General features: G+C 47.0%; 1 protein-coding gene across 2 annotated transcripts; it reads left to right on the top strand.

Annotated features, from left to right (window-relative positions):
* Window positions 1-44,140: 44,140 nt before the first annotated feature.
* LOC138528556 (ecto-ADP-ribosyltransferase 5-like) lies at window positions 44,141-136,344 on the top strand. Of its 2 annotated transcripts, XM_069640321.1 has the most exons (6): window positions 44,143-44,469; window positions 73,795-73,884; window positions 105,175-105,883; window positions 122,922-122,954; window positions 130,882-131,033; window positions 135,773-136,344. In XM_069640321.1, exons 2-5 carry the CDS (start codon window positions 73,825-73,827, stop codon window positions 131,001-131,003), a joined length of 924 nt encoding a protein of 307 aa, XP_069496422.1. In that variant the 5' UTR covers window positions 44,143-44,469; window positions 73,795-73,824; the 3' UTR covers window positions 131,004-131,033; window positions 135,773-136,344. The 2 variants fall into 2 exon arrangements, with proteins under 2 accessions (XP_069496423.1, XP_069496422.1); XM_069640322.1 differs by lacking the exon at window positions 122,922-122,954 and having other exon boundaries at window positions 44,141-44,469.
* Window positions 136,345-144,179: the final 7,835 nt, after the last annotated feature.

Genomic DNA, 144,179 nt, shown 5'->3' with positions numbered 1-144,179 from the left:
GGTCTCTGGACATGTGACCCGGCCGAGCTGATGATGTACCAAAACTAGCAGCTGGGAATGCAGAGCAGCCTCACGCAGCCAGACAATGGCTTGCAACAAAGTTGTTACAGAAGAAGCTGAGTGTTGCATGATGAGAACGAGCACTCCCATAGTCTTTGGTGGTGCACATGTTACAATGCAGATGCATAGTTGTTCTTATTACCTTGAAAAGGTACACATCGAGCTGAGAACGGATGCGGATCCCAGCCCTGGGGGGCGACAGCTCTAGCCAATCACAGTACAGAACCTTAGCGGTGGGTAGCAACGGGCAAGAACCAATGGTAAGACCCCCACACTGCAACATTGTAGCAGTAGCACTTTTCGGGGATGATCCAGGTCAAGCCATCTGACACGCGAGAGCCAATAAGCTAATACATATAGGGTCTGCCATAGGTGGACTATCACTCAGCACCCAATCCACTTGCTCGATAGGTTTACTGGAGAGGGGCCCAGGTTATGATGTCATTGTGACGCGGGTTTCCCTAAAAACTGGCCTGCGAGCCAGAGTTTGCTGAGACGTTCCAGGAGCTTCTTCCTTGTTTTGATCCCTGTTGGTTTTGGCTGTAATAAACCTCAGTTGGACTTGCTATCTGTCTAGGCCTGCGTTCTTTTTGGGAAGGGAAGGAGTTGAGTTGGGAGTTTTATCTCAACAAGTTGGTAGCAGAGGATGGTTTGGATCCATCGACTCCATTGAATCCTATGAGAGGGGAATGCCAAAGGAGCTCATTAACATAAACTTAAGGGGTGAACTCACAGCTTCCTGCTAATATCACAAACTTAAATGAAGACCCATCTTTCCATCATCCCTTGGATAAGGAGGCACCAAGGAGAAAAACACCTGCAGTTCGTTATAGTTGATAGAGGCATTATCTAGTGTTGACTACAAAAGCAAAGTCATCCAGTGCTGACCGAATTGACTATAACGATGAGGTGCAAACAAATGACCCAATCATGCAGAGCAAGAGGAACCAGAGAATGGATTTTTTCACTTCAATGTGCTAAGCGGAAATACGTACTAGATGGGTAAGCATTTTACTGAAGAAATTGAGTCACCTCTCTACATAGACTACTGCATAATCAAAACTTTCTGCCCTAACTAACATAGCAGCATTATATTGTTTTACATTAAACAGAGTAACACATTTCTTTTCTTTTGGTACATATCTTTGTGTAACTGGCATTGAGTATTCTCTGTTTTATTTTATTTCACAACAATCACTCATTATGAAACCATCCCATCAGTCCCATCCCTCCAATATTTCTGGGTGTTTACATCACACATTCCAAAATCTCGGTTTATCATTTTGTCAGATATTTTCATCAGAAGCAACAACTCAGAAACTCTCAGGGTCCCTGTGGTCTTTTTCTTCATACAGGAAAACAACCTTTTGTCAAGAGGAACAGGCAATATATTCCCCGAAGGATAATGAAGATTAACACGTCTGTATGTAAAATGGAAGCTTGTAGAGAACCAAAGGAGCTAGTCAACCAGGGCCATAAGGACTATCTGGAAGTCTTTTCCTCCTGGAGAGTGGCCACAGTTTTCCATATGCAGGAGTCAGGAATGAATGTAAAACATTCAGATCCGACAATGGTGCACACGCCCCCTTTGGAAGCCAAGATGATGTTTCATGCCATTCGGTTCTGCAATACCATAGTATGTTCATGTGTGATCAGGGAGAGAGACAGAGTGGTGGTATTATTGGCCACTTTTTTCAAGGAGTAAGGACAGTTTAGAAGGTCTATCTCGGGTCAGCTTGACGCCCAGCCCGGGCATGATACCATCAATGAAGTTCGCCCACCCAGAGTTTCTCTGCCATCACGGTTCTTCAGGAAACTTAGAAGAATTGCGTTTATTAGGCGTGATGTAACCATGTAGATCCAATCCATTGGAAACCATAAACATTGACACCACATGTATGTAGCGTACTCAGACTCAACAAAGATGCATCCTTTGTCATAGGAAAAGGTAACATTCTTAATGATCACACTGGTGCTGGTTGATAGATAATATCACCATTCACTAATTGCCATGAATATAGAACCATTGTTGGTGATGCACAGGAGACCCATAGATGGAGTGGAAAGGTGAATCGAAGCAGGTTTCTGTGGATGCTGATGAGCAGAGGGATAATTCGGAGGGCCACTAAACCCCATCTGGAAATGATGACCAATACAGGGTTCGGACCCTGAGCACATGAAACCAGCCTATGATCACTGCATGCCTCGCCACTGTTAAAGGAACAGGGTGTACAGGGAATATAGAGCTAAGTGAGCGCAATCCAGAAATCGATATTACATGGAGGTATTTTTGCTGTTGACCTAGGTCAGTGATGTGGAGCAAGATGTGATCATTGTAACAACGGTAGAGGTGAAACATATTAGCATTGGTACAGGCATGATCGGAGAATCACTCAAAGGCAACAAGTCTGTGTCTTAACAATAGGAGAAACACAACAGGCAAAGTTCTGAAGCTTGAAAAAAAGAACATTTTAAACTCTGCCTGAGAGGCACAAGACAGCAACGGCGGAAATCTTAAGTTCAAATGGGTGGCACGCATTACAGAGCATGAGACACGTCTGAGATAACAGCGGAAACCACACTGTTCAGACATTGATAACGTATTTTGCATTTGCCACACTGTGTGCAAGTGAGGAAACCATTGTGAGGTTTGAGGCATAATGAGGTAACATTTAAGACTTCACCAGTAAACCCTGAAGAGCCTATTTTGCCAGGAAACCTACAATGTCCTGGCACTGCATGGAGGCTGCAGAACACGCTGTAAGACTCTACATGAGGGAGATACAATGCTGATCCTGTTCCCTAATCATGCAGATTGGTTTGTGCACGGCACATCTTGTCACGATTGGACTAGTTCAAGCCGTTCATGGGATTTTCGAAAGTGCTATTTTGTAGTTGCTTTTTTCATTAGGCTTTGGTGTGTAACCCTAGTCTGTGGCTGCTCTATTCCCAGTCTTTACAGTTCTCTAAAAAAGAAAAAAGGTCCTTACAATTCACGCGCCCGTTGCACATTACCTAGGCATGGCTCATTGTAGGGCTGCTTGAGTTGGTGTCAATGGGAAGTGCAGGGTTAGGGGTTGCATGCAATGCAATTCGCACGGAAATACATTTTGGAAGTGAGGTTTGTTCCCTGCCAACCAAACTAAACATGCATTGGCAATGCCAAAAGTTTGGGGTTTTGTGTAGGCCTGGGAAAGGCGCATGCCTGGCACTGCCTTAGTGGTATTAAATGGCCATTGAGGGAAGCAGGTGTGAGCACCTGGGCATCAGTGGTGTAGCACAAAACCTGGGGGACCCCCTGCAAGCCATGCTAAGGGGGCCCCTACCACCCCAGCTCAGCAACAAATGATCGGTCGCGCCACACTCTGGGCCCGTTTAGATTACCATGCTTGCGCAATACGCACGAACGTGCTCCTGCAGGGGTACCCTGCACACTGTACTAGGAGAAGCAGATATATATATATTACAAGGGCCGCGGTAACGGGCATGTAGTTATAGTTCAGTTGCTAAACTCATAGGAAGAGCACTTTTTTGGCGGCTTATAACTTCGCTCCCCATGGACGAATCCTCACTAAACTGTGCAGAAAAAGTATATGGGCAGCTTTGAATCTGTTCTCAAAGTTTGCTGAGGTTTACTGGGGGGGGGAGCAAAGTTATGAGGGGGTCCCAAAATATTTTTTTTCCCCTAGACTGAATGGGGAAAAGCTTTGTGCAGGGCTTCAGGCCGAACGGCTGCATGGATTTTTGGCAAATTTGCGGCAGGAGCGGGGGCAGAAAGTGTGCTTTTGTGTGTTTGGTGGAAATCCAACCAGTACTTTTTTGGCAAATTATTGAAATGTACTTCCCAAAAAATGTCTGATATATGGGTCCACTCCACTGACCCATTTCCCTGTTCGCTCCGCGGACCGAAGTGTCATTGGCCTGCGGTACGCAGTGATGTCGGCGAACGTTGGACGCGGCCGGTGGTTGGCTGGAGGGAAGAGTGCTGTGCATCAAAGTTTTCTGGAAACACCGCCATGGTGTATCGGAGGACAGTGCGGCGGCAGAAGGGTGTGGAAAATGTACCGTACAGCATGTGTTGGCGGCAAGAAGGGAGAAAACGGGCAGGGGAGTGAGAAATGGTTCATGTGAAATATGTTTGTAGGTGAAAGCAGACGGAGGAGTGCCTGTAGTGTTTGCGCATACTGCGTGAAGTCGCGGGTACCTACACAAGCGAGTACTTTGTGTGGTGATTGGAGGCAGGTGCTGCAATGGCCCCATAGATTGTGGCGCCACCTGTTTGCGGCCACCTCTTTCTGTGGTGAGTGGTGGCAGGTACATTTTAGAAGGGGAAGAATTTGCACATGACGTAGGTTGGATGGGAGCACAAGTGGCTGTGCTATGCGGATGGAATGCGGTAGTTGGGCACATGGTGGCATGCATGGGTAGAGGCACTTGCGTTGGGTCTGTGGAAGGATTACAATATTGGCTGCATGGTAGTGTTGTGACCCGAATGTGGCTACTTTGGCAGTGGCACTATATTTTGGGAATGGAAGTGGGGACGGCCATAGTATGTGAATGAACGTGCACAGGGGTGCAGGAGACAGTGTTTTGTTTCTACAATATGGTAAGTGGTGCAATTTGTTGCTGTATAAGTATATTGCGCTGAGCAGGTTGGATGGTAGTGCTGATGGTAGTGCTGTCTATATGGATAGGCTAAATTGGTCACATGGTCAAATGGATGGTGCAATTATGTAGCAGTGACAGTCGTGAATATCTACACTGTTGGGTGCATGGCCATAGGCCGTAGGCCATGCACTCAAGAGGCTAGGACTGCAGGACACACACGGCACAAATGTATTTCGGAATCTGCAGGAGTTACAGCTGGTGAATGGATGGTGCCATTATGTAGAAGTGAGACTGTTGAGGGCCTAGACTGTTGGGTGCATGGCCAAAGGCCGTAGGCCGTAGGCCATGAACTCAAGAGGCTAGGAGTTTAGGACTGACACAGTAGTAATACATTTTGCAATCTGCAGCAGGTACAGGGTGGTGACCTGTAAAGAATGGGTGTGGAGCACATTTCAAATGCTATAGAGCAGAACAAGTGAGCTGCCATGCCTGCATGTTTGGTTTTGCTGGTGAGGACACTGTTACAGAATGGTAACGTTTTTGATGTGTAGTTGGAGAAGGTGATGTGGGAAGTGATGCAGTGTGGCAACTCGGTGCTGGGTCTCCATACTGTTACTATGGAAGAGGATAGGGTAGATGTGCACCTTAATTGTGCTTGGTAACTATGCTGTGTGCTGAATTGGTGCACTAGGGCCAATGTTGTCAAACAGTTGTGAATAGGTTGGTAGTGACACAATATTTTGTGAATGGGTCTGGGTAGAGGTAGTGGAGGCTGCGTTGGGTGCATGGCCAAAGGCTGTAGGCCATAGTCCATGCACTCAAGAGGCTAGGATTTAGGACAGACAGTAGTAATGCATTTTGGGATCTGCAGCAGGAAGAGGTTGGTAACCTGTAAGGAAGGGGTGTGGAGCACATTTGAGACACAATAGAGCAGAACAAGTGAGCTGCCATGCCTGCATGTTTGGTTTTGCTGGCAAGGATACTGTTAGAACATGGTCAGGTTTTTGATGTGTAGTTGGAGATGGAGATATGAAAAATGATGCAGTGTGGGAACTGTGTGCTGGGTTTGCATACTGTTAGTAAGGAAGAGGATATGGTAGAAGTGCACCTTAAATGTGCTTGTGTTACTCACCACTCCAAATAGGTCGAAGATGCGGAGAACACGACCTTGGAGATGTTGGTAGTATAGAATTCCGGATTCAGCCTTCCATCCCAGCTCCCCTGAGTACAAGACTCAGGCTTCCTCAAAGAGGGGCTCATTTCCACAATGTACCCCTCTGCTGTTTCAGTTAGAACAGACAGAGGTGTCAATTGAGTAAAAGAGCAGGGAGAACACACACCGTCAATACCAATGCTGCAAAAGAATACCAAGATATTAGACAGTGTTGATGTGTTAATGTTAAACAAGTGATTAGAACAGTTAAAATGATTGGACAACTACCTATATGGATATTGGAGTGGAGTTGCGTTTCCCCGGGATAATCTACAAAGAATAACACGAATGAGTGGAATAAATCTAAATTAGTATCGGTTTCCACTTTAGCTATAGAATTGATAACAACTGACCTGAGTAAAGATAAATGGAGTAAGAGGAGTCCAGGATTGTAAGAGGAGTCCCGGATTCTGAAGACAACGACAGGAGAAAATAACAAACAGGGAAGTTAGTATAGGTAAGTAACCCCGAACGGCACGAGGGACGCACTAGGGTCGGGTTGGTGCAGTTCAGGAAAGCGTTCATATGCACTGAAAAGCAATCTCACAGGAAAGTCACTCAATGTCCCAGAATCCAACAGAAGACAATGTCCATGTAATGCAATAGATATGTACCTGAGTACACGGGTATAGTTGAGTAGTTGTTGAGATGATCCGGATGTAGACAGCAAAATTGATGTGCAGAGCGGCAACCAGGGAAGAACCGCAAAACACAGATGAGTAGCGTTCCTAGTCTTATAACCAGACGATCACAACAAGAACAAGGGAGAAGACGAAGCAATCCAAATTTCAGGCGAAATGTCAAAACCAGGAGTTCAGATAAGGATTCGTGTAGGGAGACACGAAGAGGAAACGGATGAAACCGCGTGTAGCTGGTAATGCTAATTAGCAGCAACGAGCCCCTTGGAAGACGATGGTTTTATAGATGTAAGAGGGGCGTGGCTTGCTGCACGTCTTCCACGTACAAGGTGTGTCAGGTGACCTGGAGTGCATCGACGTTTGTACAGAGGCCATGGTAGCTTGTACCTGGACCATAGAGGAGCCTGTAAAGAAGTTGTATTGTGCAAAGATGCCGGCGGGGAAGTCTGAAGTGTAACAGCTTGGTAACTATGTTGTGTGCTGAATTGTTGCACTATGGCCAATGCTGTGAAACAGTTGTGGTTAGGTTGGTAGTGAAACAATAGTTTGTGAATGGGTCTGGGTAGGGGTGGTGAAGGCTGTGGTACGTTTGTGGATTCTTCTCATAGCGACCTGTTTTATTGAATGGGTGCAATGCAGAGGTTCAATATGTGATTGGTGGATGCACATGCAGGTCACCTTTTTGCGGCCACCTCTTTCTGTGGTAAGTGGTGGCAGGTACATTTTAGAAGGGGAACGAATTGCACATGACATAGGTTGGGTGGAAGCGCAGGTGGCTGTGCTGTGCGGATGAATGAGGTACTTGGGCACATGGTGGCATGCATGGGTTTAGGAAGCTGTGTTGGGTTTGTGGAAGGATTATAATATTGGCTGCATGGGCGAATGCCATAGAACGTAGGGCATGTAGTGAAGAGCGTAGGCCTTTACCATATCCACCGCAGTAAACCAAGTGTGGGTGTACATCCGGGGCAGGGTGGTGCTTGCATAGAGTGGTGTGTGCACATTGATTGCAGTAGGTTAGTGTTGCGAACCGAATGTGGCTACTTTGGCAGTGGCACTATAGTTTGGGAATGGAAGTGGGAGCGGCCATAGTATGTGAATGAAAATGCACAGGGGTGCAGGAGAGAGTGTTTTGTTTCTACATTATGGTAACTGGTGCAATTTGTTGCTGTATAGCTCCATGGCGGTGCACAGGTTGGGTAGTAGTGCTGTGTATGTGGATAGGCGAAGTTGGTCACATGGTCAAATGGATGGTGCTATTATGTAGCAGTGACAGTCTTGAAGGTCTAGACTGTTGGGTGTATGGCCGAAGGCCGCAGGCCATGCACTCAAGAGGCTAGGACTTTAGGAAATACACTGTAGTAAGGCATTTTAGATTGTGCAGCAGACAGAGGGTGGTGACCTGTAAAGAATGGGCGTGGAGTACATTTCAGACGCAATAGAGCAGGAGAAGTGAGCTGCCATGCCTGCATGTTTGGTTTTGCTGGTGAGGTCACTGTTACAATATGGTATTGCTTTTGATGTGTAGTTGGAGATGGTGCTGTGAAAAGTGATGCAGTGTGGGCACTGGGTGCTGGGTCTGCATACTGTCACTATAGAGTAGCGGTGCCTGTGTTGAAGGTGTCGCATATTGTGTGTATGGCCGAAGGTGGTAGGCTGTACGCCATGGATTGAAGAGCCTGCGACTTGAGGAAACCCACGCCACTAATGCAATGTTGACTGTGCATCTGGTAGACGGTGATGACCTGCAAAGAATGGTTGTGCAGTACGTTGCAGACACCATAAAGCAGTACAAATGAGCTGGCAGGTGTGTATGTTTGGTTCCGCAGGTGAGGAGGCTGGTAGAATATGACAGTAAATTTTTGGATGTGTGATTGGACATGGTGCAATGAAAAGTCACACAGTGTGCTCACTGGGTGCAGTGTGTGTATACTGCCAGTATGGCACAGGGTATGGTAGAAGTGCAGCTTCTATGGGTTGTTTACTATGATGTGTGCAAAATTGTTGAGATAGGGCCAATGTTTTGACAATGTTGTGGTTAGGTTGGTAGTGAAAACATACTTTGTGAATGGCAGTGGGTAGGGGTGATGGAGGCTATGGTATCTTTGTGGCTGGTGGTAAGTGTGACCTGTTTTTGCCAATGGGTGCTTTATGGTGTGAGGGAGTTGGGTGGAAGTGCCGCTATGTATGTTACGTTTGTTCACAATGTTAGCTGCCTACATGGTTGTATGCATGCATTCACAGTGTTGTTGTGGGTGTGGGCAAGGGTGGAGTGTTGTGTGCATGGCGAAAGGTGTGCTAAGTGCGCCACAAGAACATTGTGGATGCTGAAATAGGGCATCCTGTAGGAAAAGTTTCTAGTGGAGGGTCTTTGGAAGGAAAGGGAACGTGTTCTCAGAGTGTTAAAGGGGAAATATGGAGTTGTGTACAGAAATGATAGTATGCAATGCAGAGTTTCAGTATGTGATTGGTGCAGGCGTTTTTGAAAATTTGATAGCTGTTAATAGGTGCCAGTAAGGGACTGTTGGAGAAATGGAGTGCTAAGGGAGGAAGTAGTGTGTCTGCTTTGCTGGGGCGTAGCCCTAGCTGAAGCTGGGAAAGTGCACGTGCCACATCATGCCTTTGTGAGCATGGAGCCTTCACAAATGTAATTGTGGAGATTCTCCAATGAGGATTGGAGGGTGTGTTTTACCTGAAGGGCCAGTGACATATTTCCTGAAAGCTAGATGTACTGATGTTGGCAGACATGGAGAGACGGCTATTGCTTATAGTCAGTGATAGCTTTGTGCACGATCTGCACAGGTATGCCGTGGAAAGAGGCTTTGATACTGACTTTCAGTTGGAAGGAGTGCAGGCTTTTTGGTCTACAGTTTATGAGTGGGGTTTCGGCTACATGGTTCTCCTTTGCAAATATGTGGCCTCTGTTGGTACTGTGCATTTGGTGATCTTACATTTTGGAGGACTACATTTGGGGCACATGTCGTGTTTATGTTTGCTCGCTTATTTAAAGAAGTTGATGAGAGCTGTGATGCAGGTATTTCCTACTGCAAAGGTGATTTTCTCATCCATGACACCAAGAGGACAATGGGAGCATGCAGGTGTGAGTTGTCCACAGCTAGAGGTTGAGAGACCTTGGATAAACAGAAGCACGTGCAACTTTATGTCCAGTATTGGGATGTTCTGCATGGACTATGAAAGCATTAATAACCAGCAAGAGTTCCAGTGGTTCCAGGGAAATGGCATTTTTTTGACTTCCATTGGCAATGCTGTTGTGTTTGCCACTGTGCACGAAGCGTTGCAGAGAATCCTGTAGAAATGTAAGATACTGGTCTATCGTCAGTGGAGAAAAATGTGAGGCAGAGTAGCAAACAGTGAGCAAAAGAGAGAAAATCAATAAGAAAAGAAAAGTATAAATGCACATATATAACAAAAGCACAACAAAAAGGAAAAGATATATAAGTGTTTTAAGACACCATCCTAAAGGCACAATTCCCACCCCTTTATTTCATTTCCCCCCCACACCCCCCAACAGCCTCTCAACCCCCTCCCTCTCCAGTGTCTAGCACGGTAATGCTGCACAATCCGCGGTACTTTGAGGATTATGTGTGGCACATTTGGTTGTTTTTAGGATGGCAGCTATAGGATTGCCACTGTGAAGGCAAAGCAATTGGGCAATGTGCTTATTGGTTGTGGTGTGTACACAAAGACTGTGAGAGAAGGTTTGTTTATACAGATAAATGTAGGAGGCTATGATGAAGGTGTTCAAGGTTGTTATGCTCACCTAGTTTCTGCTGAGGCATTGGGGCACGGTTGCAGCCCTCCCGGGGGTGAGGTCGCTCGGGTCCGACTTCGCCCTCTGCGCTTATGTGGTGACTGGTGGTAATAGGGGATGCTGCTCGGGACTGCTCCTGCGTGGAGAATAGGGGGCGTGAGTATGCCAGCTTGTGTGCCTGATCCCCTTCCAGACCCCAACTCCCAAACCGTGGTACCCGTGGGATGTGCTGTCCCTGGAAAGCTCACCTGTTGATTAGTTTTGGTGAGCACTCCATCCTGCTGCTTCTGGCAGGGGCGATTGTATGATCTGGACCGAGTTCCTTCACTGGTCCCTTGCACATGGTAGTCCAGTCCTGCTGCGACTAAGCCACTATACTTCAGGTAAGTGTTCCTGTTTACCTTTGTCTTTCCTCGTCTGTTTTTGTTGTATTGTAAAGTTTGTTGTCTTGTATTGCTGTCGGTTCCACTTTTGATGTTTACTCTTTTGCTTTCTTCCCTTGCAGGTGATGTTGCCAGCCCGGTAGAAGCTGTGGAGCTCGGAGCGACAGCCGGAGGGAATGAGGAACGAAGCTGCAGTGGTACAGTAGCAGTTAAAATGTTAAATAGGGGCGCGCAGGGTTCAAATGCGGCGCGGCCCTAGGACAGGTGTTCTAACCTTGTCTTTCTTCTTCTTCACAGGGTCCTAGTTCGTGGTTGCGGAGTGCAGTACTGCGGCATCGGGATCAAGATCACTGTATGTCAGGAGATGAGTCAGCAGATGAAGCGATGAAGCACCGGTTTCCTGGAGGTGAATATGCAGGAGAACACCTGGTTTCAAAGGTACGTAAACTGGTCCAAGCGGGGGTGAACGTCACGTTGCACGCAAGTGCACAGTAACGCAAAGCACCGGCCTTAAGGATGGAGCAGTTTATATAGCTGAGCTTCTGAAGCCACGCCTACCAGGTTCAGCCTGCCTGCCACACCCGGCCACACCCGATGAGTCAGAACATGAAGACATGGCCTCGGAAGCCACACCCAACGAGTCAGCACATGAGGATGTTCTCTGGAATAAAGGCTTTCAGCTCCTGGAAAGTTCTTGTAAAATAAAAGCACTCCTGCACTGAAATAAAGTAAAAGCACTCCTGCACTGAAATAAAGCATTCTTGCTCACATCTCTATATGAGCCTGGGGCCAAAGGCGCCAGGACTGACTCCATCCAAGCGCCCCTGTGTTTATAGGTCCCAAAGGGACATAAGTGAGTCAAATGACCCATTGCCCCATCACTAGATGGTGTGGTTTTTGTGTTCTAAGGCCTGTGGCCATGACAAAGGTAAGGGGCATGCATTCTGTTTGTATGCATGCACTGCACGCACTTGCTTAGCGTTGCTACTATACATTCTCTGCTGCTTTTGTGGGATCACTTTTCTGACATTTGTAGTACATGCATTACAATCGGAATACCATATTGTGAAGTGTGTAAGGTACATGGCAGGCATGATGTTGTCATGCATGCAGTGTGTGCATCATATCATATGATGTGCTATGGTACTTTCTGTCGTTTGCATTGCGCCTACATACAAGTGTGTGACGGAGCGCCAAGGAAACGGATGCAGAACGGATGCCACACAGAGACATTGGGCCTCATTACGAGTCTGCCGGTCCGGAAACAATGGTGGCGGTAAACCCTCTGCCATCGTTGTTTCTGGACCGGCAGATTATGAGTTCTGCAGGCGGGTGGCGTTACTCCCGCCAGGTCAATCCTGGCGGGAGTAACGCCTCCCGCCTGCAGGCGGAAATGGAAACACTGGCTCCATCATGGACGGAACCGGTGTTACCATGGTCCCCATTCCCATAGAATCCTATGGGAATCTATGGCAATGGGGAACTACACAGTTACCGCCTCCGGAATTATCGGCACCCAGGGTTGTAATACACTGGTGTTACCGGGTGGTCCGGAGGCAGTTAACTGTTTATGGGTCCGGCGGCTACCTGCGGCGGCTACCTGCTGGCAGGTGGCATGGCCAGAGGTGGACTGTCCCACAGGGAACTCTGGAGTTTTCCCGGTGGGCCTCTGCACCCTGTGCCTCTTTTGTGTGGTATTTTCAAATTTTCCCATAGGAAAAGGGCTGGGCTTGCTGAAAATGTGTAGAATGGGGCCATGAAAATTATTTCCAGGGCCTCTTTTGCTTCCCAGTCCAGCCCTGGGCATGGCACACAGATTATAGGATGGGTAGGAAAAATGTACAGAATACTTTTTAGCCAGGAAGTGAGCGGGGAGAGGAGGGATAAAAGAAGAAGTACATGGAAAGGTTTTCAAGGGCTTTCAGAGCCTACCATCCTTCTCCTCAAGTTCCAGGGAGACAGAGAGCATGTTTTACACAGAGGCCGCAGAAAAAGAAACACATGTACCACCATCTGGTTGCGTGAAAAGCAACTGACCCGGACGGAGTAGGAGGCTGATGAGGGAAAAGCTGGAGCAAGCAGATATTTAGGAAGTGAGAGTGGAAGGTATTCAGGTCCCAGGGAGCAGATGTCAATCTGCGTAATGCACAGGGCTTTTATTTTATTGTTCGCAGTCACTGGGAGCTACTGCACACATTTTAGTATAGCAGAGATAGGATCCCTGCCATGCAGGCGAAGGACAAGTTGCGCACTCTTTTATGGATGCTGAGAACAGAAAGTGGAGGCGGGCAGATTTAAAAAGAGCCTGTGGCAACAGTGCAGCGTACACAGCACCACACACGTGCAGACACTGACCTTTTGGAAAGTGCCTGTCGGTTGCTAAAATACATTCAGTTGTGCATTTAGTGCCTTGTTTCTAAGAGTTATGTAGCAGGTGGGTTAGTGGGGAACACATTTGATACGATTGTGGGAAGGAAAGAACAGAGTAACTGTTTCCTAATATAGTGTATGATATGGGTAAATGAACACGTTGGAAGCACATACCAACAAATTGCCACTTCATGGTGGCAGATGGGAGGAACATCAGTATGCTTCTCAAAGACATAGTGGACGTTTACAAGCAGATATCGTGCGCACAGGCACTCATAACACAGTTAATACTGCCCAAAAATAATTCATACATTTGTTTTGTGGTGATGGGTGCTTATGTGGATGAATGTGCATGTATAACTCCTGCAATGTTTGACTGCAGTTTCCACTAGACATGCTTTCAATAACAGCACACGTGCAGCCTGATGTTGTAAAGGTACATATGAAATGTTGTGGAGAACTGGCATTGTAAGATGCTGAAGTCTTGGAGGCCACTGGTGGATGTGTGTGTGAGTACTTATAAATATCTAATAAGGGCATGGTGGGAAGAGGATAGTGGAAAGGGAAGGAAAACTGTTCATGAATTGCTGGGGTGCGGCTCTAACGGTACTTTGCGAAGGCGCACGTGCTATATCCTGTGCTTTTGCTAGCCAATGGAAATGCAATTGTTGCAATTGTCCAATGAGGTGGTTAGAGTGTGCATTACAGAAAAGGGCAGCCACATTTTGTTTCATTACTGTGTGTAGTGAGGTGGGCAGAGATGGCAAAACGCACATTTTTCATAGTGGGTTATTGCTTTGTGCTCGATCTGCGCCAGTATGCCATGGAAAGAGGCCTTAGTGGCAATTTGAATATGGACGAAGTGGACGCTTTGTGGTGCAGTGTCCCTGTCTGTACTTTCGACTATTTGGTTGAAGAATGTTGACGAGTGGCCACTTTAGGTACTGTAGATGTTGTGGTACTGCATTATGGAGCATTGCTTTTGGGTTCAATAGCTTCTGCAAGTGGGTACCGTCAACTCAAAAAGATGATGAAAGAAGTGCAGTGCATTTTTGCCACTGCGAAGGTGCTTGTCTCATGTATACCACCAAGTTCAGTATATAACTATCCTAATGAATGTTGTCGGCAGCTAGAGGTGGGAAGGCGTCTTATCAACAGAAGCATGTGTAACGTTTTGCGTGCTGCTGGGATGTACTCCTGTAAGAATGAGAACATTGGTTATCGATATCTGCACCTTCTCAATGGAAATGGCATTTCATTGTCACCCAGTGGCAATGACATTTGGTTTTCCAATCTACTACAGGCTGCACTGAAGACAGTATTGTAAGAATGTGAGGCACAGAGCACCAAATAAAACCCATTATAAAAGCCCAAAAAAGGAGTTGTTACTGTGGATCAGTAATGTCATCAATAACGTTTGTGATGTTATTGGTGTTAGTCTTAGCAGTGCACGGTGGTGGTGTTAGTTATGGTTGCTTAGTTTACCGTAACTGTCGAATTCCGTTTTTTTTTCGGTTTTATCTGTAACCATAACGTCCCTGTAGCAACGTTTTTCCATTGAATTTCATAGGTTTGTAGTAGGGGACTTTAACCATAACATTGCTTTAGGGTCGTTTTTTCAGTAAAGGCAAAGGTTTTTTAGTAGAGCAACTTAACCATAATGTCCTTTTAACTACGTTTTATGTGAATTAATATATATATATATATATTTGTGTGTGTGATTTAATGCATTATACAGAACACTTTCTGAGGAATATTGGCTAAAAAGCCAGAGTGCTTGCAATTGTTTTGATGGGTAACACCAATCCAGAAATCCAATACATGCAAGTCACCAGCAGTGCACAGCAAAATTAATGCTTTAATTAATGTAATGCTTTGCTATTAAAAATGCCATGCCACAATGAAAACATGTACAACTGGCTTCACATTACAGACCAGTCTAAACACATAATAACATATTACAGTAAAGCATGCCAGGCCACATTTAGACATACCTAGACTGGTTGCACTAAAACACCAGTCAAAGCAATACCATTTATCATGGTTGTTTTATCACAGATGCCCAGAAAATTATACAATGCCACCGTAAGAAACGCCAGCCTAGCCAGGTAATTACACTTAGCAGGACTGCTTTATCAGAGCTGCTCAGTTAAAGAAAGTCAAGCCAAACTAAGAAATCACTAGACTGGCTGCACCAAAATGCCTATCTAGCCACTAATACCATATAGCATGCCTGTTTAGCCTGGAGATGGATTACCATTACAATTTCGAGCACAATGCCCTCTCCCTCCAACCCCCTGTCCCAACCCCCACAATCTGCACCTCGGCCCAGAATTACCTCCACGCCCCTCTTCCTTGTCCCAGTGCTTACATATAAAGCACCTTGCCTCATAGGTAAGTACTACAACAAGGATGAGTTGGGCTAGGGGTAATGAATATTTCAGGTAACTAAGCCAGACATTACCTCCATGTCTCGCTACCTCATCCCAGTACTTGTGTCTGAGGCAAAGTGCCCCATACACAAGTACTGGGACGAGGAAGAATGGGCTACAAGTAATGAGGATAACCAATAAATAATGATGGCATTAAACACAAGCAGTGGCACAACACCATTAATCCGAGTGTGCTTCAGTCCTCTCCCCCAGCCCCGGAAATTTTGGGCTACGTTGACTCGACCTGGCTGACCTACAAAGCCGTTGCCGAACAGAACAGGACACAGATGTTAAATGGAGCCTGGATTTCGCTGCTAACAAAGGCCTGGCAATTACTAACGTAAAGCATTTCACTGTTAGTTATTAGGAAGTTGAAATCCTGATGTGGGTTTAGTACTTGCATACCATGGTAGTGATTGGAAGGGTAAAGAGGGACAGGGGACCACTCATTCTCACTTCAATCCATAAGTGGGTGCTTTCAGACTTAAAGCAGAGAGCTAACTGCTTGTAACATTGAAGCTGCACTATAATAGTCTGATTAGAATGCGTAAAGAAGTTAGATGCCCCCACACAAATAAGTTTGCCCCTCACCCACTGCCTGTGAAGTTAGCGCCTCTCCCAACATTTGAAAAGGTAGCCCCTCACCTGAAATTTAGGTTTCGCTGAGCCCCTGAACACAAGTACACACATCATTCACCATACACATAAAGGCGCACACACACACACCCTGTCACCCATACATTTAAGTGTGTACCCTTTCACCAAAGAGGCACACCCCGACATCCACCTTAAGTGTGCACCCTTTTACCAAACAGGCACACCCAGACATTTAAGTGTGCACCCTTTCACCATACACTCACACAGACAAACCCATGCCGCATCATGCACTCACTCATTAATACACAGTAAATTATATATATATATATATATATATATATATATATACACATACATACACACACACACACACGCACATGCGCACACACACACACACACACACACACACGCACGCAAACACATTTAAAGAAAATACATTTTCTCACTTTTAATCTGTTGGTCTAGGAATAGAGACCTTCAGCTCCATGTAGCAGCCAGGAATTCTTGTTCCCATCATTTGCAGAGGATCTGCAGGCCTCTGTGTCATGGGGCGTAGGGTAGACCCATTACTTAAAAAGAAATGGTTTCATTTTGAAGTCACTCTGACTTCATAAAGAAATTATTTCCGTTAAAGGACTGAACCGGAACAGAAATAGATGCCTAGAAATAGATGCCCCAGGGCTTGGTGCGTGATACAAATGTCAAAATAAATAACTAAAAATAAATAATGTCTTTATGAAGGCAGAGTGACTTCAAACAGAAACTATTTCTTTTTGAAGTCATAGGGCTCCCCCTACCCCATGACTTGGAGGCCTCCAGCCAGGCTTCCATGTCATGGGTTGGGGGGGGGGGGCTTGGACTTCATAAAGAAAAAGTATCTTTTTCTAGTCACTCTGCCTTCATAAAGAAATTATTTTTGTTACGCTGTAACGGAAATAATTTCTTTATGAAGGCAGAGTGACTTTAAAAAGAAACTATTTCTTTTTTTCTGTTTTTTAATTTAAAATTTTCTTTTTTCGTTTTTAGTCTGACGGGGACCCCTCCCAGGAGATGTGTGGGCACCAGTGCTGGGCATCTAATAGAAGTGCCTGGCAAATGACTAATACTTCTGCGCAAGCCAAAACTGTTGGCTTTGCCAGTGCTTGTTTTTAACTGGACTTCAGTGAAGGACATGCATAGTGCTTATACAGTGGCTGAAGGCAGATCTGTTAAAGACATTTTGATTAGACTAGTAGCTTGTTTGCAATTCCAATTAAGTCAGTAGCTCTCAGAAGAATGCTTTAAAAAAAAATACAGGACCTATGGGCCTCATTATGGGTTGGGCGGTGCAGTAAAAATGTGGCGGTAATACAGTTACCCCCGTATTACCACACCGTCCAACTATGAATTTGGCGGACAGTTGGAGGATTCACCCCTGGCTCTGAGCTGGAGGTAAATCTGCCAGCTTTCTGCCAAATCTCAGTGGAAGAATTACCGCCGCAGCAAATCTGCCAAAATCCCCCATGGAGTCCCAGGGACTCCCAATTAAATGGGGATAACACCACCACCAAGTGGCGGTAACGGTAATTTCTTTTGGTGGTATCTCAGCGGATCTACCACTGAGATACCACCATACTTGTAATGAGGGCCTTTGAGTCCAAAGTCTGATGGTACGGCTTGATTAAATCAAGCTTAAAGAGGGGCCAGAACTGGGTGATATGAAATTATATGATAGTTTATTTATATCGCGTCCATACACAAGTGTTTCAGTAGGTGGGAATGGACATCAGTATTAGCATGACCATGGGCAGTCAATGGATGGGCAAATAACCATGCAACGGCACCTACAAGCTGTGTGTACCTCCTCATTTGCCATTTCTCCCCATCTGTACTCTAATACAATAGTTCCGACTCATATGGGGAGCAAGGGCTACCTAATAGCTCAAACTAAAAAGGGGAAAAATGAAAGGGGAGGAGGGGAGCAGCCAAATGTCGGAGTTCATTCCGAGTGTGGCGGTAAGGGGTTAACGGCGCCGGTAAAGGTGCCGGAGCCGTCAACCCCTTACTGCCAAATTACGAGTTCTACTTGTGGGACCCGCTAAGGACGCCTGGTAAAACCAGGCGTCCTTAGCGGGTCCCGCGAGCAGACCCGGGTGCTAACAATGGGCCTGTTATTAACGTGCCCATTGTTAGCACCCGCCCTATTCCCATTGAGCCCTATGGGGGCTCAAATGGGAATGGGGATGGGTTCCTTGATCGAGGAATTACCAGGCCCTCCAAGGTCGGAATGGCCCGGTAATTCCTCATTCAAGGAACCCGGACCCGGTATCCGGTATGGGGGTAGCCATGCCACTAATAGCGGCATGGTTCACTCCATACCTGGAATGACCCCGTCGTGCCTTTTGCGGTCTTATGTTGAGTGTGGCCCTATCTTGGGAACATGCTGCAGTTGCTATTGGTGATTGCAGTTCCTGTCTGCAGTTTTGCAGAGGTCTGTCTATTTGTTTGTATCTGTAAAAGTGTTTCTCTTTTTGCAGAATAGTTGCAAAGCCTGCACATGCATGTACTAGTTGCAACTGCAGTGTTTGTTCAGACAGCCTGCAGAAGCTAAAGGTGGCAGGGAGATCGAGCACGCACTATTAAATCTGTGGTGGATTTACTGAGCTAACCTGCTAAAGGCACCCTGCATTACCAAAGGATGCCGGTCGGATAGCACAGCGGGCTAAGCGCTCACCCCTGAAATCTGTGTGCAGCCTGCTCTGGCAGGTTCGAATCCCAGCAAGGTCAACTCCGCCTTTCATCCTTCAGAGGTCTACAAAATGAGTACCACTCTGTGGGATAATGATGTCTTCTGTTATTTGAGCGCTCTGAGACCTATGGGTGAGTAGCGCTATATAAGAAATACATTATTATATAGAGGGAGGATGTTTCCATCCTTGCAGATTGCCTTTGTCTGGCTCAGCTGCAGCCACTTTTCTACACTACAGTTTGGCATCAGCTGCCTATTGGGGCATTGTAGGCCAATGCTGGTGTCAGGCCATTCAGGGCTTGCCAAGGCTTGAGGTGGTCCCTCTTCCCCTCGGCACTACCTTACCTTTTATGATTGATAATCTTTGACTACCTCTTGCACATCTCAAAGCTTAATGCTAATTTAGAAGCGTGTTGCATTTCACTGTATGGCTGACTTCATGAAAGGGTCTCCTCTCCCCGTTTTTCTAGAAGCATCCAGCACTTAAATTTACACAGAGGCTGCATTTCCGGTCTCATTGATTAGATCAATCGATCAATTGCTTTCCTATAAAGCCATCCAAGAGCCGGAGCCAAAGCCTTCACAAAAGATAAATAGATTCTGCCTTTCTTGTTGATGTTGACTCTACTAATCTCCTGTGGCAATCATGCCTGTACCTCTCCATGAAGCCATCCTAGGACAGGATTAACAGATTACAATGGCACTTTCCGACTTTAAATCGCTAAAAGCACTTTCTTCTACCTTCACCACGCCCTGGGTGCCTTCCTCAAGGCATTCATGTACATATCTAATAGGCTCTCTTGTTTGCCGCCTAAAGTGGACTACAGATGACTTAACACCTTTATTAAGGTTCTATTTACATTTCCCACAGCCACATTCCTCCCCCAAGAGATGGATGTCTCACAAACACGATGCCACTGAAACTCAGACAGTGATGGGCACAGTAGTTCAACAACGGAGGCAAGACCACTCCGAAATGAAGGGGCTGCCGTTTTGAGCGGGTGGTTGTACAGTCATGTGACTGCACACTGTGACGTTACACGACACGGCGTGCAAGCTAATAAATATGGCCGCTTGGCGCACATTAGGCAGACTGGAGCGGGGACCTGTTGAGCCCACATCAGTGTGCGTGTCATCATGGCCGGGCCATGCAACACAGCCCCCCCCCTCCCGACCGCATAACAAATGGCGACTAGGAGGTCTATAGACCCACTCCTGCTAGTGATGCAGGCTCATGGCGTCAGGGCTCCCACTGTGTGCAGCACTCCTGCCTTTTTCATACGTCGCATCTTCTGATCCTGTCGGTAAGATGCAGTGGACCTTCATTTCAGTTGCTGCTTTTTCCGCTACATACCAAGGCACTTGCCTCCATTTTTGGACCCTCTAGGCCAGGCATGGTATCCTGTCTGTGCCACCACATGACCTACCCACCTGTGGCCCCATCGCCAAACAGGGATACTCCCTCACAGGGGCAGCGTGGTGCAGTTCTCTTTAGGAAGTGCTCATGGAACATGTCCTGCCATATCTACCAGCATCTGGGTTGCGGCTCGTTTTGGAGTGCCTGTGCGCCCACCGTCTGCCAGGACAACCATCGCTTCTCATCTAGAACCCATCACTCCCAGACAGGATGTCAGCGGAGGTTGCTGAAGCACCCACACTACAGCCACGTGGGGGCACGTCCCACCAGCGAGGTTCGTTAGCGCCACTGTGTGAGTTTGACGTGGATGAGACACAGGCCAACTCAGGCCCACAGTGGGAGCTACGGTGTGAACGCCTTGATATGTACTTTAATGCTACTGGGGAGATGGGGGACTTGACCAAGAAATGTACACAAACTATTCAAGACTCGTATGCGGCAGCAGTGAAAGCCCTGTCAGACTATTTCGTTCCCATGGTCAACACCGATTATGAAAAACTCCTCATGCGCAAAGAAGCGATGAGAGTCTAGACAAGTACCAGAGCTGTCTGAGACAGCTCGCAACAACCTGTGCCTGGTTAAATGAGGAAGAGGAGGTGAGGCTCCAGAACATTATTGGTGCCATTCCATCAAACTGCAGCAGCACATTCTTCGCAAGCGGGAATAACGCTGCCCAGAATTCTTGAACTGGGGTGACCTCACGAGCTAGCTGACATCAGGGCCTCCAAAATGGAATCGGCACTAAAGTCGGTGAAGCTGGAGGAAGTCTGCATGATGGGGAAGTGCCCGCACAAAAAGCCCAGGTAGAAGGAATGCATGGCGACAAAGAAGGCAACGAAACGTAGCCACACCTGCTCCGTGCCTGCAGTGTGGCTATGACCTCACCCCATGAGAAGGAGTGTCCAGCAAAGAGGTACACGTGCACCCGATGTGGCATCCAGAACCACTTCACAAGAGTCTGCAGGGCAACAACTCCTGCTAATGTCTCATATGGCAAAGAAAGAGCGACAAACACCCCCTCCCCCCCGGATCGAGCGATGCAAACCGCAAACAACGTCAGTCGAGACCATGCAGGAACTGCAAGTAGAAAGCAATGGTGATGAAGATGAGGACGTCTACTTCATCTCAGCAGTGCTCAATGTAGGAGGCAAAGGAAAGCGCCAATCCAAGTGCTCAGTGACCATCTTAGACACCTATGTCCCGGTACACTGGTACACTGGGGCATCGGTCAGTGTCATGGCTGATGATCAATAGTAAAAACTGCCAGGACCTCTCCTGCTTCAAGGAACAAAAGTGCACATATTTACCTTCGGAAGCAGGACCCCACTGCCCCTGAAAGGTGCATTTGTGGCCCCTGTCAAACATGGTGACATTTTCATACGTGCACGCTTCTACGTGTCAAAAGAAGGCAACCAGACCTTACCAGGCTGTGCCACAGCCGAGGCCCTGACACTCATCCATTTTGCATATGGGGTTGTTCCTAGAAGATGAGCAAGCACTACCGAAAAGATTTTGGAATGTGTTCACGGGCAATGGTCGAATGGCAGGAGAGCCAGTCCGCCTCCACATCGATGACACCGTCCAGCCGGTGGCTCTAAAACATCAAGGAGTACCTTTCCAGCTTCGTGAAAAAGTGGAAAAAGATATACAAAACCATGTCAATCTAGACATCATAGAGCGAGTGGAGGGGTCCACCCAATATATGTCCCCAATAGTCGTTGTCCAAAAGCAAAAACAGCCAGATAGTGTCTACATCTGGGTCGACATGAGACTGCCAAATAAGGCAAGAAAACGGGAATGACACTAAACACCAACACTGGATGACTGTCACCTGCTAATGCTTAACCAAGATAGCCAATATATCACCACTTTTACGACACATGCTGGCCTGTATAGGTACAAGAGACTCAATTTCGGCATCTCATCAGCAGCTGAAGTTTTTCAGAACGCCATACGAGCAACCCTGGAGGGATAGCCTGGAGCTCTAAATGTGAGTGATGATATCTTGATCCACGCTAAAATGGAAGGCGAGCACCTGTAATGACTCAAGAAGGTACTGACCAGTATACAATTGCAAGGTTTGACCCTTCACCGCAAGAAATGTGAGTTCCCCAGGAGGAAAATAGAGTTCTTTGGCTTCATATTCCAAGAGGGAGGACTGTCGGCTGATCCAGCGAAAGTAAGGGACATATTGGAGGCGAAAGCGCCCGAATCCGTCTCTGAAGTAAGGAGCTTTCTAGGGATGGTCACTTACTGTGGCCATTTCATTGAAAACCCAGCAACGCTCTCTGAGCCCCTGCCTAACCTTACGAAGCAGTCCACAACATGGAGATGGACACCCCTGGAGCAAAAATCGCTCGACGATATCAAGGGGGCTCTATCAGAAGACTGCCCCCTGGCCTTCTTCGACCCAAGTAAAGACACAGAAATCATTATCGATGCCAGCCAGTTTGGCATAGGGGCCATACTCATGCATGCCAACCAGGATGGCACCCCACACATCGTTGCTTATGCCAGCAGAACCCTTTCCCCGACAGAGCAGTGGTACTCCCAGATCGAGCGCGAGGCACTGGCAGTACCGTTGGGGTGTCGTCATTTCCACGTGTACATTTATGGGAAACCGCTTTGCGTGGTCATGGACTACAAGCCCCTGCTGCCTATTATGACAGGAGGCTTAGCAAATCCACCAGGGCGAATTGAGAGATGCTTGCTTGCACTTCAAGAGTACATCGTCAACCTAGTGTACAGAACAGGGCAAAACAATGCCAATGACCTGTCCAGGCATACTCAAGCCAAAAGCATAACCGCACAAGAGAATGTCACTGAGGCAGAACAATAAATGAAGATGATCACTGAGGGGACAATCCCTAGATTCATGGAGGTTGATGAGCTCAGAACAGCATCAAAACACCATGAGTGTTTCCGACTCCTACAGGAGGCCATGGAGTCAGGCCAGTGGAAGTCAGTCCTGGAAAACCTAGGGAACAGGACTCAAGAAGCCAAGACAACACTGGAGCAGCAATGGAAGGTGAGCCATGAACTGGCATTTACAGATGGTGGCCTTCTCATGAGAGGCATTCACATGGTGGTACCCACAGAAATAACAGAAAGAGCAATTGCCCTAGCAAACCATGGGCACCAAGGAGTCGTAAAAACGAAAAGCCTCTTCCGACTCAAAGTCTGGTTCCCCGTCCTGGAACATTCATTCAAGTGTGCAGATGGTGCCAAGCAGCTGTCCTCAAAGTAAAGGAACCTGTCATTCAATGTATGGCAGGAGCGAGGAACCGTGTGTCCACATGGACTTCGGATCCACGTAGCAAGACTGACCCTTCTTTGTGATGGTGGGCCAATGGTCTCACTATCCCAAAGTAGAATTTGTACCCTCCTAGTCCTGCATGCCGTGGTGCTGGCTCCCCGGATCAGTGTGTTCGGACAATGGGCCACCCTTTCAGAGCTCTGGCCTAGAGTTCCTAGCCGAAAGAGGAATCATGCGCATAAAGATCCCTCCAGTATGGCCTCGCACCAATGGGAGGCAGAGCGCTTTATGCGCACCTTGAATAACACTTTCAGAATAGCGCACGACCAAGGGCTGTGTGAGCAGAGAGCACTCTTCCAATTCTTGCTCGAATACAGAACCATCCCACACTGCTCCGCAGGAGTTGCTCCAGCGGAAGCCCTCTTCCAAAGGTGTCCCTGCACTTTTCTCCCTGAGATGGAAGGGAGGACTCCGGGGATCATAGACAATGAGGAGGTCCACACTCAGAGAAAGACACTGACCAGTAAGGGAAATGCACGTAGAGGGCTGCGAGAACATAACCTTGCCGTAAGAGACACAGTTTTACCTCTAGCATACATGACCAACGCCACGTAAGGTAGTTTGTGTGCAGGGCTCGAAAGTGACAGCAGCAGACGACCATTTGGGTGTGACCAGGAACTCAAGCTTCTTCCGCAGACTTTACGGGCCACCCCAACTACAAACAGGGTGGTATGGACATGAAGCAAATGGTCTGGCCCACCGCACAGAGGTGAGCGATGCTGAAGACAACCCGGAAGGGCAGCACCAGGAGGGAGCAAGAGAGCAGACGCCCCGTGGTCAAGATGGTAGAAGGTTTCCCGGGTGCAGAACTAAGCAGCGCTGCCCAACCCGCGAAGTGACACGACCTCCTGCATATTTAAAGGGACTATGACATGGGTACAGGAACAATTGCAGGTTACTGAGCTAGTGCAATCCACATGTACCCCCCCACAGTCTTTCCAGAGAGTTAGTGATTGCATGTGTTGTTGTTCATGCATATGTTTGTTCTGACGTGTTGTCAGCAAAGTTTGGTTGCTATAAAAATTGGGCAAGGGTCCGGTCGCCCTAGAAGAAAATATGTTCCTACCAAAGATGCATTTCCACCTCTGAAAAGGAGAAGAACAGCAAAAAAAGGGGTGAGGGGGATAAGGAGAGGTTGGAGGGGCAGCGTTTGCCAGTGCCACTCCTGGAAACTCCAAACACGAGCGCAGGGGGAGAGCTCATCACGACTATTGCGCACTGAAACACTTGTGTATGAGCGCGATAGAAATAAAATATCAATATCAATATCTCTGAGGCAATCATGGTGGGCAGCATGGGGAGCCAATCACAGCCCTTGGAGGGGGCGGTGCCTGCCCCCCCCCCCCATCCTGCAGCAGTAGTGCAGACGGCAGGGAATGGGTGGCTGGGAGTCACGCCATCATCGGGACACGAAAACAGACCCAGCCAGACAGTTGGTCTACACAGGAGACTTCAGCGGGAGTGGGGATGCAGGGCACAGCCTGAGATCCCCAGCTCATGGGCCAGCAAAGCAATGTTTCCCCGCTCGGCTACTAAGGGGCCAGGGTACGTGGAAGCACAGGTTACTGCATCATGGGGCATCAAGTTACACCTGGGAAGCTGGTGTCAGGGCCGATGCCCTCCCTGGGTCAGGCCGCACATGCTCACAAATGTGCCAAATGTGTGGGCACAACAAAGGGGTAGTATCGGGAGTGGAGCAATGGCACAGAAGGCTGCACATAACATGGGGGCACCGACCACCCTTGGTCACCAGGTGTGCCGTATCTGGGGCCACAGCAGGTGGGAAGCCTGGGTAGTGGGGTGACAGAACATCCTGCTGCACTGACTGTTGTGGCCTCTTCCTAGTGTGACCAGATCTAAAAAGTAAAAAACAGGGACAGGACAACTAACATAAAAGTAGGACTAACTCTTGAAAGTGGGTGTACACATCAGTAGCGTTTGGAGGAACAGGTGGTTTAAGTGTTACTGTTCAAATACACTCCTATTATGATTAATTTACAACAAACTACCACTACCTGAAGTTGTAAAATGCAGCATTTCTTCTGTGTGAGATTGTGCATTCCTGCCGGACAGCTATGAAGACCTACCACAAAAACCAGGACCACTGCAGTTTCCAATGGAAACATAATCTTGAAAAAGGCGGACAGAGCACCAAAATCCGGGACAGTCCCGGCAAAACTAGGACATCTGGTCACCCTACCTCTTCCACATGGGTGGGGCAGTGGGGCACGGCAGTGCAGCAGGGAGGGATGTCCCTAGGTGTGGCTCATCAGGAAGGGTAACAGGCGGGGGCACCTGGGTTGCTCAATTCAGGGGCGGCGATGATAGGGTGAGCTGGAGGGGTACAGGAAGTGCGGAACTCCACAGGTGCGGTACCATCTTGTCCCTGTCCCAGGTCAATCAGGCATGCTGACTTTGCATGTTACACCAGAGGTGAAAGAGAACATTTGGAAGGATAAGTTTGTGGATGTGTTGTCATTACTCAGCTATTCTGTCACTGAGAACAGCAAATAGGGGAAGGGGGAAGTAAAGTAAAAGAAACAGCATGTGGAGAAACCGATTGTGAATTGTTCTGCTGGTTTTATGAAATTCGCATGGGTTTTGTTGGAAAATACCCAGAATTGCACCCTAAGCTTTTTTCGTATATGCACCTGATTTTGTCAATGTACAGGCAATGGCCCTCATTACGACCCTGGCGGAAAGGGGTTTACGCCGGCGTAACCCATGGCGTACCTCTCCGCCCGACTACGAGATCCCGTAGCGCCATGGTGATTTTTACGCCTGTTTTTTGCAAGCGGAAAAATCCATGGCGCTACGGGACTTGTCGTTAATTACGCCACCGTAAATTACAGTGGCGTAATTAACGCCTTCCCCACTCCCATTATACCCTATGGGGCAAAAATGGGAATGGGGAAGGGTAAATGGGGATTGGGGGCTTACCGCCCCGCCAAGGTCGGAATGGGGCGGTAAGTCCGCCAACCCCCATGGCGGAGTTGGCAGCTCTGCGCCATGGACCATGGTGCAAATTGCACCATGGTTCTCCGACAGGGTCGTAATGAGGCCCAATGTGTTTATCGGGCATGGTTAAATTAGGATGAACAATTTAGGAGTTATAAAGCCGGTAGCGAGCAACTGGATTGAAGGTCTTGGGTGGTGGATTTATGATGGGTCAGTTGCACTTTGGTACAGGCGGGAACATTAAATGTTCAAGTCAGGACCAGTTTGCAATCAAGCGACAAGAGACGGGCATGCTGGGCGTTTAACAAAAAAGGTATGTACAAGGCCAGTCTGTAAAGGTAAACACGCATGCGCCGTCTGTTGTGTATTGGAGCACCCAGAGTTTAATTACTTCAATCGGTCATAAGAGAGGGAGCATAAATGGAACTGTGTGTCTAATACACATTGGCACAGATTTGCCCACTCCAGTGCAGACGGACATATTAAGAGCATGGTCAAACAAGTATCCTAAGGTAGAAGATGCTAGGCTTGTTAGATGGGTTTACCTTTGGTTTTCGGATACCAGTCCAGGGTCTGACCATCATGGCAATCCCAAAGTTGTCAGCCATGAATCAACCAGAGGTGCTGAAGGAAAAGGTGGAGAAGGAAAGGAGGTTAGGAAGAATCAGGTGTCATTTTGCACACCCCACATTTCAATCATTGGTCTGTTTCCCATTGGGTATTGTGCCAAAGAAGGAGGTAGGTACATTCAGAATGACATAACTGGTCATTCCCAAAGGGCGCTTCGGTGAATGACGCAATAGATGAGAAGGCACGTTCCATCAAGTATGTTCCCTTTGATGAAGTGCTAAGACAGTTGCGGATGCTGGGTAAGGGTCGGTTGTTGACTAAATCCGATATTGAGTCGGCATTCCGGTTGTTGCCAGTACATCCAGACAGCTATCATTTGTTGGGTTTTCAGACGGGCGGGTAGTTTCTATTTTGACAAATGCATGCCCATGGGGTGTTCCATTTCCTTCAGTTATTTTGAAAGGTTCAGCACTTCTCTAGAGTGGGCCACCAAGAGGGAATGTAAGGAGGCAAAAGTCCTGCACCATTTGGATGACTTTTTGTTCATGGGTAATCCCCGTACAGGCCACTGCGAGGGGGCAATGGCAACATTCCAAAGGGTGAAGGGCAGGGTAAGAGTACCATTGGCAAAGTATAACATGATGGGCCCTGTGCCCACGCTGACGGTCCTGGGCATCGAAATTGATTCAGTACAGGGTGTATGCCGCCTGCCCGAGTTCAAGGTGCAGGAATTTAGGAAATCAGTATCTAGGTACCTGAAAACAAAGACGGCGACACAGGGCCAATTGCAAAGCTTAGTGGGGCAATTGAATTTTTTTGCACTACGTATGATACCAATGGGCAGGCTGTTTTCAGGACCTCAAGAGCTGGGATGCATTTATGACCGATTTCACAGGTGTGGCCTGGGGTTGGTCAATACGAGTACACAACTGGGACTGTACACCGACGCAGCAGGAAGTATTGTCTTTGGGACCATCTTGGGTAACAGGTGGTGTAGCCAAGGCTGGCCCCACAAATGGTGTGAACATGGCTCGACCGGCAATGTGACATTCCTGAAGTTAATCACGATTCTGGTAGCATTGACAATTTGGACCAATGTTTTAAGGGGGAAAACATGTAGTGTTTTGGTCTGACAGCATATCAGCGGTTCGGGCCATCAACAATCAGAGAGCGTTTGTCCTAGGGTGCTGAGACTGAACTTGTTTTGTTGTGCTTGCGCTGCAATTTTCATTTTCAAGCACGTCACGTACAAGGTGTGTTCAATAATGCTGCTGATGCTCTGTCTCATTTCAAGATGCAGGAGTTCTGATGTTGGCTTCCACAGGCCGAGGACAGGATGACTGAGTTCCCCAAGACACTGGAGAATTGGTGCCCAGACCTTGCCCCATTAATTGCAGGCTTGGTGTCTGCACGAATGAAGGCAGCATATGAAAAGGATTTCAGGGAGTGCAGGGCCTTTTGTGGGGAGCAGGGACTGTGGGACATATTTCATAGGGGTTCATTGATCGCTTAACTGGTCCACTTGTACAGGCAGTGAGTGTCTGGGGGGCTGCGTGTGGTAAGGTGGCAGTAGTGAGATTCTTTGCAGGGGGTCCACAGCCCTTGGGAGGACTTTGTCACGAGGTTGGCATTGTCTGGGTGGAATAAGGCTGGGGTGGCACAGACGGACAGTAGGAGGCCCCTGGAGCCACACAAATTGGGTTTAATGGTGCGGGATTGCCGGCAATATGTAGGGAGGTATACGAGACCACATTGTTTAGAGCAGCATTAGTAACAGCCTTTTCGAATGGATTGTGTCCTCCAACGTATTCCACATCTTTGACATGTAATGTCCACAGCTGTACTTCTTTGGAAATTTTTCCGCAGAGGGCGACGTCACTGGACATTATAAATAGGACGAACGGCGCCCGTAGCCTCAGTTCTGTTTTTTCCACAAACATGTTTGCTTCGAGAACTCTGCGTGCCTTGTGTATTCTTCGTGAATATGTCTTCTTCATCTACCTCTCTGACTCTGCGGTCTGGCTTTAAGACTTGCCGAACTGTAAGTCTGTCACGCCACTTACCGGGATTCTCTGCACCTTTTCGCCCTCCTCCTTCTTGGCAGATCTACCCGCGCTTCCGCGCTTAGGGATCTGCCGTCCAGAGGGCGTCTGGGGTCCGTGTTGACTTGCCTCTGCGCATGCGCGGATGACCGCGTTCTCGCTTCCGCGCATGCGCAGTTGGCTGGGCCCTCGCCACTTTGAAGGCTTGCTCTCCAAGCCTCTTTCTGGGCTCGTCAGCACCTGGAGACGAGACGGCTTGCGTCTCAAGCCTCTCGGGTGCTGGCGACCCATAAGAGGAGCGGAGATCAGGACCAAATCACGTCTCAGCGCGGTTTGTTCCAGATCGTGTTGCTCGCTCCGCTCGGGTTTCCCGGGCCTACCTGTTTCCTGGTCCTGAGTCTTAGCTCACCGCTTGTGGTTCCCTGTTCTACGGTCCTACTCCTGGGCCAGCTCCCTTCCTACTCACCTGGAGCTTCCCTATCCCTTAGGGCTGCTCTTCCTTTCCTGCCAGTTTTGGCTGTTCAGTTCCTGGGCCAGTTTTCCCTTTACAATCAGCCTAGTAGCCATCTCTGTGAGGTTCCCCTTCCTGCTTGTTGCTATTACACTGTAGTCCTGGATCAGCTTCCATATCCTCCTGCCTGTGTTGCTCCTCCTGCTCTGTCCTGATTCCTCCCTGGACTCTTGTTTGTGTGCCTCTGTCTGGTCAGCCATCTCCTCACCTGCTACCTTCCTGCCTGCATTGGATCTCCAGTTGGTCACAGCATCAGTTACCATTACTACTTAGACCTGCTCCTCAGCACTTCATCCTTGTTGAATCCTCATCTGGTTATCCTCGTCAAGTGGAGAACTCTGTTCACAACACCTCTCCTGCCAGTGCTTGCACTATCCTGATGTCACAAAAATCGGGAGAGAGCGCACCGTGATGTTGGGAGTTGGTCCATTTCCATCCAGTACCTATCTTGGGTTGAGGAAAGGCTGGTTCCCTGTGTCATACTCTCGTCTGGAGACAGAAGACAGTCTGGCTGCTACTTCAAGATCTTCAGCTAAACCCGCAGGTACGCAGCATTCCCCTGATACTCACCTTAACAAAGTCTAAGATGTCGATTACGGACCTGCACCGCATTTGTTTGTGGTGTCTGGGCAAAAGTCATGACACCGACGACTGTTCGAAATGCCAGTCGCTGACTGCTAAGGCCTTGTGGTAGTGTAAGGGGATGTTACAGGTAGGTCAGGGTACTAAACCCAGTAAGTCCTGAAAATCTGTGAAAGGGATGTCCACCGACGATTCGAGGGGTGACTCTCCTCGTCGGAAGGAGTCCCGGAGATCTCAATCCCAGAGTGTGTCCCGCCACTCGTCCTCCTCGTCTAGGCACTCCCTGGAAACGGCATCCCTGGTAGCCTTCCCCGTCCAAGTCGGATGATAGGCCGGAGTTCTTTCATCCTCTGGATGATATCTATGAGGATGAGGAGAGGTCAGATGTGGAATTTGACCCTGTTGAACCTGATGTGACTCCTGTCTTTTCCAGGGACAGTCAGTTGGAAGAGTTACGTCAATCACTACATGATGCCAGTGGCTTAGACACTTCTCCTGAGGTGGAGTTTGGCAGGCCTGAGCCTGGGGCTCATGCTGAGTCCTCTTATAGGAGACTGATGGCTAGGGTTACGGAGTATCCTGGTTGGTCTAGTCCTCCGGATGCATTTGTTCAGGATGACTTGAGAATATTTTTGATCAGGGTCAGTCTACTGACCCAGTGTTGCCTTTTCATTTGACTTTACAAAAAAGGGCAGCGGCTGCTAGGCAGACCCCGGAGTCTCTTCTGGTGGATAACAAGTCATTAACTAAAACACCGCCCTTCCAGTAGTGACCCCAGCTACCTATCCAATCACCCCACTCCCAAGAGTTTGGTGGTTCAGGCGGCTACGGCCACCTCGAGGCAGGCGGCGTACCCTACCATCCCTCCTGATAGGGACGATAAGCGCTTCGATGGTTGTGCACGCAAGGTGTTTTCTGCGGGGAGTACGGCGCTGAAGTCAGACAACTCCACTTGTGCCTTGGCAAGCTTTTCACACACTCTGTGGAATTGCGTCTCTCTAGCGGCTGAGCATATTCCCGAGGGGGAAGAAAGGGATGGGTTCCTTGCTCTCGTGCAAGATGGCAAGGATGCCATGTGTGAATCCCTTCAGTCTGGGTTGGACATGGCCGACAGTGTTAGCCAGTCCACGGCTGCGAGCACCGTTATACACAGGTTTGCGTGGGTGCGGAAGTCGGGTTTTGCTCCAGATGTACAGGCTCATCTTCTGAACATGCCCTTTGATGGCTCTCATTTGTTTGGCAGCAAGGCTGACGAGAGCCTTGAGAGGTTGCAGACCTCCAAAGCTGCTGCTAAATCTTTGAGTGCAGCAGTGCGTCAACCTCTGCTTTTCGTTCTAGTGGACAACAGTGGAGGGGAGGTTCCTTTCGTTACTACTCCTCTTTTGGTAGGAAGAGAGGAGCCGGCAATCAAAGGGGTCACCGAAGAAGTACACGTGGTAGTCGTGGAAATAGAGGTGCCAACGCCACTCAAGCAGCCGCCTCTTTGCCTTCAGGGGCTGCAACAGCTGCTCCAAAACAACTATGAGGCCATGTTCCATTGTTCGCCGGTTGGGGGCAGACTGTCTCAGCATCTCAAAGAATGGTGAGCTATTACTTCGGATACATGGGTTCTGGAGACAATAGCCCACGGCTACTGCATTCCCTTCCTAAAGAGGCCTCACGACAATCCACCGGGCAGTCTCTCTTTGAAGCTTCCGGATCTGCTCCTTGTGCAGGAAATCTTAACCCTGCTGGAGAAAGGCGCTATAGAACTAGTGCATGTAGCGGAGAGGAGCAAGGGATGGTATTCCCCATATTTCTTTATTCCAAAGAAAGACAGAGGACTGAGGGCCATCTTGGACGTTGGTTGAACAAGTTCCTTCAGAAGGACAAGTTCAAGATGGTCCCTCTTTCTCAGATCCTTCAGACCCTTAGACTTCAAGATTGGCTGGAGTCTCTAGACCTACAGGATGCTTACTTTCATGTCCCGATTCGTCCAAAGCACAGAAAGTACCTGAGGTTTGCGTCTGGCAGTTTGCACTTTCAGTTTTGGGTCCTGCCATTCGGATTGACCTCTGCCCCGAAGGTCTTCACCAAGCTAATGGTGGTGGTGGCAGTGCATCAGGGGCGAGGGGGGATTCACATATACCTCTACCTGGGTGACTGGGTGATCCAAGCACGTTCTCCCAAGCAAGCTCTGGATCATCTCGGTGTCACCTGCCGCACCCTCCACAGGCTGGGCTTCTCCCTCAATTTCAAGAAGTCGCATCTGACAACTTCTCAACAGACCAAGTACATCGGGGCTGTGTTGGACACGTTCTTGGGAAAGTGTTCACCTCCCAAGGTGGGGGCTCATCACATTGTACAGATGGTGGACAAATTTCAACAATTTCAGAGTCTTCCGGCTTTCGTTTTCTTAAGGTTGCTCGGCCTCATGGCATCCTGCATTTTTCTGGTGCCAGAAGCCAGACTGCGGATGAGATCCCTGCAATGGGTCCTCAAGATGCAGTGGTCCCAATTCTCAGGCAAAATGTCGGATCCCGTTCAGGTTCCACTCTCGGTCTCGCAGGATCTTCTGTGGTGAGCCAGTGAAGGGAATCTGATGAAGGAGGAGCTGGCCCTGAAGGCTTTTCTGCCGTCTGTGCAGGGGAAGTGTCCTGATCATGACGGACTACACAGTGGCCATGCATTACCTCAACACAAAAGAGGGGGTAGGGTCACTCCCGTTGTGCAGAGAGGCAATGCAGCTCTGGTTCTGGGCAATCCAGCAAGGAATTTCACTCTCAGCAGTTCATCTGGCCGGAGAGGAGAATGCGGCGGCGGGCGCTCTGAGCAGGCAGAGCACGATCTCTCACGAGTGGGAGGTGGCTCAGGAAGTCCTTCTGGAGATCTTCGCCCTTTTGGGAACCCCACAAATGGATCTGTTCGTGACCAGTGCCAACCACCAGTGCTAGAGATTTTGCAAAAGGGAATTTCCTCCGAGAGGAGCCTTAGGGGACGCATTTGTCGTGGATTGGTAATTCCCACTTCTGTATGTGTTTCCTCCGATCCCCGTCATTCCTCAAGTGCTAAGGAGGTTGCGGAGGTTCGGATCCCACATGATCCTCATTGCTCTGGATCGGGCCAGGAGAGCGTGGTACCAGGACCTACTAGAGATGTCCATCTGTCCTCCACGCCATCCTCCCTACAGAGAGGATCTTCTCTCACGTGAGGGGGGGTTGGGTTCTCCATCTAGAGGTCAAGACTCTCAACCTTCACGCTTGGTTTCTGAAAGGTTGAGATATAAGGATTGGGACCTCCCGGAAGACGTGATGGAGATGTTGCTTTCGGCCAGATGGCCGGCAACTAAATCCCTGCACCGTAGGCATAAGTTTTGCGACGGGTGCAGGCGACACAATGTCGATCCTTTGCAATGTTCCATTCCCATGTTTATGTCTTTCTTGCTTTCTTTGGCCCACAGGGGTCTTCAAGTAGGTACCATTAAAGGTTACCTGGCGGCGCTGTCTGTCTTCAAGCGCTCGTCTGAAGAATGTTCTTATTTTAAGATTCCTTTGATTTCCCAATTTCTTAAAGAGCTCACTAATGTGTTCCCACTGTCCCCGTTTCAGGTGTTGGTATGGGATTTGAACTTGGTCTTGAAATTACTGGTGGGTACTCTTGTCCTTTGAGACTGTTGTCTTTCAAGGCGGTTTTCTTAGTTGCAGTTACATCCGCTCACAGAGTGAGTGAATTGCAAGCACTTTCATCTAAGCCACCCTTTACTGTGTTTAACAAGGATCGGGTTGTACTGAGGGTACGTCCATCCTTTCTACCTAAGGTAGTGTCTGAGTTTCATTTAAGCCAGAAAGTGGTACTTCCTGCTTTCTATCCTCCTCCTCATCCTGGTAAGCAAGAGGAGCGACTCCATAGGTTGGACCCTAGGAGAGCTTGGAGCTTTTATATTTCTAGGATGTCCAGGGTCAGAATGGACGATCAACTCTTTGTGGGGTACGCTAGTCACCAATTGGGCCAGTCTGTTACCAAACAGACCTTGTCCAGGTGGATTATCCTCACCATTACTGAATGAGAGTGTGTGAGTATCCGGGTCTGCTGAAACTGCAGATGCGGAAGTACATTGGATCAGCATAGGGGGCGTGCAAGTGTGGCAGGTTTGGCAAATAGTACTGCGTCATGCTGGGGAGCCCCAGCTGCCAGAGCCGGTTTGGTTATTTTGCACATTGGGTGCAATGGTCTGATGCCCCTGGGAAAGAGAGAACTGAGGGAAGAGTTTGGTGTCATTCTTCTCCTGGATGAGCAGGATCTGTCTGAAGGCAATCATTGCCTGGTCACAGATCATCCCATGGACAAGATGGGATGTAGAATAATTTTTGGGCTCTCATTCGTGCAGCTTTTTAGAAGGGGGAGCACCCCTGACCAGGAGGTCCGGCTCCCTGTGGCAGGTGGGGGAAGACCTTATGGACAGTGAGCCGCCCCCCTTTCAGGGACCCTTGGGCCAGAATGGTACAGTGGCGAGAGCTGGTGGCCTCCCACTGTGAGGGTATGAGGCCGGTGGGCTTCCTTGGGGGGGATCAGGAGGCAATTGGTACAGGTGACAAGGAAGGGGCCCCCTGGTATCGACCCAAACAGGGCATGGCAGGGAGGCCGGACCAGGGAGGGGTCTCATCACCATGCACCACCCAGAGGGTGAGGCTTATGGTCCCTCTGGACCACCTGTCGGGATGTGACAACATGGGTTGTTCTAGTTTATTGTTCACTGAATTATCTGATGTTTTTGATAAGTCACAGCAGACGGTGTACATCTGTCTGATAAGGGAATGGATGTCTTCCTCACGGCAATGCAAGTGGCAATAAGAAGGGCTGGCTGCAGTAGGAGGTACTGGTGAGTATGTCCTAGATGGGTGAGGGTGTTGAGGGTAGCGAGGAAGCCACCCCCAAAGCATGGCACAGTGTCGGGTGGTCCTAGCCAGAGATGGGTTTTGACCTTGCGGCTTCAGGAATGGCCAGGCTCAAGCCAAATCCAAGGAACGGGCACTGAGTCCCCTCCAGGGCGGTTGAGGCTACAGCATCTAATGTCAGTGGTCCCGAGAATGTTTACTGACTGGCAGTCAGAACCAGAAGAGTATGTCCGCTTATACCCAATTGCAAACAGGGAATGACACGGGTCATCCTGGAAATGGATATTACTTCAGTATGTGGCTGGGACCGTCCCATTTTGTGTTTCTCCAAATAAACTGTGACCTTGTGTTTCCAAATACTTTACAATGGTTTCTGTGGTTATTATGTAAGATACTATGTTGAAATTCTGTGTCCACAAAAGGTGGGGGGGCAGTCAATGGGGGAATCGCCCGCTATGTCTCCAGAGCGTTGAAGCAGGAGGTTGAGCGGCACCAGGTTGCCCGAGTAGGACAACAAAAAGGGCATCCTTGCCAACCCTACTGATTTAGGCAGTAGGCTACTGCTTTTTAAGCAGTGCTACCAGCTACATATTTGGGTGACAGATCCTACCACTATTTTTAAGTGGCAGGTAATTGATGTGACTCTAAGGCGGGCTCAGCTACTTGAGACTAGGCCCAGGACAAAGCTTGCAACACATGAATCAGTCTGTGCGATGGGGAGATGGGTGGCGGGTACGTGACTACTTTGATAACCTCAGATCCATGCACTGGCCTGGCAGCAACGTGGCTGTCCTGCATTCTTGTCATGACAGACCTCAGGTGAACCACCCGTGGTAGAGCGTAGAGCCATCACGCAGCATCTGCCTACCACACTGAGGAGGCTGTCAGTGTAAGTCTCCATGGCGTGCATTGTTGCACTGCAGGTATAAACACTGCCCAGGCTGCTCCAACAAAGCAGTGCCCAACGTTCCCTACCAGCTCTGTGTGATCACCTTCGGTGAAGTTAGGTAATTGAATTCAGTGTTAACTTACATGCAGAATTATAACTTTAAAACATTTGAACATCTGCCCCTGGCGTGCTTTTCGATTGGTTGTGTATTGTTTTTTAGAATGCTCCAGTAGTGCCAACAATGTTTTTCAGAATTAACCCATGAGGCTAGGCAATGAAGTGAAACGTATTTGAAAAACTGTGTTGCGAAAATTAAAACAAAGAAATCTGAATACATCAAAAACAAAGTGGCTGCAAGGTCCAGGGTTCTGACAGCCCATGGTGCCATGATGTAGTATCGTCCCGGGAGGATTGCTCAGGGGCAACGTGCTCGCCTTGGAAACAAGACAACACAAAGCAACACAGGTTCGATCCCCGGTTCCGCGCTTAGAACCCTCTGGGTATTAAGCGCGTTATAAATACGCAACAAAGACAGATTGCCGTAACAGCGCCTCGATGTCCCCGGCTGTGTGAGTGCTTTGAAAATGAAAATAAATAAATAAATCATGAATACATGACAGCTGAGCTGTAGGCGCCAGCTTATATGGACCCATAAACCCTCTAACCCCACCAATAACAAGGGCTTGGGGCAGGCAGCCTTCAAGCCCCTGTGCTGGCACTAGTACAATCCCCATGTTTCCAGGGATGCTGGTGTGTGCACAGGTGTTTTCTAAACTGTAAATCACTGAGGGCTACCTTTGATTTTCTAATTAAGGATTGATATTTTGTTCATGGGAGGGAGTCACAGATCAAGTTCTTTAAAAGAAACGTTAAGGCGATGACATTGACACAGGGCTCCACAGGCAGCCCATTTGGCATCCATTTATTGCAGGCTGCTGCATACACCTGTGAAACTAGAACATAGCCCACTTGTATGTGAGGTCACAAATCACTGAAGCGGGTCCATGATCATTTCATGGTTTACGGCTCATTTGCCAAGAAAACGTGTTCACCTTTTTTGCAGGTTTGTACATTTTATTCACATCCTGCGTAGCAAGATTTATGCCAGTGTGAAACATTAACTAAACGACATCTGTGGTTGTCTCGTGTGAGGCATGACATAATTACCCAGAGATTTGATATGATAGGTTATTTATAACACGAGTACTACCCAGAGGTTTCTAAGCGCAGACCCGGGGATCGAATCTGTGTTGCTCCATGTCGTATTGCTTCCAAGGCGAGCACATTTCCCCTGAGCTATCCTCCCGAGACATGCTGGCTTTCAGGCTGGCATCATATTGCCTTCTGCTGCTTATAGGCCGAATGTTATATGTGGAAAACTAAACTATACAGGAACCCAAAATGACATGCACTAAAGAAAGTGGAATTTACAGAACCCAAACTCTATGTATTCTTACTTTAGAGAACTAAAGGTGTGATTAGACCCACGTTGCCCATTTTTTGTTCCACTATTGCAGTTTATGCCCAAATCTCCCTCTACTGGGACATGAGAGAGCAGGCCAGGGAGGCCCAGCACACAGGTTATTTTCCAATTAAATGAATCACAGAAAGAAAACATGTTTGCCTTTTCCTAAAAACCAAACTGTTTATAAGAAAGGAAAAAGAATCTTGGACACTAAGTGGTGGCATTTGTATTTTCAAGTGTATAGGTGGTGTAATGGACATCACGTCTCAATGGTTTTAGATGGGGGGGGTAAAATGACTTTCAGAAACAAGGAAAGGTGGTGCTTTCAAAGAATGAGGATATGTACTACTCTAATGCCAGCCACCATAAGCTTGATGCTGTAGTGGGAAGCGCTCCTCGAGCAGAGTCTTTCTTACCTGTTCCAAGCTTAAACCCCCACTTTCCCAGGCCCAACCCCCCACATTCCCAGGCCCAATCCCCCACATTCCCAGGCCCAAAACCCCACATTCTCAGGCCCAAATCCCCACATTCCCAGGCCCAAAACCCCACATTCTCACGTCTCAATGCATAGATGTCTGGCCTGCCTGTTGCCCTTTATTACTGATAGAGCCACGAAAGCTAAAATCATACTGCTTTTGCTTGAAATGTTTCTATAATTCTATATATATTGTCAGGTTGGATAATTCTGTGATATCTGTACTTTTTTAATTCATCTCTAAAGAACAGATGCTATTTTAGCCCTAGGAAGTGAAACATGAACACTTATTAGCATTCTTGTGTGGTAAGGGGTGGTGGAGTTAGAGATAAGGCTGTAGAATGAGGCCAGAAGCTTCACACATGAGATTGCATCTGTGAGTAAAGTCTGCGTTCATACGATATTGAGTAGTTGGAGCAGAATCCCCAGCAGCTCCCAACACATGGATTCTCCCGGCACTCTTCTTCAGTGATTTCATGTCATTTCCGGAGCCCCACTAATACATTTGCGAAGTTGACATCCATGAACTCAAGTCTACCCACGTGTGTTTAGTGCATAAATAAATGCTGCTCAGCTGTTCAGTGGACAACTAGTAAAGTGCCTTCCGCCTCTGTGAGGTCCTTATCTGTGCAAGTTTACTCCACTTATTCATTCAATTTTTCATCAAAATTTGAATGAGCCCAAATTTGAAGCGGTTGCTAGGTCCAGAGCCTTTGTGGAGCGCACATGCCTCTGCAGTGTCCAGTTGGTTCTGCTGCTTGCTAGTTCCTTATGCTGAGAGTGTACCATGAAATATCCTTAATACATATTACAAATTAGCCAGAGAGCTCACAGGTCACTCATTTGGTAATATGATATCTCAAGATCGATCCGATGATTTAGGTAAGACCATGCCAGACATGCCTTTCCTGTGATCTGTTCATGGCCATATGTCAGGGGATATCATTTCATGTGATGACATTAAGTCAAAGGCAGCGGCAGCCCGCCACTATGGGGCATTGAATGTAGGCCAGTCTATCCACGTAATAACACTTATCTTTGCTTTACGCATAATGCACAGATAGTGTGCAACAAGGGTAAAGCAAACATGATTGGGCTAGACTACATTAACTGAAGGCAGTCCATCCATGTAATAAGACTTGTCTTTGCTTTATACCTGATGCACAGACAGCAAGTGGTATTCCCAGGCTAGACTATCTTACATTGAATGTAGGCCGGTCTAGCCACATAATAATACTTGTCTTTGCTTTGCCCTTGAGGCACAGTAATTGTGCCTCAAGGGTAAAGACAACATGATAAGTGTTATTACTTGGTACACTGGCCTATCTTGGTACAGCCAGTGTGGAAATACTTTGTTTCTGTGGTGTGGAATTTATTACTGGCTGGGAGTCCATATATGTAAATACTGGCAGATATTTATGCAGCATGCATGGACATGATGGGCACAGCCAGTAAGCAAAATGTTTTAGATACTAGCATATGTTGTGGGCAAAGGCATAATGAAATTGCATTGGAACGCGGTCCTGTGCACTGTTGGCAACTTGCGTCTATTCTTTTTTTATGTTCCACCATACAACATTGATTGCAAACTGTTTGGCTTTTTATCCCATTTTTCAGAAAAAGTGTTGTAAAATGCACTATTTTAACCAATTATTTTAAGAAAATGTCATGGGGGGAGAACCACCCCTTCCCCCAAACCCTTCTTGTTTGGTTCGGGCTCCTGCACTGCACTTGGCCACTCTCGCATATTAGGCACATACACGTAGGCCCCTCCAGTTACAAAATTCACCAGCAGCTGCTGGTCAAAGACCATGTGTTGCATTTCTGTATGATGTCATCGTTATGCTCATTTTATTTTTAAACAAGCCGGAATCCATTGGCACAAAAAACACTGCCAGAGAAATGGATTGGACACTATCCATGTGGGACATGCTCTTGCTGTCCATTCACCACCAAAAGCACAGAGATCGACATTGGCTTGACAAAACCATGGAAACAAACCAAATACACAAACTGTAATTCAAAGATGGTCACAAATGGAATCTGGTGCCCATGTAATAAACTATACATTGGGAAAACAGAAAGAGAAATCAAACTAAGGATAATTGAACACAGAAGTTGTTTAGAAAACTGGACTCCCAATTCACCACTAGTTGGGACACTATATCGAACAAGTATACAGACTAGAAGAATTAAGATGGACAGTCCTATTCAAGTTGAGAACAGGCATAGATAGCAACTTTGATAAAAGGATGCTTCTAAAAAAAGAACAACAGCTTATCCATCTGGCTAAAAGTGACAACAAAAGCCTTAATGAGAAACTGGATTGGTTAGTAAATTAATTCTAAGAAGAAAATATGGAATAAGATGCTAGTTAAAGTTCCGTAACTAAGAGGATCGCACTCACCATGTAGAGATCCCTGTGCCATCATTAGAGAGGCGATCATGGAGAAAGGGTGTCGAGAGAAGCAATTCCAATCCAACTTGTGACAGTCGAATCACATCCAAGTACTCCAGTGACGGCACAAAATCGATAAAGATATAATTCTGCCGTAAAGCATGAAACCCCTTTTGATTCCCTTAGTAACCATCGTTATGCAGCATCCAGCAACGAATGCTCCTTAAATGAAGATAAAAAGAGGACTAGAATAACAACTAGCCGTAAGCGTTAAACCCTCTTGATCCCCTTAGTAACCATCTTTATGCAGCATTCATTAACGAATGCTCGCTAAATGATAGACAAAGAGAGGACTAGAATAACAACCAGCCGGTTACAGGAAATGAGGTACTCGGGACCACTTCAAAATCAGCAAAAGGGCTAAGCCTTTGAAAAGCTGAACGAGCCGTGGACATTAGAGATTAATGAAACGCTGGCACTCTGCAACCTCAAGCAAAATGCAATTGCAAGTGAAAGTGCCGACCACAACGGTAAGCAAACCATGCAGTGCCTGCAAATGGAGAACGTGTAAAGTTAATCTGTAAACCAAATAGAACAAGAGAACAAGGCTAGCCAAGAAACTCAATATAAATTTCGATGAAACCAACATTAGATAAATGCATTGTAAATTGGTCCAAGTAGGGTTTGTATTTTCAGTCTCGATTTTAAATTAATTGTTCCATTCGACAGTGAACAACTAGAGACGTTCCATCTAGGTAAGAGGTACTATAGACAGAGCGAATGTGTGACATAGTGATTCTCTGTAAGAGTTCAAGCTTAGAAAATCATTACTATTAGAATGTAAGAGCACAAATTAATTCAAATTTCTTGTGTCAAAAATATTAAATATTTGAGAACATATGGCACAATAAAACCAATGTGCGTTATGTTTCAGGTGTGCACATGGTATCCTGTATAAGTGTGGACCTCATCACGGACAAAACTAAAGAGTGCAGTCATCACTAATAAGAAGTGGAGAGAATTCCCTATGAATGAATTCTGGTTTGCATTTTTTATGTTATTTGCGCCAATAAGGCAGCCAGCTCCTGAGGAATTTCCCTAAATATCATTTCAATCAGACTGGAAGGAAAGAAACATGTTGGGATGTGTTAGTATGAGTAAATACATTTGCATGAGTATGAATAAGTTGGAGAAGAATGGTTGATGCAAGCTAATCTCAAAATTATCTTTGCGCAGCACAAGGCACTTTATGAACAATATAGAGAAATACCCTTCGCAGAAACTGTCTTTCTGAAATGTGTGTATTGAAAACTTTTATGTGAATGTGTAAAAATAAAATATGTATTTTTGTAATGAAAATCTGCTGTTTATTACTAACTGTAAGCTAGAAAACACGAGTGCTTAGTTTCAAGCAAAAATGGAACCACTGTAAACGGGAATCTGTACCCTCCTGAAACATACTCCACCCATAAGCACTTTTGTCTAAAATGCAGGGTTCACAACCTTGTTAAGGGGTTTGCTTGTTAAGGTAGCTGCTGCTCTCCCTCACGCCTCTCACAGTACTGCATCACAGTCAGCATGCAAAGCTTGTATATACTAGCATATGTTGTGGGCAAAGGCATAATGAAATTGCATTGGAACATGGTCCCGTGCACTGTTGGTAGGAACATGGTCCCATGCACTGTTGGTAACTTGCATCTATTGTTATTTGTATTTCGTTTATTTGTATAGCACGCCTGGGCCAGAGGCATCTGGGCGCATATCTTAGGTTACATAATGTTACAATGCCAACGTATACACCAAAAAAACAGTCAAGCGGCAAAACAGAATATACATACAGGATACTTACATGCTAATTACATACAGAATACTTACAGGATAATTATTCAGTATATTTACATTACAATTTACATTTCAAATGCTTGTATGAGAATTTGGATGTCGTTATGTGGTGGAATTATGGCCGATGAGACCAATGGTTTGTGTGTCTTGAGCAATGAGCCACAGTTTAGCTTTGCTTTTGAAGGAGTGGAAGGAAGGTTCTGATCTAAGAAGGTTGGGCAGTGAGTTCCATAGTTTGGAATCAAGGACCGGGAAACTGGCCCCTCCAGCTTTCTTCAACTTGAATCTAGGTAGGGATAGACAATGAGCTTGGGCCACTCTCTGCGGGTGGCAAGAGGTATGGGGTGTGAACCGGCGCACCAGATAGTTAGGCGCCTGGTTGCAAAACATTTGTGCGTGAGAGCAAGTGATTTGAGGGAGACTCTTTGGGCTACTGGGAGCCAGCGTAGGCTGCGTCACATGTCAGGAATATGCTGATTCCTGGCAATATTCAGTGCTGCCCTGATAGCGTTGTTTTGGGTGACCTGAAGCTTGCTGAGATTTTGTTGACTCGTCCCTAGATAGAGTGCATTACAGTAGTCGAGTTTCGACATAATAAGGGGTCTAGCAAGGGTGATGCAGTTAGAGGTGGTGAGGAATGGGCTGTAATAAGTTTGCACGTGTAGGCGGATGCTGAGATTACGGCATTCGTTTGTCTAGAGAGTGATAAGGTAGAATCAAGATAGATGCCTAGGGTTTTAGTATCATTGGATACTTTGATGGTGTTGCCATCGATGATGAAGGAATTGAAGATGGGATCTAGTCTATTGAGTCGGTGGTGGGAACCCAAGTTGAGGAGCTCTGTCTTATTGTCATTAAGACAGAGCTCGTGTTGAGCCATCTAGGCCTGGATGACCAGATAGACATAATTTTAGGCTTTAGTATCCAACGTGTGGTCTCCAGTGATATAGATGAGTATCTGGGTGTCATCTGCATCGTTTGTGTAGGTGACACCCAGATAGTCAAGAATATTGAAGAGATGTTTCGTGAACATGTTGTAGAGTGTAGTTGAGACGCAAGATCCCTGATGGACCCCGCAGGGGACTGAAGAGGGTTCAGCGGAAGCAGACTGGGAGAAGATCCTCATGGATCTATTGGCCAGGAAGGAACTAATCCAGATGGTAGCTTTGTCTGAAAAGTGGGCTGCTGATTTTAGGTGCCGGCAGAGAATGTGGGAAGGTTCGAGAATGCGGTGGGAGAAGCCCATATCAGTTAGAGAACTGGCAATGTCCAGAGCTTTGAGGTCGTTGGGGTTGTGGAGACCAAGATTGAAATCCCCTAGCAAAATAATTTGCGAGTTGGTCTTGGTTTTATCTGCAAGGATGGAGTATGTCCTATCATACAAAATTGATTGCAAACTGTTTGGCTTTTCATCCCATTTTTCAGAAAAAGTACTGTAAAATGAACCATTTTAACCAATTATTTTAAAAAAATGTTCATGGGGGCGAACCACCTCTTCCGCCGAAACTTTCTCGTTTAGTTCGGGCTCCCTCACATCCCTTGATCACTCTCGCATATTCATACACGCCAACCCTCACAATTTAGGCGGGAGACTCCTGACTTTTCAGTGAGAAATATTGCTTTTTTTTCACGTTCTCCCGCCTAAAATAAGTCCAGCGCCAATACATTCCTATGGGGAAAACTATGACTCCCGATTTTCTCTCCCAAAACTCCCTCCTAGCTGCGGTGGAATGTTGGTGTTGGCACGTATGGCTATTAGGCACATACATTTAGGCCCCTGCTGTTACAAAATTCACAGCCACTGCTGGTCAAAGACCATTGCATTTTCCTATTATGTCATCGTTATGCTCATTTTTTTTTTTTTTTTTTACTTGCAAAATCCAAAGACCTTTGTTGGTCACAGAATGTTGGCAAGTATGAAAAGGGAGTTTCGTAAATGGAGGCAGCACAGCCCCTTCCGCCTTCTTTCTCTCTGCCAGAGATAAAGCAATGTCCCTTTGTATGCTGGAGGAGGGAAGATTGTGCCTGGGGGCCCCTATAACCGCCCGGCACATGTAAACAACTTTTCCCGACCAATCAGGCTGCACAGTCAATGAAATATCAATAGTCGTGCTTTGTTACTTTGTAGTGCCGCGCCGCTCGCAAGTGCGTGACTGTTCTCATCCTGAAACTGAAAGCGTTTTCAAGCGCGGTCATTTCCCGGGCAACAAGTGCAGACTAAGCTCCCCCACGCAGGGGGGGGCGTGTGCAGCGGAGCCGGGGCAGTGGAGTGCTAGAGACAGCCAGGGATAAAGGTCGCGCCGCCCCCGCACGACTACACTTTCTGCCGGTAAGACACGTTTTCTTCATTAATATGATGTTATATACTCCCATATACCGTAGGCGAGAAACTGGCGTACGTTGATTTCAAATGTTCGTATATTAATGTAGCGTTTTGCCCGTTTCTAGGCGCTCCTAATATTGCCAGAAGATATCTATGAAACGAGATATGACCAGAGAATGTAAGCAAGTGTAGCACACCGTGCTCCAGGAACCAAAGGGTTAACGTTGAACTCAGCCCTCGTATTATACCAGTTACAGTCTACTTATAATTTAGTTGTAAAACCATACCATAACATCTTGTATACGTGTTCCCTGCGGCATTCTGCGTTACAGCTGCGTGCCCCCAGTTCCTCGACTGCCTCGTTACGCCAAGAACTCGCCTGAACTGCATGGGGACATGGAAGCACACCGGTTATGAGCACTCCAAGCTGACTATACCAGAGAAGGCCGCCCAGTCCTGTTGCTCTCCCTCGGGATTGTGGGACTTGTAGTTTTTTTCTTTAACATTGGAAATGTGGGGAACATTACAAGTCCCAGTATTTCAGTCAACAACTGGACTTGATGGCTTTCTCGCCCATGGAAACTTGAGAACTGTGACAATGCCAGGCACAGGATGCCGTTTTTTGGGCATTTGAGGCTCGGCTTATGATGGCTGGCACCTCCTGTGAGGATATTATACCTTATGCATGTCACCGTGTGTGACACATGTTTTTACATTTCGAGAGACACCGGCAAAGTGCTGGGAGAGTGCCCTTAGTTGGAATGGCCAAGGCGCGGGTGAGGAGAACACAAGTCTGGACAAGCGGGCATGTGTGCTGGGCTTCTGCTCGCTCATAAATGTTCTCAGAAAAAAAGGGACGATATGTAGAAAGCGTATATTACTGTTTGTAATCACTGTTGATTTTATCTTCAAAGTTTCTTCATTTAAAAGTTCTTTATCTACACATTTACCAGTTTATCCAGTCCAGTTTTTAGGTGCGGCTATAGAGTGCTCTAGCTCCCCGGAAAGAACGTTTCCAGTAACATACACATGGGTCGTCCTGCCAATCAGCTGCTGTGTGATGCATAAAGAGTGCTTTGTGGTGGACGCTCTCTCACAGTGTCAGCTACTTTGTGGAAGTTAGTGTAACTGTCCAAGTTGGAGAGGCCATTTTCAAATGTTGCTATGTCCATGCCGGTAGATACGTTTAGTTTCCCCCACTCATACAGTGCAGTGAATGGCGGGCGAACGCGCCGTCGCAGGAGGCATGGCGTGCGCTGCCCCTTAGTGGGGGTTGCCCAGCCAACCTCCTCCCCCTCCTCGGTTACGGGGGGGTGGGCCCCATATACTAGGGGAAAGCCTGTCCCCGGAAGAGGCAGTGAATGTCGCAGGAAGAAGGGCAGGGAACAGAGGGAGAGGGAGGCCCTATGAAGGGCGGGCGTACAGGCAACTCACTCTCTTCCTGTTCAACCTCTTCACCAACGACATCCCGACAGATCTCCACAAGACCGACCTGGCGCTGTATGCAGACGATGTTGCAGTCACCTCCCAGTCATTCAGCGAAAAGGAAGTGGCGAAGAACCTGCAAGCTTCATTGGATACCATTGCGAAGTGGTACAGCGACTGGAGGATAGAACTGAACACCAGCAAGACAACCGCAACGCTGTTCACCAGAAAGAAGATCAAGGAGCACCCACACATCAGCCTCAACGGGGAGACCATCAAATGGGAGAGCAGCAGCCGCTCCCTCGGTGTGACCCTGGACAGCAAACTCAACTGGGAAAGCCACATTGAGAATACTCAGCAGAAGGCAACAGGAAAGATGGCAGCGCTGTACCCACTCCTGAAGAGCAAGTCCATGCCCCTCCGGACAAAGATCAACGTCTACAAGGCGATCATCAGACCAACCCTGACGTATGCCTCCCCAGCATGGATGACCTGCCATGAGCGACACCGGAAGAGTCTTCAGATAGTCCAGAACAAGGCCCTGCGGATATCTTCTGGAGCTCCAATCCACTCAAGGATAGCAGACCTTCACAGAGACCTGGACATCGAGATGTTGGACGAACATCTAGCGAAGCTTGAGTAAGAACTTCTGCCAAGGACTGGATCAGAACCTGAACCCTCTGATCAGAAGACTCACTGCCACCACTGCAAACCCCTTCGACCGCTACCCACGGCCCATCACTGCGAAGACCCTGTGAAACCAGCTCTACTGTGGCAAGAACACACAGACCAAGAAGAAAACAAACCCACGACTACATACTCAACCCGAGAAGATGGAGTAATGAGGCTCAAGCCTTGGTAAAATCACCGCTGATGGATAAAAATCTATCAGCAAGAAGAAGAACAAGCGCCGGAATCTGTTGTAACTCACTCTCTCTCCCTTGGTACCTGCCCTCGCCCGATAACGCATTTTGGTTTTCCCCGGGAATTTTGCATCCTGCACCTGTGTTCATGGCAGTGCTTCGGTTCCTGCGGTGCTGGAGGAGCTGCGTTGGAGTCGATTGCCAAGGAAGGAGGGCCGTGTTTGCGAGCGTCGGGGGCGTCGGGTCTCGCAATTAAAGTTGATTATGAATGGGGGGCAGGTAGACACCAGGAGTAGGAGCACCGCAACCTGTCCGGCGCAGTGTAGTGGTGTTAGCAAGGGCGTGGTCTGCGTGGCGGGTGAAAAATAAGGGGGCAGGGATATGGCATGCCCACAATTTTTCTGGATCAGGGTTAGGGGGGTCAGTCACAGTATGGGAGTTAGCACATGGGCTGGAATCTAAGGGACAAAAGCTAAGTTGCCTAGGGTTGCAAATCAAAATGGGGAACATCGCTATGCGTTATGGAGGCAGCTCGCAGCACTCAGGGTAACCGGGGAGAGGGAGGGCGACGGTGCAGCATTTGCAAAGGGCGGCTGGGTAGTGGGGCCTGGCGAAGTGGAGGTATACAGCAATAAGGTGCGGTATAGGGTCACCGCTTTCATTAAGGTGCAGGCTTGGCGGGTGGCGGGTCAATTGGTTGTCGGGGCGTGAAGTAGGAAGGGCAATGGCACTTTTGGCTGATGTGTGCGAGGACTGGGTCCTCTGGGGCCTGGCTGCCTCTCTGGCCGCGGCGCCAGCCTGGTTTGATAATGTGGGCCGATACTACTAATGGTACGGAACGGCTTCGGTCTGCCATACTTAATGACTATTGGGGTGGCCTGGTACATGTTTCAACGCGCTGGGGAGATAGGTTGCAATGCTGCAATTAAGGAAATGCTTTCATGTTTAGCGGTTACAAGGAGATCGTTGTGTTGCAGCCTTGTGGTGCGCCGGGAAGGCTTGTGATGCATGCCCAACTCAACATGTTACGAATCGCAGTCGAAAGGGCGGGATGGTCGCGTTTTACAAGTAATTTTACATTGCTTCGGTCCGTTTGAACGTTGGGTGGGACCACGCTGGGGCGAAGCAGATGCAATGTTGATTTATGAGAAGTTTTCATCTTTGTCGGAGGGGTCTGATTTGGGAACACGTACGCCTGCAGTAACCTGGGCACAGGGCCAGTGGGGTGCTTCGTCGGCCTCCTTGGGTGGGATGAGAACACCATGCCTTGGTGGGGCGAATTTTCAAAGCGGGAACAGGGATTTCATTTTCGGGAGGTGGACCGATGACCGCGGAAGGAGCTAATTATTATGTCGAGCAGCCAGTATTTTGTCTGCACTGGGCCGATGGGCGTGGGTCGTATTGACCACCACTTTCAGAAAGATACATTGATTAACGGGATAAATGCATCATTGTGGGTAGGTTGTCGCAGCAGAGGGGCCAGACCGGGGATGGGCGACGGTATGCACATTGCCGGAGGCGGCGGAAGGAGGGAGGGGGTTCGGGTCGGTTCGGTGCCACAGGGCCGGCTCCCAATTGCCAATTTCTACCATGCAGCTTTAGGCTGAGTAGTGTGGGCTCCCCCCTGCTCTTATACCTTACACCTGTTACCTGTGACAAATGAAATGAATAGTACAGACCATATTTTTGCTTTGTGGAAAAATTGTGGCCGTAGGCCCTTTTATTTTCTACAAAAATTAATGCTACACAATAATCATGACAGCCAAACATCATTACTAATCGCTTTTGGGCACATCGTGTCCAGGGGTTATGGATGCCGAGCCTTCCCTTAGGCTAGTTTTCGTTGTCCTGTGGCATCCCTTCCTGGACACATGCCGCCTGCCGCCTACGACTTTCATCTACCATGTACCGATGACGAGTACTTGGCGTTCTTGATCTTGTTCCTTCTTCTTTCTTTTTGTTTTTTGTTTTTTTTTGCCGGGTGGGATGGGTGGTTGGGTGGTGAACGTTTCTTCTATCCCCCTTTCTCAGGTCCGGGGAGCTTACCCGAGTGAGGTGAGCTCCGGACCTGTTTGTGTTTACCTTGGTTTTCACCGGGGTATTTATCCTTCCAGGCCCCTTTGTTGTGTTGTTGGGGACCGGGCTTCCTACCCTCCCCTGCTGTTTACCTTTCGCACCTTTTGGTGCGCTCCTCCGGCAACGCTGAGGGTGGGGGCGCCGCTTTGGCTGCCCCTCCCTCTGTGTTTCCCGCTGTTTGGCTCCCCCACCCTGCGCCTAACCCCCCAGGCCCTCCATCGTGTCACACTTTGTATGGCACGGGGCCTGGGGCATAGGCTGAGTAGTGTGGGCTCCCCCCTGCTCTTATACCTTACACCTGTTACCTGTGACAAATGAAATGAATAGTACAGACCATATTTTTGCTTTGTGGAAAAATTGTGGCCGTAGGCCCTTTTATTTTCTACAAAAATTAATGCTACACAATAATCATGACAGCCAAACATCATTACTAATCGCTTTTGGGCACATCGTGTCCAGGGGTTATGGATGCCGAGCCTTCCCTTAGGCTAGTTTTTGTTGTCCTGTGGCATCCCTTCCTGGACACGTGCCGCCACGCCTGAGGGGGTGTTGCCTAACCCGCTCAGGTCCCCCCAAACAGCGAACCTATTTGCAACCACGAGCTGCCAATGCTTGAAAGATGTTGTCCGTAAATCTGCCCAACCCTTTATTGGATAGGTGCACCCCGTCCTGATGAAACCACTCTGGGTCATTCTGTGATAACCCGTGCCTTATGAAATGGAGGCCCGTGTTCCTACAGTATTTTTCTACAGATTTGTTTAGTTTTTTTCGCGCTGTCTCAATGGCCTGCCTTCTGCGTGCCCCATACCAAATTCTGCGGGCAATTATCTCTGACATGAAAATTTCCGTTTTCCACCAACAGTGTGCTATTGCCCTTAAGGACTTGCACATGTTGCACATCAGCTCGCCCCTATTTGTTTTAACCAAGTCATTGCCCCCGAGGTGGATGACCAGGTATTCAGGGGGATCCCTGAACCCGATCAAATCCGATAGCCGGTCGTGGATGTCCTCCCAATGCATTCCTGGGAGGCCCCACCAGGAAGTTATTGTCCGTTTAAAATGCAAACCTTCTCGGAAATCCTCGATCCACCTGCCTGCACGCGTCACGAACGAATGGCCAACTATCCATGCCGACTTGTAGGGGGTCTCATCTGCGAGGGTGGATGGGAGATGAATTATATCAAATATTCTCGCACCTATCTTTTGAAACATTGTGACTTCCACCCCCCAATTTTCTTCACTCCTTTTGCCCCTAGCCCTCCTACCCATGCAGAGGTGGCTGCCCCTATCCTGAAGGAGTGGGTTCCAAACTCTGCCGCGTCCCACCCTGCTTTCGCTATGGTTTTCTTTAGTACGGCTTGGAATTGATATCTGCTGAAGGCTCTGCCGTCTTTATGTATCAATAGCTGCCCCCCAACTTCAGGACGCACTTTGAGAAATTGCTCGGTAATACATCTGGGGCAGTGGTCCCTCTCTTTAATACAATTTAGCTCAATTGTTCGCCCCTTCCCTCCTTGGTCCGTTTTCGATCTCCTTAATATTATGGTCATACCCTTAGAACCTATGCTGATGTCGCTCCTTGCTAGCCCGTCTCCCGCCAATGTGTTGCTTGCTACCAGCTCTCCGACCCTGAATGCCCCATAGTATGCCAATGCAAACGCTGCCCTGAACAGCATGCTGTCATAGCTGTTGCTACATGTGCTATGCAATAACTGCAACAATTTTACTACCTTCAAAAAATTCAGGGGCCTCCTGTTGTCTGGTTTCTTTCCTTCTAGCCTAGACCACCCCTTCATTGCGTGTTTTAGGCGAGGGCTCGATGTCGGGTCTGCAAAACCAGCCACCTTTGCCGTATAAGCGACTGCGGCCAAATGTGCTGCCGCCCAGCTTTTCCTCTTCCCCTGTGAAAATGCACTCCCCAAGAAGTCACACAAATTGGAAACAGTGATATCCCCCACATCTTTCACTTTTGATTCTCTCAACACGTTATTTACATATTTTTTATATTGCTCACCCGTTTTGTATGTTATGGCGTTTCTGGACAATCTTTCCACTACTTGCTCCCTTGGGCCTTCTTCCTCTTCTGAGTCAGCTTCGTGGCTAACCGACCCTTTTCCCATGCCTTCAGCGGTACCCATGCCTTTTTTGGCGTGGGCGTTTTCATCCTTCTTGCATCTGGCCGTAGTTCCCTGAACCTGCTCCACTGAAAACGAGACAAGGCATCAGCGACCATATTTGCATCACCGGCGATGTGTCTCGCCCTTATGTTAACATTATTATTCAGACAAGCCAGAGTTATTGCCCTCATTAACTCCAAGACCAGCGGACAAGAAGCGTTTCCGTTATTTATCACATGCACTACCGCCATGTTATCCGACCATACGTTTAACTCCTTGCTGCTTAGTTTTGCTTCCCATGCACACAGTGCCACCCAGATCGGAAATAGCTCTAAAAGTGTAATGTTACTTGTCCATGCAGCCTCATGCCACGCCTCTGGCCATCTTTCTGCGCACCATTCTGTATCCAATATTGCACCAAAGCCAAAACCACCCGCTGCATCTGTGAACAACACCCTTTTGCTTTCCTCGTTTACCGGTGTGCGCCAGATAACTGAACCATTGAATGTTTTTAAAAATTCTGCCCAAACCTCCAAGTCTTTCTTTATTGCTCCACCGATCTGCACCTTGTGGTGCCCCACCTTATCACCCTTTGTTCTTTGCTCGACCCTTCTCTGGAATATCCTGCCTTGCGGTATGACCCTCCCTGCAAAGTTCAATTTCCCTGCCAGTGATTGCAACTCCCTTACTGTGGCCTTGTTCCTCCCTTCCAGATCTGTGATTGTACCTAGCAAGTCCGCCACCTTCTCCTCCGGGATCCTGCACACCCCGACCCGAGAGTCAATTTCGATGCCTAAAAATTGTATCACTTGAGTTGGCCCCATTGTTTTTTCCTCTGCAAGTGGAAAACCCCACTCTTCTGTTAATGCCGTGAACTTCTTCAAGGTATTTCTACACAGCTCGGAACCTTGCGGCCCCACGAATAGAAAATCGTCCAGGTAATGGACTACCTGTGCTCCCTTCATTTCTTTTGTAAGAGCCCATTGCAGGAAAGAGCTCACTTTTTCAAAGTATGCACAAGAGATGGCGCAGCCCATAGGGAGACATTTGTCCACAAAGTATTTGCCCTCCCAGTGTATGCACAACCATCTCTGTGATTCGCTCTTCACTGGCAATAGGCGAAAGGCTGACTTAATGTCTGCTTTCGCCATCCAAGCTCCCTGTCCTGCTTCTCTGACCAACTGCACTGCTTCCAGGAAATCTGAGTAGTTTACTGATGATGCCTCTTGTGTGATGCCGTCGTTAACCGAGGCCCCTGGTGGATATGAAAGGTGGTGAATCAGCCTAAACTCGCCTGCCTCTTTTTTAGGGACCAAACCCAAAGGCGAGCATATAAATTCTGTAAAAGGAGGAGAACTGTACGGGCCTCCCATCCTCCCTAGCTCAATTTCTTTTCTGATTTTCTTGCCCACTAATACCTTGTTTTCTAAAGCAGACTTCAGGTTTTTTGGAATGTTCTGGGAGCCCTGTCCATTAAACGGTATTATGAAGCCTTCTTGGAAACCTCGCCTTATTGTTTCTGCTGCATCCTGGTCTGGGAACACCCTTAGCCACTTTTCCATATTCTCGATTTTCACTGGCGAGGCCCCTTTCTCTCCTATGCTCCTAGCTCGGTTTTTCTGGTACCCTGTACTTACTGTTCGCTGCTCTAGTGCATTTGGTAGTAATATGTTCCCCTCCGCAATTCTCGCATCTGTGATTGAATTTACATTTCTTCCCCCAGCTGCATGGTATTCCCTTCTCAAAGTTACGGCATTGTGCTGGCTCTGACTTTGCTGTCCTGTTACTCCCTTTACCACCCCCTTGTGATGTTGGAGGTATGTTGCTCTGCCACCCTCTCTGTGCCTCGTACTGTCTACTCCGAAAATTCTGCTCCCTTGCTCTGTCATAATAGTTATCGTATCTCCTGTTGTTGTATCTGTACTCGTTCTATAATCTGTCTGGCCATACTGTTTCCTATAATAGCTCCCTGAATTATGTTGTTCCCTGGTATCCCATTTCTCTTTTAGCACGTTAAATATGTATAGATTGTAATTTTCTTCATCCCACCCTATATCCGGGAAGCAATCCATTTCTTTCTTGAATTCATGGTCGTATTCCTTCAATGCATCACCCCCAAATGCTTTGTACACCCGCAAGACTCTCTGCTGATATGTCACTAGCGATGGGCCGTCCTCTGGAAATTTCTGCAAGATGATTGAGGACATTATCTGAAACGCTGCTGTCCAATTGTCAAAATTCCTTGACACAGCTGTTCTCTTTAATAAGCCCTTTTCGTCCTCTTTTATGTCTTCCTTTGATACACCATGACCCCTTTTCTGTACGTCTAGCAGGGAGAAGATATCTATTAATTCTTTTCTCCATATCTTCTCCTTCACCTTGTCGCTAATGTACCAAGCTTGTGCTTTTAAGGACCGCCCCTGTGCATCCTTGCCTATCGTGGGCCTGCCATATTTGGTCATAATTGTGAAGGGTTCTGCCGTTTTTTCTATGGCGGGCCCTATCATAGTCACTGGAGTGTTGGTAGGTCACCCCTGGGGACCAGGAATTTGGGGAAGCCCCTGTGAGATGGGAACCCGGCTGTCTGCTAGCCCCTGCTCGCCTGCCCCTTGATCTATACCTGCCTTATCCTTTTTTTGTTTTTTCTTACTTATAACCCCCTTCGTTTTCACCCATGCTTGAAGATGGTCCCTCTCTTCGTCTTCGCTACTTTCTGTATCAGATGCCCCCCCATTGTGCTCTCTCATTCTCCCTTTACTGGCTCTGGGCGACTTAACCTGAGCCGTGATACATGCATTTAAAACTTTCACCATTTTGTCAATATTGTTATTCAATGTTACGATACCTTTCTTGGTTCCTTTCTTCCGTTTTATTTTTGGCATCTCCGGCTATTGTGACTCCTTTGTTATCTCTCTCAACCTCTTTTGGCCTTGAGGTACTGCAGCTTCTTCATCGCTGCCAGCAGACTCCTCGAGCAGCAAGGGCGACATTGCCCTAGCCCTTTCTTCCGTCTGCACCACATCCAGCACCCATTGTGCCCCAAACTCTTTCTCTGCCTTTTTGGCCCATGCACTGAATTCCTGTGCTCTCTTTGCTCTTTCCTCAGCCATTTTTTTTTTTTCCTTTCCTTCCAAGTTGTTGACTCCACCGAGCTTTACAAAATTATTTAAAAATCTATCCGCTCCAAGAAATTTCAATGCTAAAATTCACCTCTCGTGGGATTCGAACCCACCACCTTTGAAAGACTCAATTAGTCAAGACCGCCTTGCAATCCATTGCGCCACGGCGCCTGATTCTTATTTCTCAGCCACAGAGCTCTTGGCGGCTTCACTTGTGTCACAGCTGTCCTCGGCGGCGTGCGCGCAGCGTTGCAGCCCCACCCCTTTTTTTTTTTTTTTTTTTTTTTTTTTGTAATGAGCAGTTCTCTGGCCGCTGCAGTTACGAAAATATATTTCGGTTGTTCTCCGCTTTGTCCTAAATCTGATTTAAGCAGGATTTCTGTAAATATGTTTCCGCCTGGTTTTGAACAGTGGAACTTTCGCGTGCGAGGCGAACGTGATAACCACTACGCTACGAAAAGGCCATTGGATAGCCTTTACTCTCTACCTGTGAGGTATCTGAGTGCTGCTCACTTTTCAACCTCAGAAGTGAAGAAAGGCTGCATTTGGCTCATGCGGGGATTTGAACCTGCGTCAGTAGGATCTGCACAGATGTCAATGAGCACTCGACTAGCTGTGCTATTGGAACAGCTTAGTGGGCCTGGTGCTGCACACCGATCAAAAAGATTAGAGCTCAGATATGCTCTCCTCTGCAGCCTGAGCTCCGACTGCTGCCGAAACGGCCTTTGCCTGCACGGGGGCGGGCCCGACGCTGTTTCCGTCAGCCCGCGCCGCTTCTTAGCTCTATTGGCGCCCTTCTTCCTGCCGCTGGGCTGCCTCGTCCGACGCCTCCGACGTCCGATGGACCTTCTGCTGTAGCTCGCCGATCCCGCTCGCTCTCTGGCTTCTTCGCTGCAGCCCGACAAGGTGTCACCTGTAGAAGGGGAGAAGAAGAAGAGACACAGAAACGGTAAGCCCGCTGAGGCGAACGTTTCTTCTATCCCCCTTTCTCAGGTCCGGGGAGCTTACCCGAGTGAGGTGAGCTTCGGACCTGTTTGTGTTTACCTTGGTTTTCACCGGGGTATTTATCCTTCCAGGCCCCTTTGTTGTGTTGTTGGGGGCCGGGCTTCCTGCCCTCCCCTGCTGTTTACCTTTCGCACCTTTTGGTGCGCTCCTCCGGCAACGCTGAGGGTGGGGGCGCCGCTTTGGCTGCCCCTCCCTCTGTGTTTCCCGCCGTTTGGCTCCCCCACCCTGCGCCTAACCCCCCAGGCCCTCCATCGTGTCACACTTTGTATGGAACGGGGCCTGGGGCAATGTGCTGCGGCGTAGGAATACTAAAATGTTTAACTGATTGGTGCGCGCGGCGGTTTAGGATGGGGTGAAGGGGTGGCAATGCGCTAAGTAGGTAATGAACTACAAATGTTTAGCGGTTACAGGGAGGAAATCGCGTCACTGCTTCGGGCGTTTATTGGGAAGACGTGTTATACCATGCTTGATACATAAATATCTGAAATTATAGTCTAAAGCACAGAATGGTCTTGTATCCAGTTCTGAAATGCCATTGTTGGGTCCTTTTGGATGTGGGCAAGGCGGTTGCAAGGTTGGGATCACGGAATGTGATATGTCTGGTGGTAGAATGAGTCAACTGCAAAAGTTTTTGTGGGGTGTTGGTTTCGTGTTTGGGGGGAAGTTTATTTGCGTACCAGGCCTTCCATACTTGGTTCAAACACATTGGTGGCTGTGCGTGTGTCGACACATGGTGGAATTGGCAAACAGTGGGGAACAGGCGCAGAGAAACGGTCGCAGAGTTCCTTTTGTACAAGAGGAGGGGGGTACCCTGCGGCATGGACCGCTCAGGAAATAGGAGAAAGGCTGAGGAATATGGGCAAACGTCAGCACTATTAAGGGGGAAGGGCACGGTTTAAGTTGGAATGCACTTTGGGATTTGTAGTCAGCGGGGGGTTACTAGAAGCTGGGGTGCTAGTTTCGCCCCCCTTTAGCTCTGGGACGCCTGGACTGAAAGGTGCCTTGCGCTGGGTTAAGCACGCAAAACCACACGTCCCAGAATGCAGTATAGTAGCAATGGTATGAAGTACATGGATGCGCGTGACTAGCATAATTACATTATGGACATCACATTATTTAGGGTCTTTGCATGGTGGTATGGTCTGGGGGAGAATGCAGGCAACGTTTGAAGGAGCAGGTACGGTCTATGTTAGGTATTTGTTAAAGAGGGTGTAAACATTGGTTTTATATGTACATGCTCCGCTACCAATGCCGGGCACTATGGCTCTGAAAGTTGTAGGTCAACATTATGCGGACACGAAAGAGGTCGAGCCTCGTACGGGCAGCGTAATGTCGGGTTCAGTTGTAAAGTTGCGCCAAGCGGCATGTATGGTTCCCTGTCTTAATAAGAACGATATTGTGGGTACCAAATGCATAGGCTTTGCCAATATTGTACTAGCCACATGACAAGGAAGTTAGTTGGAGTTTTATGTCACGAGTTAAAGCGTGTCGAATGGGGCCTTTTGGGCACAAGTTTCAAAGCTCCGTAACTATGGTAGACAACTGAGGAGCTTTCTTTCACTGGCCGCGTTTCAGTTTGTCGCTATAAACCTGTAAACACATATTCAACAGTTTTCACTATAAGGGAGGTAGGCGTGAGGTTATTCATAGGCTATTCAAACGCGAACGAACCAAGTTTCTGTGGCGGGAAACCGTGCGGCAGTTGAGGAAAGGGTTGCTTGGTCTAAGGTGGTTGCGCCGTGGAAGTACAAAGGGGTTATGAAAGCGCCAAAGAGCAGGGCAAGGTGGGATCGGGCTCGCAGCAAAGAGGCCACACCACGTATGGGAAAGCACGGGTTTAGCGTCCAAACGCTAGTGGGGGTGGGGGGTTCCGGCATGTGGGCACACAAGGGTGGGGGGCCCTAATCGATTTGAACACAGGTTTCTAAGGGGGGATACGCGAGGCAGGGTAGGGTGGGTACGATTTGGGAATTGCAAGAACTGAAGCTGGCCGCTTTAATTGTGTTCATGCATAGGAAACATTTTGCAATAAGGGAGAATGGTGCGATGCAGCGCAGGTTATGCGATATTTCAATTTTAAAAAACGTATTGCAAAGTTGTTTGTGGCTATTTTATAACGCAAAAGAACCAAGTTCGGCTAGGGGGAACACCTATTCGAATGCATAAGTGGGTTTTTTCTATGAAGCCGCGCAGCGGCCTAGGGGATGTGTTGCAATTGCCTAGTGTTTGTGTTGCAGAAATACAAAGGGGTTAGCGATCTTGCTGGTGACGGCTAGTCTGGGAATGGAGGGCACCAAGCTGCTCTAGGGATGTAATGGAGATGGTACGCGTTATTATACCCTTTTATCTGGCTTCGCATGCACCAGTTGGAGTCATTACGGAACCCGGAGACTCAGAATGGGGTCCCTACATTTTGCAAATCCATATGTGCAAAAGTCGCTTTCCATGGGGCGGAATTACGCTGCGCACCTGGGCAGAAGAGGTCACTGGGACGGGCGAAGGTTCCGGCCGATGCGTCTCTGCACGTGCACAAATGCCCTGGCTACTACTAGGAGGGGTAAGCATGGTTTGAAGCCACAAGACAACCAATTGCGCACAGCGTTGGTAAGGGTGGCGTGGGGTTGCTATTGTCAGGGGGAGAAACGGGCATGCTGGCATGAGCGGTGAGGGGGAGGAGCGGAGTTCCAGAGGGGAGAAGCGGGTGGGTTAATATAAGTACCGCCTCGCCGAGACAATGGGGGCTTGCGGGTTGCGCAGGAATGTGACGGGGCTTGTATTCTGAATTTGGTGGGGCTTGTTTGCTCGGTGCAGCACAATGCATGAAGAGGGTCATCTCTCGAAAGAGGGTTGTGGGTGTTCATGGTGACAGAACACACCTGTCCGAGGTGGGCACCGCACTCATGCCTTTGGAATGGAGGGAGGCACTAAAAAACGCAGGTTGCACATAAGAGCCCGCAGGGGGGTACTGCGGACTGTGAGGGGGTCGGGGGACTTTCCCCCCTTTTTTACTCCCCACCCACCAAGGGTTGGAGGGCCGGAGGACGAGCAGCCAATAGAAGCGCCGGAAAGGGAGCAACCTGTGCAGGGTGGGGGGAACCCAGCAGAGAGTCTTGGAGGAGTCACAGGTCGATCCCTTTAGAAAGCACTGGCAGGCCCATAGGGGAATGCGCAGCCAACAGATTAGAGCTTACGGCGCCCCAAGAGTACAGACTCAGGGGAGGCCCTGGGGAAAAAGGGGAGGGATTTAGGGGACTTGGAAGCCATTTTCAACCCAAAATTGCAGGGGGGGGAGAGAATAAAACACAAACTCACAACAAAGGTCTTCAAGGGAAGTCGGTCGGGGGGAGCAAGAGGAGAGTACGGGGGCTCAGGTAACGTTGCCAAACAAAATAGTAGGGGGAAGTCTTTACAGAAGGAGGGGGACACAGAAGGGGACGTGGGGGGCCTAAAACAGGGCTGGAAGGTGACAAGAGGGAACTGGGGGGTGGGGGGGCGCAAGGTCCAAGGAAGCAAGGGGGGGCAATTGACCAAGCCTGGGGGGGGGTAAGAGACAGGGGTACGAGAGAACGGGACTGGGGAGTCTGTCTTTGTGGGAGAAGGGAGCCTAAGGATCTGCAGGGGGAGAAAGGAGAAAGTCAGGGGGGTGGTGGGGGGGTTGTGTCCTGACGCAAAGGAACCGGCACCAGGAGAGGGGAGGAGCAAACCGGAGAAAGGAATGGTTAGGGCTAGGGACCACGGAAATTGACGGGGGTGGGGGCGCTGCGCTAGATCTTGGAGGAGGGCCTGGGGGAGAGGGCACAGGGGGTGCAGGTGACACAGCGAAGCCCTGTTCTGGGGGACCGCAAGGCAGAATGGCAACACCTGGGGCCTTATACATTGGGGTTGAGGGGTTTAGAGTAGAAGCAGCACAGTTGGGGATGGGGGGGCCAGAGTAGAGTAGAAAGGTGCGCTAGGATAGCTGGACATCGCAAAGTGATGACTGTATAGGCAGGTATAGGCAGGTAGAAACGTGTTAGTCGGCACCGGAAGGTGGTGTCAGCTTAGAATGAATATGTGATGTGGGGTAAGTGATGTGTTGGGGCACTGAAAAGTGGTGTCTGTATAGGAACCTATGTAATAGCGAGGCACAGAGTGGCTGCCTGTTTTAGCTAGAACCAGACATAGGACACGGTGAAGAGTGTCGGGCGGGTACTTTAGAGCAAAGGGGGGAAAATGTCAAGAAGTGCAATACAAGGCAACATATCGAATGGCCATGGGTAGAGAGAAGTTGGTAGCAAGGGTCAGGCTCAACTCGAGGCGTCCCCCGGACGCGGATGGTGGGGGGGTGGACAAGGGATGCATACCTAGGTAGCCTCACACAGCGTAGAAGAACCTGTGGTGTGGTGAATTACGGTTCGCCTGTAAGATAACTCCAAGACTTTATACAAATAAAGCTGCTGTGGCATTAACACTTCCCACCTTTACAAATTGTCTGGCGTGTTATTTCAAGTTTTTGTATCACTGCCTGAAGCGGGCCGGAGCTGGAGGGGTTCGGGGGAGGTGGGCCGGGCCGAGCAGGTCAGGTCGGACGGGAGATGGGAGGAGGGAGAGACGCGGCAATGGGATGCCCCTGCTAAGAATAAACCACTCCCAAGACAAAACTAGATGCACAGCGTGCCTATCACGGAGCTGCGGCATCTAACTAAAGCCGTATTTTCAAGGTGCCATCCTGTGTTATTGTAACTTGTGTGTGTCCTCTGTGATTATGCATCAGTTTGTTGTGTGTGTTTTTCTTGTGTGAATATTTTCAGCTGCAAAACTTAATGAACCTTGTCAATCTCACAACGCTGTCAATGCACCCAATTTTCTACACTCAAAACTTTGTAATCCACCCTGTTTGAAAATATAATACGATTTTAAAGGAAGAAAGCTGCAGTGTCTATTGCTAACAGAGGTACATGGCTATACAAATGAGTTGTCTCTGGAGCATGCATGACAGATGCGGTTTAGAATTATAACCCAAATAAGGCTGCAAAGCAAATAGGTCGACAATATGACCTGGAGGCATTGTGGATTTCCTTTTGAGGGGAAAGCAACAATATTAATGATCATACAGGTATTTATTGAGCATGGAGCTATCTTAGGGAGGCAACGGAGCGCTTTGCAAGTCAAGGGGGTAGGACAGGTGAGGGAATCGGAGAGATACAAGGGAGCGGGGATCTAACAAGGGAGGGGCGGGGGTCAAGCAAGGGATCTACAAGCACTCAGGGGAGGAAAGAGGCTGGGGGCAGATCACTCAGTCTAATGTTAGGGAGGGTGTGGAGGGTATGTGGACCTAGGTGTTCGGGAGGAACCATTTCTTGAAGGGCTGGGTATTCAGCATTAGCAATAGGTCTTTGCAAATGTAGGGGTTCATCTTTTGTTGGCACTGGAAGACTCACAGAAAATTCCTCCCCTCTGAATTTACAAAGCCATGCTAACTGGTTTTGCTATTGCTTGTTTCCTTTTCATCCTTGTTAATTTTCCCATTATAAAGGCATGAGTGCTGGTCTGAAAAGAAGAACATTACTGGATTCTAGGTGAGCTTCTCCCACGCAGAATCTTGAGATCTCTGCAGGTGCGGAAGAAAGGTGTAAAGTGTAGCAGGAGGAAGCGGGCCATGAAAAAGGAATCATTGTCTTCTCTTACGTCATCATAGTCGCGGTCCTCCTGTAATGAGGACGGAGCCCTCCAGAGGCAGGCATCATTGCCACCCTTTCCATAAAACCAAAGAAGAAGGAGAGGCACCCCTAACTAGTCTCTCTTCTCTTTCTTCTACTTGAAACCCCACCCCTCTTTGTTATAAAGGTATACCCACCCCACAGTTTGCTTGATTTTCTTCCATCTCATGTGGGACACGTAATGCGGCCCGCCTGGCCCTCAGTTAGACATGTTAGTGATTTACTCTTTTGTTACACGTCAGGCTCTGAAACAGAATGCTATAAGGTATTTGAGAGGTGGAGATGTGGTTTAGCGGCTACGTTGCTGTCTTTGGAACTTTGAGACACAGTGATAATCTCTGCTTCAGCACTTATTTTATTTATTTGTTTGACATTTGTAAGGAGCCTATACAGCAAATTGTGTATATAACACCATTGTGTGACTCCGGTAATATCCCTTTATCTAAATGTGTCTAAAACTATAAATATTACATAAAAACAATGTGAGAGGTCTGTGCTGTCCTGGATTCCATGTCATTTTTCCGTCAGCCACCCATCCCTTTTAACTCCTTAACCCACAACCCCTATATAATGTCGAAAAAACCACAGGATACCCTGTCCTGCATTATCTATTTATTTATTTATAAAGCGCACTGGCAGCCCAGGGGCATCGAGGCGCTTTTACGAAAGAATAACTTGGTTACAGGTTACATATTTGCTACTGGTTACAAGAGGCGTGGCAAGTTTGGAGCAGGTTACATGTTTGGCATAGTATATACAAGACAAAGTTATGTGGGTAGGAAGCAGTGGAGGAAGTGATACATGAAGGACATTTGAACACATTTGGAGTCCTATGGGTCGCTGCTAGGAGATTTCAGATGAACAGCCGTGTTTTGATTTCTTTTTGCAAGGCTAAGTGGGATGAGATCCCCCTTAGGTTGGGTGGAAGGGAGTTCCACTGAGTTGCAACGATGAAGGGGAAACTGGAGTCTCCCGCCCCTGCTTTAGTGACCTTAGGTACTAAAAGTAGGTTGGTGTATGGGGTTCTGATTGGTCTTTCTGTGAGTGGTCTGGAGAATCTCTGGGACAGGGATTGAGGTGCTGTGTGGTGGATGCATTTGTGGGTGAGGGACAGTGTTTTGAATATGACGCGTTCTTTGACGGGTAACCAATGCAATGACGGGTATTGCATGCTCCCACCGCTCTTCATCACATCCCGTGCACACTGCCCGGATACTATATTATGCTATGCCATAGATGCTGCTGCTGCAATAAATGTGTTCTGCAAAACACTATAGACACAACAACAAAAATATGAAAGTGGCTATACTGCAGATATATTTACCCTGTATACATCACACAATGTTGTAGACCTGGACAAATGCAAGGATGCACACTGCATACTCCGTAGGTATGAGCTAACCACTGAAACAAAAGCATACTACAAAAAAGGCAAAATGAGGACATTGGGAACCCATTAGAAAAAGATGAAAAATGCGAAATATCAAAAAGTGTTTCCCAAACAATATAACTTAATTCTAGCAATATTGCTGCAGAGGTAGGAAGTAACCATGCCGCTATTAGCGGCATGGCTACCCCCTTACCGGGTAGCAGGACCGGGTTCCTTGAATGAGGAATTACCGGGCCATCCCGACCTTGGAGGGCCCGGTAATTCCTCATTCAAGGAACCCGGACACGGTACATCCTCATTCCCATTCGAGCTCCCATAGGGCTCAATGGGAATGGTGAGCATGCTAACAACGGCCCGGAATGCTCGCGGGACCCGCTAAGGCCTGGCGTCCTTAGCGGGTCCCGCGAGCAGAACTCGTAATGAGGCGGTAAGGGGTTGACGGCTCCGGCACCTTTACCGGCGCTGTTAACCCCTTACCGCCAGGGTTGTAATGACCCCCATTGTCTAGATATCTGATCAGATAGCTCAGTGAGATCATTGCTTTCTGCAATGATCTGTGTTCAAACATCAGTCTTTTTCGAGAGGGTATTTTGGGAGCAATTTTCTTTTTCTAATTTGAAAGAAAGGTTGTAATATATAATATAACAAGAGTGATCAAGAAAATTACTTTGTAGGGCACAGAAACAAGACATCCAGTAGGATATAGTGGCAGAATGTTGTAGAGCGGGGTGGGGACCAGGGTTGTTGCTAGGTTTGTAAAAGTTCTGGGTCTTCCATAATGTCGGGACTCAGGGCTAGCTAGCCTTTTGCTTGTAGCCTCTGAGCTTCTATCCGGGGCTACAAGCAAAAGATCGGGGGCTATAGCCCCCCTATAGCCATGCCTCTGGTGGGCACGGTGGGAAGCAGTGAGCTGGTCGTGGGTTGGAGTTTAGAAGATTGGTGGGAGCAAAGGAAGAGGTTAAGAGATAGCCTTCCGAGTTAACGGGTTAATGTGTGGAGCAGATCGTGAATGTAGAAAGATGGGGCAGTCGGAAGAAAGAGTACCTTACTGTTTTTAGAATCACCTTTTTCATCATTTAATTTTGGCAATATTTCAAATGTGTCTTCCAAGTAAGATGATTGTTCTTTTGTCTTTAAAGGGTTTTTCCCTGATGAATGTGACTTCTCTTACACACAGACCCAGCTACTATAGAGGTCTACCTTGCATTTTGTCAGAAGTGATGTCCTTGGGAGGAACAGGTGTGCCACAAGGTCATTCAGGATTGGTGAAACTGTTTCAGGGTTGAGCTTGTCTTACTTATTTATGCTTTGCTGTGTCTGGCCAGTCTCTGTGCACCCATCCTATTCTGCCAATCCAGTCATGGGAGCTCACTCAATCTCACCCTCCCCCTATTCCCAAGTGTTTCCAAGATGCTCCAGTGTCCCTGCAACAGCTTTGCAAGCGGAATGCTGCCATGTCCATTCTGTCTCATTCAGTCATTTCCGTTGGCACATGCATAACGACAGAGTGCATAACAGAAGTACTGCATAAAACATACAGCTTTACAGAAAATTCAGAAGCCAGTTGCACGCTCCTCACAGTATCAACAATTGCTAGATGTAATCTGTGATTCGTATAAGGAACATAGAGAGCTGTGGGCACCTCCTTATGCACAAGTGCTTGCACGCCATTTACCCTAACGGGGAGGCACTATCATAGCCTTGTCAAAGGAGATTGCCAAAATAAACAGGTTGGAGTACCCAGTATTAAAGCTGTCCTGCTTTGCACAGTCTAAGCATCTGTGTTTCAGTGAGTGTTCTGCCCAACTGATCTACCCCAGATTCCGGAAGGGGCTAAACCAGAATGCAGAACTAACTGACGCACACAGAGTTTGCCTGGCGTTTAGTCACCTTCTTGGCCAGCTAAAGAGGCGGCTCATTTAGGTCACAGCGCCTGCCCGGGCACACCAACCCTGTAACAGGGTCCGCCATTGATCACAGGCTGCTAGGTGCTGCCGTATAGTTAATAGGATTCTCTTTGGATCATAAAACGGAGTCTCTCAAAGTCCCTAAGAGTTCATGGCCCGAATGTTTGTCGGGTAACTGAAATTCTGCACTGCGAGAGGATAAGGCGTCAGGCGTCTAAGCCGGCCCACCACCTAAGGCACACCTCCCAAGGCTTCCCCCTGTCAAGAGCCTGTCAGGAGCCGGAAAGTGCCGAGTGCCAGGACCCCTGCTCCTCCTGGGACCCACCTGTAACATTTTGTTCATGCATGCTCATATATTAGGGTAAGCAGCTCACCAGTGCTTATGGTCAAACCCTCATTGCAACCTTTGTTGTGCTGTTTATTCCGTCAGATTGTTGTTCACATTGCTGCATGCAACTATTTAAAAGACACTTTTCTGCTGCCCGTGTGTTAGACTTTTGCACTTGTGCACTGCTGCCTGGCTTCACAGTTGTCTGACCTTGTTGGGCTCTCACATTGCATCATGTATGCACTTTATATATGACAAATAATGACAGCCTATATGGTGTATCAACCAGATCATCTTTTCTAGTTTTGAATGAGTCAAATGCTCACTTGGGCTAGCCAAAATGTATAATTGACTGCTTCACTACTGTCCTTTAGCCTACTATTCTCTTACTAACTATGTCTTTACACTCTGGTACTACTGCCATGCATTTGAATTAGCGCCTTTCTGGCTCTTACTGCTAAATCTGCATCTAGATGTCCTTGTTTATGCATTTGAATTAGCGCCTTTCTGGCTCTCACTGCTAAATCTGAATCTAGGTGTCCTTGTTTATGCATTTGAATAAGCGCCTTTTCTGGCTCTCACTGCTAAATCTGAATCTAGGTGTCCTTGGTTATGCATTTGAATTAGTGCCTGTATGCATTCTAGTCCTGAATAGGATTGTCAAATCTAGGTGCCACTGCGGTAGCATATTTGCATTTTAGTCCCTACCGGGTTTGTCAAACCTAGGTACTATTTCCGCCCAACATGCGCACTACTAAGACTTGCCTTTTATACACACCCTGGTCCCTAGCCTTGACCATTCAAACTATCACCATAATAATGGCCCTCACCAACTGTACACCTTGCAACTTGCAAGAGAGAAACTCACGACTTAGAATAAGGTTGCCTCGACTCTACGACCTCAAAAACAAAAGAACTAGTCTATCAGGCCTTATATCCATTCCAACTGCCACTAACCCCAACCCTCTTGCCTTAGCGGCTGTAAAGTGTCCTCAATTACAAATCAGCTCGCACTACAAACAGAAGAAACCAAACCACCCCAGTCCTAGACTCTTCCAAGGCACAACTACAACTCCCACCTTATCAGGAGCCCTTATCAATGCAAGGTCCCTCATAGCACACAACACGGAAATTGCTGACATCCTCGCTATGGATAACTTAGATCTTCTTGCTGTCACTGAGACATGGCTCCATGATGCCGCAGGTCCCGCACTCATGATTGCCATACCAGACAACTACAATATACTAAGAGTTGATCGGCCTAACTCCAGAGGAGGCGGCCTAGCCATCATTGCCAAAACAAAGCTAGCTGTAAGACTCACCCCACCGCCAGCAATTACATCGTGCGAACTTCTCTCTGCTAAAATACCCATCCCTAATAATAGCACACTAACCGTTCTTCTAGTGTACAGACCACCAGGCCCACTAGGTAAATTTGAGGAAGGCTTATCCAGCCTCCTCACTAATAGCATCAAAGATTCCACCCAGCTCCTATTACTAGGTGACTTTAACTTGGGATTCAATGATGTTGAGGATAAACAGGCCCATTCCATCCAAGCAATCTTAGTCGATCATGGTCTTACCCAAAAAGTCTTAGCCCCCACACATATAAAAGGACATACTTTAGACTGGATAGCCAACCTTAACTGCGACACTACCATTTCTAATATTTTACCACAAACCTGGACTGACCACCACCTCATATGCTTCTCAGCCACCATAGAGCCTCCTAAACTAAATACCACTCAAATAGTACCTCCTATGCCTACGAGATGTAAAAAAGATATCACTGCTGAAAGACTACTACCACTACTCCTTCCAGCCCTCACCGCCAGCACTACTAACTCTGACCCAAACATGCTAGTTGAGACATTCAACAATTCTATGACCAAAGCTTTGGACATGATAGCCCCTATCAATCTTCGTAAAAGTAAACGAGAGTCTCATCTCAACTCATCGTTCACCCCTCACATCAAAGAACTACGTATCCAAAAACGCAAACTCCAAGCTATCTGGAGGCACACACCTTCAGCTGAGAATAAAACCTTACTTGCCAACTTTTCCAAAAAATACAAGAAGGAAATCATCCAAACTAAAAAAGACACTTTTAATGAGAGAATCAGTAAAGCTAACTCCAATTCCAAAGAACTCTTCCCCATTCTCCGAGAAATGGAAAACCCAATTGCTCCCATAGACAATGTCCCTAAGGACAAACTATGGTGCACTAGCATCCAAAATGCCTTAGCAAATAAAATCACAACCCTACCATCCAAAATTGCAAAGAAAAAAGCCTCCTTGAGCTCTACTGTAACACAGACCACCCTCCTGACAGATACACAAAGTACAACTACACAAAGTAATTGCAAACCATTCAGGTTTACCAACATATCCATTCGAGAAACTGAAAAGGTTATATTATCCCTGAAACCATCGAACTGCCAAGGCAACAGCTGCCCTGCACAAGTTATTAAGGTCGCAGCTAGAGATTTAGCACCCTTCATCTCTAAATTAATCAACGCTTCCTTTAATTCTAGTACTGTACCCACAAACCTTAAGGAATCTTGAGTATTGCCTCTCCTCAAAAAACAGACCCTTGACCCAGCCATCCCCACTAATTATAGGCCTATACCACGGTCCCATTTATCCTTAAAATTATCGACTGAGTAGCCTACCTCCAGATTCCAAACTATCTGGAGTTAAACCAACTACTAGGATCGCGACAATCTGGATTCAGACCACTACATGGTACTGAAACAGCCTTCATTGACCTCAAGACACAAATCGACGAGTTGAAGGATAAAGGTAAAACAGCTATGCTCCTCCTCCTTGACCTATCGGCGGCTTTTGACCTGGTGGATGACGCAGTGTTATGCAACCATCTAGCGTCTGCCGCCCATTTCTCAAGTGAAGCTATAGCCTGGGTACAATCCTTCCTAGCCAACCGTACGATGAGAGTGTTCTCCCCCTTAGCTTCAGCGGACCCAATACATATCACCTGTGGTGTCCCACAAGGTTCATGTGTCTCCCCCACAATGTACAATATCTTCACTAAGCCACTCTTCGACAAACTTGACAGACTGGGGGTAACTTATACTAATTACGCGGATGATACGCAGATCCTCATACCACTATCTGGCAACTTTGTCAAAGACACAGCTACAGTAAACAAGATTTACCTCCTCATTCAGGCATGGATGGCCTCCCACGGCCTGTGGCTAAATGACAACAAAACAGAGATACTGATCCTGGGTTCCAACTCTAACCTTAAAAAACTCAGTCCCAACTATCTCGCCTTCAACATAGATGGCAATATAATTAAGGTGGCAACTGAGGTAAAAACACTAGGTTTCTGCCTCGCCTCCACCTTATCTCTCAAAAAACAAGTTAACACCTTGGCTTCCACTACAGCGTACACCTGTAAATTAATCAGGACCTGCAGACCCTACCTCTCCAAAACCAATTGCATCACATTAGCTAACGCATTAGTAATGTCTAAGTTGGACTACTGTAACGCCCTCTACGCGGTCGCCGATAAAACTGTCATAAACAAAATGCAAATATTGCAAAATAATGCTCTTAGAGCAGCCTTGGACATACCCCACAGAGCGCACATCTCTAAGATCAGGAAAGACCATCATTGGTTAAAAATCAGTGACAGAGTTCTTCTCAAGACGCTATCTCTCACCCATAAAGGACTGAACAATACTCCACCTCCTTATATCTCGGCCAGACTGACCAGAAAATCCTCCAGTCACCACACCAGAGCCTCTAACCATTTCCTACTAGAAACTCCTAGATTTAGGCAAACAAAAGCGGGTGGAGCTAGCTTCCCTGTCAGAGCTGCCCAAGCTTGGAATGCACTTCCTATTGCATTGAGAGCTAATCTATCCTACTCCAGATTTCGATGTAAGGTGAAAAGTTGGATCTGGACCAGCGACAACTAACAAACTGAACCCTTGCACTAGGCCCTGGATCACTGCATACAACTGCCTTGATACTTCTGAAATCTGGACTGCAGACCATCTCACTGCCCTCTGTGGGTTGTGAGGTACCACTATCTTGTGCTTTTGTATATATGTACTGTAAATATGGTAACATGACTTGTATTGCATCAGCTATTTGTATCCTCTGTATGCAACCTTAAGTAATCTTGTACCTGCTGCACCCGGCTAGCCCTGGGTTTGGAGCGCATTATCAAATAATAAACATAAACATAAGTTCCCTGAGGTTTTGATGAGGTAAAAGAGATTGTCAAAACATGGATCTAGAGGAAAAAACTGAAGGGAAAACATGTTGGTATGGGTACCCCAAAGAGGGTAAAAAAGTGAGCATCTTTTATGTCCCTGCTTGGCGGTCCATTGCTTTGGTGTCAAGGATCAAGTCTGGAGTTGGCTCAGATCTTTTCTGGAGGATCGTACAGGGTTTGGCTTTGACAGGTTTCGAGTCACCTGTTAAATTGACCTGCTGGGTACCTCAGACTTCTTCCCTGGAGCCTCTGCTTTTCAATTTACATATGAAGCCTCTTGATGACCTTGTTCATTCATATGGCCTTTCGTTTTACATGTATAAGGATGACACGCAGGTCTTTCCCAGATTGGAACGTGACATAGGTGATGTGACTGGCATATATAGAATTTGAGATTGCCTGGATGACGTGGACCAATGGATGGTTCAAAAATCATTAAACATTCCAAGTAGTGATGGTGGAAGTGGTACTTGTGTACGGGTTTTGCAGCTGCAAACCATGAAGGAAGCTGGTCTCCCTACTTTTGGCTGGTAGCGTTAAGCTTCTGCCCTACTCTAGTTGCCCAGGCCATGATCTCACGTATCCTGGTGGATGCGTCCTCATCACATAAGTCAGAAGTGTGGTGACTAGATCCTGTTATTTTCACCTTCATGTCTGTCAGAAAATTCTGGATTGCTTTTGTTACATGTTCCATTTCTGATTCTGCACTTTATTTTTTTTTCTTTGAAATTCATCCGATACAAACAGACTGGCCTAAAGACTTGCCTAAGAGACTGGCCTACTGATTGGCATACAGACTGGCCTCCAGATGAACACCCAAGCCAAGCGATCGCGGGGCTGTGGAATGCTATGATGCCTCAGAAATGGGCATAAACAGCCCCCCCCCCCCCGAGAAGTACACAGTGATGATGCTGATGGCTCAAGTCCCAAGGCTGCTAGAGGCTGCCTTGCAGAAACAACCTGCCTGACGGTTACAAAATGTACTTTCTTTCCTCCTCTTTGGCGAAATAACCTTTTTATTATAATACGTGCTGTTAATGGGTGGAGAATATGATCTAGCTGCTCCATTGTACATCGGCCCCTGCTGCTGCTGGGTCTAATCTCCAGCTGAAAAACCTCTCTTTCTGTGCGTTCAGTCTGGACGCAAACAGATCTGTGTGAATCGGTCCCCACAGTACTTCCAGCTGTCGAAATATGCTCCGCTCCAGCATCCAATCGCTGGAGTCCGAGAGGTATCTGCAGTTCCAGTCCGCTATCACATTCAACGATGCTGGAAGGTACTCGGCTATTACTGAAATCCCTGATTCCAGACAGGTGTGCCAAAAGTCTTTGGCTATCTCTGCCAGTAATTTGGATCTCGTCCCGCCTAAATGATTTATGTACTTGACTGCTGAAATGTTGTCCATTTTCAGCAGAATACAGCAATTCACTTTCCCTTTGGTAAAAGCCTTGATCGCAAAAGATCCGGCTAAAAGTTCCAGACAGTTGATGTGTAGCCAGAGTTCTTCCGCGCTCCACCTCCCTCCTGTCTGCAGATCTCCGCATTGGGCTCCCCAGCCTGCTCGGCTGGCATCGGACTCTATTACCAAGTCTGGACGGTCGCCGAAAATGGCTCTTCCGTTCCAAGCTTCCATGTTCGCCAACCACCACTGTAGTTGCGCCCTGGACTCCTGATCGATGTGAACTAAGTGGTGGTAATGCAAGCCCTGTTGTAAGTGTCGTATTTTTAGTCTCTGCAGAGCTCGATAATGCAGCGGACCTGGAAAGATCGCTTGTATCGAGGCTGCTAATAAGCCTACCACTCTTGCTATGGTGTGGAGGGATATGACTGTCTTGCTGAGGCAAGTTCTCAGTTCTCTTTTTATGTCTCTGATCTTCCTGCTTGGAAGCTCTAGAGTTGCTGTCCTGGTATCTAAGATGAACCCTAGGAATTCTAATCTCCTGGCTGGTTTCATCTCCGATTTCTCGTGGTTCACTAGGAATCCCAGAGACATCAGGAGCTTCACCACCCAGTCGGCTTGATAACGGAGCGTTTCCTTGCAGCTGGCCATCAGTAGGATATCGTCCAGATATATAATCATACGAATCCCCTTCTCCCTGATCGCCGCTGTTACTGGCTTCATGATCTTCGTGAAAGCCCACGGCGCTGACGCTAACCCAAAAGGCATTGTGGCAAATTGCCATAATTGCCCGTCGCAGTCGAATGCCAGGAAGGGGCGAAACTCTTTGTGGACTGGTATCGTCAGGTATGCATCTTTCAAATCTATCCTCACTAGCCAGTCGTCTTGCCTGAGTGTATCCCTGAGCTGATGGGTCCCTTCCATCTTGAAATGATTGTAGACTACCCATCTGTTCATGTCCTTTAGATTTATTACAGGTCTTACTTTGTCCTTCCGATGGACCAAAAACATGTTGCTCACAAATTTTGGGAATGACTCGCATTGCTCCATCGCTCGCTTCTCTGCCAGTTTTTGCAGTTCTGCGTATAATAGCTCCTTCTCTGTCTGTGACGCGGCTAAAGGACGGGGTGTTTTGCTTTGAGTAGGGGTCCCTGTGAACTCTATGTGCATGTCTTTCACTGTCTGAAGGATCCAGGCGTCGTTGGAAAGCGATCGCCAGTTTTCCTAAAACCTCTCTGTTCTCCCCCCAACCAGTGGGTATACGCAAACTTACCTGTGGGGAAATTGTGTCCTCTTCCCTGTCCTCTGCCTCTCCTCCCTCTCGGGAATCGACCTCTCGGTGGGAAGAATGAGTCAGGTTGTCTGTTCTCCCAGTAGTTTTTCGGTTTCCCTGAGGCCTTCTGAATGCTTGAGAGCGACCGGTCGCTCGGCCTCTGAACCGACCGGTCCCACCAAAAACTCTCTCGGGAAAGATCTTCTTCATAGACGCTTGCGCCTTTTCTAGGGAGGCATATGTTCCCACGAACCTCCCCATTTCCTTGCCAAATGTGTCACCTAGCAAGAGTCCTTGCGCTGCCTCGCATGCTTCATAGGAAGAGAGATCTCCTAGTTTCTTGTCGATTTTAAGCAGAAGGCCTCTTCTGCGCTCGGATGAAACCGCGCAATTCGCGTTGCCTAAAAGGCATACGGCCCTCTGCGCCCAGTTTGCTAGGACTCCTGGGTCCACCTCCTCACCCGTGTCCTTAGCCCGTTCCGCCAGGTCCATAATTTTCGCTAGCGGACCGGCTATGTCCAGGATCTTTTCCTGGCAGCTTTTCCAGGAACGGTCTATTCCTTTCCTGGGATCTCTGTTCGATTTAGCGACGAAGGAGAGCATTTTCGGGTCGCATTCCGGGGCTTCCGCCACCTTGCCCGTCAAGTCCGGTCTCAGACACTCTGCTCTCATCCTCTGTCTTACTTCCTTCTCTAATGCTTTACGCAGTCTTTGCGTCATGTATTTCGTAACCCTCGGTGAGGGTACCCATTCTGATGATCTGGGATTTCTTATCTCCTCAGGCTGGAACATATCAGAGGTCTCATCCTCTTCTAGGTTGTTCAGCTTTCTGAGCCTCTTCTTAGGAGGAGGTTGGCATTCCTCGTCTTCTTCATTATCTGCTTCCTCTTGAGAGGAGTTTGGGGATTCTTGTATTTCCTCTTCGGGGAAACCTTCCTCTATATTGCCCATATTGTCGTCCCCTGGGTAGGGGGTCTCGAGGCTCGGCACCTGTGATTTCTTCATGAACGCTTCCCTTAGTTTGCTGAAAGCGCCATGAGCCTCTGGGGCCTTTGATCCTGCCCCTTCAGTTTGGCCCGGGGGGTCAGAAGAGTCTTCGCTCTTCCGGGCCTTGTTACACCCCTTGGGCCCTTTGCTGAGACCCTAGTGGACATGCTTTCTTCGGTGCTTAAGTGTTTCTGGCTTAGGAATTGCTCGATGGTTTGGAGTCTTTCCTGAGGGGCCTAATTCCCTGAGCCACTGCCTCTGTCAGTGAATCCCCCAGCACTTCCTTAAAGCTGTAGGCCAGGTCCTCATGGGATACTGCCTCCTGTTCCTCCTCACTCCATTCGAAATGAGACATTATAGTGCTGTCAGGTGCCTTAGATACCTTAAAAAGGTGTAGTGGCACGTCCACTGATCCCCTCTGTGAGGCTGCACCTTATCTGTACAAAGTGTGGGTTGTGCAGTACTTTCTTGGGACTCTTGCACTGTCCCTCGTGTTGATTTTACACTCAGAAGTGTCTTTAAAGCTGAAATCAGCTAAATATGATGAATTTGGAGCTTATTACTGCTAAGTCACGAAGCGATCGGTACAACTGCTCCAAAATCTGTCTCCACAGAATTTCCCGTGATAGGCCCCGCTTACCCGAGGGTGGGGGCTCCTTTTCCTTGAGCGTTTCGCTTTGATTCAATTGAGGGAATTCCCTCTACTTGCGCGCTGCGCTGATGATTGACTCCGCCCCCCCAAGGGTGGGGGCTGGAGCTCATAGGCTCTGCCGCGAGTGGAGGTTCCCGCTCGCGATGCGGATGACGCACGAGCGATAAGGAAACTCAGGGTTTCCCCGCTCTCGTCTGGCCCCACCTCCCCAAGGGTGGGTGCCTGCCCGCTCCCAGCACAAAGACGCGCTGCAGGCTGAATGGATCTTTCCGAGGGGAAATCTGCTGTCCCCTGCGGTGCCGATAGTGCGGCATGAGGCTGCAGAGTACCTCGCAACGAAATCCTGAATCTAAACATAGAAATGTCATGCTGCACTGCACGTGCGCTCTAGATATGAAAGAATTGACTAGAAGTATAAATAACCACGCTAAAACATTAAAGCTAGTACCCCAAGACTGGAGCATATGAAAAAGGTTACTTATCTCATGGAGAGCAGGAAAAGAAGAGGAAGGACAGGAGAACAGGAAGGACTAGGTCACATGGCCAGAGACTATGGGACTACAGGAATGATGGGACTTGAAGTTTTTCTTGGAAAAAAAAAACAAAAAAAAAAGTTACATTTTAAATGAAAGTTTTACAAAGGTTTATATTTGTTGAAACTGCTGGAGAGTAGAGAATAAAGAAGATGAAAGCTTAATGCTCGCCTCCGTCTTGACATAGAATCTAGGCGGCGCTCCTGAAGAAAAAGAACTTTGCAGAGTACAAATCTGTTGTTTTCATGAATACAGATAACAGTGAGTAAACGATGAATGAATAACCATGTTGCTCTCCCGCTCTCCCGCAGCCCGGCACATGTCTGTGGAGCCGCTTGGAGATGAAAGGTCCCCTGTTATGCGTCCTCTGCCTCTGCCTCTGCCAGGTGACGGACGGGAAGGTAAGTTATGCCGGCTGAGGCCCCCTGCCAGATTCTGGGGTTCTGCACCTCCAGCTATTTTCCGGGTATCTCCTTAACTTTCTTTCCCTCTCTTTCTGTTGCTCTGTACTGCTTTCTCTCATGCATTCACTGCTTTCTCAATTTCTCTCCTTCACCCACATATCCTTCTGTTTCTTTCCCTCCTTTTCTCACCATCTTCTTTCTCGTATTCCCTCTTGCTCGCATGCTCTTCTCACTCTAGTGCTCTCTCTCTTGAGCTGCCTCTTGTGCCCTCCCCCTGATTACTTTCTCTCGCGTGATAATACATATGAAAGTAATACAAATTTAAATAAAACATTTAGCAAAATTGATACTCAATTTCTCTTTACCTGTCTCCTTTTATTTCACGTCTCCTCATTTTCGTGCTCTGTCTTCATATCTTACTCTCTCCCGCTATCTCTCTGGGCCTACCTCTGTCTTGCGTCTCTTTGCCTGTGGTTTTTTTTCAGATCTGTAGCACTTTGAGGTTGAGCTTTACAAATGAACAGGCCCCAATCTGTGCAAGAGTTTCTCATACAGAGGGCAGGCCACTTCCGGTATTGAAATGAATGTTTTCCTTACAGGAGGCAAACTGTCATGGCAACCACCACAATTCTAAACGTGTTGCAACCTTGTGAATTCTTAGACTCTTCCGCCACAAATGGAAATGTCCCAATTTGGGCGGAAATGTCGGACATTTAGGAAAGGGATTTGCAAAGATCATAGATCAAAAAGTTAAATAAGGCCGGGACCAACATACAGCCCTGACGTAGGCTTGAAAAAGTGGACACCAGACTAGACATGGTACGTTTTAGCATACAGATGGATTCTAGCAAGTGTCTGTGTGGATGTGTCTGATAATGTTAATGAATGCGTGAGGGCAAGCAGCCATACTCCATTCATCCCACAATTTAAATCTGTTCACTTTATCGAACGCGTCACGTCGAAAAGGGCTAAATATAAGGGTGAATGCCGCAAGGAAGCTTTTTGGTGTAATGTGGTTAAAATGAAATCGTTTAAAGAAGGACCCATGCTCTTTTGAAAACATGCTTGGTTCAGATCTCCGGAGTTTGATGAGACCAACCAATCTACAAAGTGTCTCATTATTAATGCTGAAAAGATTTTGCTTGATGCGTCGTTATCGCCTCTAATTTTGTATATCCTCCCGGTTTCCTTTTTTTAAAATAGGGACCGGGTGGCAATGCTTCCAAGATTTAGGGGTTGCTTGAGTTTGAATGATACATTTGAAGAGTTTACATGAAAGGGATGACCACAACTTTGAATTTCCCTGGACAGTGGCCATAGCTAATCTGTAAGGGCTGCGGGCTCGCAAAGGATTGGCCTTCGTTACTATGTCGTGGATGTCTTCATACTGGAAACGAAGTTCCCAAGAAAGAGCAAAAGATGGGGCTGGCTAGAAGTTGCAGGGATAGCATACAGTTTTGCAAAAAGTGAGGTCCAGGTTGATTCGGCTTTGGGATTTATTGGAAGGTGTACCTGGGATGACTCAACGGTATTAATTAGGAGCCAAAAACTCCTCATCGCTTGCTTTCAGAGCAGTTAACCACTTCAGCATCCATCTGGAGCATCAGGCGCTTGTGCAACTTTAGCCTATTTTTGTTTGAGTAGTTTATGACTAACTATCGAGTAGAAGTCGTCCAATTTGCGCAGAGTGTAGATTGTGTTTTTGCTCTCTGTTCTTTGGCATCATTTCTTCGAAGCAGTGGGTGCGAGGTGGTCGAGAAAAGGATTTCGCTTGTGAGTTGGACTTCGTAAGCTGCCTTTGGAGGGTATTGGGTATCAGGTAAAGGGGCAGAGGTGGAGAAAGTCAGTTTTGGGAGATGAGTGGTCCAGCAATATGCAATTGCTCAGAGTGAATAATAGGGGGCGAGCAGTTGGGGTTGACAAAGATACCCATCAAGCAGGTTCTAGTCTATAAAAAGACACACAACCGAGTAGACTGGTTGCGCATTTGGTGCTCGCCTCACATGGTGTAAGCAATTCCTTATCCCATGTCCGGGCCGACTTGGCCCTTCATTGTTCTGTGGTCGATAAATTGAGTACCATTAATTAGGGTCATAGGAAATGCCTGTTATAACCGCGCTTAGAATTGCGGGGGGTCTGTCATTAAGCACTAAATAAGAAGACAAATTGATATTGTTCTTGTTGGGGGGTAGGACAAGTGTCTAGTTTTTTCAAATTCCTGACTGTTTCGACCGGTCAAATAAATGCTCTAGTCTCCTCTGTCCTATCAGTGCAAAATAGCCCAATGGTCTGAAGGAAAAGAAACTAAGGATGAACCCACTGAAAGTGCTGCATAGTTACACTAATTGTATTACAAAAATGCAGAAACAAAGCTTTCAACTTGGCGAGGGTGAGGGATGGGAACTTTTACAAGTACTGGCTCTTAGCTTGCATCATTCTGTAATTCTGTACAATGCGTGTACCTTTTATTTTCCCACTATAAACGAATCCCTAAAAGTAGCACAATGTGCAGTAAAGGTAACCTCAATGCGAGGACTGGCAGAGTACTTCACACTGGACATGGTCCAACTCAAGATGTCTTTGTTTGATCTCTCTCTCTCTCTCTCTCTCTCTCTCTGGGTTTCATATGTGACACTTGGATGGGTATACAGTCTTTCTATTGAATCCGTTATAGTGAATGCTCATATCTCGAGTATTTTATAATGAAAACCACTTGGAGGCATTGCGAGGTGTAAGTGGTTGGGACCTCCCACTCCTAGCAACTGCATCATTCGCTGATTTGCCTCCCTACTGCTCAACACGCACTGCTGATCAATCCTTTACAGAAAACCTGTTACCATCCACTCGGAACACGAGTGCAGCAGTGTCCGGTTTTTTCATGCATGCTCGTGAGGTTGCCATTGCTGACTGGCTCGGCCCCGCTCACAAAGTTTTCAGGGATAGAGGGATGAAAGCCTGTAGCTCCCACATCGTGGGTGTCGCCAGTGCCCACGCCAGACGTTTTTCATAGAGGTGGCCTGATGAGATCACTGCGGTGGCACACTAAAACAAACACATAATTGGCAACTGGGCCGGAGGGGGGGCCAGCAGTTTTATCAGGGTGGCAGTGGCCCCCCTTGGCCACCTCTTGGTGGCACCTCTGGGTGTCGCTGATAACAGCTGTTGATCCTCATCCCTTGCAGCTGATTTCCGGCAACAGAGCCACACCCCATCAGTAGCTGTTAATCCAATGCAGTCTCTGGGATTGCTTACTGGTAATCTTAATTCTAGTCCTAATCTTCCTCCTCATGATACTCAACCCATGAAAACCGCCTGTCTACCCGTCTGCCGCTTTAGAATGTCCTTTTTGTGTTTCTTTGCTCCATCCCCTGTCTTCATCCTGGTGCAGGTGTCCGTACCTACCAGGAGTACCTACCAGGAGTCTTTCTCTGTTCATATCCAAGAAGATGGATCAATCCAGCCCAGTGTGTTTACTGTGACTAGCAAGAGAAGCACTAGGAGTACTGAAGATTACTAGTAAGTAATCCTTGCATCACCCCTCGAATACTTGTTCCTCATCCCTGTACTCCACTCATGAAGTGTGTGGAATTCTCTGATTGATCTGACTATGCTATAAAATCACAAACAAAAAATACCAGCTTGGGGTAGAGCTCGCTGATGGTGGCCACGTTACTTGGGACTTCCGAAGTTGGCTCCCTGTTCGGTTGTCCCGACGGTGAGTAGACGTTGATGCAGCTCCTCAGCGAGGTATCTGCATGTTGGAACTTTTAAGGCACCTGGAGGAGGAGAAAAGTAGAGCTGCAAGAGCTTCCCAAAGTGCTCTCTCTCTCTCTCCCCACAGCAGCTGGGCATTTCACCTGATGAGAGAGTGGCAACAGCATTTGCCTGTGACTAGCTGCACCTGGAGAAGACACCGCTGGACTTCGCTGAGGAGTCCCAGGAAATTGACCAGTCGGCAACTCTTCCGTCACTTGCAAGTTGCTGGCTGAGCAGCACTGACCAGTGAAGTTATATCACTCCCCTCAGCAGTGGCTCCCCACCACCCCTTGATATCTAGAAGTTGATGTTGATATTTATTTCAACAACCAATATCCTATGCTCTCCATGTCTGACCCCTTGATGGGCCAGTCATTATAATACGGCCACCCTGCTACCTCTTCCTCATACAGTCGGCCCACCAGGAAAGTCAGAACTTCAGTAAAGACTGTTGGAACTGAGTGCAGACTGAATGTGAGTGAGATAAACTGTACAGGACTATCCTGAATGGCAAAGCATTACAGACCGGTGATCCTCTAGGAGAATGAGAACATGGAGGTGGGCGTCCCTGAGGTCTAGAGACACCAGCCAGTACCCTGCTGAGATAAGGAATCTCTACACGGATTGCATCCCAGATCACAAGTGTGGTATAGAATGGTTAATGGACAAAAGGCCCCTGACGGTTTTGGAACACAATATGTTGCAGAAGCGTGTGTGTCTGCTTAAGTAGGCCAGATAAGGTGTGCATTAGGCAAGTCCATCACCTGGGAGGACCAGCACTACCTGCCCTCTACCAGGGGCTCTGGGAAACCCCTACACCGCAACTTGTGTTTCAAGGCTAAGGGCACACTGTGTAGTGCCACGGAATGAGGGGGCACCCGCATGGAACTCAATGGCACAGGCCTTTGCCCCAGGCCCCGGGCCGCATGAAATGCGGGACAATAGGGGGTCTGGGAGTTTAGGCGCGGGGTGGGGGAAAACGGCGCGAAAGCATAGGAAGGGGCGTCCGAACGGCGCCACAAGAAACAAAAGCCCAGGAAAGGGCAGGAAGCAGCACCTGGAAAGGTGTGAAATATAACAGCAAGGGTCAGGGGGGTAACCCGGCCGCCCCCAAGAAGGAACAAAAGGACGGGGGTGTATAAGTAAGCCAGGAAAAGGAGAGGCGGCACAAACCAGGTAAGAGCTCACCTCTCTCGGGTAGGCTCTTAGTGCCTGGATAAGGGGAAGGAAAAACGTTTGCCACCCAACCCACCCTACAAAAATAACGGAAGAAGAGGGGTGCAGGCAGGAGCCGGTACACTGAGTACTCTTTCGGTACACGGTCCAAAAAAGAAGGAGCAGGCAGAAGTGGGAACGCCGAGTACTCTTTCGGTACACGGTCCAAAAAAGAAGGAGCAGGCAGAAGTGGGAACCCTGAGTACTCTTTCGGTACACGGTCCAAAGCATGTCGTAGACGGCATGTGCCCAGGAACGAAAGCCCAGGGATAACAAGGACTCAGGAGGAGCCTTGGGCAACTTCGGGACTGGACACAAGGTGCCCAAAGCATATGGCAGAGTATTGATTTTTGTTGTGTTGTATTTTCTGTAAGAAAATAAAATGCCTACGGCCTACAACTTTTCCATAAACATAATTGGTCTGTGATTTATTATTTAGGTAGGGATCTGGTAAGAGGAGCAAAGCGAGCCCACACTACTCAGCCTAAAGCTTGGGGTGCTGCCCACTGGGTACAGAGGAGGGAAGGGGAAAGCAAGGCAACCATAAAACACGCCACCCACCTGCCCACCCTGTCCTCTCCTGCTGCAGGACTCACATGAAGAGCCAACAAAAGGGACTAATAGGCGGCGGGCGCCAGCACCGAAACCCCAAGTGTCTCTCCCTCTCTTCAAGGGGGGAGAGAACACTCTAACAATAGGAGAGGCAGGAAGCCACGCATATAGGTGCAAAGTGGCTGTCGGCACAAGCCGGCCATTTGGGTGGCCAGTAGCCATATTCTGGCATGGCCCATGGGCATATTTGCGGTATATAGAGCAGCCCTGCAGGAAGAACACTCTGCTCGGAGTGCATCTGGATTCTGCGCTCCCAGGTCATTTAATTTGCCGGTTTTAGGCTGCTTTGGAAAGTACTTTTCACCCCGCTCCGGGGCGATTGAAAAAGCAGTTTCGCCGCAGCAAGCCGTGGTTTTGCAGTGATTCGTTTCAGACGTGCTGTTCACCCCACCCCGTTCGGGGTCAGGAGAGCAGAAAGGAGTGGACCACCATATTATAAAACCATAGATTGCAAAGAATTTCACATTGCTCGGTCAGCCTAGATGTGATGCCTTTTACCCCATTTGGGGTAGAGGAGCAGAGTTAGTTTAGGTCTGTGGACTGCGATGAGTCTTGTTAACTCATACAGGGTCAGGAACACCGGCAAGAAAGTTAGAAAGTCCAGGCACCAGCTGACCGCAGCACTCAGCGAAAGGAGAAGCCGTAAGGGGAAGAACGGCAGAGTAGGCTTAGCGGTACGAAAAGCATGGCCTGCGCTGCAGGCTAACAGTGGCACAACCCACCTCTATCCACCTCACTCCCTATCCGCAGTACTTACGGCGTGGAACACGGTGGGCAAGGTGGCACGAGGACCGGAGAGGGCAGCTGATAACCCCGGTCGATCGAAGGACGTCGGCGCACTGCAGCTGGAAGTTAGAAGACGAAATGAAGTCCCGGGCAAAAGTAGGATTGTTGCAGGCAGGAGGAACGTTGCCGAAGCAACACAGCTCGCCAAAGGAAGGAGCGTGCACCTTCTCAGACGGCTGCTGCAACAAGCAAGCACTTCACGAGAGTGAGGCCAGCAGCTCATTTCGTTGTGAAAAAAAAAACTATAGGCAGACTTTGGTCACAAAACGTTCAAAGCGTAAAGAAAGCATCAGATACCCGAAAAGCAAGAAATAAATGCAGCAGAAACAGAAGGCCATTTAGCGAAGTCATGCGGATTGCTGGGCGAAATGTAGCAATGTTTTGTTTTATTTTCTTTTTTTTGTTTTAATTCAGTTTATTACAAACTTTTTAAAAAGGAAAAACAAAAAGAAGTTCCGAGCAGAGTTCCAGTCTGCCCCAGTCCGCCCCGGGAGCTGCGGGCTGGCAGCTGGCGGCTCTCCAAGGACTCACGATCTGAGGGACTGATGTGCTGAAGTGCTACAAGGATCAAGAGGTAGGATTCCTCCTGTTTTCTTGTGTCTGCTGGCGCTGGCTGCGACCCCACGAACCATAAGCGGCTTTACCTCAGCGCCCGGCAGCCTCCCAAGATTTACCGCTACCGCCGGCTCATAATTGGCGGCAAGCTACTGACTTGGTTCCTCTCTCCCCCCCACCCATCCACTTTCTCCCTTCCCCCTTCCCTTCCCCCTCTTTCCCTCTGTCCGTCTCTCGCTCTCTCTCGTTCTTTACCCCTCCCCTATCTCTGGCAAGCTTTCTTTTGTCCCCCCGCTTCCTCCTCCTCCCCCCTTCTCTTTTTCCCCCTTTTTCCCACTGCCGCTCCTCTTCCCCCTCTTCCCCTTCCCTTTTCCCCCTTTCCCCTTCCCCTCTCCTACCCGTGATGGAGGAAGACTTGGACCAGCGTCTCCTAAGGAGCCGCACAAAGAAAACCTTAACGTTAGCGCCCAGCAGCGCCGCAGGTTCTGTCCCGTCTCTGCATCCGTCAAGAGCGTTAGCGGCCCCCAACCCGCTTTCGCGAGAAAACCTGGGTCAACCTGACATATACTTGGATCACGCTCACCCTGGGTCCACCAAAGAACCCTCTCTCCCTGGTAGAGACCACGATCACGGACAGAACCCACCCTTCCATCTGGTGGGACCAAACAATGCATCTGTACTACCTACATTCTGCCCGCCCTTAGAGCCACGGCCCTCTCTGTCTCTACAGGCTCCTAAAGACAGAGCACTTGGAGGCCGCTTGGGCCAGCGGCAGTCTTGGGATATCGAACCCTTCACGGCCCACCCCCGCACCGCTTCGGCGAGTGACCACCCCTGTGCGGGGACCGGAGGGCCCCTGTCAGGGGGTCTGGGGGCGGGCCCAGTTCCAAGTGAAGCGACATGCGAAACACAACTTTCTCTAAACCCGCCTGCTCGGCCGGCCACCAACCTCCAAAAAAGTTCAAGTGTCTCCGACTTGTCTCAACAGCCACAAGACGCCCAGCGGTCACTCCACCTGACCACCAACCTTCCCGCTCAGGACCCGCTCTTCATCTCACATGTCACTCCGGCTGCTCAGACCACTACGGCCTTAATTCATCCTGCTACACCGGGCAGCCGGGCCCCTTCCTACTGCGGTGGTGAAGGACGTCTAGAGAACTCAATGGCCTCTCCCACCCCAGTCAAGACAGCCCAGCACCCCGCTCCGGATGCGTTTCTACCATCAGAGATGGGCAAAGCGACAGCCTCGCCCGGCAACATCCCCGACACCGGGGCATCAAGGATGTTCGACATCCTGCCCCCAGTTTTGCACAACCTCCCAACTTCCTCGAATCCCCTCCTGGAGGAGCCTAGTGAGGCAGACTCCGACCCCTGTTCTGAAACCTCAGACAAGGGCAGCCGTAAACTGACAACCCACCCAAAGAAAAAAAGATCTATCTCCAAAAAAAAAGGCAATACGGCTTTTAAGTCCACCGATCCACTGTTCACAGTCAAACCTACAGTCGCCTCCAGACAGCCTAAAAAGGCTGCTTTGCAACAAGGCCAGAAGAAGAAGCCCCACACAAAAACTACTCTACCTATTCCACTTCTGTCGAATGCTTTGCTGAATTTCTTCCAGACGCAAGGCAAACGGAAACTGTCCAATGACTCAGAACTCTCAGATGCGGAAATCCTTGAAGCCCTGGATGAGACGCCTCAGACGTCTAAGTCTAGGAAAATCTCCACTTTCGTCAATCCCCAGGGCACGTTTCCCGGGCAAGTCCCGGCTCCAACGACATCACCCTGCGGGCCACTAGAAAAGCCCTTCCCGCAGTCTGATTTAGGATCCGTCCATTTAGTCACCCTGACTCAAACTGCATCCGAAGCTGTTCAACCAATTGCACCAGCGCCAGCCACGCCAAGATGGCAGGTCTCAGCTTCAAATCCACCAGAGCTTGGTCAGGTGAAGGCTCCATCGCCACCGCTTCCAAGGCCGGCGGTCACTACAGCGATCGATCCACTAAGCAACAAAAGGACCTCCTATCAGCCCCTTTTAGAAATCTTTGACTTGCAGCACCCTAAAGGGGGGCCACAAAGAGAAACGTTGCCTCAACCCTGGACAACGAACCACCTGTTCACCACGTTGCCTGCTGCCAGTCACCAAGATGCCCTGACTCAGATTCCTCAAACAAGGGACCCAAATCTGAGATCTCTTAGCACGTCTGACCCTGGAGAGTACAATACCAGGCGCAGGCACTCACTGGCAAACCCGGCGGCTCCAGGACCAAAGGTCTCGTCAGCAAACGGCAGATCTGATCTGTCCTCATCATCTCAGAAAGACTCACCCAACACCAGAAAAGACCTGACAACAATAATGTCGGCAATTACCATCTCTATGGCCCCGTTCTGCAAATTGTACGAAACGCTAAGTGATGTTTCAAAAGACAACACGGCCATCTTAGCAAGTATACAGTCGAAACTAACCTTCTTAGAAGGCTACATAACAGCTATTGACTTAAAGTACGAATCCCCGCCCTTAACAAAAGAGGCGTTAGCCTCAGATCTGGAGCGGTCTGTGGCCTCGTCATCAACACAAGGCCCTTTACCACCAACGATAAAGCACAAATCCACACAGACGTCCCAGGCAAAATATTCAAACGAAATTGCTCCAGTGTTCCTACACAAAGCAAAAGTGTCACAAACACCCAACCTGCCTACACCGATCCCAAATCTGGCTTTGGGAACCTCCCTGGGTCCGATTCAACCCCTCCCTAAAGGAAAGAAAATCCTGAAATTAAGCGGGATTGATATACCAATCCCACTAGTCGACAAACTAAATGAACGTACCCCCCCACGGGAGGACCTGCCCTCCACCTCTAGAGATCCTGGAAGCACGGCTATAAATATCACACGCTCAGGCTCCGTGATGGATCTCACCCATTCCCCTAGACCGATAGCAGAATGTGTGACCTCAGACATACAACAATCATCGCCGCCTGGCAAGGGGCATTCCGCCCCTGCGAACGACTCTACTCCTTGTGAGACTAACCTGAATTCCAGAGCGCCTCATCACTCCAGCCGGAGGGAGGCCCCTGAGCTGAACAAAACGACGAAGACCCGACATACTGATGCTCCATCGAGATACTTGTCGGATGCCCAAAGCAGACCCAGGACGAGAACTCACTCAGCCAGGTCGTCCCCGCAGGAGCTGCGGACATCCAGAAGTGCAACAGACAACCACACTCTCCGCACAAGGGATAATTCTACTCGCGTCTTTAAAATAGAGCAACTTTCTAACAAAGATAAGTACATCATCCTGAATAGAAAAACTGTGTTAAAAATTACATCGACTACACCCTCGCTACGCAAACTAACCTCAGATGATTTCAAAAGGGTGGAGCCTTATCACAGAGACAATAAAGCGAAAGCCTACCTACACATCTACTCGTCTGCAACTCAAGATATAGGCCCCCTAGCTAGCGACGAACTTAAAGCACAAGGCCTTCTATTGTCAGAACTAAAGACTCCGGCCCTTAAGAACAACACACAGGACCGGCAATCCCCACACGGAAGACCTGGTGCCCATAGTCCATTCCAACGGCATTCCGATCGAAGAGAGACACTGAAGTCACACTTTTTTTATCCATCAAGAACCCGGAAGCCAAGGCAAGACTCACCTGCACGCCCCACAAGACCCGCCGGGGGATCTCCGGACCCACTTCTACGGCCATCACAACTTTCCAAGCGGTCTATCGACACTCAAGACCAAGCCAGACAACGTCTGCGGCACTCCCCTTATCAGCGACCTCGCAGGGCGCAAAGGAAACTAAGCTGGAGAGAGCAATCTCCACGAAGAGCTCTCGCACCTCATAGATCAGGTGGGCAACCTAAATCACCACCGTCGCCAGTTCCGAAAAAGTCTGTTGCTCAAACTGGCCCTTGGGACTGGATAAAAGGGGCTCTATCATCCCACCGCCTCAGATAGCAATTACCCAAGGAAGCCGACGACCATCTATGCGACAAACTCTTGTCACTGGCCTCCTGGAATACCAGAGGTCACGCCCATCTGACTGACCCTAATACCTCTGACCTGGGCCATTTTGACATCTTCTGTCTACAAAAAACTTGGCTCCAAGACACACCCTATATGGACGGGTATGACATTGTGATTTCGCCGGCGACAAAAGGGCTTCTAGGCCGTCCCTCAGCAGGTCTGCTCATCGGTGTACGGTCAGACCAAAATCTAAAAATGCTCAGGACCACAGCTAGATCATACGGGGTATTGGCAGTCCTAATTGATTGGAACCCTGCTTCGGGACCTCTAAATCGCCGGTCAAAGCAACCTTCATCCCCACCACTCGCTCTGATCACCACTTACTGGAACCCGCAAAGAACCACAACGCAACTTTTCTGCCAAACTATGGCAGAGGTCCTTGATGAGATCCTTATTGAATGGAACACTCCCTTCATACTGGTATGCGGTGATCTCAATGCGAAGTGCAGCCAGCAGAAGACAGACCGAAAAAAACCATCCGACGCAACTGAAGCAGAGCAAAGAGGACAAGCATGGATGACCCTCATGGCATCCCGGAACCTACACAACGTTGCCTGGATCCGCGAAGGGCAGACGCTTCTCCCGACCTGGGAGAGGGGCCGGCTGACAGCCACATTGGATTATATTTTTGCGTCTCAAGCTCTGTGTGCTGCAATTCAAGACTTCAAGGTGGTTAAAACGGCCGCCAGCGACCATAACATGCTCACCACTTCTTGGAGCTCCCTAGCGAGGAATTCAACTTCCTATTTACCATCAATTGAAACAAATCCCAAACAATCACGCCTGCGACTGACCCTGGCCAACATTAGAGCTATCACCGACCAGTACGTGGCTGAATTTGGGATCGACCAACCTTCCGTGCCATCGTCCAGGCCGGACTACTATCCCATGCTCCTAAAATATAGGTGTCACCCGGCAGTGGGCCTAGCTACCCCCAAATCTTGCACCCACCAGTATGACCTGGAAACCGCGGGGAAAAAAAACGGCCTGAGAAATCTCAGAAGGCGTGCAAAGGCCACCAATACCGAAGAGGCATGGGACCGCTGGAGAACTGAAAAAAAAGCCTACAAATCATGGATTAGGGCACGTCGTGCTGTTTTATACCAACAGGACGCAGAATCTATGATGAAAGTTCTACACGCAAAAAAAACGGCAGATTTCTGGGACTTGGTAAACGCCTCGCAAGGATCCACAACCTATAACATGAGTAATTCTGTTCCAGAACAAGTTTGGGTCACGTTCTACACTGATCTTTTCGCCAGCCTAGCGCTGGACACGAATTCGTCCTTTGTCACCACCGGAGCACCCTGGATCGATCTCTCTCTAACATCAACCATAAGTACTGCCATTCAAAAGTTAAAATCTTCCAGAGCCCCAGGCCCGGACGGCCTGTCGAACATAGATCTAAAAAAGCACCACGTGGAATGGGCTGCCTTTATGAGCATTCTGTTTGACCACTGTAGATCTACCAGACAGATCCCATCATCATGGTGCAAAGCAATCATCATACCTATCTTCAAACGTGGAACCAGAGAAGCACCGGAAAATTATCGTCCGATTGCCCTATTGGACATAATGGGGAAAAATATTTGCCTCCCTTCTTTTAGATCATTTCCACCGCTGGGAGAAAACAGCTCCCTGCAGCGATCCTTACCAACTAGGCTTCAAGAAAAACGGTAGCACCACAGTGAACATCTTCATACTTTCAATTCTAAAAGCCAAAATAAAACAGGGAGCTCCTGCGGTGTACGTGGCTTTTATCGACCTTTCTCAGGCGTTCGACAAAGTGGACCGATCTAGACTATGGAGAAAGCTGGCAAACTGGAACTGTCCACCGGCCATATTACACCCTATAATAGCCCTGCATACCAACACCTCTCTTAACGTCCGTCTAAACAAACAGGGGGCCCTGTCCAGAAATATTCAGACGTTCAGAGGTGTCAAACAAGGCTGTCCTCTAGCTCCGGCACTTTTCGTGGCTTTTTTGGGGGACTTCAAAGATTCGGAAGCGCTGGTGCGTTGCTTCCCCCCAAAGTTTGGCAATCTCCCCCTGTCCCGCCTCTTATATGCCGATGATATGATCCTGTTTGACCAAACTCCGATCGGCCTCCAAAGGCAGCTGGACAATTTGGCAACCTACATGACCACCAACAATCTCCAAATAAACCAGACCAAAACCAAAATCATGATCTTGTCCTCTCCACGCCACCCGCCGAAAACCACCGGGTCTTGGTCAGTTTGCGAAACCAGAATCGAAGTGGTTCAACAATTTAAATATCTAGGTGTGCTCTTAGACGGGTCGCCACATGAAATCAAAATGCAGCAGCACCTCTGGTCCAAAACAAGGCAACTGACTTCCCAACTACGAGCATTCGACAGGAAGTTTGGCAAATTTTCATTAATGCCGGCCATCAATTTCTACAAGGGTAAAATGGTACCCTCCCTGACCTACGGCATGGATGCCATGTTCACCATACCGCCCCAACTATGGGGAAAACTAGAGGCCTACATATGGAAGTCCCTTTTAGGTCTGCCGAACGCTATTCCCATAGAAGCAATCAGACGAGATCTGGGCCTTTTGTCTCTAGGCGCCACTGTCAGTGGGGCTGCTCTTGCCCTATTCAGGAAAACCCTAATCAAAGACAGTCTGCCAATCTTCAAAACAATTGGGCAGGAACTTGAATCAACCACTACCAAGTCAGTCCAAAAGTGGGTGGATCTTCAAAAAACCAAATTGGAAGGCCTGCAATGTTCACTCAATGACCTGATAACGAACCCACAAAGAGTAAGTGAAAAACTAAAACTGCAGGACTGGATCACCACCGTGGACAAAGCAGCTTCCATCAAGTGCTTAAACCATCTTCCTCCAACCTACAATAAACTGAAATCTCCCATGACGTACTGTCTGCGATTTCCAGATAAAAAACTGCGCTCAACTTTTCTAAGGGCTCGTTTAAATCTGCTCCATACCCGCGAAACCCTGGGAAGAAGACTGCAGACCAGTTCAACTACATGCAGATTGTGTGAAGACCCTGGCTCTGTGGAGAACATCCGCCATCTGCTCCTAATCTGCCCGGCTTTGAACGACATTCGCGCCCCATTTCTGTCTCCGCTTTGGTTAGACTCGGTCTTGATCGAGGAGCACACGTGGTGGTGCCGCTTAATATCTGGAGAGAAGTCTCGTTGGGCGGTCGTCACGGCCAAAATATTGGAAGCAGCCTTCACTAAAATTGGCGGCATAGCTAGTGGCCTGCCGACCATGGCTGTTTAACTGATGGTTTTTCTGCTACTTTTGAAAACTACTGTGCAGCTGAGTCGCTGGGTCTTAACTTGGCGAACCTTTCTTTTGATTTTCTTTTGATTTTCATCTACTGTAACCATCAACTTCTTGTAAAAATCATTTTCTTTTTCTTTGATTATACACAAGTAAATAAAAAAAAAAAAATAAAAAAAAAAGAAATTTTGCAAAAAAACAACAAACACGGCTAATTAAAAGCAAGGAATAGAGGAAACAATTATATTTCAGCAATGTGGAAATGTTGCAAGAGAGAGAGGGCAGCAGAAGATTGTATAAAACAAGCTCGAAGAACAGAAATTCATCGCAACGTTTGAACGAAGCAAGGAACACTCTACAGAAAATTTGGAAGAACACCGACAGAGGGCAGAAATGGATTTTATTTTCAAGATGAAATACAGAATGTCTTCGTAGCACGAGAACAAACACGAAAGGTACACTGCAGACAATTCTTGACCAAGCACAGAAACGAACAGGCTTTTAAAAGACAGCATGTTAAAAAATCGCTTGCACAGAAACGAGCAGGCCAGCGGTATAGTCGGACAGGAAAGCCTGCAGAGTTGTTGCTGCGGGTGGAGGGGGAGGCTAAAGGGGCTTATCTAGGGGTGACGTCATGGAGCTGCTGCTGCTGTTTACCTTTTGAAATTTTAAAACCTGCAATTACTGTGGCCTACAACACATCCTTCCCCTCTAACAAAAAAACGGTGGACTACTTACCAAATAAGCAAAGCAGAAATGTGATGGCTGGACATAGAGACAACGCTGGGGGGGGGGGGGGGGGGCTAAGGGTTGAAGCCGGAATAGAATCTCAGGAGCTACAGCCAAAAGGCTAGCTAGCCCGCATCCCAACAGGTTCGACATCAGCGTAGCCGTGGGTCTTTTCCAGAACTAGAAACACCCCTGCCTGGTTGGGTAAACTGATGCACGAGCATCACACGGTGCTTTCACAGACAACAAATGCGCATGGAAACACAGTTCCAGTGGTTGGAAGTTCAACGATGAAATTAGTAAAGCACGGGTTGTTGGAATGAATTGGTAAGTACGAAAGGGCTGACGGGTCCCGTTTGTTGTGCCTGGACCCCCATGGCACAGGGGTTCAGGCTCATGGTTGCTTGTGGCACTCAGTTGTCACGCAATGACAGGGAACACCATGTCAAGTCCATGGTCACACAGGCTCATCATGGCCTGGGGCACCCAGGCCGTCACAGCATATGCAGCCGGTGTTGCCCAGCAGGGGCCCTGGCACCTACATGCAGAATTGCCTGGAAGAGGCTGTGCTAGGACAGTGGGGGACAGCATTGCCGAGCAGGGGCACTGTCCTGCTAGGGGGCCATTCAGGGCGGGCCCTCAGCCTGCTATGCAGCACCAGCATCGCGCTGCATGGAAGAACGACGCAGCAGGAGTCCGTTGGCATCGACTGAAGAGCCGGAAACAGCTTGTGCCTTTTATTTATATGGTCACATGTGTCCTAGCACGTGACATCAGCACGAGCCCTGGGGGGAACCATAATCTCAACAAGGGTGGCACACCACACCATCATTATGAACAGACATGCCTTATACAAAGAAATAACACTAGTATAATTACCCTTCCCACAGGATGGTGTTGGAGCAGCAAAACGGATGATCAATTAGAAAGACATGAGGCGCAGGGCAAGTCAAGATAAGCCGACAGGAACACTGCTACAGAATAACTGCATCAGAAGAAGAGGGCAGACAAAGAAAGCAACAGAATGCTAAATTGGAAATTAGCCTATCAGACGAGTTTTATTTTAGGTAGGCCAGAAGAGCTGCTGGAGCAGTTGGATGGACGACTCACGGCAGGCGCCGCCATTTTCCCAGCAGCTAGGCAGACGCACTGTCCGTGGCTCTGCAGGACGTTAAGGTGCTCAGGGTGCAAACGCAGTTCTTTTATCAGTGGCGGAGCCTTTTGATATGCAGGATGGGACATTTCCAACCCAAAGGGCTCGGAAAGTGCCAGTTAACTGGCAATTCAGTGATAATTCAAGTGAGCAACGCAAAGCGCCCATTATAAAGATTGGGTTATATCCACAATGTCTGTTATCTTGTTCTTGACAGGCAAAATAAGTTGAGCTTGCCGCTGGTATCCATTTTTTTCTGGCACCCGCGAATGGACAATTACCGGGTCATGCCGAGTTGAGCTTGGTCATTAAGCAAAGGTTGTGCAACATCGGGATTAACAAGGAGCTGGAGGTTTGTGACCGGGAATCCACATATCTAGTTTATTACACAAATCCTTTTATTGCATGTATTAAATCACAAAGTACAGTGGGCTAACTAGCTCGGCTAGGATGGCACTATCGTGCATTCTGGGACTTATAGTTTACCATTTAGGATGTGAAAATTAAAATCACAATGATATTCTTTTAGCGTAACAGGTTATTAGGGGAGGTTACATGGGTTCCATGTGTTAAAATCGCATCAAAAATTGCTATGGTTACAAAATATCACGGCAAAAATGCTGTGGTTTTGCCGCTGCAATCCATGTAAAGGATGCGCGGGACACAACCGCAACCCCCGGACCCATTATACCATTTAAGGGGAGTGGAGGAAACCCCCGCAACCCTCGCTCCCGTTAAATGGTATAACAGAGTTCACCTTTACCGGGTCAAACCACAGCATTTTTACCACGATTTTTTATATAGGCAACATTTTTGTCGTGATTTTATCACTGCATACCGTTACATGTTGTCAGGTTAGCTTTATTATGCAATCGTTTTTTTTGTAAGTAAACGCCATACAACATTATTACTGGAAACCTTAAAATCCAACTATTTAAGTCAGTGACCAGACGGCGGAACAGATGAAGGGGTTAGTGCATCTGCAGCAGAGATCAAATGATTAGTCTGGGACGGGCAGTTTTAGCTTGGAACCAACATCCACCAGGCGCAATGTTTGGCTCCACGGGCCAACTTGTGCGGTACAAACAGACCAATTTAGGCAAAAAGGGGATTATTTACTTTATGATCGATGTATGCCACGTGCAGCACCCAGGGGCAGGCATAAGTAGGCTGTGGCACGATCTGTTATTGCACTTTGCCAGAAACCCAAAAAGTGGTTTAGAGACCAATCCCCCGGAAGCTTAATGCAAAATTGCAAAAGTAAAATTAAACTAAGTGTTATAATGGTTCATGAAAAAGCTATATATGCGGTCAAGCCTGCGATGCTGCCAGTGGTTTCATGCCCTTCCAGGCAGCTGGGAGTGTTGGAACTGCAGCGAATAGTAGTAAGCTTGCAACAATTGTCTTGCAACGGACCCGTTTTTGGAAAGACTTTATCACGTTAGTTGATGAGATTTGAGAGGTTCTGACAGCAAACTGCTAAAATCCGCTGATTTGGTCAACGACGTACGCCCATGACCAGAGGGAGAAATCAGCGGGCAAACGCACCTTGGAGAAGGGTGCTTACATAAGCCCATTCCCTGTCGGACAGCCCGAGGCACCCCCCCCCTTAGGGCCCAGGCCCAGGCGCAGCCCAGTGGCACGCAACCCCGGTGACCTCTTTTGGAAAAAGTTAAAAAGTTGTTGTGCTGCGCAATGGGCTTATAAAAAAGGAATGCCTGAGTGAGGCTTCCGGGGACTATTACTGGGATGAGTACTCATTCACACCCTAGGACTCTGATGCCTTCAAGCAGGTGCTAGAAAATCCATGAATTCAGCAGAAGATGGGGGGCATCCCACCATTCCATGAGAAGACAACAGGCCTCACCAAAGTCGCAACATTTTAGGATTAGAAATAGACACCAATTTAGGAGAATGCAGGTTTTTGTCTAAAGAAAAAATAGAAGACCTACTTGAGGCAATCAGGTGCTTTAAACAAAAAGAAATGGGGACAGTCAGAGAATGACAGTCTCTGGCTGCCAGGCCCTACATCGCAACAGGGGCGATACCTCAAAGAAAGGTTTCTTCCAGAAGCTCAGAGCTTAAGACTAAATGATTAGAAAATCATACCTACACATAAGATTTAGGGTAGAGGTCAAGAACAATTTCAATGGTCAGGCATATGGCGCACAGCATTAAATACGGTAAATACGGGGGGAGGGCAGAACATTTTCAATATTGCAAAACCTTCCCCACATAAATTGTCTTAAAGCTATGGGTCACACAGTTACGCATCAAAGATGTGTTAAAATTGGTGAAGACCCTTGGCCAAAGGCTTGGCACAAACGCGGGTGGACCAGGACCATGGCAATACTGGAAACTTTCCCCACAGGAAACACCCTAAAAATTAGGGTTACAAAAGATTTGAAGAAAAGTTGGTTTTGCCGACCCTTGGCCAAAGGCATGACGCAAGCACAGGTTGACCCGGAAGCATAACACTGCTGGAAATCTTCCCCACATTGTCTTCCTTAAAGCTAGGGGTCGCAGAGTTGAGCAATAAAGAGCTGCTAGTCGGGTCGGATAAGATGGCTGTAGTTGGTGTCAGCAACAAAAGAATGTCATGCCAATGGATGCTGAAAGAACTAAGCGCAATGACCACCTTTTCTCTAAACAACAACATAAAAAGAAAGACAAAACACATTGCGGGAGTAGAGAAGGATTTTGCAAATGCTCCATCTTGCCTACAGTGGTATGCATAGCGGCGCCTCCGATCAGATGATGACAGAGTGCCATAAAGAGGTTTGTGAGGTTCTCACAAGAAACTCATAGAAACAGCTGATTGGCCCACGCCGGACGGCCTGGGGCCAGGTGGAGAAATGAGTGGGCAAAATTGACTAGGGGGAAAGAACCAACCCACAGCGCACTGATCAATTATGCTTTCAAAGGGGTGTGCTAAACTCTAGGGACCAGCGAAAGACAAAGGACAGCCCCTGAATTTTGAAAAGCTAAAACCAAATATGTCAAAACTGGGGAAATATGTTCACACATATGAGACAAAGTATTCAGGGCAGCTTTGCGCTGGCCTACTTTGGGGCCCTCAGGGTCGGCGAGCTGATAGCCTTTAGTACAAAGGGCCAATGATGATTTGCCCATGTTAGATGCGCGCAAGGGACGGGCCTGCATGAAAATAGAGATAAGAAAAGGTTGATCAACCTTTCCTGCATTGATAGGGTCAATCATGCATCACTTAAATGATTTTCTTGCAACTCGTCACACCTAGGGAACCAGTTCTAATGCACAGGGAAGGCAAGGCCCTCAGCCGTTTTCAGTTTCAGACCATCCCCAAAAAAGCTTTTGCTATGACTTGCTGGGACAGCACATAATTTGGAACCTACTCCTTTGGAATAGGCGCAGCAACATGTGATCTGCATGGAGTGAGGGCGTAGGGCCACAAGAGGCCAAGAAAATAGGGGGCTGAACTTCCCTGTGTTTCAGAAAATACATCAGGCCAGATCTTAGTTAAACAAATATCTTTCAACAGATGAAGAAACTCCCTAAAAATCAGCCTGGATAGGGGGGGCATTCCGTTGTGGGCAGGACAGGAAGGTGAACCGAGGAAACCTGAGGAAAACTACCCTTTAGAAACACTATCACCCCCTGGTGGGCCACCAGGGACATGAAATGGGATGAATACATGATGGGCTGCAGAGACCCCCAGAATAACTAGTAATACATTGGGGGGGGGCAACAAGCTAGCAGAAATAGGAAGAGAACGACCAACACAAGACATCTGCACATCCCTAACAGGTATAGCAAGAAGCTGGAAAGAAACTGAGATATTTATGTGAAAATAGTGCCATGGAGAGGGGCCTCGTCAATCGGAGCAATTGACATAGCAAGGGTCCTGAATTGCGTCAGGCACTGGAGTAGAGTTTTTCCTGAAACAGGCCTATGCCGCAGAGATCGAAACCACCTGTCAGTGAAAGTGATGGAGCTATTTCACACAGGGATCCTGAATGCCTTAGCAACAAGGGGCTGGAGGTAGTGTAAGGGTCTTTTGGGGGAAACAGAATGGCCGTGAGCCCATTCGGATGCGGTGGCATGGGTCTGGAAGGAAGCAGCCAGCAGGCATAGGAGTGCTCAACAGCCAATTTACAGGACCCAAACACACGAACCTGGCAGCTCACGCACGCTGGGGGCACCCTTGAGCAAAGAAGGGCAGCTTTCAGTTCCTGGCCCAAGTGCCCAAAGGTACAGAACTAAGAAAACATTGCACATCTCTTTGTTGGGGAATACACATTATACTCATTTATTAGTATCATGTTTAATAAAAAGCCACAGCCTTTTTATTGCCAAAGCAAAACAAGTTTCTGGGTATTGTTTTATGTATTTACTGTATAACGTGTATGTCCCGTAGAGCTAGTGGTTCTGCAGCTGATGGCTTTGTTTGAAATTAACTCTATTGTTAGCAAACATTTGTGCGCTCGCAGGCCTATGATACTTAGCTTAAAATCAAAGAAACGATTAAACCACTTGACAAAAGACCTGCGAGCATAGTGGGTTGGTGAGTTGAAGTTTTGGAAGATCAGGTTTTGAATGTTGCATTTGGACATTTGGTTTCTGTGATGGATTCTGGCACTTGAGGCATATGAAACTTGACCGATTAATCGGGGCAAGGAAAAGGATACTTTCCTTCACTTTATTTGATGTTGAAAAAGTAACCTACTCCTGAAAGTGCTTACTGTGATGTTAAGGCGTCGGGCGTTGACTCCAGAGAAGGGCATGTCTACACATTGTGGATTGTGATATCAGCTTTGTGGCAGGAATTGAAAGTGTAGTTCCTGAAGTCGAGAGCCTCTAAGCACTGCAATTGACGACAGAGGGAAAGAGTGATAATGGTGGGACAGAGAAGTGTTTTTGAATGCCAAGATGGAATCCATTTAGGATACAGTATGCTAGGGCCAAGACGCACCTGTTCGCCCTTTCCTTAAAACCCCAGGACTGGTATCACTATGTCCCATCACCTACCTCTAGCACAAACATGTACCACAAAAACAGAAGAACACTGGGTGAAACCATACAGTTATCCAGATGCTCACACACTTGCATCAGAAAAAAGGTTTTCATGACAGAACAGTTGAGGTCAACAGTATCCTCATCGATTTGGTCTGAATGGACACATTTTCTGTATATTCCTGACTGTTTGACTTCGATCACATTTCATTTGTACATGTGTCCGGACACCTTACATTTAAGTTTGAACTAACCAGGGCTCAGCCCTGGCGAAGGAGTTCCTCTGAAATGCATTGGCTTATGAGCCCAAATCGATGAGGATACTGCTGGCCTCAACTGTTCTGTCATTAAAACAAACATTCTTTATGATGCAAAACGTTTTGGAACTTTTTGAAAACCACTTTTTCACAGAATAGCTGATTCAAAAAAACTTTTAAAAAGTTTTTTTAAAATGTGTGAATATTGTGCAGTAATTTACCCTGAATTCACCGAGCAGCTCCTCTTGGAGAGCAGTGTGTGAGCGTCTGGATAACTGTGTGGTTTCACCCAGTTTTCTCGTTATTGTGGACTTTGATCCTGGTGTCGCTGGATCTTTTCTACCAGACAGCTCCTCGAAATTATTTTCTACGTATTTGCAACGTGAAGTTCTTACAGAGATCAAATTGAATTTACAGACCCAGTGGTGCCCACCTTTTCTCTTCACAAACATGTACCACCCCACCTTAGCACCAATATGCACAGCTGGCTGGCCTAAATAGGTGCCACGACTAAGACTGCATAGACCTTCCATGAGGTCTCCTATCAGCGACATTGTCTAAGTTTCCCTTGGTCCCACCCCTCAATGCCACATAATCCTTGCCCATTCCTACTCCTTTACTCCCCATCGTCATCCGACCTCCCCGATGCCTATCGCCTGTGCTTATTTTATTAAGGTATTGATGGATTATAATCCTGAATGTGTCTCATAGATCCAAGCTTACCACAATCGCTCCCAAACGTTCCCATTCTTATCACCCTCTTAACCAACCTCAGCCATCTTTGCCATATCTTTCCCAACTTCACCCGTCCTTAATGCATCCTTCTTTAACCTCACCCAGCCCTGTCACCATCATACGGTATTCATACCCAACACAAACACATCCTTGCTACATCTTATCCAACATGTCCCATCCTTACCATCATCTTACTCAACCTCGCCCTGCCACCATTTTACTCCTCAACCCTATTGTCATTTTGCCCAACCCAATCCACCCTTACCACAATATTGCTCTGATTCACCAAACTCTACCTCTATATCAGCTAACCACTGCCACCCTAATGACATCTTTTACAACCTCCCCCTTCTTCACCACCGCCTGGCTCATCCTTATTCATTCCGACTGCATCTTATTGATACATCCCTACCATCGTCTTATACACCATCACCCGTCCTTACCTCCATCTTGCTAGAAATCACCCCACCATCGTAGCCAGTCTCACCTTCCCAAACACCATCTTGCCCAACCCCTTGTGTCCCTATCACCATGTTATGCGACCTCACCCATCCCTACCACCACATTCCTCAACAATCACTCCTGATATAATTGCCAAACCATCTTCCCGACCTCACCCATCCGTACCACCACATTACGCAACAATCACACCTGATATAATTGCCAAACTCGGCTTCCCTAACACCATCTTCCCGACCTCACCCATCCCTACCACCACATTCCTCAACAATCACTCCTGATACAATTGCCAAACTCGGCTTCCCTAACACCATCTTCCCGACCTCACCCATTCCTACCACCACATTACGCAACAATCACTCCTGATATAATTGCCAAACTCGGCTTCCCTAACACCATCTTCCCGACCTCACCCATTCCTACCACCACATTACTCAACAATCACTCCTGATATAATTGCCAAACTCGGCTTCCCTAACACCATCTTCCCGACCTCACCCATTCCTACCACCACATTACTCAACAATCACTCCTGATATAATTGCCAAACTCGGCTTCCCTAACACCATCTTCCCGACCTCACCCATTCCTACCACCATCATATACAACCACACCTAACCACTATCATCCTTTTACCCACATTCATCCAAGTCTACCCACTACACATACAACCTCACTCAATTCCAACTACCATATTATCCAAACTAACCCATAGTTGCATACCTTACACACCCATACATATCCATACCACCATTTCTCCAATCCCCCCCACTCTTGCCACCATCATGCCCTCCCCCGTTCTCTTTCTGTCATTCCCAATTACCTCTTCTTCTACCAGGCCTTGAATTTTCTGTTTTAATTTGGTTCTTCCTCTCTGTTCTATAGAGCAGCGCTAAGATGCCTCTGTGTTGAACGTCACGCTATACAAATAAACTTAACGTAGCATAACCATCTTTACCACCATTCTGGGAGTTGAAGTCCAAAACATCTGGGGAGCCGAAGGTTACAGAGCTTTTAGAACTCATCCCTAGCATCATACTACCCAACTTCACCCATCACTACAGCCATCTAACCAATTGGAACCTGTCCTTTCAGTCATCCTTTTCACTCTCAATTTGCCAGGGTTCTTCCTAACTCCACCCATCCCTACAATCATCTTATGCATTCATAACCCATCCATTTCTGTATTCACATTTTTATTAAAGCATTTACAATACATTACAGCAAGCAGACAAACTGTCCAGGAAGACAGATCATGGTTTGAACCCATAACCCATCCTTGGCCTTCATGTCTTAAACTGTAACCAATTGGCTTCTCCAGTTTACCCAGTCTTAGCCCAAGATTATCCAAATCTTATCTGTGCCTGGAGGATAGCTCAGGGGCAAGGCGCTCGTCATGGAAGCAAGACATCGCAAAGCAACACAGATTTGAATCCCGGTCCTGCATTTAGAGTCTGGTCTCTGGTATTAGGCATGTTATAAAAGATTAATTAACCAACCTGACACCTCCTTCAACATACCTACCCAACTTCACCCATTGCCTCCGTGCTAATCCGTCCGTACCAGCTTTTTAACCAACCTCACTCATCCTTAGCACCATCACATCTTATCGCTCGATACCACTATCTTACCTACCCTCACCAATTCCTTCCACCATTTTATTCCACCTTCTCATAGAACCTTTCAGGAAAATATCAGAAGCCTTCTTAAAGGCCCACACGCTACTGATAAGATGTCAGAGGGCCCGGGCAGCAGGGAATAAAGGACAGAGTCTGGGGCAATGGTCACAGAGCCATTTGGGAAGATGAGAGCATATGAATTCTCAAGGTGCTGCTTCAGTCTTCACATGGAGCAATGGAGCAGCAAATCCCCTTTGCCTTTACAGCCAGTGGTTTGTGCACGTTGAGGAGGGTTTACATAGTCTGTAAGTATATAAGCCTTTAGATCCTCTAATGTTTGCATCTATAAAAACACATGATTCAAATGGATTTAACTGTGCCAGTGAGCAGTTGTAGCTGTGGGAGATCTCTCAGGGCTTTACGGAGACTTCACAATTGGCGCAGATGTACAATGGGGCAATTTAGATTACAGGACCTTGCTGTACTTTCAGCAGAGAGAAGAGCGCTACAATCGGTTTCTGATGATGCTTGCTAGGCAGAATTACATGCAGTACCCCTTGAGAACACTACACACAATTAAGACTACAGGTGTAAGCACAATCTCAACTTTGGAATAAGTCTGTACTACACAGTTTTGTGGTAGCGGGGCTGAGCAGCCAGGCGTATCTCAAGAGGGATTTGAGCAGTACAAGGTGTTACACCAAGGACTTGCAATCACAGTGGTTCAAACAAACACTTACTCAGGTTTTCTTGCTAAACCAATACTAAATTATTTACACAGTCATTTAGAAAACATTCCACTAGCAATAAGCAGCTAAAGATCACACTATAATACACAATTCAGCACCAAACCAATACGTTTCTTAACAAGTTAGGCTCCCCTGAAGTGGGAGCAAAATGGCACTTCAGTAACTTAAAAAAGGGGTAAAAAGACACAGGTTATAAGAATAACACAAATACTTTCTTAGGCAGAGCAAATAGTTTCAGTTCACTACAAGAGACAATTCAATTCAATAGGCCTGGGCCAAAGTCAATGGATCAGTGTCTTGGATATTATAGTACAGTTCTGGTAGTAAACGGTTAAGTCTTTACCAATGTTCTTAGAAGTAGTTTGCATGACAATCGTTATATGTCGGATTAGGAGCGAACAAGACTCCAAAGTTGGGAAAGTTTCACGAACGTTCACTGTGGCAGAGAGGATTTCTCAACCGCATTTGCGCAGTACCTTTGTAATGAAGAAAAGCTGTAGCTGAGGCAATTGTTCCTGGCAGTTCCTGCAGAACTTGCTGTTCCTGGCCCTCAGTCGTGGGGACAAGAGGGAGGATGTCGGGAGGTTCCTGCACTGCACGAGGATGGATCCACAAGCTTGGCAAAACGTCGGTTTAAGGTGTGAGTGCCGTAAAGTCCACAAACTGTTATCCTTCTCACTGGCTATCCGTTTTTCAACAGCACTCTGAAGAAAATTCAACCAGTATGGAGATGGTTTCCAGGTGGCTTGCGAGTTCGTTGTTCCCACTAGCTCAAGGGAAGAAGTTGTGCTTGAAGGGGCTTCTCTGTCGAGGTAGTTTCAGGCTATTCGGACCGCGAAAACCAACGGTCCAGGAGTTGCAGCAGTCGTCTTCCTTCAGCACGTCTTCGGTTCTTTCGTTCCAGTGGTCGACTCTGCCTTCCAAGTCCCAGAGACCTGCTTTTAAACAGTTTTCCCCCATTCATTCCTGCCTGGTTGTCACTCACACAGCAGGGTGGCTGTCCTTGCCGGACAGTCAGCCAGCCAATCATGCCAGAGTGCATTCAGGTCTCCTAGGAGACTAAGGACAGGGAGGTTTGGGCTCCGCCCTCACACCTTGTCCACCCTGGACATTCAGGTGCCAGATGGGGACTTCAGTACTGAAGCCTGCCAAAGGCAAACAAACAAAGGGACCAAACCTGGTTTTGCACGCAGAGACAAACACTTGAAGGACCTTTCCAAAAAGAAATGGTGAAAAAAGTCGATCGGAACCTGTTTTTACAGGGGGGGCTCAGACGCCACCTTGAAAAACATGGCTCCAGTGGATCTTAGCTACCGGAACATTTAAAGGGGTCGTGGTCAGGAAAATCATGGTAATACCACTGCCACCAGTCATTCTGAGAGGAAATGGTAGCATTTCAGTGCTACATGAGATTTCTAGGCAAAGGAAATACTAGGTATTCCCTCCAGCACGCTACTGTAAGGCAGTGTGTGCTGGGTGTAACAATTTAAAAAGACTAGCGAAGTCAGTTTAACTTTATTCACTGGGAGACAGCAGTCAGTCCCAGAGAAGGTGTTTAAACCTTGGGAAGTCTGAAAGACATCCCCGGGCCACTGCATTGATGGTGCTGTGTGACACACAAGAAAAAGATGATGCAAATGGAGTTGTCTAAAACTCCATATCCAAAGAACCCAAAAGTAAAACACACATCACATTGAAAATGAAAACTTCAAGTCCCAAAATATAGCAAAAGAGCTGGAGGGCTCTAAGGTAGAGGGAATTAGCACTTTAGTGATAATTCTCCCTAACAATGCTATTGTCGATCATTTTGCTGGCGTGCACACACGAAGGCAAGCACTTACTGTTGCTAGTTGAAATGGCCAATTAAATTATTTGGGATTGTGATATTTTTCAGTTTGTTAAATTATATTTGACTGGGTTTGTTTAATTTGTTTCAATAGGAACCCAATCCAGCATCTGTCTGCCGTTCACAGTTGTTGCGAAGAATCATATTTGTTTTGTATTATGTACCTTTGAATTTAAATGTATTAACAACAATTGGCTAATCTATGTTGGTTATGGAAAATGCGTCTTTCATTTTTACTGAAGTATGGTCTGACCATACTGCATTCCTACTAAATGCAACTCACACAGTAAGGGAACAGAACCACACATTGAATTGTTTAAAAAGCTGTCTTGGAATTGGAAATTATGTGCCACCACTTTTTAAGCCCACTAGCTACCCCCTGTCAGTTTGCCGGCCCAACAACCAGCAGCAAGCGACTGTATGGTTAATGTGGCAAACAGTATTACTTAGCACTAGTGGATGAATGTGTGGAGTGGCAGTATAGCTGCTACATGTTAGCGTACATACAAATGAGTACAAGGAGCATAGTATGCAGTATTAATGCTCAAAAGCCCTACGTGGCGCGTGCATTCATACAATATAGTTATGTGATGTCGATATGGGTGCTAACCCCGGACATTTTACAAACCTAGCAACGCCCTGGGTGCAGCCCGTCGTGTGCCTTTTCTGTCTTGCTTCCACTGCTGTTACCATGGTGAGGGGAGTTGTGGGCATCTCCTCATATGCTACAATGAAAAGGAACTCTGTTGGTGTTTCTTTCCAACCAGCCTGGTGCAGTCCACTCCTTTTTTCCATTCTGGATTTGAGGTCCTGGAAGACCTCTACAGAGTTCGAAATGGAGATTCAATGAGCAGGAGATAAAACCAGCTTCACATTAGATGCACACTTGAACTTTTTTGTCCATGATGTATGCTCCTTTATATTTAAATATAGCCTAACTCAAAAACTTAGTTAATGTACATATGCATGTTTCTAAGACACAAGTTTGTCTGCAGAGCCAAAAGTAGCTCCCAGCAATTTCAGACCCAAGGTCTAGGAAAGCTTGGGTGGTGTTGCATGCATGTGTTTCTCGGCATTGATGCGTGACTTCCCCATATAGTTCTTCCGAAGAGCCGAGTCCACCTTCTTATCAACAGAATTGCAGACTGGTTACTACTTTGGTGCCTTTGAGGGCCACCATGGAGGCTGGACAGGAAGGAGTCAATCTTCCAAGCTCCGAAGCAGGATGGACTGTTCTCAAGTGATCGGGCATAGTTTTGTAATGGAGTGAGGCACCAAAATGCCTCACTCCATTACCTCCTTTCTTTGAGCAGCATGTTTCTGACATAGGTAATAAAAGGAACCCCTTTCTTTGCAGACACTCTGAACTGCTGCACCAGGAACCGGAAGTTGAACCTGGTGCTTCCTTATGGAATTTCATTAACTGGAATGCCCTGGTCAGCGCTGCCTCTGTGGTCAAATATTTCCCTGTGGGCTCACTCTTCGATTCTTCAGAGTAGGAAGGAGATGCTGTGGGAGACTCACTGAGAGGAGGGAGGAGAGGGTCTGCTCCTGTGCTTCTTGTTCCCAGCCTTGTGCTTTACTGCCTCCTTTTCTTCCTTCTGCATTTCACTTAGTAGCTCCCTCAGTCTCATCTAATCTGGATCTCTTTTATGCTTTGCCTTCTGCGCGTGTGGAGACTGCGGAAGATGTGACTCTGGTCCTTGTGCTTCCCACATAACCTCCCACAGTGAAGAGTCATTACAAACAATCTTTCCTGTGATGTTGTCATGGTAGCAGAAACATGTGTAGCACCTAATGGGGCATGTGCCCCCAACCCATTATCTCGAAGTGCTTGACAGAAAAACGCATGCCTGGTGCGTAGACCTGCGGCCCCATGTCTCACTGTCATGGCTGGTGCCGACCAGTTGGTGCCTGCATCTCGCCCCCCAGCCACCTGGAAATACCCAGAAGGCCAGTTATGGTGCCCCACGGAACCCCTTGCTCAGTTCTTCAACCACAGGACCACCTACTCACTAGGGGGCCAGCAGTTGGACCTGCATGGCAGTCCGAGCTCGGGAGGGACAGCGGATGATGCATTTTTGGAAAATTCACCTGCAGACAAGCCTGTCAGGTTTTCCCACGGATAAAGGACAGAAAAAAAGACAGGAAGACCCTTGGTAGGCACAGGCTCTTCTACTGAATGCAGAGGGGGTGGGAAATGGAGCCCAGAACAATAAAAGGATTTATTTTTTTGAGTGGGCTGACGAGAGATCCCCCTGTAGATGATAACACATTAAGGGCCAGTAACCATGGCTTTCAGCCATGGCTAGTGTTTACTGGCTAGTGTCCACTGCCTTCAGCCATGCTCACTGTATATTCTCAAACACTAACTGACCCCCAAGGCCATGGCCAGTGTCCATGGCCTTAGATTCACTCGGTGTCATCACTTCTCCGATGAAGCTAGGGAGGTGAGGCCGCTACCCAATAGTCCCCCTAGAGGTGGTTGAACAGGTGTTGATGTTACGCAGAGGTGGGACCAGCGCTACTTGAAACTGAAGAAGGACTCAACGTCTTCCAGCGTGGAACCCAGGAGATCAGGATCCTGTTAAGGAAAGAAGCAAGCAGTGTGGCGGACACCGGTGAGACGCTGAGGGAGTCAGACGAGAGTCCTACAGGAGTGGACTCCATTGTCAGACCGAAGGAGAAGAGTGGTAGCATGACCCTGGCCAGGTGGGCCTTTTCAGTCCATAAAACGGTGCTGAGACCCTGATGGAAGAAGGGCCACAGAAGATGCAGGAGACCAGCAGAACAAAGGCGAAGAATCAGTCGCTGTCCCAGGAAGAACCATAACAGTGCCTGATGCCAGCAGAAGGTAAATGGAAGCATAGAGGCCAGTAGGGACACAAGCGTGGCAGCTAGAGACCAGAGAAGGGGCTGGGACCCTAACGAGAATCCACTAAGCATCTGAGATGTACTTACTCAACCGAGTGGCAGCAATAGGACCACTAATAACCAGAGAAGGGTCTGGGGCCCTAATGAGTATCAAGTAAGCATCCAGGGAGAACTTCCTCATCCAAGGGGTGGCAATAAGACCACTGACTATCAGAGAAGGGTTGGGACCCTAAAATCTACGAAACGAGCATCCGAGGAGGACATCCTAACCTCAGTGGCCAGAAGAGAACGACTGAAACCCAGAGAGAGGTTAGGGACATTGACCGCACTTATTAAGAGAGGCCAGGGCGAAATACACAACTGGAGGGTGCAAGTACAGGTACAATCACAGTACCAGGGAAAGGGAGTCATTCCCCCTGTACTAAGGTTTGTGGACATTGTGGAAACATACCAGAGAAGGCAGTCATTCTCCTGGTAAAGAAACCGTAGGCCTCATCGAGGGTTAAGTCACAGGAAAGCCAGGGGAAGGGAGTCATTCCCCCTGGCTTAGTGATAAAACACAGTAACACAATCAAAGCCAGGAGAAGGGAGGGATTCTCTTGACCCAACAGACTGGGACACTGAGACTGTTTTTTGGAAACCCATACACCAGGGGAAGTGAGTCATTCTCCTGGTGTGAGAACATTCTATTTCAGTAAACCATCTTTAGGTGTTATAGCGTAAGGAAAAGAGAGAGGTTTTGACACAGGTTGGTGGACTTTACTTCAGATGGACATTCTGACATATTCCTTTGTTTTAGTTTGAGGCAGGGAAAGCCCTCGTAGAGATGGGGATAGCCAGGGTTTTATTTCCCTACAAATAAAGTCTATAGTCCAAAAATGTCACCTACTGGTCAATTGCCTTCTTCGGCACCCTTACAAGTCCTAGAAATTGCATGCAGTTTTCTTTGACACACAATTGTAATTTTCCTGTGCTGGATCGTTTAGGCTCAAAAGAATATGCAATGGCATTCTGCCTAAACCTGATAGTGGGTAAAATGTACCACCTGACAAGTTTCCTTTTGGTTGTGACAGCCAGGAAGAGGCAGAAATGTCTAATGATTCAGAGAGTCTGTACATCTCGGTTATCTTGCTCTGCCAGAAAGTCCTTTCTCCTTTTTATTTTGTTCCAGTCCTCCTTTTTATTATCTATAAAATATGCTACAATACCAGAACATACTTGTGCAAGGATTAAAATTAATGTAAACTGTCTTCTATAAAAGAAGGCAGGCTCTTATTTAAATATCTCAATTTCTTTTTGTTACGTCTTTATGCTCTCTTGGTGAAACGTAGTAGGGCCTTTGACTAGTATCTTGCAAAAAATCTTTCTTCATACTTTCTCTTTCATATATTTTAAAAATGTTGAATCTGAAGGATATTTGTGATGCGAAACTAAAGCCGCCCCAACATCACCCCACTTATTCCAGGCAACCAGAACATACACTCTTTTCTGAATGTGTTTACTTATTTTTGTTTTGTTTAGGATGAGGGGCAAAAAGAAAAAGGGAGCTTGAAGAAACTTTTTCAAAAACTTCTGCCCCATCATTTTTGTCCAGCAAAGAAATTGAGCTAATGCAAATGTCATATCCTGTTTACTTCTTCCAGGTAAATTTCCCAGTGAACACATTGGGCATGAATCCAGATGCTTTGGATGACCAGTACGAGGGGTGTGTCGACGAGATGGAAAATTGGATTGCGACCTCACTACTCGAGGAAGAAAAGCTGAGGGATTCCGACTTTAAGAAGGCCTGGAACAATGCGACATTGGCCTGGCCAGCGAAGAAAAGGTCTCTGACATCACTCCCCAAGGGCTTCAAGGATAACCACGGGATTGCGCTCATGGCCTACACAAACATGGACATCCCTCTGTACAGACGTTTTAACAAAGCTGTGCGGGAGTTTAGAGCACCCTATAAGAATTTTCCCTTCAAAACGCTTCATCTTTATCTGACCACTGCTCTACAGCTTTTGAGATCGGACTGCCACGGTACGCCACACAAAGTCTACCGGGGGTTCAGCGGTGTGCAGTTTCAACACCCCAACATTCTGGAGCAGAACATCAGACTTGGGCAGTTCACTTCTGTAACTTTGGATTTAAATGTGGCCAAGAGTTTTGGAAACTCTGCGATCTTCAGCCTCAGCACATGCTTTGGGGTTGACATTCAGAAATTCTCATACTATCCGGAGCAGAAGGAGTTGCTCATCCCAATGGATGAGCAGTTCCAAGTCACCCAGTTTAATGAGAAGGGTAACATGTTTCTTATAAAGAGCACACAGAAAAGATGTCACTACTACAACTGTGTCTTCCTGAAAGGTTTGTAGAAATAACTATGTTTTTTGAAAAAATGCCTGCCGATTGCGATTTGTTTAAATTCCTTTTCCCCCAAATACAATATACAGCATGTGATAAATTGTGCTGCTCAAAAACTCTTTTATTGAATGTATCTTTCTTATTACAATTTTGAAACATACCTTTTAATTAGGTTTAGTTTCATAAAATTATTTTTTATTATTTATAATGTATTTTGTGTAAGGAACTCATGGTGGCAACAGTAAAGACACACGTGATCATAGTTCAAGGGTTTATTTAAACAATGAATGCAGGGTGGGAAAACGCCTAATCTAAACCTAAATCTAAGATGGGAGCAAGCGTCGACCATCAAATGAAAAATAAGGCATTCCTAGTGCCGGTGTGTCAAATAAAAAGGCCTATACTAAAAAAAACATATTGTCAAATGCTTGCAACTAATTACAGAAAGCTTGTAGGATAGGGTTTCAATAAAGAAAGAAGTGTTCACAAATCATAAGGCATGATGTGATTGGAAGAGGTCTTTCTTCCCCCATGTTTTGAGCACGGGACAAAGTGGATCTCCTGAGCACAACACACGCTTGTGCTTTCGCAGCATGAGCCGGCAGTTCTGTATCATCTGTCAGGTTCTTCGATGGTTAAGTCTCTTTTCGATAAAAGGTCTCTTGCCTTCGAGGCCTGATGTATCCAACAAACAAACACAAAGTTCTGTTCCACATATACGTTGGGTGATAGCTTCACCCCTGGATCCCCCTCTGCTGGGCGTAGACCCATCACAAATCGTATTAAATAAATTAAATAGCCAGTTCCTTTTTCTAATGAGATTTGGGTGATAACTTTCCTCCACTGGATCTCCCACTGCCGGGCTCTGACCCAAATGACAAGGGGGACAGTTCACTTCCCCTGGTCTTCCAATACGTCTTGTATTCACGAATCTTAATGTCTTTTTAACCAGTTCTTCCGGCTTCGCGCATGGGTCTCCCTCTTCTGGGCGTAGACCTTTCACAAATCATATTCAACAACTTAACAGAACAATTCCCTTTTCAATCAACTTTGGGTGGTAACTTTCCACCCCTAGATCTCCCTCCTTCTGGCTCGGACCCCTTTCAGATGTCAGCCTCCCTCTTCCGGGTTCACTATGGCTTTTCTACTTTTACAAAACAGTTCACTGTGCACTACCCTCCGCCGGGTTCACTCCTGTCAACACACTGTTCATAGGGACTTCAGACTTCGCCCCTTTTCATCAGCATCCCTCCGCCAGGTTCACTCTTGCCAACTGTTGTAACACTTTATTCATACACTCATTTCACCGTGCAGGATTAATTTCCCTTTGCTTAAGCAATCATATACAAGACCCCTGTAGGACCACTTTGACCTCTTTTCGCCTCTTCCCAAGGGCTTCTGGGTAGTTTCTACCATCGGGTAATCTCCCAGAGTTTCCTGCTTGAGCACCCATATGGTGCTGGCATCCTCTGTTGTTGGTTTTCCCTCTCTTTCCTCAATCGTATCTTTAAGTCTTTCAAAGTTCAAATTAGCCGTTGGCTACTTTTCTTTCAACACAGTTCGGTTTCTTATCGATTCTCCCCTCGACTCACTGGCTGTGATGAGCCGCTTGCCTTTCTTTATCCTTTGAGTCAAGGTTGGTACCACCGAGACCAGCGTCCTTCCCTGGCTTGGTTATCAGCAGAGGAGGGTCTCATGTACCGTAAACATCTGCTGCAACACACGCTGCCTATTGTTAGCAGTCTCATGATTCCTTCTGCGGAGGTTTCACAGGCCTTGGTTGGAAAGGGCAAGGTCGCTTCTCCCCTTGTCACCCTCTTGGTCTGCGCCGTATTTCTCCTCCTCTTGAACTGCCGTGCTGAGTTAGCTCTCACGTTGTGTGGTCTGCCTTGCTCGTCCTGGGCTCTTCTTTTTAAAATAAATATATTTTTATTCACATTTTGTATAACTTACAGACATTTTCAACGTATACTCATGAACACATGCTGTGTCTGTACCTTGCATAATTCCCCACTCCCAACTCCCCCACCCTCCTGTCAGCCTTGTCTGTGTTTATAATCTTGCTACACACAGTGTTGTCTATGTCTAGTGTCCACATTATCTAACCCTTTTCTGATGGTGGTGATGGATTTGTACAATCATTCCGTTTTGTATCACTTGCTGAGGCCATGTGTTTGTATCATTATTCTCCAGGAGCTTGAGTCTGTGTTCTGCTCATCTTGTCCCCATGAGGGCTGCGTCTGGCGAAACTGAGGTTTCAGCCAGCGACCATTTGTAAAGGTCGCTCCACCATTCTCGTGCCCTGGGGCTTCTGTGAGACTTCCAGTTCAACGCAATCCTACATTTTGCGGGGATATACAACAGATCTTTCAGTTTGTTAACATGCCTCGCACGTTTCGGGCGTGGGAATATGTCCAACAGGCAGGCTATATGGGAATGTATGTCCAATGTTATGTCTGCTTTAGCTAACCTGTGTGCTATGTATTGCCAGGCCCAAAACATAGGTACCATATCCACTTTCTCCTCCCTGCATTTCGGACATCTCTGTTCTTGTGGCTTGCTAAACCTTGCAATTCTTTTGGGGGTTAGGTATGCCATGTGTGTTACATACAATTGTATTAGCTGGAGTTTTGCGTTTCTAGACACTATTTTGTGATAGGCAGTCACTCTTTTCCATTCCCTGTCCGTGAATGGTGACTGTAATTCATCCACCCAATATTGACGCATTGATTCCAGCTCACTTGATAATTGGGTTGTGATGAGCTCATGCAGTCTTGACACTGCATAGCCCCCTTTTGATATATCATATAGTGTTTCTATCGTCCCATTCTGTACTATCTCCCGAGCACCCCCTGACCTCTTCTGCTTCAGTTTCCTAAGTAAGGAGGCATGCAGTAGGTGTTGTCCTTTATGTACACCTGTTTCTAAGGTGAGTGTATGGAAGTCTGTTGATTTCCCGTCTCGTATTAGGTCTCCTATTGTCGCCACCCCCAGTGGTTCCCAGTATTTCCTCAGCTTAATCCTGTATTGTGCATCTCCTCCTTATAATGCCAACAGTGGGATCTGTGGTGAGTAGGGTGCTTTATTTCCTAATAGCTGCCACGCTTTGTGCCACACCCTTTTCCCGAGCGTTAACCAGTTGTATATCATGTATCCATATCACTTCTTTCAGGAAGTAGGGGGCGCATGCAGGCAACAAGAAGGGAGTGTCCTGCATGTTTACATCTGACGGCCATCCCGTAAGGAACTATAATTGACATGCTATAAAATAAGCCTCAAAGTTGGCCACCTTGATGCCCCCTTAGTTATGTGGTTTCTGCAGTTTCGCTAGCGCTAGTCTACACCTAGAATTACGCCATAGGAACCCCCGACACAGAGTCTAGTTTCCTAAAGAAGCTTTTTGGGATATTGTACGGGATGTTAGTGAAGTAATGAAGGAGCTTTGGGTGGACCACCATCTTCAGTAATGAAGCTCTGCCCATCAGTGAGAGAGCCAATCCAGCCCAGAACTCCCTTGATTTCCCAACTTTGTCGAGCGCCTTCTGTGTATTTTGCACGTGTTCAAGTTTGAGGTCATGGTAGATGTCCACCCACAAGTCTTTGAATGTCTCTACTTCCCACCTCACTGGAAGCACCGGTAAAGAGTCAGCTGTTCTATTCTTATATCCTGCTAAGGGGAACAAGCACGATTTCTGTTTGCTAATTGTGATGCCTGAGAGGTCTGCATAATGCTCGACCATTTCTAGTATGTATTGTAGATTGGTTTCCGGATGTTGTAGGTATAAGAGCATAACAAATGCATGAAGGGAGATCAGATTACATCTGCCATGTGTGTCTATGCCGGCTCCCTGGAACTCTTTGCAAAGGTATGCCACCAGGGGTTCTAGCGCCAATATAACGAGCACGAGCGACCAAGGACACCCTTGCCTCATGCCTGTTCCGAGATTTGATTGCCTGTCTTGACTCTTGCAACTGGAGTGCTCTAGAGCAACCCGCACCCATTTAATATATGCCGGTCCTATGCCGAATTTATTTAGTGTGGCTATCAACCATGGCCATCTAACTGAGTCAAATGCTTTGACCGCATCCAGGGAGGCAATTGCGTAAAGGTTGGTGCTGCTTCTAGTTTGGTCTATAATATGATGCAACCTTCACAGGTTCCATGTGATATTCCTGTTCGGTACATACCCGGTCTGGTCTGGATGTATGAGCTCATCAATTATTAGTTTAAGCCTGTTGGACTATAGGGTCATCAGTATTTTCCCATCTTGATTTAGTAACGACAGTGGTCTATACGATCCGCAGTTGGTAACAAGTTTATTTGGTTTAGGCAGAGGTATAATGAGGAATTCTCTCAATGTTACAGGCAACACCTCTCCTACGAATGCTTCATTTAGCATAGCCAGCAGTGGGGGTATGATATCTGCACTAAACTCCTTGTAAAATTTGCTGGGCAATCCGTCAGTTTCTGGGGTCTTACTGGTTGGTAGCCCTCTAATTGTGGCCTCCAGTTCTTCTAGGGTTATGGGAGCTTCTAAGCGTTCGGCCGCTTCTGGAGCTAGTTTCGGGAGGTGTAGCTGCGCTAAGGTCTTGTCTGTCTCTGAGGGTTGTATACTCGATATATCTTCGTAAAGGTTTTTATAATAATCCAGGAAGCAGTTGTTAATGCCTACCTGCATCCTAAAGGTTACCCCTTTATCATTTGTAATTGTATTGATCATATCGCTCTTAGTCTCAAGTTTATATAACCAGGCTAGCAGGCATCCTGGCTTGTCTCCTTCGGCATGTTGTTTTCAACATATTTCACATAGTTGATAGCACCCAGCCTGTCCCAATGTTTAAAGCATTCGTGCTTCAGCCGGTTAGCTTCCCAGGTGCGGTCGCCTGCTCTACCAACTGCTTTATCTATTCTTTCTAATGTGGCTTCAGCTTTAGCTGAATCTTCCTTGATTGTGGCCTGCACGCCCCCAGCTCGGCTATTGCTATACCCCTGATCACCACCTTAAAGGCTTCCCACAGCGTGCCAGGGATGGCATGTGTTAGGGAGAATTCTCTGTTTAGGCTGAGTTTCCTAACCTAGTGAGTCCCTCAGCAGCTTTGCTGGATTTCTGGAGTTTGTTTTTTTCTCCTGCCAAGAGTGAGACTCTTTTTCTCCCACTCTTGGACATGATTTATGGTGTTCCGTTGACTGTTAATGTGTTTTATGGGCTATGGGGTCCTTTACTCCATAGGGTCTCATGTGTTTTTACTATGTGTGTTACACAGCACCCTCCGTGCAGTAACACAGGGGTGTCATAGTGACACCCCACCATAGACTGCATACCCTGGGTCTGACTACTGTCTCCCATGTCATGTAAAGTCACCATTGGCTTTACTAGTCCCAAATTATGAACAGAAACCAGTACAAACCATCATATTATGGACATACTGGCTGGGGCAATTCAAGTGCCCCGGGGTCTGTTAGTCGAGGGGGCACGTCTCCGTCCCCCCTGATCGAGTTTTGGCTCGTGGGAGTGGATACTACTTTTTATATTTGACCGCGAATATATCCCTATGGGATTTTCCCATTGTTCGAGGCTACCAACTTTAATGATTTAATTCTCATAGCCTCGAACATACCGCCGGTTTATTTATTGAATATGAATTCGCCGGTTGGTATTTTTTGCCAGTACTCAATTCTAAAATGGCGTTTGTGTTCTCTTCTGTGACTCCAACCCAAGTCGAGCCCTTTGGTCCACTTTTTGGCGGGCTTCTCCACAGAAGCCTCCAAAAGTGGTGCCACTCTGTCTGGGTACCACAGGGGGTGTGGGAGGGGGTTTAGGCACCCTGGACTGAGTTACCTTGGTAACTCAAGTCGCACTCTTGTGTGATTGGCCCAAGTGGTGAGCCGGCCGGCTCACCACTTAGCATGTTTGATTGACAGCTAGGCTGAGTGGGGGTGTGCTGCATAAAAGCAGGGCTTTGGGGACTGGAACATCAGAAGTCGCCACAGGACCTGAGAATCCGACGAGGGAGAAGCTGAGACGACCTACCACGACGGAACCGACTCACCACTTCCCGACGACAGAGAAGATCTCCCGACTGGAGAGGCTTCTTCCCCTGACTGGTGGGCACAACCAGTTTACCTTCTTCTCTTCGCATCCCAGGCCGTCTTGTGGTCGAATTGCCCGTGCCAAGCACCCCGGCAACCGGATAGCTACTTACCACTGGACCGCGAATAAAAGGACCGCTCCTTTTACCTGAGAACTCCGTGGCTGGTTTCTTCCCTGGCAGTGCAACGGACTCCTGTCTTCCTCCCCAACGAGATCCTCTCTTCCCCCGGACGAAGCATCCGCTGCCAGGAACAACTGCCCCCGCTGGAGTATTCTCACCACTTTAAGGTACCGTGTCCACCAGGCCTCCCTTTCTAAAGATTGCTACAAGGTAATAATAATCCCTTAACCTTCTGGACTGGGCTGGCCGCCTTGACCTTCTAACTGGTCCCTTTCTGTGGTCCAACTCTTTTTGAATCTTTTCAAGACTTTTGTGCACTGCAACCGTGTGACCTTGGACACATTTCATTCTGATCGTCTTAAAGTGGATCCGGCCTACTGAACTCTAACTTCACGGTTTTACTTTGCCTTCCTCTCTTGTTGTGTTCTTGAAAAAGTGTTGGGATCTGTTTCAATTTATACTCTGCTTTTCTCTCCCTTTTAAAACGAATTATTAGAGTGCCATCTACGTTGAGCCCTAACCGCTGTCTGAAAATAAGTGGGGCTTTACTAAAGAATTGTCTAATATTCTTTAAGGGAGTGTATATCTTTTAGTGACTGTGTTTTTGGATTGCTTACTATTAGTGCCTGTGTGTTTTTCTAGATGGGGTTTTAAATAAATAATTATATCTCTTTTACACCAAGCTCTGGTCAGTGTTTACTTGCTCTACTGTGTTCTTCTGACCTATTGTGAATACTCTGTATACTGCCTAACTCTTCTTGAGGGAAGTCTGACTGCTCAGCCACAGCTACCAAGTGAATCTGTGTGGTACAGACTGCTACCAAGTGGGTTTACTGCCAAACACCTGTAGTCTTAAATCTTTTGCAGTGGTCCCAGAGGGAACTGCACAGGTTTCTGCCTGACAGCATGCTACCTGTGTTGTATGTAAAGTAGTCTTTAATTCCTGCCCTTAGACATTCTTGAACTCCACATCTCTCCAGGACTCACTTCTGAGCCTCCAGGTCGGGATGCGTTCTCTGGGGGGGGGAACCCCTCCATCCAGCTATCAGTGGCGCGTGGTCTGATAGCACGCACGCTTTGTATTCAGCGGTTGTAAAGCCTTCAATGATCTCTTCTCCTGTAAAGACGTAATATAGTCTAGTGAATAACTCTGGAGCTGTATAATGTGAGTATCCTCTAATGTCTGGGTGTAGGGTCTTCCAAATGTCTATCAATTTGAACTCTTGCAGCAGGGTGTTTAGTGCTTTGGCTGCAGGGGCCGGGTGCATGAGTTTGACATCTGACTTCTCTAACCTCGGGTTTAATGTACAATTGAAATCTACTCTCCATATTAATGTGCTAGCTCTATATGGGCTGACCTGAGGGTACAACGAACAGAAATAAACGGCAGTATGATGGTTCGGGGCATACGTATTGATAATGCATATTCACCTGTTTGCATTATGCACCATGCACCATTATAATCCTACCTTCTCTATCTCGAACTGTCTTGAGGACTCCAATACCCCCCTGGCATACGCCGAGTATGAGGAGCCCAGTACAGTGCCTCTCCATTTACTGGCCAGGGTTGTCTGTTTCTGTACAGTGAGATGCGTCTGCCGCAGGAGCACTGTATCTATCTTTTGATGTCTCAGGTGTGTTATAACCCTGTTCCTTTTTATGTAGCTGTTAGGCCCCCTGACGACATTAGGCTATCTTAAGTACCTCAGGCATATGTAAAATCTATAGTGTGGTTTTGTAATGTTAACATGTCCAGCATGCATTGTGTATGTGGTGACATAGGCTGAATCCCAACAAAACTCTCAACTCCGGCCCTAGCCCCCCAACAGTTGCCCAGCTCTGTACCTTGTGCTCAGGGATACCCGCTTCTCGCTCCTTTCCCAGTTAACTTGTCCACTGGTGTCCAGAGTGCGGCGGGCAGATGCGTAACTGCTAGTATCCAACTACACAAACCTAACTCGGGTAAAAGCCGCTCTAGCAATGTGCACCTGCTTCCTAGAAAGTCCTGTTGTTCCTGTTTTTTATACTATGTTGTGTAAAATGCGTTGATTGTGTGTGTTTCAGCTAGCATTCATCTTGGCTGTTCATTTTCCGTTAAGACGTGCTAAGCACTTGCCTACAGAACTGTTGCGTCTGCTGTTCTGTTATCCATTCCCATCGGAAAAATTCTCCTTGTCCAGCGACTTGTGCGTTTCTTCTGGGGTGTAAAAAAAAATGGCTCAGCCATTGCCTATGATCTTCAGCCTCGCTGGATACAGCAACATGTATTTAAGATTGGCTTCTCCAAGTCTCTTTTTTACTGAGGTGAAGTGCAGCCTTTGTTTCTGTACCTGGAGGGTATAGTCGGGGTACGCCATAATAGTCGCTGATGCTTTCCGTATTGTGCCGCCTTTCTTGAAGTATTCTAGGATCTTTTCTCTGTCCTTTATAGTTCAGTATCCTGGCTATAACTGGCCGTGGTGGAGCCCTCGGTGGTGGTTTTCTGGCCAGGGATCTGTGTGCCCGGTCAACTGTGAAACCTTGGGAGAGGGAGCCTGGGCCTATTCCTTGCAGTAACATATTCTCGATGAAGTTCGTAGGGTTCACCTTCCGGGAGGCTTATTATTCGAACATTGTTTCTCCTTGCCCGGCCTTCTGCATCTTCAACCCTTCCTTCCAGGTTCCTCATTTGTTTCTGTAAGATTGCTATGTCCACTGTGGATTCTTTCAGCGCTCCTGTATTTACTGCAACCTGCTTCTCCAGGGACCCTGTACGTTCAGCCAGAGATTTAACGTCCTGCCTCAGCAGGTTCACATCTATGCTGACATCCATTTTGCCTTCTAGTGCGCTTCCAAGGGCTGCTATAGCTGATAGCAGTGGCTTGTCTTTGTTCCCTTTTAACGACTCTCCCTACTGTGTGGAGTCAATCGACGTGGTTGTAGCGCTTGAGTTTGCAGTTTTCTTGAACGTGTCCATCGTGGGCTGCTTGGATTTTTGGGGGCTTTAGCCTCAATAAGTGCTTCTTCTGTAGTTATGATATACTCCCTGCCTTTTGCTTGCTGCTGTCTTGTTAAGTTCAAGACTTCTTCAGCTACTGCTTGTCATACTACCCATTGCTTGGGCACCAACGGTGTGGTACATATCTGGTGAACCCTGTGCACCACAGCCAGTGGAGTAACACAAGCTCTGGGGGCCCCCCTGCAAGCCATGCTGAGGGGGCCCCCCCCAACTCGGCAACAAATCACGAGTCGCACCACACTCTGGGCCGCCCTAGATTACCACGCTTGCGCAATACGCACATACGTGTTGCTGAAGGGGTATGCCACACACTGCACTAGGAGAAAGATATAAATATGTGTTTTAATGCAATATACAGCACACTTTCTGAGAAAAATTTACTAAAAAGCCACAGTGTTTGCTATTGTTGTGTAGGGTAACAGCAATCCAAAACATGCAAGTCACCAACAGTGCACATGAACATTAATGCTTTGCTATTAAAAATGCCATGCCACAATAAAAACATGTCCAACTGGCTGCACAATGTAGACCAGTGTAGACACTAATAACATTACAGTAACATTTAGACATACCTAGACTGGTTGCACAAAAATGCCAGTCGAAGCAATAAGACTCATCAAGAACACAGCACACATTCAAGCCTGCGTCTCTACGGCCTCCAACACACAGCCAGACTCTTTAAAATCTGCATAGAACTGGCCAATCCTGTTGCCGTTTCTACCTCTCCTGTTCCCTCAACAGGCCCTCTGTACGGCTTTGGCCTCTCGCTTCTCTGCTAAAGCTCAGGACATCCTATCCACTATCTCCTCTTCCTCTCCCTCTTCCTCTCTCGGCCCCCTTTGGCCATCTCTCCCTCTCCTCCTCCTTTCTCCTCTTTCTCTCTAACACCTGACAAGGTTTCTAGACACAAGTCCCATCCATGGAAGTGTCGTCGAAACGGGTGCTCGCCTGCTCCTCCAGAACCATCAAGGACCACATTGACACAATCCAGCCTTGTCCGATTTCTGTAATCATTCTTTTGGCACTGGAACTTCGCCTCTCCCAAATTTTTGGAAAAGCTGGCCAACTGCCAGCTTACACTCCACACTGAACCTGTTGGTTGTCTCTGTGACCATCAGTCTGGCTTAAGAGCTGCCAGAGGCATGGAAACTGCTCTCCTGAACACCTGTGAAGATCTGATCTCTAACCTTGATTCCAGCATTCCTTCTGTCCTCATCATCCTGGAACTTTCCTCTGCTTTCGACACGGTCAACCACGCCATCCTGATCAATTGACTTCATGAGAACCTGGCCATCATGGATCAGGCCCTGGAGTGGCTGACCTCCTTCCTCTTGGACCGCCCCTCCCAGGTCCAACTTTGTCCCGTTCACTCCGCCACCTCTCTCTACATGTGGCGTTCTCCAGGGCTCTATCCTCTCACCCTGTTGTTTCAACCTCTACTTGGCTCCTTTGACCCACCTGATCTCTACCTTCTCCTCTAACTTACAGTGTTGTGCGGATGACAGTCCGCTTTCCTTCAGGATTCCCTCAGCCTACTCTCCTCTCTCGCTCTTTCCTGGTGTCATCTTCTACTCCACTCTCTCTTTCTCTCCTCACATCTCGGACATCGCCAAAAAATCCCACTAGCAGCTGCACCTCCTCAAAGGGATTCTTCCATTTCTCACTTTCCCCCAGAAGCTCACTGTCTCCAGAGCTCTGGTTCTCTCTAGGCTGGACTACTGCAACAGCCACTTTCTCAATCTGCCTTCCTCTACTCTGCACCCTCTGTAACTAATCCAGAACAGGACTGCAAGACTTATCCTTGGCCTTAAGCCCAGGGACTGTATCTCTCCAGCCATGAAATCTCTCAACTGGCTCTCGGTGGCTGCAAGGATCAAGTTCAAGACCCTTTTCATTGTCCACAAGGCTTTCTGGGGCTGGTATCTGCAATACATCCAACGCTATCTTCCAAAATACCTTCCTTCTCGAGCCCTAAGGGTTAGATACTTCTCCAGGCAGAGAGTGGGGGGGTAGATCCTTCTCCCCTGCAGGCACCTCCCTCTGAAATGGTCTCCCTGACCCTCCCAAACTTGAGCCGGACCACCTGAAGTTCCGGAAGCAGCTCAAAACGTTCCTCTTCTCCTCTGCTTTCTCTCTCTCCCTCCCCTGCTGACCTACCTGTCCGCTGTAGCAACTGGTTGCTTGGCTACCCTCTGTCTCACTGAGTCCAGGATCTTTCTTGATCAGTCAACCTTGCACTACCTCCAGGCCTACCACGCAGTTAGGGGCTTTAACTGTAACCCTACAGTCCCTTGTTCTCCTTGCCCTACCCAGAGCCGTGCTGCCCTGGTGGCACTTAGTGAATTGCTGCCCTGTTTTCCCCTCCCCTCTCCCTTGCACGTCCCTCCTCCCTTTCCCCTTGCACTTCTCGTTCTCGATCTGAATGACACCAGGCTTAGTAAGATCATTTGTCTTGTCCTCCCTCAGTTTTCCTTCTCTTGTCTTGTTGTGACTAAAAACACTAGTGCACAGGTGCGTTATATATGACTTATCATATCAAAACATATCATTTTATCACAGATGCCCAGCACAATATACAGTGCCACAGTAAGAAACGGCTAGACTGGCAGAACCCAAATGCCAGTCTAGCCAGGTAATAATACTTAGCAGGACTGCTTTATCAGAAATGCCCAGTTTAAAAAAGTCATACCAAACTGAGGAATGACTAGACTGGCTGCACCAAAATGCCTCTCTACCCACTAATACCACATATCATGCCTGCTTAGCATGGACATGGACGACCATTATGATTTATTGCACAACCCTACACCCCCCCCTACACATCTCTTCTCCCTGCCACCCCTACCCCAACCTCCAAAATCAGCTCATTGGCCCAGAATGACCTCCACGTCCCTCTTTCTTGTCCCAGTGCTTACTTATGAGGCTCCTTGCCTCACTGGTAAGTACTGGAGTAAGAGTGGGCATAGGAATAATGAAGATTACAGGTAGCTAAGTCAGGCATTACCTTCATGTACCTCTACCTTATCCCAGTACTTGTGTATGAGGCAATGTGCCTCATACACAAGTACTGCCTCATACACAAGTACTGGGATGAGGAAGAATAGGGCTAGGTCTAAAGAAGATTACCAATAATTAATAACGGCATTAAACACACGTAGTGGTGGAACACCATTGAGCTGACTGGGCTTCAGCACTCCCCCCCCCCCGACCTCCCCTTCCCCCACTGAAATTGTGGGCTATGTTGACTTGACCTGGCTGACCTTCAGAGCAGTTGCCGGACAGAAAAGGACACAGATGTTAAACAGCACCTGGGTTTTGCCATTAACAAGGGCCCAGCCCAGCAATTACTAATGTACATCATTTCACTGCTAGTACCTGCAAGAAATTGTGATGTGGGTTTAGTACTTGCATGCCAGGGGAGTGATTGGAAGGGTAGAGCGGAAACAGGAGACCAGTCATTCTCACAGCAGCCCATAAGTGGGTGCTTTCTCTCCTGTAGGAGAGGGTTAACTGCTTGTAACATTGAAGCTGCACTAGAATAGTCTCATTAAAATGCGTAAAGAAGTTAGATGCCCCCACACAAATAAGTTTGCTCCTCCCCACCACACGTGAAGTTAGCACTTCTCCCAACATTTGAAAAGTTAGCCCCCTGAAATGTAGGTTTTGTTGCACCCCTGAACACAAGCACACACACCATTAACCATATATACACACGCACACCCAGCCATCCATATATTTAAGTGTGCACCCTTTCACCATACAGGCACACCCAGGCAGCCACCTACACATTTAAGTGTGCATCCTTTCACCGTACACGCACACCCAGCCACCCATACATTTGTGTGCACCCTTTCACCATACACTCACACAGGCTGTCACCTATACATTTAAATGTGGACATTTTCACCATACAGGCACACCCAGGCAGCCACCCACACATTTAAGTGTGCATCCTTTCACCGTACACGCACACCCAGCCACCCATACATTTGTGTGCACCCTTTCACCATACCCTCAGACAGACATTCACCTATACACTTAAGTGTGGACATTTTCACCACACAGGCACACCCAGGCAGCCACCCATACATTTCAGTGTGCATCCTTTCACCATACACTCACACACGCACACGTCATGGGTTGAGGGGAGCCATAATACTTCAAAAATACATTGGGCCTCATTAGGACCCTGGCGGTGAAGGTATGAATGGTGCCGGTAAGGAACTGGCACCGTTCATACCGCCCGCCGCATTACGAGTTCTGCTCGCGGGTTCCTGACAGCTCGCCAGGTCCGACAATACCGCCACCCGCGAATGGGCAATTACCGGCCCATTCATCTTGTAATGGGCCGGTTATTGCCCAATCACGGGAGGTGGTGCCGGTAGTGAGCATGGTGGTAGCCGTGCCTGCCATACAGGCACGGCTACTGCCATGCTCGTAATGAGGCCCATTGTTTCTTTTTGAAGTCACTCTTACTTCATAAAGAAAATATTTCCGTTAAGGACTGAACCATAACGGAAATATTTGTTTATGAAGGCAGAGTGACATCAAAAATAAACTATCGACCAATCAAACAAGGCAAAAGAAAAATTGTTCAGATTTGACTGGATTGAAACAAGAACGAAGTGCCTGTCATATAAAGATTTTGAAATGCTAATCTTTGAACATAAAACCTGTGGAACTCTAGCCCCATATTTAAAACAATCACCCTCTGTGCAACTAAGGTCAACTATCTTACGGCTGCGTTTTAACCTCTTTCCAACTAGAGATGTTCTGGCTAGAAGAAAGCTGTTGCCGGTAAATAAAAATTATTGTTCCTTTTGTAAGACTGAGGGAGTTAGAGAAACACTTCGACATGTTGTATCTGCTTGTCCAGCGCTAACTGAACTTAGAATGACATTTTTTGCACCTCATTTATCCTACCTTGGTGAACTAACTCCTGAAACCCGATGGTCGTTACTTTTGTCCACCAACTCAATGAGTCTTCTTATTGCCACTCACAATTTTTTGGAAGTCATTATGTCAAAATTTAAAGATGTGTCGACCGTGACTTAAAAGCATAAATATGACGACCATCAAGATTGCAGCTGCGTTTAAGCATTGGCAAGGTAAATTTGTGAAGGGCCTATTAGCAATTGTTAAAAGAATCGCATGCTAAATGAGGATGAGTCTCATACTATATACTAATCACACAATGGTTCTATGAGAATTATGACATGTTTTATGTCTTCCAACAAAGAACATATTGGTTTAGTTAAGCTCCTAATATGTTAGGCCCTTCCTTCTCTTCTTCCTTCTTTCTTTCAAATCGTATTTTCTTGTTTAAAACTTTTTTAAATTGCTTTCAAATTGTTTTTTATTACCTAAAAATATTACAATTATGTCCTAATTGTTTTAGTTATTTTATCATATGTTTTTATCTATTTGGACTATTTGCACAATGTATTACATTATTGATTGAATGCTTCTTGTTAAAGTAAATGCTGAATTTCGTTTGTATTTGTAAATGAATATTGTTTATATATTGAAAAAGTTGTTTATTCAACTATATTCAATAAAAAAATAAAAAAATAAAACTATTTATTTTTGAAGTCAAAGGGCTTCCCCCACCCCATGACATGGAGGCCTCCAGCCTAGGGTCTTCTTGTCATGGGGTGAGGGTAGCTACTGGACTTTTTGTATTCTCTCTGCCTTCATAAAGAAATTATTTCTGTTACAGAAATCATTTCTATAGAAATGCAGAGTGAATTCAAAAAGAAAATGTAAAAAAAAATGTTTTTTTTTTTTACACTCCAAGTGGGGCCCCCTTCCAGAACATGTGGTTGCGGGGCCCGGCGATGTCCCATATCCTTGCGCTAACTGTGTGGCTGCTTCAGAGCACTCGCGTTGAGGGCTCCAATAGCACACACTGCATATTATTATCACAGCCCCTCTTCCGTGTTATTTCGGGCCTACGGCGGGTGTTTGCGCATGTGCTACTACAGGGACTCCCCCACCGGTACGCTCTAATGATTCTGCAGTAGTGCACTTCTGCCCTCTACATTTTGTAATGTTGCCCACGTCTGCAACGGGGCAGGTTCCAGCGATCCAGCATCATGCAATAATTACTGCTGTGTCTTATGGGTGTTGCCGCCTGTCAGTGATGTACACTGGGCTGTCTCCCCTGCTTGGGGCTACATTCTCTCTGTATTCCAAGAGACATGTTATTCTGGCATGTTTAGGAGACTGGTGGTAGGGCTGCAGTTATCCAGTCTACAGCCGCTGGTTTGCACCCACCACTGCGCTGTTAGTACGTTGTGGATATCCAGCCGCCCCCCGTGTGTCTGCCCTGTATTGGAACGTGTCTGCTGCTTCCGGTCACTGTGGGCCCTTCGTTATTCGCACTGTGCCAGGGTCTGTGTTGCACAGTGTTGGCAACTTAGCGACTGACTTTCTCGCTATATTTAGCGAGAAAGTATGCCCCCCCTAGCGACTTTTTCGTTAAAAAGCAGCTAGCGACAAATCTAGCTACTTTTTTCGAATTGGTTTGGAAACCTGCTCATTTGTGGAAGTTTCCAAACCAATTGAAAAAAGTGTGGTCATTCTCCCGTTTTCTGATGGGAGTAATGCAAAAACACAGTGAACTTAAAAGGGAGGTGTTTAGTGTTAATCATTGCAATTTTATTGTTCTTTAAGTAGCCAGCCCGCCCCCAGAAACGCTCTAGGGGAACTGTATGTTAAGGGGATGGACCTAAACAAAATGGTTAAAAGGGGAGGGGGCCACAGTAAAAGCCATAAACCGTAGGGGGAAAGAGGAGGTAATTATGCAAATTAGGTAGTGACCTCATCTAGCTACTTCTGGCGCCTTCTAGGGGAGCTAATAGCTACTTTCTTCACTGAGGAGTTGGCAACACTTGTGTTGCAGCTTCCGCCTTCTAGCACAGGCCGGAGTGCCCTCTGATGTCCAATCCTATTATTATACATGCTTGTCGCCAGTTACTGGGACAAGCCCCTGGCTTCCCACCCCGCTGCGGGCACTGTGTTCTCCTCAATGCACCTCCGGTTCACGCTGCGGTGTCCGTAGTTCCTGTGTGGGACCGGCAGGCACCACGATGTTGTTCACGTCCACAGGCGCAAGTCGCACTGGACTGGTGTGTTTCTCCGTGCCGCACACACATCATTGCTTATTAGGCCGCCGCATCCCGTCCTGTCACTGGGTCAGGGCCCATGACAGTGCTTCGTACGCCATCTTGTATATGCTGCACGGGCAGTATTGTCAGCTGGAATTGTGTTCCGTCTTGCTGCCTCTGAACGTCGGAGCACTTCACTCTTGTGATGCCTGATGTTAGCCGATGGATTCAGCGCACTCATAAACCGCAAGTCGCGTCGGATCTGTTGTTTTGGCACTGATCATGTTGGATCAGGCAGGAGCTATGCTAGAAGCGTCCTCACTGCTTGGATGTCTTGCCACGCCCCCCCTCATCGTCCACAGTACACACAAGACATATCTGCATGACTTAATCTTTTTCTAATGTGGACAGTGTTACTTGTCATAGGCATGTGTAGTACATAAGACTGAGCATCCAGCCATGTGGGTGCTGTGGGTGTACAGCGCAGACGTATCCCTCCCAGGACTGTGGTTACCACTGAATCATTGCATTTGAACACAAATACTCTCTTCTGGTCCAATGCAATTCTCCTTTTTTTCTATAGCAAAAGAGTGATGCAACATTTTGATGGAATAGAATAAAATGTACACAGCTTTGCAGCATTGTTATTCTTCTCAGCACAGATAGGTATAATCTCTCATGGTTCAGTATACAAAAAAATAACAGATTTTTCCTATCACAGGAGGAAAAGGAAAAACCTGCAAACCAAGCTCTGGTAAGAAGACTGTTGATTAATGTCTGTATTGTTCTTTTCATGTATATATCCATTGTTTCCCACAATTATGTCGTAGCCAGTAGTTGTTATGTACTTAATTTGGGGTGAAGCATTGCCATGCAACCGTAACAGTCTCGTGGCACTATAGAAGTGGTAGTAAATCTCTCGTGATGAAACACAGATGCTATAGTTTTGTAGGCGTGCTCTGTGTTACCAATCTTATATGGTGGAGGGTGGTGGTGGCGGCCGTGTAGCTGTTTTCTGGGGAGAAGACCTTCAATAGAGAAAGCTTGTGGACTAGCAGGTGGGGAAGACAGCAGATACTTGGGGCATAGATTTACTTCTGTTCTTAGAGAATCAACTTTGATTACCCCCCACCCCGCATTAATCTGCGGACCCGCGACTCAATGGTGGCTTCATTTGAAGACCATTTAGTTGGTTATCAGTGCTTCTGAGGTTGGTCTCTCTTCGGGACACACTTGTAGTCATTGACAATCTCATTTTTCTTTTGTCAAAAAAGATACAGGGAATCCCCAAAAAGTGTAGGGTTAAAGACAACCATCAGTTCCTCTCTACAAAGAAAAGCAAACAAGTATATTAGTGAAGGACCTTGGACCTTAACATAATCAAAACATAGCTAGTCCAGCCCACCTAATTCTGTAGAGAGTTGGGGAATACCCCCGGCAGCATTGTTATGGACGAAGTGTGGGGCAAATTTAGATGGTGTCTAATTGCGCTGGGGCCTGGAATTTTCATAAAATTTAAGGGCAGCTGCATGACTGGAGGTTTATGGTAAGCCCTAAACCATAAGAACAATACTAGTAAGTATGTACCGCCAGTACTTTGCACTTTGCTTAAAAGTAATTCATCAGGTTCAATTCTAATACATGATTGATCCTTATTCCATTCTAGTACATTACATTAGTGGTTGTGCTAGCATGACATAAGGCCATTGTGATGTTAGATTGTTTTTGATTAACAAAATGTGATGAAATGATTATGTGCAGCCGGACTAGAATTAATGCTTAACAGGTGTTTTGTCAGAATACATGTAGTCAGATTCATAAAAAAACATTCATTTCATGGTCCTTGTTGAGCCCGTCTATTGTGCATCTCAACAAACAAATACATCTGGATTCCATTTGGCGTAGGTTAAGTGTGCGGTCACCCCCACGTTTATTGCATTTCGCTTTCATCAAACCACTGAATTTTAGAATCTTTTTTGTTGTGCAGTTGATGGCATTCCTGCCAGTGTATCGCTAATGGCAGTCTAGGGTCTTAGCTGCCAAGGTTCGAGAAATGTTCACTTATGCGTGTGCAGAGCTGGCAAATTGTGCTTCTAATGTACAATTTACTGCAAGCTCAGATGATAGCATACACTACATGTGTAGTCTTGCAATTGATCAAATCCTTTATCGCAACTTTCCTTGTGTTTGAAACTTGTCTAGTCTTTGTGTGCATGCTTACACATGCTGCATGTTCCAAATTAGTGGAATCCTGTCGATTATAGCCAATCGGCCCCTGTCTCTGTTATACTATTCTCTAAAAATGATGGGCACAATATGTTCCTCAGTGTAGGGGCTCTCGTAAATGCCAATTGTGGTAGTCTCTCAATGTGTGGTGTTATATCCTTATCCGTGTGTAGTAAGTGCCAGTGTTTTCACATAATTTTATACATTAAATGCAAGTCTTTTGAGTATTGTGTGACAATTTTGATTCGTTCTCTGTCCCTTTCTTGTGCCTTAGGTTTGGGTTGCGCGGACGATCATGTCTAGTCTATTGATCTTCACGATCTTATCCTGTGTCTTGTTAATAGTGGAGTTGGAGTACTCCCTCTTCTTAAATCTCTCGGATAGAAGTGTATGATAATGAGAGAAGTGACTCATTTGTGCATATATTTACTTTGCTTCCTTCACATCCCCCTGCCCAACTCCTGGCAAAGGGATTTTATTTTGTTTTTTTTGTATTGCATTATAATTAATACAATACAATTTCAATTCTATATGGTTTTATCTGTACCCGTGTATGGGAGTAACATGAATAGTTTTACTTATTTAACTGTAAACAGCCTTGAAAAAGACGATACTGTCCAAACACATGTTGGCTGTTCATACGTGACGTGAATTGCAGAGAATAAAATCATGGATAAAGCTTTCTGGAATCGTGTCACGAATAGATCAATCATGTATTCGAATTGAAACTGATGAATTACTCTTAGGCAAAGCGCAAAGTGCTGGCGGTACATACTTACTTCTTATGGAAGAAGCTCGGAAGTATTATGAGGTGGCGGTACACAATTATGAGGTGGCAGTACACAATTTTTAAAATTGTTCCAAAAGTAGTTTAAACTGTGCACAAGGGAAAAGATCCTCCCATCGACATACAAATGAAATGTGTGTGGTGGCCAAATATGACCCCTTTTTTTACACTTAAAAATGCACAGTATTGGTAGCACCACAACTGTGCATTGTCAATCTTCACCATGAATATGATGGCAGAGCTGGACAAAACAAACATACAGGTTGGTATTACTGAAATACTGCCGGTGGTAATCCAGTAACACCATTTCGTTGCCACTGGATGGATTTATTTGGATTACCGAAGGTGGAAGTGATTTGTTTCCTCCAGCACCATTCCTGTTAAACAAACCTGTGTACCATGTAAGAACCCCCTAGACTCAGGTTTTCCCCCCAACCAGCTGGAAAGCAACATGCTCATTGTGTTGATGTTCACCTGTCCCACTTCCCTCTGGTTGTTACCATAGCCGTCCCATTAAAATGAATGTGCATGGTCACTCAGGCAGTCAAATGGCCCTGCCAAGCAAGGCAAAAACTTTTCAAGGGTCTGGCCAGCCACTGAGTCTCATCATGAACTGATTAGACACATGTCACCCAAAGGTGATTGAGCATGACTGAAAAGATTCATCAGAAAATGCAGTACAGATGCAAAAACATCCCCAGAAGTTCACATGAAGATAAATAGCAAGTCTGTCAAACTGTAGGGCTGTGGCGTTACCATCATGGGGACTGGAATGTTCTCATGTACCAGAGTCATTTGCTTGTGTTCCACGTGATCATGTATTTGTGATACTTGGTAGGAGAAGGGGCTTAAGGTTGGGTCACAGTGGTGTTGATCAACTTCAACATTTTATTTTGTGGTTATTTTGCTCACAAAGTTTGGTTTGCTTAGTAGGCTTTTTTGGCTGTAAGGTCTCCATCCGGTAGATTTGGAGTTGCTGGTAGTGTATAAGTAGTGTACAAGTTTGTCAATGTTGCAGTAGCATTTCCTCCATAATTATTCCCTTCCTCTGTTTTTCTTTTTTTGTAGGTTCTTCACTTTTTGGGGCGACCGTCTTGTGTTGTTGCCATCAGACCAGATGCAGTATTCTCCCCTTACTCCTGAAAAAGACCCTATAGACCCAAGTTGTTGATGGCTTGTTGTCATCCCATAATGCCCCCTTATTGTAAAAATCAGAAACCCCTTCCTTTGTGTCACTCTAGACAAAATATACCTCAAACATTCACAACACATATACAACATCTCCTGGTTCTGATGTTCCTCTTTATAAAACACTTGAACAACATCATTTTAGAAATCCAACATCATCTATGGACTTCAGCTTCCATAAAGCTTCAAGACGAAGAAGAGGCGGGAGGAGTTGATGCAGACTCAGCGAAGGACGAAACCTAATGTGCAGACTAGTTGTTTGACTAAACCTCGTAGGACATTTAAAAATGGCATACGCACTCAATGCAGCAGAACTGGATGGAACCGTGCAGGAGAAAGCCAACAGAGAGAAGACGGGCACATCCATGCTGCAGCTCGTGAACGCGAGTCACAAATACTGGCGTGGTGGGAAGTACGGAGAGATGCAGCAGGCACACCTGAAGGACAATGTAAACACTGGGAGCCGCAGCAGAGATCTTAGAGGTATGGTCATGCCAGGAAGCAGCATTCTCTGGTCCAAGCCACAGAGGGAAGCAGACGAGTGAATGCGGAGCTGCAGGAAACACTGGAAAAATGTCTGCATTGTGTAGGAAGCCATCCCAGCGAGGAAGCCTCACCTCCGAGGCACGCCATAAATCGGAGACGCAGCGAACTACCAGTGAGTCTCCCCAGTGCCATTGGGGACCCTGAGGCGTACCGACATGCATGCAATCAAGTACATTAATTAAGTGAGACTACTATTATGAATAATGCTCAAAGGCAGTTTGAATACAGACAAACCCCAATGTTCAAGCAATGCCCAAAGGAAAGAATATTTGAATACCGACAAGATAAAGTACAGCAACAAAACCAGAATAAATACCTATGCATGAGATGTCAATGTGTGGGAAAGCTGGAGCTAGTGTTTCCCTAAGTAAACATATTGAAACACAACAAAGTTGATGCGGCTGTGGCATAGTGAAAAGGACAGTGAAACCAAAAGAAGTCCTGGTAAAAGGAATACAGCAGGCAGTTGACATTTGAAGAAAGATACCTGGCAGGGATGTATACCAGAGGATCTGCAGGACCCCAGATAAGGATTCCTAGCAGGGGAGTATACCAGGCAATCCACCTGGCAGAAAAGTATACTGGGGATCTAGGAAGTCCATAAGAGAAGTCCTGGCAACCAAATATACCATTTTGAAACTGTATAAGAACTTTAAAACTGTGGGAAGATACCTGGCAGTGGAGTACACATAAGGGGATCTGAAGAGCCTGTAAGATGATTCCTGCCAGAGGAGTATGCCAGGCAATCCACCAAAGCTGCAAAGACAAGTCTAAAACTGTGAGAAGATACCTGGCAGGGGCGTACACAAGGGCATCTGAAGAACTCATAAGAGGATTCTTGGTAGAGAAGTATACCAGGTGATCCACCAAAGACGCAGAGGAAAGTTTAACCACGTTACAAAAGACCTGGCAGGGAAGTATACCAGGGAATCCAAAAAGCACATGAAAGAAGTATTGGTAGTTAGATACAAGAGGCACTTGGAGTTGTACAAAGACTATTAAAACTGTGGCACGATACCCGGCAGGGGAGTATACCAGGAGATCTGAAGAGCTCACATGATGATTCCTGGTAAAGGAGCACACCAGCCAATCTGTCAAAGTACAAGAGAAGTTAAAGAAAGCTTATTGTGGAATTTATTAAATGAATAAGAACTTTGTGAATCCAGTACAAAGAAACCAAGGAAGTGTTGGATGTGTTGGAATGTGTTGTTTGAACAAGCATTTTCTGAATCTAGTATGAAGAACCAAAGAAACTGTTGGATAAAGGGACACTTGTGTGATACCAAGAAGCTGTTGTTCAAAAGAGACACTTTTGCCATCCTTCCTAAACATCTAGGGGAAGGGAACCATCCTCTCCATCCAAGGGTTTCTCCTTGGAGAACACTTTTTGTTGGGTTTATATTTATATTTTTATTATGAACACATTTTGCTAAACATAAATCAGACACCTTCCCTTGCACTCTTAGTTGCTTGTTTCCAGTGTGAAAGTTAGATTACAATATTTCGGGCACAATTACAGCTTCTAAGTTTCTAAGGACTTGCCGAAGACTAACCTTTAATTTTAGTTTCCTATCAGGGAAACTCTTCTTTAGGATCGGGTTAGAGAGGTGTTTAGCCAACCCATTTCTGTTTAATAAAAATGTCTGACAATGCGAATATTACAGCTCTGACCCCTCACAGATAGCTGGACCCTCCTGGTTTTGCATTATGAGATGTGCAACCTTATCATTTACACATTGTAAGATCCACCCTGCTGAAATTTGCATTGAGGCATTTCATGTCTCCAGGGTTTTGAAGGTAACATGTACACTGTCCTAGCTTTGCAAAGTATTGCCTCCATCCTGCTCACCTGCACAGCAATACTTGCCACTGAATGCTTACACTACGATATACTCGCCCTGTGGAGTTGCACTGCCATATCAACTCCCTGCTAGCTTTGCACTTCGGTGTTGGCCTCTTGTTGCGTCTTGACCACTCCAACCTAAGACATCTATTTAAACATCACAACGGATTCTGACAGACACTTGACATCCCCACAGAGTGTTTGCTGCCCACTCTGGACCATATTACAAGAGTTATTGCTGGTATTCCCAGCCTGTAACTACTGCGCAACTGGCCTCTGGCTCCTGGTTGCATCTGTGAGTACGTCAGGCTACTGTATTTAAAATGTTCACGTTTCTCCACTAATGCACCTTTTCATACCAGAACTTCCTCAGGAGTCAAAGTCCTGCACTCACTCACTCTCCAATTGTGGCCTGGTAGATCAGACCAAAAGGCAGCGATCACTCAGTGAGGAACAGAAGAATGCCTCTAAGGAGGTGAAGTTGAAAGTGAACCTTCTTGGTAAGGTCCAAGATGTGAGGAGTAAAGTAGAGGGAGAAATCCAAGATGACCCCAAGGTTTCTGGCCTCAATGGAAGGAGAGGGAGGTGAGCCCATAGAGGGCGGCCAGATTGCAGTATGAATAACTAATACACCCAGTTTCCCTCCCATTTGATGTGTTCTTTGATTTTTACATTAAACAATTGTAACTTTCTAACTGCCTATTCCTCACATGTAATCATGTTACCAATCAGTGCATCAGTCTTCTCTCACTTTCAAGAAATGCGATTGCTATCTCGACACGACCTACGGTGGGTGTGTTACAAATGTGATCTTTTTTCTCACTAATACTTTTACACAAAAATTCCATTCATAGTGATGGGCTCGAGGGCACGAACGCTAGCATATATAAATCATTGGTGTGTGCCATTGCTGCATGTAGATTTCCACATTCATCTAATTTACATAATGAGCATAAGATCACATTATCCTTTTACATCCAGATGATAAAACTTTTCAACCTGAACATATTTATTTAAAAATGAAGTCTCTATGATCTTCCGTCTCAATAGTTACAAGCAAATATATGATTCCATATGTACATTTCACATAGTGCTTTATTGTTTATAATGGGATGAATCATAATCTGAAATGTCATTCCAGTTCCTGGCTGGTACAGTTCCTCTTGGTGCTGAGGGATGGGGCATTAATGGCTCCTGTGAATGATGTTTTCATGGTGCAAGGCTGGCAAGGCCATTTACGACTTCACTCCCACCACCCTTGAATCATGCCAGGATCTGGCTGCCCCTTTTGTCAGACACACAGCTTTTCTGATCAGCTTCAAAGCCAATGTTCACGCTTTAGTAATAATAATAATAATTTGGCATTTATATAGCGCTACAAACCCTCAGGTATCATAGCGCTGCTTATTATTACCCACGGTGTGTGGTGCTCATTTATCGACCTCGGAAGGATGAAAGGCTGAGTTTGGCCCCGCCGGGATTCGAACCTGCGTTAGCAGACTCTACACCAATGTCAAAGAGAGCGAGCTACTCGCTGTGCCACTTTTCTCCTGGGGAAGCCCGCCATCTCCCAAGTCCTGTTATTGTGTTACTGTGGGTTGGGGGGAGGAATACATTTTGGCCAAAGTGGCTTTATTCACCAATGCAGCCTTTGCAATCATTACATTTCCATGTGGCTTCTACATTTTAAACAGAACAACATTAGAACATTTTCTTGGCAATCAAACTCCTTTCAGAATTTATTTTTGACTTCTCTGTATGTTTCTTTTTACAAAGGTGATTCCTATTACTGAAAAGGAAACAATGCAAGGACCAAATTCGTTTTTTACCTCTCCTGTGACATGTTATGTTTTTCGACTCAAATTGGACAGTTCTCCATTTTAATAAAAGTTTGCTGGATTCTTCCATGTAACACAAAAATTCCTTTTTCTGCGTTGTCAAATAATATTGGACATTTACTTTTATTGCGAACATTGCACATTTTCCTCGCACGTGTCATATTTTTAGATGCTGTACGGAGGCTGCAGCTCACGTGTTTGTTTTTAAACTGGTGCTTTTCTTTCTTTGCATCCTTTTTTTTTTTTTGCATAGATTTCCCTACAAATCGGCACATGGGAATGTCCGAGTGTAAAATCAGCAGGGCGGAATATCACTATGCAAAATTAGCAAGGTGCATACATCACAGTGAAACAAACCGGGGGAGCAAGCCATGATGAAAGCGACTACTTGGATTTGCTGACCTGGTGAGTGACAGTAGAGGGCATGCACAGCAGACCTGACATTAAGCACATTTTGCAGAGAGAATTGTAGGTATTGCTCGCAAGCAGAACTATATTTTGTCAGCCCTTTGTTTTTTAGGCCATCAATATACAATGACCCTTTGTCCACTTCCCAGATTTTAGTGCAGTTTACACTGCTAATTTTATTGTTTTACTGTGGATTCTTGTTTTTACCACATTCTTCCCACAAAATGCAGATATGATATATGATGTGGCATTTATAATGCGGCTGTACACCAGTGTTTTTAGGTGCGACAATACAAGGAGGGGGAAACAAAGGGAGGACAAAATTATCTTATTAGGTCTTGTGTCATTCAGATCGCGCAAATGCGGGGAAGAGGGAAGGGGAGAAGTGCCAGGGGGGAGGTGAAGGGGGAAGTGCAGTTAACTCACAAGTGCAGCCAGCGGGTGGCTCATAAGTGCACAGAGAAGGGACTGTAGCGTTGCAGATACAGACCCTTAAGTGCTGGGGAGCCCGAAGGCAGTGCAAGGGCAACTGGACATGCAGGAGCCTGGGCCCGAGTTCAGAGGGTGACCTGTGTGCGAAGCTGTTAGGTGCATCAGCAGGGGAGAGGAAGAGAGAAAGCGGAAGCGAAAAGGAAGTTTGTGAGTGCTTCTGGAAGCAGAGCTGGTTCTGCTGAAGTTTGAGAGAGGCAGGGAGGCTGTTTCAGAGTTAGGCAGAGTGAGGAGACAGATCTGCCTCTAACTCTTTGGAGAAGCGTCTGACCCTCAGAGAGTTGGAGGTGGATGAGTGGATAGCTCGAGAAGGAAGATGTTTTGGAAGAAATTACAGAGCTGGAGAGATACGATCCCTGGGCTTGAGTATAAGGACAAGTCTTGCAGTCGTGTTCTGGATAAATTGTAAAGGTCGAAGAGTAGAAGAAGGAAGATTTAGAAAGAGGCTGTTGCAATAGTCCAGCCTAGAGAGGACCAGAGCTCTGGAGACAGTGAGCTTCTGGGCGAAAGTGAGAAAAGGAAGAATACCTCTGAGGAGGTGCAGCTGATAATTTGACTTCTTAGAGATGTCAGAGATTTGAGGAGAAAGGGGAGGGTGAAGTCGTGGGAAAGTTCCTCATGGGAAGTTCCTCATGGGAAAGAGCAAGAAGAGGACCCAGAGTGGTCGGCCACAGAGAGAGGAAAGGAGGGAGCAGGTGTCCCAATGAGGAGGATATCAGCCTTACTGGCATTAGGGCAGAGATCATTGGCCACACACCATTCCTGAATTGCGGCCAGACAGTCTGGTATAAGAGAAGAAGCAGAGGTGACTGAGGGGAGCCTGAAAGAGAGCTGAGTGTCAGCCATATACCATTGGAAATTGGAGCAGAAAGTAGCAATGCCGTGGACAAGAGGTGTCAGGTAGTGGTTGCAAAGCCAGGAAGAGAGGTTGGTTCCATGTCATTTCATCGCGGGAGGTTTTTCCGCAAATTGTTTACCGAAAAAACCCATCGAATTATTTTTACATTTATGGGGTGATTCCCCTCCCAAACCCCCCATCCCCTTGCATGTTTTATCTATTCCCAAACACCCACATCCCATATATATAATTTTCTAACCCCCCAAAATAATTTGAAGGGTTTTTTTCATTAAAAAAATTCGCTGTAAAAAACCCTGCAAAAAAAAGTCCAGCGATGAAAGGACATTGTGCCGAGAGGTTAGACCTCTGGAGAACACCACAAGTAGGGAGAGAGAGATAGAAGAGTGGAAAAACCCCAGTTGGACTTGAGAGGGTTGGTCAGTGAGAAAGGAGGTAACCAGGCCAGGGCCTGATCAGCAATACCAAAGTTGTCGCAAGGGCGATTGAGCAGGATGGCATGGGTGACCGTGTCAAAAGCAGAGGATAGATTGAGGAGAATGAGGGCAGAAGGGAGATTAGAGTCAAGATTGGAGAGCAAGTCTTCACGGGTGTATAGAAGAGCAGTTTCCGTGCTTCTGGTAGCTCTGAGGCCAGACTGGTGGTCATGGAGGCAACCAACAGATTCAGTATGTAGATTAAGCTGGGATATGGCCAGTTTTTCCAAGAGTTTGCCCTGGAAAGGAGTGATAGAGATCGGGCGGTAGTTAGCCGGTTAGTAAGGATCGGCCGAGAGCTTCTTTAGAAGGGGTGCACAAGGGAGTGCTTAAGGGGGAGGGGGAAAGTTCCAGTGGCAAAGGATTGATTGCAGAAATCGGCCAAGGCTGGAGTTAGGGTGTCGATGTAGTCCTTGATGGTTCTGGATGAGCAGGGGAGAACCTGCTTTGACGAGACTTTCATAGATCAGACTTTTCTAGAAACATTGTCAGGGGTGAACAGGGGAAAGGAGGAGAAAAGAGGAGAGACAGCCTCAGGTGGCCATGAGTGGTAGAGGAGGAGGAAGAGGAGGTAGAGGAAGAGAGGGTGGACAGTATGTCCTGTGTTTTAGTGGTGAAATGAGAGGCCAAGGCGGTGCAGAGGGCCTGGGAGGTAACAGGAGAGGTAGAGACGGCAGAGGATTGGCTAAGCTCCTTGCAGATTTTGAAAAGTTCGACTGAGTTATTAGATGCCGCAGAGATGCAGGCTTGGATGTAAGCTCTCTTCTTAGAGAGGACAGAGTCTGTACTGCCTTTGGAGCAGGCGGCAGGACAGTTTGTCAGGGGGTGCGCCGAATACCCTCCAGAAGTTTGCTTTGAGTGAGGCCATATTTTATTTGGGGTGAACGGAGTGCAGGGTGGGGAGGGGTGTAGAGAAAAAAGAAACTGCAGGGAGAATGTGGTCAGTAAAAACCATAGAACCCAGCCTAATAGACATTATCTTCTCAATGCAGCTCCATTCGCTGTACCGCTGGAAGGGAGAGCTACCATTGCCATCAGCATATGCGGCACAGACCAGATGCAAAGTACAGATATAGGGTTCTTTATACCAGCAGGCATCCTCCCAGAACTGTGGCAAATCAATTGTAATGCTCTTAGCACACCCAGACATTTGGAGAAGAGAGTTGCCCGAGCCATGGAAAGGCAGAGGTGAGAGAAATGGCCATCTCTAACCTCATAGACCAGCGGACCCACAACATCAGGGTATATATCGAGCAACTGAACAATCACGCCAGTTACAAAGCATCGTACAACCAAGTGGGATCTTGGCACAGCCAATTGCAAAGCCCAGTAGAAAAGTCCATGGACGGTTAAGCCTATAAAAGGGCAGAGTTGGATCAGCAAAAGGAAGCAGCCCTCCTGGAGCCCACAGACTGCAAGGGTAGAATTAGAAGGAGACCCATCCTTATTCCACAGCATGGATGCATGAATCTGCATCACAGATGCAGGCTAGAGAAGCAAGGAACATTGGGTGTCCTGGACACACTTGGTTAGCCAAGCTTCTGTTTCGGAAAGAGCTGAGAGGCCTAAGGAACCTGCAGGCCTGGAAAACCTCAGAGGGCTGAGAGTGCATTCAAGTGAGTGGGGTACTCTATCTCTTATTAGCGGAAAAAGCATTACTTTTCTTATTGGTGCGCTGGGCACTATGTCCTTAGGGCTCAGAGTAACACTTTATCCCTTGCTAGTGAGGCTGGTCCTACCTATATCCCTTGTTTCCTGGCTGGCTGGCTCAGAGGCCCTGTATCCCTTTTGAGTGAAATGGGGCACTATAGTTCCAGAGCTGGAAGAAGTGAGCCAGGTACTATTCTCCTGGACAGATTACAAATTGAGACCTGGGTTTATGTGAATGGATCCAAGAAACTACTCCCCAATACATCGTTGGATCCATGATTGTGACTGAAGAAGCAACTAGGTGCCATATCTCTGTGAGTGTGATAATGAGAGAGAAGTGTTTGAAACTGATTTAGTTGAAATTCATGATAGCCAATGAGCAGACATGAGATTATGGCCAAATATTCCCCTTTAGGTGTTAAGTGTATGTTTCCTAGTTCAATCTTTGCCCTTAACATCAAGAGTTAATTGTCCCCACTTCGCATTTTTCTTATTTGTTTTTGTAGTATAAGTGTTGCTTTTGGACACTTATGTTTTCCATGACTATTAATGACTATTACATGCATCTCTTTGAATGACAAAAATGGTAAACTTAACCTTTTGGTAAAATATGACTATACAAGAGAAAAATGTGCTTGGAGCTATATCCCAGGAACTGTTACCAATAGGAAACCTGAGAGAGACCACAATCCCTACTAGAGCAAGGAGCCTAACACTCCAGAGTTTGGTCCATTCAACGCCTTTTGCTTGGAACGTTCCAATAGGTGGACACCCAGTCCGGTTGTAGATAAACTCCTTGTCCCTATAGGCATTCAGCTCGACTACCATCTGTATCTTAATAAATCATGTTTGAAACCCAACTTCTTGAGTCAATGTGCTGTCGGTCCACCATGTTAGGCAACTTGTAATCTGTGTGATGCTCTGTCAGCATTTCAATTTCATTGCCAATGATGCAGTAGAAGAACAGGCTACTGGGAGGCATGTTCCACCCCATCACCTTCTGTCGCAACAGTCCGTGAATCGAGCAAGATCCGGGTGAGAGTACGGACTTTCATTCATGAATGCACCTCACATGGCTCGAGAGAACCAAGTTGAGTACTTCCAAGAAATGCATGGAACAGGGCCCTCTCATGTGAGTGTGTTACAAGTGTACCTTTCATATGTGACTTATTGTATTAATGATTACTGGTGTGTCCTTATGTTCAGTTTTAAATAATATCTAATTACCTTCTCTGCTTTATTAACACACCATTTTCTGTTCACAGATTAACAGAACACAGAGGGCATTTGAGGTTCTCCAGCACAGCGACATTCCTTGGATTTGGTGGATTCATTCAAATTATCCACATTGCTTCTATGAAACTGAATTATGTGGATTAACTTTGTTTTTACGGTAGCATTTCTGTGTGAAATATATTAAGAAGTCTGAATTTTTCTAGTAGGGGTCCTTTCATGTTTGGTACTCTGGAAGAAGTACGAAAAAAAGAGTATCATGTGTGAGGGGACATGGACTTTCTTGGATCACAATATTTGTCTTGGAGTGTGCCTTGTGTGTGGAAACAAAGTAGTGATGCCCATCAGCCAGAGTGGAGCAGCGATCTAAGGAAATGTACTTTCTCTGGCAGCTCCAGCACTGGCGAAAGAGACTATTGCTGGGAAGAAAGCCAGAGACAGTAGAAAAAAGATGCAGAATTACTGGAAAGCCTGCAACACCATCAGAAGCTCGAGATCCCATGTATCAGAAATTGTATGGTATGGTTGCTAATTTGAAAGCTTTGGCAATACTTGTATCACCATGAGTCATTCCAATAAAGCATTAATGAATTGATTGCTCAAATCATCATCATGATGACAAATGAGGAGTTCAATCACACTTCTCACACTTATCACTCCTTTAGTTTGGGATGCAGTTGCTTTGCAGTGATCAGGCCTTGTCTCTATATTGTTGTTGTTGAACATTCTTTATTCAACAAAAAGTCATCAAGTTCAAAACATCATAAAATACATAATATTACAATAATAAACATTAAAAAGTAAGAGACCTTCCATACCTCACATTAGTACATAAGAAGCAGTATTAGAAAGACTTACAAATCTGATCAAAACAGATGCTACGAGAGCTATGCTCGCAACCTAGAACACTTGGTGATTTCAAAATAGTAATACAAAATTAAAATAAGGCCTCATCATGTTTTTATAGGATCTTCCTCTTCTGCAGCCATCCTCTATGCAAATAACGGGCAACAGCACACGTTACTGAAAGATTAGAACACTGTCTTAGAAATAGGTGAGCGGCGCCAAGTGTATGGATACCGGCCTTCAACAGGGTAGGTCTCAAATACATCTGTCTTAGCCGCAGTGTTGCCCTGCAGAGGAGTAGGTCATGTGAGACTGTCTCCTTACCAGCACCGCACATTGGGCATTTTTCAGAAGCTGAGCCCTTCCAAGTGTGCGTAAAGGCAGCGATGGGCAAAATTCCGGATCTAAACCTTGCATACCGCGATCTTTCATAAGATGATGTAATTACATCTAAATATGCCTTTAAAGCCAGCCTCCTGCTCGTGTTCCAAATACTCGGGCCCAGCTTTAGTCTCGAGGCATCGAGCAAAAGATGATCCCATGCTCTTTGCTTCAGACAACGTTTGAGCCAAGTCAGGATTGAAGCACGGAGGCTCCGTGGGTTTTCCCAGAGCTCATTCGCTTTCAGGTTGATCAATAGATTTTTCACATGGGATATCCATTTCAAGCTTTTGCCTCCATCAAGGGGCATAGTGTGTAGCAGTGCCTCCCTACGCTGCTTTAGACAAGGTTGAGTCCATATTCTTACCCAAAAGAATACTGGTCTAAACACTATTTCCGCAGACAGAGGGATGGTGCTATATTCTAAATGGATGAGGGCAGTTGGGGCGCTAGCAGGTAATAGAAACCTTTTTTTCATAAAATAGTTTTCCCTGACAAGCATCCTCTCAACATTCGCAAACCCCCAAGGCTCTGCACCATAAGGTGCTGTTGACACGTTTTGCTTCAGGTATTCCAATGTAAGTAGCAAATTGCAAAGCAGCTGGTGTCAGGACCAATTAGCAAAACAAGGAAAGGGGGTCAAAAAAGCCACGAGGACCACCAGCGCTAATGGCAAGGTATAGGGTCGTAACCACGGCAGCGTTCAACTGTTAGGTTGAGGGTGCCTTGACCAGGGACCCTCAGTAAAACAATGGAATGATTTTAATCAGTGAACTGCGGCAAGTTACAGACAGTACATCAGAACAGTTGTAACCTATTTGCACTAATATATAGGCATTCATTATTTTGTCTCCGGCTTAGTACTGTAATTACTTCTCAATTAAATCAAGCAATTGGTGAGTCTCGATTTTTGATATTATTTGTTTTGGTACCTGTGCCTCAATTGAATTAATAGACATATAATTTTTGTTGTGGCTACAAATTTCTTTTTGCACAGACTATCCAATTGGACAAGTACCTTTGGGTAAATATTACGATGAACCTGGAACTACTATGATGCCATCAATGATATGGTAACTGCTCATATGCATTCTTCTGTATGGTTGTTCAATTTGTTATACTGATCTGCTAACTTATAATTATTTATTTAATGTTGCTATGAATTTTGCATTATAAATTTGGCAACCCCCCCCCAACCCCTTTCTTTCTTCTACTTGGTTTGGACGGTATTATGTGCATGTAATAATCAATTGCACATGTAATTTTTCAATTAATTGACAGTGCATGTACAGCCTCAGAGGAAGAGCTTTGCCCGAAACACGTGTCAGGCTGCTGAACTGGAATAAAAATACATTACAACTGTTCTGATGTACTGTCTGTAACTTGGCACAGTTCACTGATTAAAATCATTCCATTGTTTTACTGAGGGTCCCTGATCAAGGCACCCTCAACCTAACAGTTGAACACTGCTGTGGTTACAACCCTATACCTTGGCATTAGTCCTGGTGGTCCTCGTGGCTTTTTTGACCCCCTTTCCTTGGGCCTCATTACGACCCAGGTGGTAAGTTACCGCCTGGGTCGTACCTTTACCACCATGGCGTAAACTACGTTTAACGCCATGGTGGTTGGCGGACTTACCGCCCCATTCCGAGGTTGGCGGGGCGGTAAGTCCCCATTAACCCATTTACCCTTCCCCATTCCCATTTTTGCCCCATAGGACATAATGGGAGTGGGGAAGGTGTTAATTACGCCACCGTACATTACGGTGGCGTAATTAACAACAAGGTCCCTTAGCGCCATGGATTTTAACACCTGCTAAAAGCAGGTGTTAAATCCTCCATGGCGCTAGGGGACCTCGGAATCAGGCGGTAAGGGTCGGCGCTGTTTACGCCGCCGTAAACCCCTTACCGCCTGGGTCCTAATGAGGCCCCTTGTCTATAAAGAGTAGTTTACACTCATTGACAACTTCCCCTCCCTCGCCTCCCAAACCCTGAATTGATGCCGTGCATCCAGCAGGATGACCCTCGGAACTAGGGAAAGGCGACCGCATCTGTGCTCCCTGATCGGTCTATGTGAATTGGCACAACTAGCTCACAAACCCATATTCAGAGAGTACAGAGTCTGACTTGACTTCATGGCCCATGTATTCATTCAACTGTCGAAGTGCCCCTACGCGTTTCTCGGCCTCAACTCTGCAGGAAGAAATCTGCACTTCTATTGTATGTTAATATATTTGGCTTTATATAGCGTTTTACACCAAAGCACTGAACAAGAACGGTACAATAAAATGAAACTAACATTTAAAACACAGCATGTATCTATGGTTACAATAACCTTCATTAACCAGTCGAAAAGAGATACGATCGCAGAGAGAACCGAGTGAAAGAGCACTCTAGTGGAAAGGTGCCAGAAGATAGAACGGAAACGAGATTTAGCACAGGGAGGACGAGGAACCATAAGAAGACAATGAGAAGAAGAATGAAGTGAATGAGAAGGAGAGTAAAATGAGATAAGAGAAGAAAGATAAAGAGGTCCAATGACACAGCATGATTTAAAAACTAAACATAGAACATTTAATTTTAAACAGTGATGTAAAGAGAGACAACCTAGATCAGCCAAAGAAGATGAAATAGAATCACAAGGAGCAAGAAGAAAGTGAACACGAAAAGAAGCATTAAATACACATTTCAGAGGAGCAATACGAGATAAAGGAAGTCCAAAGAGTGTGGAAGAACAATAGAAAAGCCGCAAGAAAATTAGGGCAGACACCAACAGTTTAGTGGTATTAAAAGTCATGAAAGGACAGGCTTTTCGGATGTTGTACAAATGAAATCGATGGGAACAAGCAGATAAGGAAATATGCTGACTGAAAGAAAGATCTGAATCAAAATAAAGACCCAAATTACAGGCTTAGGAAGAAGTAGGTAACTGCGAAGGAGGTAATGATATAAATGGAGGGGGCGGAGAAGGAGAAATAGTGGTTGAAGGAAAGAAAATAACCTCTGTTTTTGCGGCATTGAGTACCAAGAAGTGGTCTGACATCCAAAATTGAATGGCGGGTAGACATACACTAAGCTTAAGATGGATGTTGTCAGTGAGGTGTGGAAAGGAAAGAAAGAGCTGCATGTCATCAGCTTAAAAGTGATGAGAGAATCCAAAGGAAGAAATAACCCCAGCAAGCGAGGAGTTATAAAGTGAAAAAATGAAAGGACCAAGAACTGAACCTTGAGGAACACCACAGATAAGTGAACACGTTTTAGAAGAAACCCCAGCCCAGGAGAATGAAAAATTCCTCCGGGACTGGTATGACTCAAACCAGGATAAAGTAGAGCCAGAGAAGTCAAAACAGGAAAAAGCAGACAGTAGAATTGCGTGATCAACAATGTTAAAAGCGGAAGAAAGATCCAAAAGAATAAGAAGAGAAGAGTGCTTAGAAGACGTGCAGAATTAAGAGAGTCCAGCACGGAGAGAAGAGCAGTCTCGGTGGAATAATCGGGGTGAAATCCAGATTGAAAACAAGGAAGAATAGAATTACAAGAAGCAAAAGTAGAAACCTGAGAGTAAATAATACATTCAAGAATTTTAGAAAGATAAGCTAGGAGTGAAATGGGATGAAAATTGGAGGCAGAGGATACATCAGCAGAAGGTTTTATCAAGATTGGAATAATAGTAGCATGCTTAAATGAAGATGGAAAAACCGAAGAGGATAGACAGGAATTAAACAAACCTGTGAGATAGGGAACAAGTAGAGGGTAGACTTTAGGAATAAGTGCAGATCGTATGGGATCCAGTGCAGAGGAAGTAGGGTGAGCACGAGCAAGGAGAAGAATGGTATCCTCATTAGTGAGTGGAACAAACCCAGCAAAGATCTCCTTAGGAGGTACCAGAGAAATAGGAGGGGGACTTCTGTCACTGGCAAGACCAACAACTAGCCCTCTCCCAAGGATGCTGCTGGTGATGTCACATTCTGGCTAATTGGTATGTGGTAGGTGCACAATGCCACAAGAGCTCCTTGACTGGAGGTGCTGTATATTATAGCCCTGAGAAAAGACTTGGTGATCGGAGCATCAGTGTGGAAGAAATTGCATTCCCAGAAACTGACATTTGAAGGCAATTTATGATGCTAAGATTGGGGCCTGAAATGAACCTGTTGTAGGTCCAATCATGCATTGGCCTGTCCTGGATACAGGACTACGTCAGCATAGAAAAAGATGCGGTTCATCCAAAGGTAACCTACAAAGGTCCCAAAGCTACTGAAGCCCATCTGATAATGCCAGACCTTGCCCTGAGAGATGAACTGCAATCTTAGAAGAAGAGGGAATAATTGGTGCAGAGGGGCACTGTAATCCTGGTGGCACAGAGGGGGAAGCAGATTCTGGGGGAGAGGCACATCAGTGTCAGGCAGGAAGGGAGGAAATCCAGAAACAAGGTTTTCTCGACAAACTTTATGGATCTGGAAATGTGATTTCTGCAAATGTTGTACTACTGTTTTTTCTGCACCTTGCCCACTTCAGTCTTCATGTCCAAACTCGCTGGCCTACTGCTCTAATTCCTTCTGCCTCTGGAACGCTGACTTTTTATGTTACCATGTCCGACACTTCCTTTGGGTATCATACCGGGTCCTACCCTTCTGATTTTCTTTTTTACTTTCTTAAATGGCCGTTTCCAAGAATCTCTGGTATGCACCAAATGGAACATGATGGTCCGCTATTTTTCTTGTGGACAGGGCACATGGAAACATCTGGGGACATTTATGATTGGACAGGTAACCTGTTATGAAGGTATATGCTAATGCCAGTGGTTGGAAAACAGGCCCTCATGGCCTGCACCGAGTGACAGCTCAGAGGGCCTCTGGAACTGAAAGGCCTACGGGTGTGTTCATTGAGGTAGCTCACAACGCCTGCACCGAGAGTCAGAGCAAAGGACCTGTGCAGAAAACCAGCTCTCAAGGTCTGCTAAGACAGGCCAGATCACTGGGCCTGCACAGAAATCAATCTCAGTGGATCAACATGGATTTCCATGTCTTGGTTCATGGCTCAAGTGCCAGCTCGGGGGACCTGCACAAAGAGCCAGTTCACAAATTGTTGGCTGTATTAGGCAAACTGACGCTGGATGTCCCAGAATGAGGCACTGCAGCTGGAAATGCAGCCTGGCTCTCTACAATGGTGAAAGGTGAGGCGACATGGAGGATGTCTGAATCTGGGTGTACTGTACTTCCCAAAACGAGTAGGAAGAACAATAAGCTGGAGTATTGGACCAGACCGGGGAGGCTCTGGGAAGATCCTGGCTGTGTCTGATTGGTTTTCTGCCAATACATGGAAGGCCCCGTTCTTGATTGGAAGTGTGGTAGCAAGCCCACGTGGTGAAAAGAGCTGCCCCCAACGAGAAGCCACCAACCTATGTTTAAATTGTGTCGTACAGAACAGTTTGCTGCTTGAGGCATTATACTACATTCTACCACCAGGTTGAGAACCTGTCTGGTTTCAGTGGTGGCACACCATCGTCAAGGCTACCCATCTTACAAGTAATCGCCTTTCCAGGAGAAGAGTGCCGGTAAAGCGACGGCTATCGCTGTCAAGATACCTGATGTGGTTGTAGAAGAGCTCCTCAAGATGGCCAAACCATCCACACAGAGTACCTCCTCAGAGGGCATCCACTTTAAGCTTCAACAGGTTTGTCTTTTGCATAGATGTTCCCTGGAAATGGATGAAGATGGTCAAATGGGGAGAATGCAAGAAGCACGATCCAATGCATCCCCACTGCTACAAAAGAGCTTTCTATGCCAGATATAGTTTCCCCAATTGCGAACTCTGGATGAAGACCACTGTGCTTGATTGACCCCTGGGCTCTGCAGTAACCAGTAAAAGGAGGTCCTAGCGGATAATGAAATGAAGGGGTTTTGGATTCTGCCCAGTGAACATCTAACCCAATCTTGTGGTGATGGATTGATGAAGATCAGCCATGCAAATAATAGTATCACTGGGTGCCTAAAATGGTCTCTTGAGATTGGTTAGACTGCGAAAGAGCTTTGAGCACTGGATAAAGCCTGCATCCATTTACCTGAGACACCGACAGGAAAGACTCACAGCTTCTGCCATGGGGGGGGGTCAACAGACATCGGACAGTTTTTGGGCAGAGGTCACAGCATTCGCGAGCCTGAGGTTCATAGTTTATCCCAGGGCAACTGCTTGCAAGTGCACACCATCCCTGTGACTTAAACCAATGGACAACAGTCCTAATGGCTGCGTCCAATGTGCAGTGAATATTAGCCTACGTCGCACTGAGATAGAACTGTGAATATCGTCGAAATTCCACCGTCAACACAAAATGCTTTAAAATAACTTCTCATACTGTGAAACCTAGGCCTCTCTCCCACTATGCAGGACTCTCAATTCTAGGTGTGTCCCCTCTGTACCCAATTTGTATCTGAAACCTAGGCCTGTCTCCTACCATACAGGGTTCTCAAATCTAGGTGTATCCACCTTATCTGCCTATTATATTGGGTAACCGACTATTGTGAAACCTAGGCCATATCTGCCCTCGTCCATATCTGGCCATATCACTCGCCCTCACCGCTCAGACTCTCGCACCAGAGAGACCACAAAAAATGAGACCATGCCATCGGAACTGGACAAGAATCGCTGCAGCCAAACAACATCAAAGCCTATGGTACGTATACCTCACACCACGTCGGTGGACACAGGCCGCAGGCATGGCCAAGCACCCATGCATCGTAGAATGCAGCTATGGCTATGTTCATCCGGTCTAGCAGCGCATATAGCCGTCCACACTGAAACACCTGACGTACCTCAATATCTCTGCCACTAGCATACAGCGACTACCAACGAAAAGAAATTCGGTATAGTTGGCCAAACATCGACTCTTTCAACAATAGCACTCTATCGCAAAACACCAACAGCGCCCAACTGCGTACCTGACCTATTTGGGCTGTTTAGTCGAGCCTAGCCAGCCACCTAAGTCCTAGACCAGCGAAAATACACACATGCATCTCCTGATCTAAAACTCTTAGAACCTCGAGCACATTGACTACGGTCACCGAGGGCGTTCCAACCACAAAGCGCATTGAGGCCATACAAATGAGGAAAGATCGCTATGTAAATGACCAAATACAATACAATACCTCAGCCAGTAGTTGCTATTCCCTGGACATGGCGATCTCTTGAGCTGTGCAGCCGCTGGAGCAAGGTGGAC

The sequence above is a fragment of the Ambystoma mexicanum genome, chromosome 7q, assembly GCF_040938575.1.
Source record: "Ambystoma mexicanum isolate Mex_15411 chromosome 7q, UKY_AmexF1_1, whole genome shotgun sequence".
In the NCBI taxonomy this organism is placed as follows: Eukaryota; Metazoa; Chordata; class Amphibia; order Caudata; family Ambystomatidae; genus Ambystoma; species Ambystoma mexicanum.
This window is presented reverse-complemented; position numbering and strand designations above follow the sequence as displayed.

Coding starts and splice junctions, on each gene's coding strand:
- LOC138528556 (XM_069640321.1), top strand. CDS start 73,825: ATGAAAGGTCCCCTGTTATGCGTCCTCTGCCTCTGCCTCTGCCAGGTG. Junction 73,885..105,174: donor GCCAGGTGACGGACGGGAAG/GTAAGTTATGCC, acceptor TACTTCTTCCAG/GTAAATTTCCCAGTGAACAC. Junction 122,955..130,881: donor AACCTGCAAACCAAGCTCTG/GTAAGAAGACTG, acceptor TTTTTTGCATAG/ATTTCCCTACAAATCGGCAC.